Here is a 136,338-nt window from a genome sequence, read left to right as displayed (position 1 = left end):
AAGCAAAGTTCTTATTTTCATAGCTTAATCGATTGTTCTAAAGTAGTTTAATAGATTTATAAACTTTAATCGATTGATTGTTCTTAAGCAAAGTTCTTGTTAATACGTTTAATCGATTGATTGTTCTAAATCAATTTTATTTTTTCTCACAGATGGATTCTTCAGCATCGGTTAATCCAAAGAACAATGGGAAAGACAAAGTCACTGATGATCATGAAGAAACACAGGACGAGCTTGTCACTCCCGACTCAAGAGGAAAGAGGAAGACTTTTGGAAGTTCAAGTGGAGCTGCTTTTGAGCCGGCAAAGGAACATAAGATCTTGAGCCCAAGGTCTCGTGTCTGGGAGCATTACACTCGTACTCAAGAAAACCGAGACAGATGCTACTGTCACCACTGCAAGAAGAGTTTTGCTTGTGCTTCAAAGTCTGGTACTTCGAACCTTGGAAAGCATCTGACAACCTGCAAAAGGTACCTGGCGTGGGAAGCTGCACGGAAGAAGAATCAGACAGAACTTGCCGACGATGGAACAGTGAGGGATACAAAGGTTTCTGAAGCTCAAGTCAGAGAGGCAACAAATGAGATGCTCGTGATTGGAGAGATGCCGCTTTCATTTGTTGAAAGTATTGCTTGGAAGCACTTCTGCAACAAAGTAATTGGTCTGAAGCCACACTCTAGGAGGACCGCAACAAGGGATATTGTTGAGTTGTATGTCAAAAGGAAAGCAGCTTTGAAGGCTTGGTTCAAGGCTAATAAGCAACGAGTCTCTCTTACAACTGACATATGGGTTGCTCCAACAACAGGTAATGTCACTGTTTTTTTTTTCAATATGTGAGCTTCTTATATTTTACTAACTTGTTTTTGGAAATGTAGGAGCTTCTTATATGGTGATCACCTTTCACTTTGTGGATGCTTCCTGGCAGCTAAAGAAGTTGATCATCGGTTTCAAGTATATCACAGACCACAAAGGCCAAACCATTGCAACGGTGCTTCTCGAATGTTTGGCTGACTGGGGCATAGAGAAGATATTCTGCATCACAGTTGATAATGCCACAGCAAATACCTCTGTGCTTAGGAAGTTTCAGGCTAGTTTCTCTCTACTTTCACCTGAAGCGTTTGTTCTGAATGGAGAGTTTGTGCATATGAGATGCGCAGCTCATATAATAAACCTGATCGTTAAAGATGGCTTGGCTGAGGTGGATAACAATGTCTCTGCAATTCGTAATGCAGTTGGGTATGTTAGGTCTAGTACGGCTAGATTAAGGTCATTTGAGCTTAGGGTTGACTCGGGAAAGATGACTAGGGGTAGTTTGCCACTGGATGTTAAAAATAGATGGAATTCTACTTACTTGATGCTGTCGAGAGCACTTGAGTTCAGGTTAGCCTTCGACAAGATGGAAGCAGAGGATAGGCTTTACAACGACTATTTCATGGAGTTTGACGGTGGAGCACCACGGGTTGGACCTCCTGCTATGGTTGACTGGCATGCAATTGAGAGGTTGGTAAGGTTTCTGATTATCTTCTACAACTCCACACTGGTAGTGTCTGCCAGCTCTTCTCTGAACTCCTACAAGTGCTATGGCGAGATTGTTACAATCCAGAAGAATCTGATGGGGTTGAGTAATTCTATGGACTCAGAATTGAAGTCGAAGGCTGATGATATGCTTCTGAAGTTTGATAAGTATTGGGCTGGCATGAAGAACATCAATAAGATGTTGATTGTAGCAACCGTTTTCGATCCTAGGAAGAAGATGCAGTTTGCAAAAATGTGTTTTGAGAAGCTCTACGGGAAAGACAGTTCAGATGCTAAGGAGATGTATCAGTCACTGGTTGATGTTTTGCGCTTCATGTTCAAGGAGTACAGTGCTCGGTTTGACAGAGCTGAAACAGTTCAAGCGTCTCAAACCACTCCAGCTGCATCTTTTGGTAGCCAAGAAGCCTCTTTCGAAAGAATCACTTTGATCAACGACCAGATGGGGTATGAAAGGATGGATTTGGAGTATGAGGAGTTGGTTGGGGAAATAGAAGATCGAGAATCCAAGGATGAGTTGGATACTTATCTAAGGGAGAGTGTTGTCAATCCGAGAACCATGCTTGGAGTTGAGTATGATGTTTTGTCTTGGTGGAAGTTCAATGCCATAAAGTTCCCGGTTCTTGCAGAAATTGCAAAAGATGTTCTTGCAATGCAAGTCTCCTCAGTTGCTTCCGAGAGTGCTTTTAGCACTTCTGGCCGTATCATTGATTCATACAGGAGCTGTTTCACTCATTACATGGTTGAAGTTTTGATGTGCTCAGAGCAATGGCTAAGGGCAGACATTCGATGTGGTGATGCAAGAGTGGTGACAATGGAAGAAATTCTCAGTGACTTTGAATATGAAGACAAGCTTAGCAGAGGTATCATTTCTTCTCTAATCTTCTATGTTAATTTTTTTCCCTGTTTACTAACTATATTAATCTATCCTTTCTTCTCTGACTCAGAGTATGGTAATCTGAACTTGCATGAAGATTAAGCAAGTGCGTGGTCCTTGTGTTTGCTTCTTTGGTTTCAAGGTAAATTCAAATTCTCAGTTTCTGTTATTAACTTTGAAGTTGACCACTGCTTACACAAGTTTGTTTACTTTGTTCTAGGATACTCGGAGTGTGGTGAAGGTTTTTCTGCAGAAGTTGGTTGGATGGTGAAGTTTTTTCTGATGAAGTTTGGATGGTGAAGGCTTTTGTTTTTCTTTTATGTTCGGCTGAGACATTAGTTCTCTTTGTTTCTGACTTTCTGTGTTTGTTTTGTGTCATTGTTGAACACATGATCTCGGCTTTGTTTCTGTGTTTGTTTCTCAAGTTGTTGTTTTCAATTTATGTTATGGGAAAACATAATCTCGGCTTTATGAATGGAATATGGTTTGTTTTTCAGTTTATAATCACATCTTTGTATTAACTTGCTTATTCTGTTCTTTATTTTATATTCATCTTCTTCATTTTTTACTCATGTTTTTCATTTTCAAGTTATTTAGCTAGTTGTGTAATCATATAACTTTGGATATTTGGATCCAAAACATGCAGGTTTGGTTACTTTTGATCGTTTTATCCGGATCCGATCCGTTTATAACGGATAACCGATAATTTTTGGGTTTTTTTATTAGGATCCAAACCGACCCGGAACCGGGAGGATCCGACTCGAACCCGACCCGAATTTTTATAATATCCGAATGGGTCATTTTTTTAGAATCCAAAAAACCCAATACCCGAATTACCCGACCTGAACCCGAAAGAGTATCCGAATGCCCAGGCCTAGCTTATACGGCGGGTAGAAATATATATTATTGATATTAGAGCAACCAACCTTGTAGCTTTCGTTCATAAACCACAACTTTATTATATTCATCTATTTATGTAATTTAAACTTACTGTTTGTTTTTCTTTTTCCAATTTTTATTTATTTTTGGTGTAAATCAATTTCTTATCTATATAAATCATAAAATTAAAACTGTAGGTTAAAGAAGTTCAAACAAATGTTTCTTTACAAGACAACTATAGTAAAAGCCTTCATCTAAAGTCTGGTATAAAAATCAATTATACAAAAGTTATCTCTTCTCCATTCCCAATCCCAAAGTATCGGAAATAAGGAAGCAAAAGGAAAAGATATATCAACCTTGTTTTCAAAGGAAAGAATCATCACTTTATTCTCTTTCAAACACAAGAGGAAAGAATCATCACTTAATTCTCTATTTAACTCAATGAAATTCAAGTGATCAATATCATAGTTATGGCAAAACAGACCAACCTAGACATTTTCTTAGGTGGGTTTGCACATATCTTGGAAGAACAATGGCAAGTTGATGTGTTGCTCAAGGCAGGAGATCACAGCGATCCTGATGCAGCAATCTCCGCCCACAAACTTGTTCTGGTCACCACTTCTTCCTGTTTATTCTTCTGTTATCTAATTGGGAAAACAAATACTTTTGACAGGCTATAATATTTTGTAGTACTGATCCCTCATATTATATAAATTGTTTTACTATTAATTTTTATTTAAAATAATAATCTATATGTTTCAAAATATAAGTTTCTTTAGATTTTTCTTCTTGTTTCACATTAGAAATTGTTTTCAAGATCCAATATGCAAAACAATTCATTAGTTAAAAATATTTAATAAAAATGTGAAAAGAAAAATTTAACATATGATTTATCATTAATCATTCTTTTTTAAAATAAAATGCTAAAGACAAAAAAGTGTATACTTTAATATTTGTGATATAGCCAAAACAACTTACAATTTGAAACATGAGTAGTTGATTACACGTTTTAGTGCAACTTTTAATTAAAATTGTGTGACTAATAAAATTATGTAAACTTTTTATAATTGGTTGAACTGGTATACTAAATCGTATTTAATTTTTTTTAAATATTTGTGTTTTAGCTAAAACATTTTACATTTTGAAATAAAGGGAGTATTAATGGTGAATTTTTGGAGAGTGACCCTCTTACTTGATATTTGAATAGGCTGCAAGATCAAAGGTCTTTAAGAAGATGCTTGAGAAGGATGAGTGCAAGACCTCGTCTGAGAAAGAGATAATCACTCTTTCGGAGATGAAACACGAAGAGGTAAAGGCTTTAGTAGAGTTCATATACAGTAATGGCTCAAGGCCTTGTGCAGGGCATGCTCGAACACTTTATCTAGCAGCGGACAAATATGAGATCCCACATATGCGAGACCTATGCAGAAACGAACTTATATCTTCTCTGAATGCATCTAATGCTCTTGACGTTTATGAGCTTGCCCAAATCCCTTTCGATGATGCACTAAACAAAGCTGCCTTAGACTGTATCCGAATGAATATAACTACAATTGCTTACTCTGATGAGCTCAAGCTGTTTGCAGAGAGTAACCCAAATCTTACAGTGGAGATAATGAAGGCTTGTGTTGAACGGAGTAGAAGTAGAAACTACAGTACTCTTACTGTATATCCAATAATGTAGCTTTCGTTCTTTTACTATGACATACCACAAATCCGTTCACTTTTATGAGATTATACTTATTTATTGTTTTCACAAACTTGACAAATTTTAAACTTATTCGTGCAATTCGTATATCAGTGATTATGAAATATTATATTTTCTTATGTGAATAAGAAAAAAAACGAATATATATATTGCTTACTATCAAGCAAGCAAACATTGTTTTTATAATACAATCATATTAGTAGAAAATTTTGCAGAAAAGCTTTTGAGACTAAGAGCAAACTGTATATTGTACTGTTTGGTGATCCGACCAGTCTAGGAAAGCGAGCTACACCGTGTCCTATGCCGCACTGACCAGGAACCCCGCATATAAAGTTTTGGACTCTCGGTTTCGTTAGAGTGACCGTTTCAGACCTGGTTTGGTAGCTTTATTGTGGGTTAGATGGTTCACACTGCTCAAAGATGTTGGGAGTGATGACTTCAGTGACGTCGTGATTAGTCTTTGTTGTATTCAGAGACCAAAGAGTCTCCAACGGCAACTCCAAAGACATGATAAATGTTGTTCAAAGACATGATATCATCAAAGAAGCGAAGAAGTTGTTGGTCTTGATCAAAGACATGATAGATGTTCTGTTCTTCTTTTTCTTCAGGAACGAGAGAGCTAAGCAGGCAAGGAAACACAAGTTTGGAAGAGATCTATGAAGTTTTGAGTTTGTTTGGTGAGAGGTTGAGAGGACGCCAAAGATGTTTATATTGAGCCCCCTAGCTATCTCGTTTGAGCTTAATAAACCTTTTCGCTTAATCTGAAGATTTTTATATTTCTTTAACTAATAAATTTATTTTACATGGTTAATTCCAAATGTTGATTTGCTTAGGTCAGTTCCTATCGTTTTCAATACATAAGAGAGAGACAATCATTGATTGTCAACTTTTGATTTCCTTTTTTTAATTTTAATTTTTGTATATTCAATTTTATCAATTGATTTTTTAAAATAATGGTTGTAACAGATTTTCCTCCTGTTGTTTTTTTTATTTTTAATCTACTTTGCGGCCATAATTATATTCCCAGTTAATAATCTTAAATAGATAAAATTATTAAACATATATATATATATATATATATATATATTATAAAACCAATCCCCTCTTTGATTAATCTATTCTTCAAACATATAATTCTATAATTTCCTTGCCTTTTGATCACTTCTATTTCATTGTTTCCGAAAATTATAATTAATTTTTATATTGCTTTAATTCCTCATAGTTTCTTAACCAAAAATAATAATATTTAAATTTAATTTAGTTAATATATAAATTAAGACAAGTGTTTTATATGATTTTCACGAAATTCTCAAAAGTTCTGATTTTAAAATTTCTGCCCAAATTTTTAATTTTTAACGAAAAGATATTTTTTTAAAACATGAGATATTTTTTTGTTTTTGTTTTTATTCCAACTCATACTATATATTTTAGTTAAAACGCAGAACTTTGAGAACTCGTAATCACTCGCTACACATTCTTCGTCACTACTAACCCGAGACGTCTCATAACCTCCACAAAAACCTCATCCATGGCGATCCGTACCTACATCTCAGCAACATCCACAACTCCGCCGATTCCTCAGGATCCTTCACGCAGTCCTCTCCCAACCAAAATCATTCTACCAAACAAGAAACCGGAGAAATGGTCCACCGGCGTCGCTCCCGGAGAGTACGGTGGTCCTCCGACCACCACGAAGCTCCGGAAGTACTGGGGAGGAGAGAAAGAAGACCCCATTACCTCCAAGGACTTGATATGGAACAGAGACTTCATGGATCAGATGAAGAAGCTGTTCGATTCCCCTGATGATGCTCCTCTCGACCCATCTCCCTCTAAGGTCAAAGTTCTTCTCGAATTAGTGGCAAAAGGTTACGTTTTTAACAAAATCTCAGAGATTGATTTGATTGTTGTGTGTTGATAAACAGGAAGAGTCATCTGGGTTTCTGAGCTTTAATAGAGTTATGAGTCTTGACAGGTTTGCCTTCTTACATTGTTTCTTGTCTCCTTAAAACTGATAAAAAAAATGTTTCTTTTGTCTTTAAAACTGATTAAAATTAGCTTCTTTTCTCCTTAAAATTCATAAAATTGCTTCTTTTGTCTTTAAAACTGATAAAAATTGCTTCTTTTCTCCTTAAAATTCTTTTAAAAAATGTTTCTTTTCTACTTAAAACTGATAAAAAATTGTTTCTTTCCTACTTAAAACTGATAATGTTTGTTAATTGGCGTTTTGTGATTCAAAATGGTTGCTTTGTTGTTTATTTGTGGAACCATAGTATGGATGTTGACTTAAGCAAAGAGCTTGCTTCGCCTTCTAAATCCGTCTTAAGAGATCTTGAAGCCTCCAAATCCGTAGCCAATAGGCAGATGGTGGGGTTTCACTATTGTTGCTTACCGATGTGACAAGCAACATTTGCTGATTGTTATTGACTCTGAAGTATGTGTGCTCTTTTGTGGATGTCACCAGAGTAAAGCTAGAGTGTCTCCTAAATGGAAGCTGGCACCTACGCGTCGTGAGCAAGATAAATGGGATAGAGCAACCAAGGCTGCAACTGGTGGCAGTGTAAGTTTTACTTGTTCATGGTTTGATTAGTTCCACACCAGTTGAAGTTTCATTTCTTACTGGAAACATTGATCAGAATTGAAAAAACATAGACCTTCTTGGTTCTTGTGTGATGCAGGATGTGATGTTAAGGGACCTGAGGCGGCCACGTGGTGATCCCCAAGTGTTGGCTGCTGAATCCAGGGAACAATATTACAAGGTATCTCCTTTTCATTAGCTAATCATTTCACCATATTGCTAATACATTTACGGTTTGGGCTCTCATGATAGGCTTTCATCTCTTTTCATTCTTCATGAGCTCTCTTTGACCTTTGGATTGTTTTTTCTGCAGCTGAAGGATAAGCTACAGCTTCTCACAGTTGGCATTGGTGGTGTAGGTTTAGTCTCTGCTTATATTTCATACACCCCAGAGATTACACTTAGGTTTGTCTTCTTTCTCCTACAAAGAACATCAAAAAAACATTCAGAGAGCTTTAAACTATTATCTGTGTTGGAACAGTTTTGGTGCTGGCTTGATGGGTTCGTTAGCATATATGAGAATGCTTGGTAACACTGTAGATGCCATGGCAGATGGAGCCAGAGGAGTTATGAAGTACGTGTTACATGACTCTTATCAAAATTCATATACTTTATTTATAAAAATGACTCACTCATGTATCTCTTTTCTTTCTTTGACTGCACTGGTTTTGTCTGATAGAGGTGCATCTGGACAGCCACGTTTGCTTGTCCCCGTTGTGTTGGTTATGATATTCAATAGATGGAACGCGTAAGCGCCTCTCCCTCTCTCTTGTGAATCACGTTATCTTTCACTGAAAATTTTACTTGGGGACTGACTTCATCATATGTTTTTGCAGAATACTTGTTCCTGAGTATGGATTCATGCACTTGGAGTTGATACCAATGTTGGTTGGCTTCTTTACTTACAAAATTGCTACATTCTTTCAAGCCATAGAAGAAGCCATCACCATTTCTACTCAAAAGACCGATGTCTAAAGCCACCCAGCTTCAGTGTCTATATAAACAAGTTTAGATTGTTATGTGTTCATCATTTCCAGATAAAGGCCGGTGATTAGGTCAAAGTCTGTTGTAAGAAAATGTATTCATACTAAATAAACTCATATTATAGCAGCAAATTACCAAGAGATATCATAAGTTCATAAGATAATCATTTCTATGATAACTTAATTTTTGATATACCTTTGTCTCAATGATTTCTTCTCCAACTTTTCTCTCTTTATTTTATCTTTACATAGAGTGCTTGACAAAAAAAAATAAAAATGTAAACAAAAAAAGTGTGAAAGACACAAGAGATAGTGGATGAAGAAATGACAGATCAAAGAGCTCTGTTTATTCTTACTAAATAAGACCAAAATGCTCTTTAATAATCATACCAAAAACACTCCCCTATGAGACCAAATCAAACAAACACCATAGACATGCTTGTTTTTTTTGTATACATTTGGTGCCTCTTGCCTGCTCCACATCTATCAAAACTGAACTAAGAATCTCACTCTTAGAACCTTCAAACTCCCCTGATCTCAAAAACTATGCCATTCAGGTTTAGTTTAAGAGCAGAGATCGAAAAAACTTTTTGAGCTGAAACATCTTCGGCTCATATCCCCACAGAGAAGTGGTGCTAACATAATGTGTACTCACAGTCAAGCAAGCCTCTAAGTATCTCTTCACAATTTGGGCGCTCTTGAGGCTCTGCCCAACAATCTACAAGCAAAAAATGTAGTAACATCTACTCAGACTGTACTGTATAGCATTTCAGTAATATGAGAGAATAAATGGAAAAAACAACAACAAAATGTTGAAGAAACTACGGTGTTTTAACAACATTGAACCTGCAATTAGCTTGCTGAGTGGACCATCAGGAATCTCAAGACGTGACTTTTCATGAGCAACAGCAAAGATAACCTAAGAATCAAAACTTCATCACTCAATCAAAAATTATTTAACCCTGAAAGAAGTAAGAGAATGAACGATCGCTAGAAGAATCATGGCACAGGATATTGTTGTACCTTCTCAGGAGGAACACCTTCCCACGGTTTACGTAAAGTAGAAAGCTCCCACATTATGACCCCAAGACTAAAGATATCACATTTCTCTGTAAAAGGTTCCTGGCGAATGAGTTCTGGAGCCATCCACTCTGGCGTTCCAGCAGAAGAAGTGTCCTTCATGTTTTCGTCAGTCATTATTCTCGACAGCCCAAAATCACAGATCTTCACTGTCCAATGTTTGTCCACCAGACAGTTGGCACTTTTTAGGTCACGGTGAACTATCTTCATCCGGTGTATGCACATCAAACCCCTTAAAACATCCCAACAAAAGAACACAACAGCATGAAATACGCATATGTAGATTGAAAAAAAAAAGATCATCTAAGGGAAGATGTAAGAAATGCCTCAAGAATAAATAACAAATTGTGAAACTAATCAAGTTTGTTAACTCCACTAAGATATAATACTTAATAGAAAACTGATAGGTAAAGAGAAAGATGAAATAATATGCCACAAGTAGACAAATGCTGCACATTAATGTTCAAGCCTTCTTTATGCAATTCTGCTAATCCTCAGAGAGTTCCCAACCATCATTCACAATTTAAGCATCAAAGGCAGACAAGAACAAAAAAATTGTAACGGTATAAGTAAGCAATGTACCTGCAGATGTCTCTTAGCATCCTGAGCCTCCTGTGCCAGCTAAGTTTCTTCTTCTGGCCACTCATATGGATCAAATAATACAAAGATCCCAGCTCCATGTATTCCGTGATCATGGATAAGCGTGGAGGTTTTGTACATGCACCCAGAAATAGCACAACTGTGAAAAGGTAAGCGAAGAAAATGATCTCAGACATGTGTCCACAATTTACTTAATAAACATGACACGAGAGAGAGAGCGAGAGGTTGTAAGGGAAACAAAACTCACCATTTGGGTGGCGAACACGGCTGAAGACAAAAAAGCAGATGCCCGAGAAAACATGCAAAACCATTAGTAGATGTACGCAGGGACTGTTCCAAAAATGACCAAATAATTGATAAGAAGGTACCTGAGAATCGATATCTCATTGCAGAAATCTTCCATGTTTTCGGCAGTGAGATCTTGCTCAAGAAACAATTTGATTGCAACATCTGTCCCATTCCACACTCCACGAAAAACTTCACCAAAAAATCCTAGATGCAGGCAATGATTCTTTAGACTACAATGCCTTAGCTGATTGATAATGAACTCAAAACTGTATTGTATATTAAGAGGAGCTTACCAATCCCCACCCGAGTTCCAACAGTCAGCTCAGAGAAGTCAATGTCCCATTCTTGATACGGTAACAAAGGCTGATTCTGCAATGTGGAAGACTCAACTACTTTATTCCACGTATCCTTCACGGCAAAATCTGAAGGTCCTCTTCGTCCAAATCCTTGACTCCTGTAAGCATGAGGAGATGAGGGTAATGACATTGTCTTCTTGGAATTGAACTCATCATCAAGACGGAGACCAGACACCTGCGGAAACACACAAGAATTACAGTCTAGATTGGTTAAACAACGAGAAAAAAAAACTAATAAAACAAAATAGTCGCTGTGATTAGCAAAGATCCCCAACTTACATTGCTATTGATACCTGAGCTGTTTCCATCATCTCGGCCGTGCAAGAGACGGGTTTGCTTTGATTTCTCATACATTTCTCGTACAGCGCTTCAGAAGTTATAACATCAGAGTCAATAAATACACTAGAGAATCATAAAACTACATCCAACTCCATTAAACGGCTTAAAGCTTTTGTAGCTATGAGAGTGAAGAAATAGTTCCATGTAAATCATATACAGTATACCACCATCTCATCGACACCTAAGCATCTACTAGTTTGGAGTTGCATTCTAGGTGACTCATGCCGTAGTTTTCATGTGATGTGCCAGATGTTAAAGATAATTGTAGCTTTTCAAGAACTACCTTACCACTTAGATTGAAAGAATAAATCTGAATATAGAGCCCTCAATATGCACGATGATAGTTACACAACTGCTGCTATATGATTAAAAGAAGAAACACTGCACATGAGTGAGAATACTAACTTTGCAATGTCATCCCCAATCTCTGGTGTGATCCTGAAACTTCGCCGTCTAGTTTTACGTATTTCTGAGGTGGATGAACTGTTTGAAAGCTAAACATATTAAAAAAATTGTTTGCACCATCAAATATACATATTGCTCTGGGCATCTAGTAATAGTAAGATCATAAATTGTAGCTTTATGACGTTAAATTATCACTGCGTTGGAGTGAAATAACACTAGAATGTCCAGAAAGAACATGCTGACTAGATGTATAGAAAGGGCTGAAGATTTGGGAATGTGTTAATAATGTAAAGATGAGCTACCTTGAAGGAGATGCGTCACCAGTGTAGTCCTTAAATGAATTCCTACCAGTACTCAGCATTGATCGTCCACGTGATCGCATAGATGGGTGTTCCGGGCTGCAAATTGGCCAGAGACATTCTATTAAGACATTTAAATATATAGGAGAGAAACAGAAGTTAATATTCTATCAATGTAATCATTTATTATTTTATTTTTTTATGAACTAGTATCCAAGCCAGAAAGAGCAAACCTGGAGCTAGCTGTTCTCTGTTCAGCAATCACTTTTCTGCGGCTACGTCTCCAGAACACAGTGGCAATATTTGGTTCACTATGCGAGGAGTTACTAAATGAAGGAAAAAAAAAACACAATCCCATCATTGTACTGATTCCATTATACAACTTTGTTAGAAAATACATGTAAACAGTTACCTAGCTGTAGCAGGTCTGAGCATCAAATTATGCAATGATGGACCGGAAGCATTTGGATATCCTTCTAACCTCCGATGAAACTGAAGGTTTTCATCTTTTTCTGTACTGTAAACATTAGGAAACGATACATCACTCCAGGGAATCCATATCACAAGAGATGTAAGCAAGAATGATCTGACTGTAATATGCTTTAGAAAGGAAGCCCGAACCTCTCGGGATCTCTTCTCTCGTATAAAGGACTATTTGGCTCCAGAGGTGAGTCACAAGAGTCGTTTTCTGCAGAATCACTCTCTCCAGCAGGTGAGATGTGTGCCATGAAAATTGCCTTGGCTGATCGAGGAACCAACTGACCAGGAAACCGAATCAGATCAACTAGTAGCTCCACGGAATTTATCACAACTGTAACAGACATGTGTTTGCTGGAGTCCAAGCAATCCACAGTCCCATCATTAGGCAGACCCTGTGCTCATATCAATCAAGTTAAGAGACAAATATCACAAAAAAAAAAAACAAACAGAAACTGAGGCTCACCACCACCAGACGACTCTCGAGTCCTACAGTATCAGCCAGAACCTTGAACAAAATAGCCCTAGCACGACAACACCCACGCTTGATTTGGCCAAGCAACTGAGCACCATGGTTTTCAAACAAGAAGGCGTTTTCCTCCAGAGCAAGCTTTGAAGGGCTTTCAAGTGTAGGACGTTTGTAAAAATCAGATACCTGTTTAATAGAGATAACGGATTGTATAATAAATAAATAAAATGCGGAAACTGTAACATAAAGAGAGAAGAGTGGTTGGTTACACAATTTAATTTCCCTACCGTTCCAGCTATTTTCTTGATCACCGAAGCAGGATTAGAGCCGCTGACAAGTGTGGTGATCAACTGTTTAAGCATAGCGAGCTTCTTATCTTTTTGAAAATCAACAAGAATGACTTCGATTCTGACACCTTCCTCTCCCAAAGCATGAAGCTCACTCGGTGTTGGTAGTCTATTATATACTTCCTTCACTCTCTTGTCCTGTAGAAGCTGCATCATCAGTCTAACAAGAGTGAACAATAACTAAAAAAATAGAAGAAAAAAAAATGCTGACCGGAACAACAGAGTAGAAACCATTAGGAATGGGTTCACAAAGCATCCCTGTATCCCAAAGAAGCTGCGATGCTCTCTGACCTGGAGAGACGACATCATGCTCGACGCTTCTAGGGGACTCTCTAATCATCATCAAACCATCGCCTTGAGATTCAACAGAGAGTGACTTAACCCTTTCCGCAAGCTCTGAAGATTCGTCATCATCTCGTTTCTCTTTCATCCTCTAACAAAATGTTTTTTTTTTGGTACGTTACGTGATCGATCACTAGTCTCTTTTTACCCCATAAGAGGCTTTCTATATCGACAACAATGCTCTGATTGGTGTAGAATTCGACCCATCACCTCTTGTTTTTCTGCACTAAGTGAGAAAAAGACGTGTGACCTTTTCAGACAGAGAAAGTTTTTTTTTTCTGAAAAGACATCAATTCGTTATTACACACCACCCATTGTCCCACAACGATTTAATTTCGAGAAATATCCTCAAAAAATCCGCACAGAAAAGTACAATTCATCGACCAAAAAATAAAAAAACACAAACTTGGCAATAAAACTGAATAATCAAATCATCATTAAGACAACCTCCAGAATGCAATTGCAGGAGACAAATCTTCAGACAAGAGCAGTAACAGAAAACATCTAATGTCCTAACAACCCACATTACATATACAAAACTCAGCAACGTCTAGAAACGCGTTTATCTAACAAATCCGTGTGAGCTAACAGATCAAACACCGACCCTAGAGAAGGCGATCAAATGCAAATCTTATCGAAGAGAGAATCGTGTAGAAACCAAACCAACGATTTGAACGAAAGGATCGAAAGAGAAGCGATTGATTATACCGAAGAAGACTACAATGAGGAGGGGACACAGAGCGAGAGATATCGGAGAGATGAAGACCAAGACGAGAAGAGAAGAGAAGAGAGAGCGGAGGTCACGTGGGGGAAGGAGCGAGAGATCACGTGAGTATTGGGAGTACGGAGTCGAAAGAGTGGGACCCGCTATATTGCTAATCCAGCTGGCTATGGGCTGTTGGGCCTCTTAAGTCAATGGCTGTTTCCGTTGGACCCTACTTGATTTATTCGTACGTTACTATCTGTGTTAGTATATACTATTGTATATTCTTTTGATGTGTTTTTGTTTTTGGTAAGTGGATTTAATTAATATGCTATTTTTTCTGGTTAACTGTAGATGAAAACTTATTGCAACTATGGAAAAAAACACTCGTGTTCATGAATATCGTGGAAAAAATGTTGGCAAAAATGAGTAAATATTCTAAAATGTTGACATGAGAGTTTGAGTTGAGGTTCCTAAGATAATGTAAAGAAATGAAAGGTACTACCAGTCTGTACGAGTGTACGAGTAAGACAGATAATACTGAGAGGCTGTCGGCAGAGGACTTAAAACAAAATGACGCACGTGCGAGATTAGACCACACGAATCTTTCACTGTCTTCCTCTTCCATAAGTATGCGTCTTTAATTTTCTTTGACCAAAAAGAATGTGTTTAATTTTCTTAATGGATACTTTTGAATACCGATTTTGCTATAATGAGTTGGTCACAAATATAGTTAAATTAAACCACCGATACTTTTAAATTTACTTTATAGTAATTCTTAATGTGTTGGCGTATCATTTTGTAAACTCATAACAATGATTCAACTTAACAATATACTAGAATTCTAAAAAGCGGGTATATTTCTTATTTTATTTTTTTTGAAAAAATTAGTTTCTATATTTGAGTTTTTTATAATTATATTTAATATTAATTTAATTTAATAAAATAGTCTTTAAAATAAATAAAATATATAATTGAACATAATATTTATTAATAGGTCATGTTCATGTTTAATAGAATATATATAGTCTTTATAAAACAAATTGATGCTAGACTTAAATCTTAAACTTTAGGCACTATGGTCATGCTTTAGTCATGCTTTAGTAACAAAGTATTTGTAGTCTCTGAAACCTTTAAACTTTTGTTAAGATCATTTCTAGTGGTATTCCATAATTTTTTTTCTATTTTTTTTCTATAATAAATTTGTACTATTGTAAAGTAGAAATTATAGAGTACTGTTAAGAGTTATCCGGCATATCCGTAAGTTTAAAAAGTTTTTGAATATTTGTCTTTTTTGAACAATGAATATTTGTATATATTGATAGTTTTTTGTAATATATACATGTTACCAGAAACTTGCAGGTCGGCGACAAATTTTCCCAGAGCATAATGATCAGGTAAAGACAAATATTATGTTGATGAAATTGTAAAAGTTACATCAACAAATTAATCAATCAAAAGCGCTCGTTATATGAGAATATCTTGTTAACATATTTCTTTTCAAGAGCTAACGATATATGATAATGTTTTAGTCGAAGGAGTTAACATTTGTTGACAAAAACGTAGCTTAAAGATCCTAATTGTGAATCTGCAATAGTGCAATCTATCAACTTCTCTCTTTTCAAATGATTTATATTGGTTTTGGATTATTTAAATTAGCCAGAAAAAAATCGAGTATCGTATTCGTATGCAACTGGCAAAATGTAGTTTAGAAGGCCTAAGTTTCAAAAAAAAATAAAGTTTTGAAAAAAAAAACTTAGGCCTAAGTGAATCAGTTTCTGTGGCCCATTTGCAAAGTTATTCTCAAACCCAAATACAACAAACCTTTGGTTATTTTTATGTGTATTGATCCTATTTTGTAAAATAAGTGATAAGACTACATGCATATAAAAACAAATTGGTATGCGTATGTGAGATACGCAAACGGGAAACTAGACAGACTTCTCTCTCTAGAATTCTCTCCCGTTTCTCTCTAGACACACCGTCGCGTTTTCTTCCGACTCCGGCCGGCGGGTTTGGCTCTCCTAGCCACCGCCGGTCCGGCAACAGCTCTCTCTCCGTTTTTTATTTCTCTGTTTGCGGCTTTGAATCGGTCCGGCTTTGCACCGCTCTCTTTGGTGGTGGTCCGGTCATGGTTTTTCCGGGAGACGGGGGTTATCCTTCAGTCATCGCCGGCGTACGTCTCTGGGGCCGTGCCATTTCTTCTCGGATGGTGGTCGCCAGCTTCCGTTCCTCAAGGATGTGTTCGAGCTGTGTCAAAGGTGGTTCTGTGTGGTGTTAAGTGGCCGAATTCGGATGAGGTTTCGGTGGAACCGATGGACGATTCTCTGAAGTTCGGGCCGTTGCATGTCGGACTCCGGTTCCTATATCTTCAATACAGTCGTTGGAGATGGAATCCGGTAGTCGTGGTGGTTGTCCCGGTGGATCCGGTGGTTGTGTTTCGATTCGTACAGCGTCGACTTCTCTAGAGGAGGAAGTGAGTGACTCGCGATTCCGGTGAGGTCCCGGTTTTCGATCTCGGCGGCGACCGACAGCCTGTGCAGAGGACGAAATCTACGCTCCTGACACGCGTTCCATGGTTGGTGCGGTGTGTGCACACGTGGAGAGATGGGTAGGGGTGTGGACTTGGGTTCTCATTTTCATTTTGGGCTTGCGGTTTTATGTTTGTAAATTGACTGTTGGGCCGGTTTTGGGCCTTTTTGTATGTTGTTCATATATATATAATATCTCAGATGGCAAAAAAAAAAAAAGATACGCAAACGGATGTGACGTATATTATTACTTTTTCTTTTTTTTGAAAATATGACGTTTATTATTATTTTCTTTTCAACAAACGGCCATTCAAATATGACGTTTATTATTATTATTGTCTTCATCTCATTCATTTGTCATTTTTATGTGTATTGATTGCTTATCCGTAGATGATGATTCGATTCAACCATTTGATATCTTTATAGGATCTTAATCCCGGCGCATTGGTGGATTTTTTAAGTACATTATACTATAACTTTTTAATTGTCTATTTGGAAAATGAGAAAAAAAAAACAAGCAATCGGGCTAGTATCTCGCATTTGAATTACATATGATAAGACTTGACCGTTCATTACATTTTTCTATAACCATTGTTTAAACTATTATTTTATGATTGGTGCATTGGTTACTCTGTTATTGCTTACAATAACTTAGACTACACAGTGTTTCAAAAAACTTAGACTACATTAGGAATTTTTGGATTAACGGCAGGTATCTAGAACGAAACCCAACTAATCTCTCAACAAAGTAATACCGACAACAAACTAGATTTTGGATTTTCGGATGAGACCAGAAACATTTGTTTATCTTTGTCTAGCCAAGTATCACCAATTTTGTTTTTAACACGAATTGAATCCAAAACCAAAGTTTTACGTCTTATCCTAAATAGTTTTTTGACACTACTCTACCACCAGTTGGTTCATATAAGTAGGAATTGAATTGTAAAGGTTACAAACCATATAAGATCATATGAGACTATGCATCATCTATGGTTATTGCCTACTGATAATAAATATTCTACTGAATTGTAGTTACAAACCATATAAGATCAGTTATGTTGTGCATCTGCCTAATAAATATTAGGGCCTAGCACTTGCCTAATAAATATTAGGGCCTAGCACTTGCCTGATAAGTATTAGGGACTAGCACTTTGCCCGGGACTGTGGTACTCACTTGACATTTTGAACTTTGTATAATTATTATATAAACTTAATTAAGATTCAGATAACCCAGTTTTATCTATGAAAAGAACAGTTATATACGTTCGAAAGAAAAGTGTTCCAAAAAAATACGTCTGAAAGAAAACAAAACATTCCAGACAAACGGATTTAGACCACCCACAATGGAGGATCATAGCGAATCCATAGCGCAAAACCTTAGGCTTATTTTAATTAAATAAGAATAATTTTGGTCATGTAGCTAAGGATTGGTCCGTCGGGAAGGGTTTTAAGGATTGAGTCCGTGAGTACGTGTCAATGCAGGAGTGGATGGGGTCGGTTTAGAGTTGAGTGGGTCGGGCTGAAGGAAAAAAAAAGAAAATCATTTTCGACCGAAGGAGAAAAAAAAAAAACCTCTGCGGCGAAAGGCGATTTCGAAGCGATCTCTCTCTCTCGGCTCGACGAAGGTAAATCCAATCCTCAGAGCCGTTTATTTCTCGATTAAAACAGTTTCCATCTTCTTTGTTGTCCGTAAAGATGGATCTTTTGTTGTTTCGATCGATTTGGGACAAGTTGTCAAATTAGGGTTTTTTAAAATTTGGGGAAAAATCGATTTCTATATTATTTGGCTTTGTAGATCTAGATTACAAACAATTTTTGTTTCAATCGGAAGTTAATGTTGTCTTTATTTCTTCTTACAAATTTCAGATTTTGTTTCAATCGATTAACGGTTTGATAAACTTATCCTTATAGAGTTTAGTGTTATCTTTAGTTTAGTTGTGTTCGATTTCAATCTGTTGTATAGAGTTTAGTGTTATCCTTATGTCGTTTGTTTCGCTGGTTAATGAATGTATATTAATGAATCGACTTGTTGTTTTCAGGTTAACCATAATGGGGCAAGATTACAGTTACAGCCAGCCATCTTCATCATCAAACTCTGTAGACATAACCTCCCTGATTGAAGCAGAAGCTCAGCTGTACGCGGATGAAGCTGAGAGTAGCCACTTCAATGCCGAGCCGCTTCAGTACCAACCGCAACCAGAGTGTGATGATGGAATCCCTAGAAGCTGCTACTGTGGTGCGGAGCCAGTTGTCGGCTACTCTACAACTCGTAAAGACCCATACAGACGTTACTTCACGTGCAACAATGCTGAAGATGGTGACTGCCACGTTTGGAAATGGTGGGACGTGGCAGTGATAGAGGAGATGAGGGACATTCATCGGGAGCTTAGGGAGCTTAAGGGTGCACTTAACGAGAGTGAGCAGAAGGTTGTTGTCCTCGAGAAGACAGTAACCGAGTTTTCAAAGAAGAAACCAGGAGTGAAGCTAATGGTCTCTACCTTAGTTTTAACCGGGTTGGTGTTACTTATTCTAGTTGGTGAGTATGTGGTTGTAAATGAATTGTTTAATCTCTTTTTGGTAGATTATTGATAGTTTCTTCTCTTTTTACAGGAATATTACTCAAGGCTTCAAAGGACAGTGGCGGACCTCGCTTGTTTCTGAAATAAGGTAACAAATTAGCTTTCTTTTCTCATAATGAATAGGTTTAAATGATAAAATCGTCCTCTCTCATCTGATTTGATTGGCTTTTACTATATGTTCTGTTCCCATATGTGTGTTCTGTAGCTAGTCCTATAAGTCGTATTTAATTGCTTGTGTGTAGGTAGTATTAGTTATGTTTCTGTAAGTACTTCATTGCCTTAATTAGTTGTTAATGAAACTTAGTACTTTGTTATTTACTTTCCAGCTTCCCAACTGCATAGATTTGATTGCCATTTATTAGTTGTAAGTCATAGAAGGCTTACTTAAGCCTCTGTGTCGCTAGTAGAGTGGCACAGATCAACCATGGCTAATAACTCGTCAAGCTATGTTAACCTACTACAGAGTCAACTTCCAGTTGATCTTGATGCAGCCGAACCTTTATGGTTCGGTAGCGAAGGTCCTGATGAGGCTTATGTGATGTCTGGTAGCGAAGTGCCTGAAGCGTCTGGTGTGAAGTCAACTCCCCAACAATCTGAGAGAAGGAAATGGTCTCCCAAAGAGGATATAATCCTCATTGGGGCATGGCTTAACACCAGTAAAGACCCGATCGTCAACAATGAGCAGAAAGGTGGAGCATTTTGGAAGCGGATTGTGGAGTACTACAACGCAAGCCCTCTGTTGGTTGGGACGCAACCGAGAGTCCTCCATTCTTGCAAGCAGCGGTGGTCTCGGATTAACGACCACGTTGCAAAGTTTTCTGGTTGCTATGATCGTGCTCTTCGCCAGCAAAGAAGTGGTCAGAATGATGACGATGTGATGAAGGCTGCTTTAGATTCTTTCTTCAATATTATGAACATAAAGTTCACCATGGATCACTGCTGGAGGGAGCTGAGGTATGACCAGAAATGGTGCTCACTGGTTCAGGGTAAGGACACTGTTAAGGAGAAGCGCAAAGTGGTGGACCTCGATGGAGAAGAAGCGGCTGTGGGAGAAGAAGAGGCTAGACCTCCCGGGGTGAAGGCTGCGAAAGCTGCTCTTAAGAAGAAGAAGAATGGCAGAGAGGAGGAGTTGTCAAACTTACATGGCGTTTTAAAAATCAAAGAAAAACTCTCAAGGCAGAAGCTCCTTGATCGTTTATTCGCGAAAAAGGAGCCTCTAACTGAGATGGAAACCACTGTAAAACTCAAACTAATGTCTGAATTGCTTTGATGTCTTCTCTGTTTGGTTTCAGGTTATTTCTTTCTTTGTGCTTTGATGTGTTATGATGTGTTATCTATTGTTTTGTCACGGGTGCTTTGATGTGTTATGATGTTATCTATTGTTTTGTCACTGTAAAACTCAAACTCTTGTCTTTATTCTCCTTGTTTCAGGTTAAGTTGGTCACGGGTGCACTGAAGGTTGGGCAACTCACGGGTGCATTAGGAGTAGTGGAAGTCACGGGTGCTTTGAAGTAGTTCACGGGTGCTTTGAAGTAGTTTATGTACTATAAGTAGTTCTCGTTTGGCCGTTTAGATTTGTATCAGCTTATCTTTCTTTCCTCTGCATCAAACGTTCTTCTGTTTGCTCGGATTTGTTGTAATATTTTCTTGGAGTTCTTCTCAACCCGATTTTTCACTTGTAATATCTGGGTGTAAGAAGTCCTTCTCTTGTATCAATATTAACACTTGATTTCGGCTAATGTAAAATGTTATTCTCGTTTTCGAGTTGTCTTGATTTACCAACATTCTGTTTTTAACTCTTGTCTTGTTTTTAACTCTTGTCTTCATAATTATTCATATTTTCGGGTTCTCTTGATTCACCAACAGAGGCTGTGGAGAAACCAGCAGGAGCATTCACCAACATTCTTGTGTTTTTAACTCAAAAAAAAGGTTTGATAGTAAAGAGTATAAAAATATCAAATTATACATATTTGAGACTATTAGATAAAAAAAAATAAAGTTATACATTTTTAAGACTTATAGATAAAAAAAAAATATGAAGTTATACATATTTGAAACTATAAGATAAAAAAAAATATAAAGTTTTACATATTTGAGAGTTATAGATAAAAAAATAATAAAGTTATACATATTTGAGACTATTAGATAAAAAAAAATAAAGTTATACATTTTTAAGACTTATAGATAAAAAAAAAATATGAAGTTATACATATTTGAAACTATAAGATAAAAAAAAATATAAAGTTTTACATATTTGAGAGTTATAGATAAAAAAAATAATAAAGTTATACATATTTGAGACTTATAGATAAAAAAAAAATCTAGTTATACATATTTGAAACTATAAGAAAAAAAAATATATAAAGTTATACATATTTGAGAGTTATAGATTAAAAAAAAAATAAAGTTATACATTTTTGAGACTTATAGATGAAAAAAAATTATCTTAACTTAGTTTGGAACTAATAAAAAAAATTCAAAAGATAAATGAATAACTTATAAGTTTAATTTGTCAATCAGGATGTCATCATCTTCATCCAATGAAATGGAAGAATTGGAAGAAAGATTGGACGAAGTTTTCGAAGATATCTGTGAAGATACAATCAACAACATTATCGAGGCCCAAACCAAAAAGCAAAAGAAACGAGCATTTATTGAACGAAACCGTGAAGCAGGACACATCCGGTTATGGAATGACTACTTCTCCGAAAATCCCACATATGAGGAACATATCTTCAGACGCCGTTTCCGTATGAACAAGGAATTATTCATGAGTATTGTCTATGCCCTCTCACAGAACGTTCCATTCTTTCAACATAGACCAGATGCTACCGGGAGGCTTGGTCTTTCGCCACTACAAAAATGTACCGCAGCAATTCGTATGCTTTCTTATGGTTCTGCAGCCGACGCGGTTGACGAATATCTCCGACTTGGTGAGAGCACGGCACTTTCGTGTTTACATTATTTCACTGATGGAATAGTACAGTTATTTGGAGAGCAGTATCTACGAAGACCCACGCCAGAGGATCTTCAACGACTCCTCGATATTGGAGAGAAACGCGGGTTTCCTGGGATGATTGGGAGCATTGACTGTATGCATTGGGAGTGGAAAAATTGCCCAACGAGTTGGAAAGGACAGTACGCCCGTGGATCAAACAAACCGACAATTGTCTTAGAGGCTGTAGCTTCACAAGATCTTTGGATATGGCACGCTTTTTTTGGTCCTCCGGGTACGTTAAACGATATTAATGTCCTCGATCGATCTCCTGTTTTTGATGACATTATAGAAGGTCGAGCTCCAAGGTTAGAGTACGTGGTCAACGGACACAAGTATAAGTTGGCTTACTATCTCACTGACGGTATATATCCAAAATGGTCAACATTTATCCAATCAATCTCACGTCCTCAAGGTCCTAAAGCACGGTTATTTGCTAAAAAACAAGAAGCAGCCCGAAAAGATGTGGAACGGGCCTTTGGAGTTTTGCAAGCTCGATTTGCGATTGTCAAAAACCCGGCTCTTACATGGGACAAAAAAAAGATAGGGAAGATTATGCGAGCATGTATCATAATACACAATATGATAGTCGAAAATGAACGCAATGGATACGCTCGCATCGACGTTTCGGAATTTGAAGAAGGAAGTGTCACCAGAAGTTCACACGTGGAAACCCAAACCGAGATGCCTACAAATCTGAATAACATATTTGTCAATCAGAACGAGAGAGAACTTCGGGATATCCGTATACATGAACCACTGAAAAAAGATTTAGTTGAGCATATTTGGAATAAATTTGGTGATGAATAATTATTGTATCTTTATGTATAATTATTGTATTTTTATGTTTAATTATTGTATTTTTTATGTTTAATTATTGTATTTTCTTTTATTTCTTGAAAATTTTTTTTTTTTTTCTAAGGATTCCTACTTAGGGATTACCATTGGACACACTTTTTAGACTAAGATCCTTAACTATTCAAAAAAAAAAAAAATAGTAAACTAATCATTAAGGATTCCACAATGGGTGTCACCATTGTGGATGCTCTTATAGGTTCGAACTACGAAAGAAGTTTCGCTGTACGTATAAATGGACCACTAGAACAACGAGTTACGTCGGTCACACACTACTATACGTGTGTGTGCTTCATTGTTATTTTTGAATTTAATAGAGCAGCTTCCCGTCACGGAATCTGCACGCCAATAAATACCAAATACAAAAGGTAAGTAACCGATGACCATTATACCCAAAAAAATGTAGCCGATGACCCACTCCGCTCCCATATGACATAACTAAAACCCCTCACATGATTTAATGACGAAAGAATGATCTGATTACTCTATTAACCTTTGTTCGGAAATTCGCTAGGCACTACGCGTGCGATACACCAGCGCCTAGCGATTTATTAAAAAATCGGAAAAAATCGGAGAGTATACGGGAGGAATTTTTTATACTTTTATACGTATAATCCTGTGTTTTATACATATATATTAATATTTAAAATTATAATCACTAAATATCAATGATTTCATACTTGTACATAACATTTAAGTAGCTAAAGTTGTTATTTGCCACATTATAAATCAAGTAAAGGAAATGTTTTGTTCACTTTAAGTGGGAACAATAAAAAAATTCGACTGTATATTTTTTATATTTAAGTTTCAGAAACGTATGATAAGTCATCACAGTTAATGTGGTAAATGCAACATTAAAAACTGGACATGGGCCGAGATCAACTCCTATGTACTGCAATATGTTGCCTTTAAACTTTTTTATTTATTTAATTTAACGGTGGCAAAATTGTAATTATGCGATCGTCTTTTTTCCAGATCTTTTTCTTTTCTTCTGTTCGCAGCCATTGTTTCACCAAGCTTCTGACGATTCATATAATCAACTAGGTTTAGCCTTCACATAGTAAAACACATACTATTAACGTGTTTCTGATCCAAAATTAACGAAATCTGAGTTTGGATAAAACGAAGTTTCTGTAATTCAACGGCCGCGTTTTCTTACTCTACGTTCTAAACGGGAATTACGCGTGTTACTGTTCAGTACAACCGAATCAAGCAAAAGCGCTACGTTTTCCATCGGTGTAGCGTTTAAGCGGTGGCAAAATCGGTAACGCGGCCGAACAAGGCTATTAACACGTACTTACATATCCCATGTCCTTGCAATTGTTATATATATAAAATAAAACATAAACATTTTCTAAACAAAGTTGTTGTTTTTATCCATCTAATGAAACTTATTTTAAAAGAATATCACTAATCAATAACTTTAGTAGCTCCCAAAAAACTGTAAAGGTAAATTAAATTAGTTTGTTTTACAAACCTAAATAAATCAAATGAAGACAGTTTTCTGAGAGAGAGAAGAGAGAGAAAAGAGAGAAAAGAGAGAAGTTCTAGATCGGAACCGGCGGTCGGCCGGCGCGTGAGCGTCCGTGCCGTCGCCGATTCCTTTTTCCTTTCGCCAAGATGTTCCGTTTTGCTGCTTCTCCGCCTTCTCTAACGGATCGCTTTGTTTGAACTCTGGATTGGTGCCATCTTCTTCGGTGGCTCCTCGCTTGGAGGGAAGACGCTTCCGGTGGAGTCCCACGGCGTGAGAAGACTAGCTCGCATGTTCGAGGTTTGCGTCCGGGAGATGGAGGCTTCCATAGATCCGTCGCCGCCGGTTCTTCTCCGGGAGGTGGAGGCTCTCGCAACTCCGCCGCCGCCGGTCTTTTATCACCGTGACGGGGAAGCTTATTCAGGTCCGCCGTGCTCGGTTCTAGTCTCCGGGAGGTAAAGGCGTTCACAGCCTTGCGTCGCCGGCTTATGGCCCCTAGTCCTTTAGGGTTTATTTTTTTCTTCTCTAGTTTGTTTGTCCGTTTCTTTGGTTTGTGTGCTCGTCGGTGGAGGAGGAAGCTCCCCGACGGTAAAGGTGATTTAGTCTGCGAAGCTCTTTTGGGTTGTGCGAGAAATGGTGGTGAGTGAGATCGCGCCACGGAGGCGTTTGACTCTCTCCGATTCTAAAGACCCATGATGGTAAAGATGCTCGCGGTGAAGATCGACGGAGACTTGGAGAGCCGGTGTGGTCCGGCGATCCGCTGTCTCGGTCTCCGGCGATGAAGAAACAACAAGCGGTGCCGTCAAGTTGCCCTCGCGACATGTGTCCCCTCGACGTCGAGGATGACGCCACGTGTCCCCGCGTCGAACAGATCGATCTGCGAGGCGGCGGTGCGCGGTTTGGGTTGGGATGAGAATAGGGTTTCCTCGATGTGGGCCGTAGGTTTCAGGCCCAATTGAGTAACTATTTTGGCCCGGTTATTTTTGGGCTTCGGTTTGTATTATGATTTGTATTGGATTTGGCCTTTTTTATCATTAATGAAAAACACTTTGACGGAAAAAAAAAAGAGACAGTTTTCTGAAATAAATACGAAGCACATGACATGGTCATACAAACTGGTGGTAGACTAGTGTCAAAAAGGCAGTACGACATGTGCCCATGCCCCAATGTTAGCAAAAAGGTTCCTTTTATTTCTTGTTTCATGGTCACTAATCTAGTGATTACTATCTATTGGAGTATATATAATTTTTGACAACCTAGCTAGCAGCTGACATATTTTTTCCCCTCACTATATATTAGTATCTCCAATATTAATAAACCAATGCATTTTTGTTGTTTGTTTCTATATTTTTCTTGTAATTGGATTGGATCTGTTCTCTTAACTCATTCACAAGATTGATATGCATAAAGTTAGATTTTGAGTCGTCTTGGCCACCTTCCCGCCTATAACTGTGCGTGCCCGGATGAAAGGCTTCGTAGGAATTAGTCTGGGCTTATCGCCTGGGAACCCCCACGGTTATCAAAAAAAAAGAAAAGAAAATACTTTTTAAAGAAATGTGTATAATTCTCGCTGCCAATAACTTATCACTAAGAGATTAGTATTATACCGTTAAAAGTATAAAAATACATCATATAGAAGACTTATCGTCCCATCTTGTATTGCAGAAAGTTAAAAAATACCATGTGGTAGTTATCCCCTTATTAATTTGTTTATCCCAACCATCCATAATTAATTCTAGAAAATCACTAAACGTCCAAGTAATCATTTTTAGCAATCAAATTAATCATTATAGTAATTAATCAACTCATCCCCTATAATTAAATCGTGAGCATAACGAGCAATACTTTTTTTAGATGCATGCCTACTACATTCCCCCTATTATACGAAGCACATGACAGGGTCGTACAAAAAAATATCTTGATAGAGACATAATTGTAAGGTAACTAGTGTGAACATTGAACAAACAAAAAAAGAAAAAAAAAGTCCACTTTTAAAGTAGGGATTACTACTAAATTAATCAACACGGATTATATAAATTCAATTAGAATTAAAAAAAGAAAGACGAATTAACGAATATGACAACCTCATTCATATTCCTTTACACCACCTCTCTTCATTATTATTTGGTCTTCTCTCCCATATCAATACTCTCTATCTCTCTCTTCAATCCCGCGTTTGCTCACTGGTATCTCACTTCCTCTCTCTATATTTATATTTCTGTATCTATATGTATATTTTGACAAAGAAAGAAAAATCTTGATAAGTTTTCAAGATGATGTATGTGTATCATCACCATCATCATCTAGTTTCTTGATATAGTCCCTGTCTCTCTCTGACTACTGAGTTTTTGATTCTGATGTTTCTGTGACATTCTTGATAATCTTGTTTTAGATTCTTGATAAGAAAGACCAAAGATTAAGAAGTTTATGCATGGTGTTTGAAGTTATCGCAAGTCTTCTAATGATGATTTTGATTATTTGCAGTAACCAACTGGTTTCATGTTAACGGAGAGCTTAATGATGGAAGAGAAGAAGCAACTAGATTTCAACCGTCCTCTTATATCCATCAGACGGTCTATACAAACTCCAGAACCCAATAGCAAAACAAGATCTTCTGGTTCAGTAACCAACAGGATCCCTCCTTCTCCACCGGTTTACAAGTCTGACATCAACTCAGGTCCTATCAGGAATCCAGGAACCGTCCCTTTTCAATGGGAACACAAGCCTGGAAAGCCAAAAGACGAAATGAAACCTGAGTTACAAAGTGTTGTTGTTGAGCAACGTTTTGTGCCAAAGCTTCCTCCTGGGAGGATTGTGAAAGCTAGAGAACGAGAAGAGTTAGTGAGGAAGCCTGAAGCTAGAGTTGATCATGTGGAGGATGTAAAGAGTTGTAGTTCTTGGTATGATGATGATGAGAGCGATGATACTTATCTCGATGCAACTGATACACTTACGAGATCTGAGTCGTTCTTCTTCAACTGTAGTAATGTTAGTGGTGGTCAGGGGATGTTGGTAGAGCCGTTTGGAACTTTATCGAGTGACCGACAAACTCAGGATCTAATGATGGGGAGATTCTTGCCTGCTGCTAAGGCCTTGATCACTTCAGAGACACCTCCACATCTCGCTAAGAAACCGCCTAAACCGGTAGAACCGGCTAGGCAGATAGTGGTGGTTAAGGAGAAACAGAGCAAAGCAGAGCAAAAAAACCCATACCGGTTTCATCATTCACCTGATCAGCAAGAAGAGGAAGATGGAGACATGAGCAGCATGATGGCTTCTGGTGTTTGTGGATTACTCCCTCAGATTTGCTTGAGAAGCTCTTTTGGTGTGTTGAATCCGGTTCCGTCTGTGAGAAGGCAGGCGCAGAGAGGTGTTTCTGTTCGCCGTATGCGTTCTAAATACCAAGATCCTACTACTACAACACCTTGTTATGAGAATCATAAGGTGAAGCTAAATGGATCAGTTGCACAAGGGTCTTCTGTTACAGAAGGGAAAGAGAGACTTGAGAACTTGAGCTCAGCTTCACGCATTAAAGTCAGCAAGAACTTTGGTGAGCTCTTGGCTAGTGATGATAATACATGGGGACCTTCTTCTGAGGATCCTGTTATTGCTGAGAAGACTCTGTATGTAGACACGGTGCATTCAGTAAGCAAGAAGGTACAAGAAGAGTCCAATGAGCAATCTATATTAAAAAGTTATCCTACACTAGATGTTGTTCCTGTTAAAGAAGATGTTCAGAACTTGATTGGAGCCGGTGAAGAATGTGCTGCTCAAGCTATTGCTGAAGTAGTAGAGATTGCAAAGGAGAAGATTGATCTTGAAGTCAAACTGCAGCAGGGCAACACGAAGAATCTTGAAAGTACGAGGCTTCATCATCATCATCATCACATTGTTGCACCACCACCATTGCCAAACGCTCCTTCAGATTCCTGGTTGACGCGTACATTGCCAACAATCCCATCAAAGAACAACTCATTCACATGGTTGCATTCCCTTAGCATTGATGATGATAATCAAATCTTCAAGACTGGTCAAACAAATCCCAAGTGGGAAACTATGGTCAAAACCTCCAATACACAACAAGGGTTTGTGTGCTTCTCCAAGGTAAACTAATGTTTCAAAGTCAATGATTGTCCACACGTTTTTTTTTTTTGTTTTTTGACAAATTGATTAGCTTATTATACTTTGTTGAACGTACTTTTGTCTTTCAGGAGACACTCAACCCTATTCCAGAGGCATAGCAATACCAAATTACTTGTAAATTTCAACAATAATGAAGGGATGAGCCAATAAAGTCTAATTTGTTTTTGTTCACCTTCCTAGTTTTCTCTTTAAATATGTGTAAATCTAAAATAAAAGGTTTCCCAAAAAAGAGAAAAGCTTTGGAGATAATTGTCTCAAAATATGGTCTGTCACTTGTGGGGTGGGGGTCTCATTGAAGTGATGTACAGCTCATGTTAACAGAGATTTTGTTGCAATAATACTCCATAATTCCACGTGACACTCTTTCTTTTGCCCTTCTTTATATACTCCTATTATTCTCTACTAGTAATTGACTTTTTGTTTTGTTCTTTTGTAATTATGTTTCTGTAATGTAGAGCACTAGAAAAGAAACCTGAAAACTGCAGAACTGAATTGAATGCATTGGCTAAATGGTTACTAGAGGAATTATTGAAACAATTTATGGTGTCAGAAGTTCAAATAATGTTCTCTTTACAGTGTTTTTTTGTAACTTAAATTCTCTTTATAGTGTCATGGAAAGATCAAATGTGCCTGAAGAGAAAGTAAAGGAAAAAAAAACTTTATAAATGCATCTTCATCAGCTAAGGTAGACATGAAGGAAGCTGCTGCTTTAGGAGATGTTTTGTTGATCTTCATGATTCTTCTATATTTTGTCACTTGTATCCATGACGGTTTTTGCTTGTTCCAAAAACAATAAAAAGAAGAATAATTCATGTAGCTGTGGCGGTTGCATTGGTGGCTGCAATTGTGGTGGTGGAGGCTTCTTTTAGTATTACACAAGTGCGATATCTCTTGGTCCTTGGCGAGTTTCCTGGTAATGATTTTGGTTTAGGTCTTCACCGATTGTTACTGATTTACTTAAGCAACCATTCTATATATAGTTACATTACGTACATTTAGAACAAAACCATACACATAAAATATCAGGTAAATTCAGAATCTAATATATATGCGATATTTTTTTGTAAATTATTTGTTCAAATTTTCGAAATCTATACAAACCAAATGGCGGTAACGTCCATGTGCTATGTCCATGGCCCTTATCTTAAGACTTTTAAGCGTCTCTCATATTGAACCGAATGTTAAAACACGTTGAAAAGGTAGTCAACTTGCTCAAATAGACTAAAATTTTCTTAGACGACATCAAAGACAATTGTAGCTTTAGATCATACACGAAATCTAGTTTGAGTCTGTATGTATCAAAGTAAAATGTAACAAGTTAAAAATAAAGATTATGGTAATCTCAAAATGTTCACTTGGGAACAACTCCAATATATACGTATATTCCAATACACACCAAAGTCTTGAGCAAAAAAACGAATTTACTAAAAGAGGTTCCGCAGCAAAGGCTAAGCCAAAGCCTATTATCATTCGTTCATGTCTAAATTATTTCGAATAAGTGGCCAACAATTTTGATAAAAAAAAAGTGCCCAACAACTTTTTCTTTTCTTCATCTAATGTTTTTTTCGTATAAGGTTATCTTTTGCGATATACTAATTGGACAATCTATTCAACAAAACATGGTATTACTATAGAAAAGTGATTTTATTTTTGTATATGACAAATAATTTGATATTTCTAGGTCAAAAATGGGGAAATACAAACAATTTGACGATGCTGTTTTCAAATCCAGTAGAAAAGGAATTATTTTTCAAATCTATAAAAGTATGCAAGTGGTATCCATTGTTGCCCAAAATATGAAAACATGTTATGTCCCTCATTTAAAGAAAAACATATTATCAAATACTCCCTCTGTTTTTTAAAGATACATATTCTAGACTTTTCACACATATTAAGAAATCACATTAAAAATGTATTGATTTTTGTAAATAACAATTTTCCATAATCTTTAACCAATAAAAATCCAATAAACACAATTAATTTTCTTGAAGTTAACAGATTTTCATTAAACAATACATTGAAAAAATAAAAAATATATCTTTTTAAAACAAATTTTTTTCCTAGAACATGGATCTTTAAAAAACAGAGGGAGTATTTGGAGTTTCTTTTTGAAGTCACTAGATATTGCAAGTTTGCAACTAATTTCAAGGTTAATCAGACCTTTTCCAGCTCATAATGAAACTGATGAAGGTGCGTAAACTAATAGACTAGCCTTCTGGTTGGATCTTTCCTCCTACGCGCTTTATTCACGCGTGGGTCAACCTTCTTTAACATAGTGTAGTGTACTAGTTGTTGTTACCCAAAATATGGAAAAAATGTTATGTCCTTACTTACTAGGCACTATATAGTAATTAATTTGTATTAATGAATCTGGTAACGAAACTCACTTCTATAATTAATTGCAAGCTTATCTACCACTCTTCACTGCTTACGAAACTGATGTGGAACTTACTCGCGTTCTCATTGGTGCGTTTCTCTTACGCGCTTACGATATCCGAAGTTTTTTTTTTAATAATACAAAGAGGAGAGAGAGAGGAGAAGGATAGTCTTTACTCTTCAGTGGTGGGTAGAGAGCGAAAGTTAGAGAGAGAGAGAGAGAGAGAGAGAGGAACTCATAGCACATGACCTCACTATCATTGGGGCCTCAGCCTCCGGTTACTGCTCCGCCGCCGCCGCAGCAGCTTCGCGACGGAGATGCTTCTAGACGTCGTTCCGATATGGATACAGACAAGGTTGACTCTCTCTCTCTCTCTCTCTCTACTTTAACGTCTGTGTTTGGTGAACAAATTGCATTTCGATTCCGTTTGGTGGCTGTTCTAGATCTCGCCTAGATCCAGCTTCGATTTTCACTTGTTTTCGCGGTTTCTCCGCGAATCGATCTGTGGTTGTTCTCTTTGCTAATCGTTTCGCGTTTTCCTTGATTTTGAGCTCACTCATCGGACTTGGTAGTAGCCATAGCTAGCCATAGTTACTATTCAGCTGAAATGTTCTTAACCAGTGATAGTGAAGATCTTGAGCTATGTTTTGATTATTGAAGATTTTGCTAGAAGACGATGTAGATCTTAGTTACTAGATTGTTTAACTAATTACAATTGTTTCATGACTTTTAAGTGATTTGATTTTTCTGGATTTACATTTGGTTATTATTTACTTGATTGAGTTCTGAGCTAGGCCGGCCTTTGACTGTTCTTGGATTTGGAGATTTTCGTATGTTTAAAGAATGATTTATGTGTATTGATTGTTGTCATAGTCATTCGTAATCTCATGTTTGTTATTTACAGGAGAGAGAGAACTGTTTCCTTCCTTCTTTCTTGACGAGAGTAGTTTAATGATACGTTGAGGTTTTGGTTTGCAGGATATGTCTGCTGCTGTCATAGAGGGAAATGATGCTGTTACAGGCCACATCATTTCTACTACAATTGGAGGCAAAAACGGTGAACCTAAACAGGTTTTAGTTCTTTTCTTTGTTTGAATCTTCAAATGTCCTATTTAGTAGTCATTGCTAATGATTACATATTAATCATCTGTTTACTTGTTTTTCCACTTATAACTTCAAACAATAACTAAACAGAGACTCTTTGAGGTTCATTTATTACAACTTTAAAGTTGGGCTACTCACTTACTCCCTCTGTTTCTGAATAAGTGTCGTTTTAGAGTTGTGCACACGGATTAAGAAATCATTAAATTTTGCATTTTTTTCCATACAAAAACATCATTACCCATACATCTCAACCAATAGAAAAATAAAATATAGAATAAAGTTAATAAATTCTGCATTGAAATACTAAAACGACACATATTTTGTAACGAAAAATTTTCTCTACAACGACACTTATTGAGAAACGGAGGGAGTATGTTTTGCTCCTTCTGTTTTTTTTTTTCAGACCATTAGTTACATGGCAGAACGTGTTGTTGGACAGGGATCATTCGGAATTGTATTCCAGGTACCTTTGTTCTTGTCACTCGCTGTTACCCTTTGTAGGCAATAGATTTTTTTCTTTCTTTTCTGATCGAATTGTTAACTTATCTTTATAGGCCAAGTGCTTGGAAACTGGGGAATCTGTAGCCATTAAGAAGGTTTTGCAAGACCGGCGCTACAAGAATCGTGAGCTGCAACTCATGCGATTAATGGACCACCCAAATGTGGTTTCCTTGAAGCATTGTTTCTTCTCTACAACGAGTAGAGATGAGCTCTTCCTCAATCTCGTAATGGAGTATGTACCCGAGACTTTGTACCGGGTTTTGAAGCACTATACTAGTTCAAGCCAAAGAATGCCAATTTTCTATGTCAAACTGTACACATACCAAGTATGCACTATTCTTAATCTGCTTCCTTTTCAAGTAGTCTTACTCTTTGTTGATCCTGAAACGTGTAAGAATAACTTTTTTCTGCAGATCTTCAGAGGCTTGGCTTATATCCATACTGTTCCTGGTGTCTGTCACAGAGATGTGAAACCACAAAATCTTCTGGTACGTTGATTCTATATTTTGGTTTGTCTTCGGTAACCTTTGACTAGATTATAATCAAATTCTCTGGTACGCTCTGTAGGTTGATCCCCTCACTCATCAGTGTAAGCTGTGTGATTTTGGAAGTGCAAAAGTATTGGTAAGGATTTTTACTTTATATACTCTTTTACTTATTATCCACTGTGTATGCTAACTGTCTCATGAAATCAATTGGATACCTCTTTGTTGTCGTGACCTTTACAACACTTGATTATTCACATTAGGTGAAAGGTGAAGCAAACATATCATACATCTGCTCTCGGTATTACCGAGCTCCAGAGCTGATCTTTGGGGCCACAGAGTATACATCCTCTATAGACATATGGTCTGCTGGTTGTGTTTTGGCAGAGCTCCTTCTTGGCCAGGTTAGTGTTAAACTATTATTTTTTCTGTTTTAAGTATCTCTCCAGACAGAATGTTTCGCAATCATTTTGATATATTTTCTTTAATCTTTCAGCCCTTGTTCCCCGGAGAAAATTCAGTGGACCAGCTGGTGGAGATAATCAAGGTGAAATTTCATTTTGATCAGATGTTACCTTGGTGTCATATTCTGTTTGGTATATAAAGTTCATATAATCTTATAGGTTTATTAATGATATATGTGCTGCGTTGGTTTAGGTTCTTGGTACTCCAACTCGAGAAGAAATCCGATGCATGAATCCAAACTACACAGACTTCAGATTCCCCCAAATCAAAGCTCACCCGTGGCATAAGGTGTTTTATTATGCGCATGTCACTTTCTAACATTTCTGAACATACAATGGCTTAATAGCTGGAACCCGGTACTTATTATATTTATACAAAAAGAAAAGCTAAACTAATCCACAAAACTGCTCCATGACCTCCAGGTTTTCCATAAGAGGATGCCTCCAGAAGCCATTGACCTCGCATCTCGGCTTCTTCAATACTCACCGAGCCTGCGTTACACTGCGGTCAGTATTCTCTCTGGATTCTTTGGACCTGCACTGTTCTATGATGCTGAGGTTCTCTTTTAACTGATTTTTTTTTCTGTGTAAAAGCTTGAAGCATGTGCACATCCTTTTTTCAATGAACTCCGTGAGCCGAATGCTCGTCTCCCAAACGGCCGACCTCTACCACCGTTGTTCAACTTCAAACAAGAGGTAACATTAATCACAGCTCCAAAATTCACTTCCTTAAAAGCAAAACCATAACTGGAACGTTCAGTTTAAAGAAGTTACCTAATCTGTAATCTCTCTCTATTCGAATGTTCACAACAGTTAGCTGGGGCTTCACCAGAGCTTATAAACAGGCTCATACCTGAGCACATAAGGCGACAGATGAGTGGAGGCTTTCCAGTACAAGCTGGCCATTAGAAAAGGTAACTGAGATGCTTTTGCAGAGCCTGATGGAAACGAGGAGAGAGGGTTTTACTTATCTCTGATTTTCAGAGGGTTTTAACTAAAATATCAGCTTATGAGTAGAGAGATGATTGGCCAATTAAGCTTTTTGAGAAATCAGGAGGTGATGATGATTGTGTCTAATATACATTCTCTCTCTCTCTTTTTATGTTATAATTCGCTTTTGACTTGTAGAGAGATACCTTTTCTCGTTGTATTATTTGTATATGTTTTTGTCAGTAAGACAGCAAACGCGATGATGGAAGAATGGCATGAATGAATGAATGATGTTTAAAACTTAAGCCTAATAACAAGGTCGGAGCTTATACATATATAAAGTTAAGAGTGTGAGATCTCCATGTTAAAACCTTAACATTGGCATGAGAATACATACATGATTGAGTTTCTGGTACGTTGACGAAGTAAAAGTTCACAGAAAGTTGTTGGTGAACAAACAGAAAAGGAACAAATGGAGAGACATTTGGTTCCATAATGAAGTAGAGGTAAAATGAACTCAAAGCCTTTCATGAAAGTAAAAGGAAAGTTATAGGCCATTTACTGGAAAATATATTATTTTGGAATGTGTAAAAACTGTTGATAAGGAGTCCTCGATTCTGTGAACCCTATTAACTGAGCCTAAAGCAAATATAGGAGGTCTTCTTCTTCTTTTTTCCCTCGTCCAAGTGTTTTTCATTTATTCTACTTTTTATTCTACACATTTATTCTTTTATACTTCTTTTATCTTTGACCAATTCTCTTGTCGATTAAATTAGTGTGTGTGATTGTGTACTTAGGTAGATTACCATACTGTATGAATTATGATCAACTATCTATTTTTTCACAAAAATTGTGAAGTTTTAATGGCACAAGATTTGATGCATATTTTATGATTTGGGTAGTTTTAAAACAAACTGTGATTAATGTTTGCATGTTTAAGTTTCTCTTTTGGGAATAAATTAGAATGGTTCGCATATTATCTCTTCTTTTATTCCATTTTTATTTCATATCATCACTTCATTTTCATACACATCCATCTTGTTCACATGTATACATTTATTTCACTCTCTAATTTCTTAGTCACATCACAAATATTTTATTTTACAAAAAAACCATTAGAAACTTACAAATATATGCATAATTGGGCGTGTTATCTACAAAGTGTTGGAAGTTCTTTAGAAGGACGGGACAACTGCCTTCAGGGTGAAACCAAAAATTGCAGACTATATCTTCAAAAGAAATATATGTATAAATTATTGATGTTGAGACTATGATATTTTATTAATTTATAGTTATTAATTTACAAAAAGTCTTTTTATATTTTTATTTTAAATATATATTTTTATAAAATAAGAAAAATATTTGATTTTATGTATGTAAATTAATTAAAATTTTGAAATTAATTCATGCTGTGTGACTATATTATTGCATATAAAATAACTTTGATAGAGTTTAAATGTCGTTTTATATATAATTTTATTAAATTTCACCAAAATATATTAAATTTTAAGAAAATATAAAGATCATTCTATTGTGAATATAAAACGTATATTATAATGGTTTCTTTGTACATGTATAAAATGTATATACATATAAATTATTAATTTATAACTTAATGGGACAATACATTTACATATGATTTTTTAAGTTATTATCTTATTATCTTATCGATTGATGTCATATTTTGAACCGGTCCAACTTGGGACCAAAGAAATTTATGATTTTATAGTTTTTATTATTTTTATCGAATATTAATTTACAAAGTTTCTACAATGGTATTGATGGTTAATAAATTGTCAGAAAACATATGTTAACCTGATTAGAACCGAACCGAACCCAGATGATACAAGAGTGATGAATTGTAAATTATACCATATTTGCTTATCTAATTTTTTCTAAGAAATTATATCTTTATTTAATGAATATGGTTATAATAAAAGTAAAAAATACAGTTGACTTTTAATGTGGGTGCATGAGTACTTTAATTTGCATTAGATAAATTTTATTTTAGACAAACATTTAAATTTCAATGATTCCTATATAGCATTTGTAATATAAAAAGATACTATTTATGATATTATATTGTAGTAATAGTTTAACTAATACAAAAATAAAGCATTTATGTGATAGAAATTGAACATATTATATGTGGATAAGACTATGTTAGTTTATGTGCAAATTGGTTGTTTGATTTACAGTTCTATTGCATAAATGTTGTGAATTTCATTTTTCACCCAACAACTTATCTACCTGATGATTGACTTTAAAGATTGTATATATATGACATGTATTTGTGGTACTTTTAGATATTATTTTTCCTTTTCTATATAAGTTGAAATTATTATATTTTTGATATTTTTAATATAAACCATACATAATTTCTATACATGTCTATTGAAAATTTTTAAGATTATAAATTTTATATTTCAGCTTTATTAAATCTATTTGGTATAATTTTCAAATTTACAACTGACTCAAAGGATTTATTAAATTATATTTAATTTACACATAGTTATATGCATTATTGTATATTTTTATTATTAACAATATAACACGGCTTTAAGAAGGTATGTAAGAATAAAATTGATTCTTTGAAATTTTAAATAATAGTTTCAGTAGTAAAATAAACCATATATGTAAAGTTTAGTCGATCATTTTACCAATATATAAATGAGCATATCATAAATTGTTTATATAATATATTTTATACCATTTTTATAGTACATTTTTAAATTTGGCGTCACACATTGTATTATTTTTCTAAGAAAGGTAAGATGTTTAAAATTACTAATACATATATGTAAAAAATCAAATGAAAGCATCCCATATCTCATTTACTAATACATATATGTAAAAAATCAAATGAAAGTATCCCATACTAAAAATATCATGATCATACACATTTATAAATATCAAGAAAAATTCATAGTAGTAACCACAAAATAAATTACAGTTTTTATAAACACTAAACAATGTTCGAGAACAAGCAAAAATGTATGTATTAACCATGTTATTGATGATAGTGCTACTATCGATTTCTCAAAATACGAAAGGTAATGCTGATGTTTCGCTTGCTCCAGTGTCAGAGGAAGGGTTCCTGCCAAATCCATTTATGTGTTTAAGATATGCTAGGAAAGTTCCAAATTGCATAGTTGCAGTGAAGAACTTCCAGTTCAATACTATCACAAAAGAATGTTGCGTAGTTTTACTGAATGCCCCGGAAGATTGTCTTGGGATGTTATTTCCTATGCGTTTTGCTATTAAAATTATGCTTAAACTTACATGTAAGTTAATAGGTATACGTAACTAATCATTTTTTTTGTTAATCCTATATTTTTAAACATTTTATGTAACAACAAAATTAACTCGTATTAGTTAAAATTTTCAATAATTTATCTTCCTATATTATTAACTAGCTAATAATTTTTCCAGCATCAAAATCATGCGTTAAATTATTTGAATATTCGTTTGTTTGTTTGTTTATATATTACTTTTTACATTTTTGGCCTATTGCTTGTTGCTCATTGTTTATTTTAAAAACTACTGAATAATTTTTGTTAAGTATAAAAATCACTGTAAATTGATTTTAATGTATTTTCTATTTTTATACAGGAAATCACTTAATTATTCATTATTTATTGCAAAACTGAAACTGTTAGACTATTGTGAATGATATTGAATTATTTAAAATATACATCTCAACATTGGTAATAAGCAAATATGGGAGGACAAAACCCTAAATCTTCTTCTTCTTCTTTTTCCTCATTCGAGTGTTTTTCCATTTATTCTCCTCTTTGTTCAACACATTCATTTCTTTTTACTTTTCTTATGGATGTGTAGCTACCAGTTTAATTTATTGAGTCGATATGAGTCTGTTTATGTTAATGACAGAAAAAACTTTTCTTATATATATTTGATCAGTCTATTGTTGATTAAATTAGTGCGTCTATCTTATGTGTGATTATGTACTTAGGAAGATTACATACTATGTAGATTATGATCAATTATCTATTTTATTCACAAAAATTGTGAAGTTATTGGTACAAGATTCGACGCATATTTATGCTTTGGGCAGTTTTATAACAAATTATGATTAGTGTTCACATGTATAAGTTTCTCCTTTGGGAATGAATTAGAATGGCTCACATATCATCTCTTCTTCTATCTCTTTTATTTTTTGCATATCATATCTTCATTTTCGTACACATCCTTACTGTTCGCATATATACATCTATTTCGCCCTCTAGCTTCTTAGTCACATCACAAATCTTTTATTTTACAAAACAAAACCATTGGAAATTTACAAGTATATGAAGAACTGGTTGTGTTATCTACAAAGTGTTGGAAGTTCTTTGAAAGGACATGCAACTAACTGCCTCCTGGGTGAAGACGATCAATGTAGACTATATCTTTTGGAGAAATATATGTACAATAAAAACTCTATAAACTATTAATGTTGGGACTACGATATTTTATTAATTTATAGAGTTAATTAATTTACGAAATTTTTTTTTAAGATGTTTCTATTTTAATTAAACATTTTTATAAAATAAGAAAAATATTTGATTTTTGTGTATGTAAATTAATTAAATTTTAGAAATTAATTCATAATGTTTTTAATATATTATTTAATGCATATAAAATAACTTTTATAGAGTTTAAATATCGTTATTTATAGAGTTTTACTAAATTTCACCAAAATATATTAAATTTTAAGAAAATATAAAGATAATTCTATTGTGAATATAAAACGATAAATATAGTGGTTTCTTTGTACATGTAAAAAATGTATATACATATAAATTATTAATTTATAATTTTAATGAGACCATATATTTACATATTATTTTTAAAAAAAATATTATCTTATTATCTTATCGATTTATGTCATATTTTGAACTAGACCAACTTGGGACCAGATAAATTTATTATAGTCTTTACTAATTTATCGAATATTAATTTACAAAATTTGTACTATAATATTGATGGTTAATAGATTGTCAGAAAACGTATGTTAACCCGATTAGAACCAAACCGATCCCGGATGATACACGAGTGATGAATTGTAAATTATACCATATTTGCTTATCTAATATTTTCTAAAGAAATATATCTTTATTTAATGAAAAGGATGCAGTTGATGTGTAAGTAAATAGTTATAATGTGGGTGTATGAGTAGTTCTTTTTGTAAGTAGTGAACAATTACTTTAACTTGCATAAGATAAATTTATTGCAGACAAACATCTATATTTCAATGATTCCTATATAGCATTTGTAAAATAAAATATACTATTTTATGATATTATATAGTAGTATGAAGATTATAAATTTTATCTTTCAGCTTTATTAAATCTATTTGGTATAATTTTCAAATTTACAACTGACTCAAAGGATTTATTAAATTATATTTAATTTACACATATTTATATGCATTATTGTATATTTTATATTTTAACAATATAGCACGGCTTTAAGAAGGTATGTAAGAATAAAATTGATTCTTTGAAAGTTTAAAAAATAGTTCCAATAATAAAATAAACCATATATGTAAGGTTACTAAAGTTTAATCGATCATTTTACCAATATATAAATGATCATATCATAAATGGTTAATATAATATATTTTATACCATTTTTATAGTACATTTTTAGATTTGGCGTTACAAGTTGTATTATTTTTCTAAGAAAGGTAAGATGTTTAAAATTACTAATACAGATATGTTAAAAATCAAATGAAAGCATCTCAAATCTCATTTACTAAAAATGTCATGATCATACACATTTATAAATATCAAGAAAAATTTCATAGCAGTAACCACAAAGTAAATTACAGTTTTTATAAACACTAAACAATGTTCGAGAACAAGCAAAAAATGTATGTATTAACCATGTTATTGATGATAGTGCTACTATCGATTTCTCAAAATACAAAAGGTAATGCTGATGTTTCGCTTTCTCCAGTGTCTGAGGAAGGATTCCTGCCAAATCCATTTATGTGTTTAAGAGATGCTAGGAAAGTTCCAAATTGCATAGCTGCAGTGAAGAAATTCCAGTTCAATACTATCACAAAAGAATGTTGCGTAGTTCTACTGAATGCCCCGGAAGATTGTCTTGGGATGTTATTTCCTATGCGTTTTGCTATTAAAATTATGCTTAAACTTACATGTAAGTTAATAGGTATACGTAACTAATCATTTTTTTTGTTAATCCTATATTTTTAAACATTTTATGTAACAACAAAATTAACTCGTATTAGTTATAATTTTCAATAATAATTTTTCTTCCCATATTATTAACTAGCTAATAATTTTCCAGCATGAAAATCATGCGTTAAAATTTTTGAATATTCGTTTGTTTGTTTGTTTATATATTAATTTTTACATTTTTGGCCTATTACTTGTTGCTAGTTGTTTATTTTAAAAATTACAGGATAATTTTGATTAAGTATAAAAATCACTGTAAATTGATTTCAATGTATTTTCCTATTTTTATACAGGAAATCACTTAATTATTCATTATTTATTGCAAAACCAAAACGGTTAGACTATTGTGAATGATATTGAATTATTTAAAATATACATCTCAACATTGGTAACAAGCAAATATGAGAGGAAGTTCGTTTCTTTTTACTTTTCTTATGAATGCGTAGCTACCAGTTTGGTTTGCAGAGTCGATATGAGCTTGTTTATGTTGCTGACAGAAAACAACTTTTCTTATACATATTTGATCAATTCTATTGTCGATTAAATTAGTGTATATCTTATGTGTGATTATGTACTTAGGAAGATTACCATACTATGTGGATTATGATCAACTATCTACTTTTTTCACAACAATTGTGAAGTTATTGGTACAAGAATTGTTCGCATGTATACATCTCTTCTTCTATTTCTTTTATCTTTTGCATATCATCTCTTCATTTTCATACACTTCCATATTGTTCGCATGTATACATCTATTTCGCCCTCTAGCTTCTTAGTCACATCACAAATCTTTTATTTTACAAAAAAAAACCAGTAGAAACTTACAAGTATATGCAGAACTGGTCATGTTATCTACAAAGTGTTGGAAGTTCTTTGGAAGGACAAGCAATTAACTGCCTACTGTGTGAAAACGATCAATGTATACTATATCTTTTGGAGAAATATATGTACAATAAAAACTCTATAAACATTAATGTTGGGACTACGATATTTTATTAATTTATAGAGTTAATTAATATACAGAAAATCATTTTTAGATTTTTCTATTTTAAATAAACATTTTTTAAAAATAAGAACTGTTTTTTATTTTTGTGTATGTAAATTAATTAAATTTTTGTAATTAATTCATACTGTTTTTAATATATTATTTAATACATACAAAAAAAATTAATAGAGTTTAAATATCGTTATATATATAGTTTTACTAAATATTACCAAAATATATAAAATTATAAGAAAATATAAAGATAATTGTATTTAGAATATAAATCGAACAATATAATGGTTTCTTTGTACATGTATAAAATGTATATACATATAAATTATTAACTTTTAATTTTAGTGGGAACATATATTTACATATGATTTTTTAAAAAGTTATTATCATATTACCTTTTGGATTTATGTCATATTTTAAACCAGTCCAACTTGGGACCAGAGAAATTTATTATTTTTTATAGTTTTTATTAATTTATCGAATATTAATTTACAAGATTTCTACTATAATATTTATGGTTAATAGATCGTCAGAAAACATATGTTAACCCGATTAGAACCGAACCGAACCCGGATGATACACGAGTGATGAATTGTAAATTATACCATATTTGCTTATCTATTTTTTTCTAAAGAAATAGATCTTTATTTAATGAATATGGTTTATATAATAAAAGTAAAATGATACAGTTGATGTGTAAGTAAATAGTTATAATGTGAGTGCATGAGTACTTCTTTTTGTAAGTAGTGAACGAGTACTTTAACTTGCATTAGATAAATTTTATTGCAGATAAACATCTATATTTCAGTGATTCCTATATAGCATTTTTAATATAAAATATACTATTCTATGATATTATATAGTAGTAGTTAATAGTTTAACAGATACAAAAAAAGAATAAAGCATTTATATGATAGAAATTAAACATATTATATATGGATAAAACTATGTTGGTTTATGTGCAAATTGGTTATTTGATTTACAAACTCTTGCATAAATGTTGTGAATTTCATTTTTCATCCAACAACTTATCTACCTGATTATTGAATTGAAAGATTGTATATATATGACATGTATTTGTGGTACTTTTAGATGTTATTTTTTCTTTTCTATATAACTTGAAATTATTATATTTTAGATATTTTAATATACGGTTATACGTAATTTCTATACATGTCTATTGAAAATTTTGCAGATTACAAATTTTATCTTTCAGATTTATTAAATCTATTTGGTATAATTTTAAAATTTACAACTGACTCAATGCTTTATTAAATTATATTAAATTTACACATATTTATATTCAGTCTAGTATATTTTATATTATTAACAATATAACACGGCTTTAAGAAGGTATGTAAGAATAAAATTGATTCTTTGAAAGTTTAAAAACTAGTTTCAATAATAAAATAAAACATATATGTAAGGTTACTAAAGTTTAATCGATCACTTTACCAATATATAAATGAACATATCATAAATGGTTAATATGATATATTTTATACCATTTTTATAGTGCATTTTTAAATTTGGCGTTACATGTTGTATTATTTTTCTAAGAAAGGTAAGATGTTTAAAATTACTAATACATATATGTTAAGAATCAAATGAAAGCATCCCATATTTCATTTACTAAAAATGTCATGATCATACACATTTATAAATATCAAGAAAAATTCATAGCAGTAACCACAAAATAAATCACAGTTTTTATAAACACTAAACAATGTTCGAGAACAAGCAAAAAATGTATGTATTAACCATGTTATTGATGATAGTGCTACTATCGATTTCTCAAAATACAAAAGGTAATGCTGATGTTTCGCTTGCTCCAGTGTCAGAGGAAGGATTCCTGCCAAATCCATTTATGTGTTTAAGAGATGCTAGGAAAGTTCCAAATTGCATAGCTGCAGTGAAGAAATTCCAGTTCAATACTATCACAAAAGAATGTTGCGTAGTTTTACTGAATGCCCCGGAAGATTGTCTTGGGATGTTATTTCCTATGCGTTTTGCTATTAAAATTATGCTTAAACTTACATGTAAGTTAATAGGTATACGTAACTAATCATTTTTTTTTGTTAATTCTATATTTTTAAACATTTTATGTAACAACAAAATTAGCTCGTATTAGTTATAAATTTCAATAATAATTTTTCTTCCCATATTATTAACTAGCTAATTATTTTTAACGCATGAAAATCATGCATTAAAATTTTTGAACATTCGTTTGTTTGTTTGTTTATTTGTTTGTATAATAATTTTTTACATATTTGGCCTATTACTTGTTGCTAATTGTTTATTTTAAAAATTACAGAGTAATTTTGGTTAAGTATAAAAATTACTGTAAATTGATTTTAATGTATTTTCCTATTTTTATACAGGAAATCACTTAATTATTCATTATTTATTGCAAAACTGAAACTGTTAGACTATTGTGAATGATATTGAATTATTTTAAATATACATCTCAACATTGGTAACAATCAAATATGGGAGGACAAAACCCTAAATCTTCTTCTTTTTTTTTTTCCCTCGTTCAAGTGTTTTTTCATGGATTTTTAATGTAAAAAACCCTCAACTAAGTTTGTTTTGGATAAAAACCTCCAATCTAAGTATTTAATGAAACAACCCCTAAACTAACTTTATTTAATGAATTAAACATTTTCAGGTCATAATTACTAGTGCTACTGGTAAATTTTTAGTTTAGAGTTTTTTACAATAAGTAAACATAGTTGGGGAGTTTTTACCATTAAAAAAATCCAAAATATAGTGACATTACTAAAAATTAGTAACTTTAATTTTCAAAATTAACATTTTTAAAAAATTATATAGATATATAAGTCTGCTTTTTTAAAAAATCAACATTATATATGTATAAATTAAAAATGTAAAAACCCAAAAATATAAAAAATATCTAAAGCTTTACCTGTATTAAAAATTATATTAAAATTAAAAAAATGTAAAAGACAAGTAAATATAATAAAAAATTATATATTATCTAGTAACTTTAATTTTCAAAATTAGCATTTTTAAAAATTTCTATAAATATATGAGTCTGATTTTTTTTAAATTCAACATTATATATGTATAACTTTAATTATACATTTTTTATTGATACATATATAATGTTGATTTGAAAAAAAAATCTGACTCATATATTTATAGAAATTTTAAAATGCTAATTTTGAAAATTAAAGTTACTAGATAAGATATAATTTTTGGTATATTTTCTTGTCTTTTACATTTTAAAATTTTTAGATAAATTTTATTACAGGTAAAGCTTTAGATAATTTTTTTCCTATTTTTGGGTTTTTACATTTTTAATTTATACATATATAGTGTTGATTTAAGAAAATCAGACTCACATATCTATATAAATTAAAAAATTCTAATTTTGAAAACCAAAGTTACTAATTTTTAGATAATGTTATTATATTTTGGATTTTTTTTTATTTTAATGATAAAACCCTCAAACTATGTTTACTTAATGTAAAAATCCCTAAACTAAAAATTTACCAGTAGTACTGGTAATTATGACCTGAGAGGGTTTAATTCATTAAATAAAATTAGTTTGAGGGTTATTTCGTTAAATACTTAGTTTGGGGGTTTTTAACCCAAAACAAACTTAGTTGAGGGATTTTAGTGTTAAAAATCTTTTTTTCATTTATTCTTCTCTTTGTTCTATAAGTTCGTTTTTTAAAACTTTTTGTTGGATGCGTAGCTAACAGTTTGGTTTGTAAAATCGATATGAGCATGTTTATGTTTCTCACAGCAAAAAAAAACTTTTCATATATATATTTGATCAATTCTATTGTCAATTAAATTAATGCGTCAAGCTTATGTATTTTGTACTTAGGAAGATTACCATACTACGTAGATCATGATCAACTATCTACTTTTTCACAATTTTTTGAAATTTTTGGTACAAGATTCGACGCATATTTATGCTTTGAGCATTTTTACAACAAACTATGATTAGTGTTCACTTGTATAAATTTCTCCTTTAGGAATGAATTAGAATGGTTCGTGTATCATCTCTTCTTATATTTCTTTTATTTTTTGCATACATCCATATTGTTCGCATGTATACATCTATGTCGCTCTCTAGCTTCTTAGTCACATCATAAATCTTTTATTTTAGAAAACAAAACCATTTGAAACTTACAAGTATATGCAGAATTGGTCGTGTTATCTACAAAGTGTTGCAAGTTTTTTGGAAGTATAGGCAACTAACTGTCTCCAGGGTGAAAACGATCAATGTAGACTATATCTTTTGGAGAAATATATGTATAATAAAAACTCTATAAACTATAAATATTGGGATTATGATATTTTATTAATACATAAAGTTATTAGTTTTTTTAAAAAAATTAGTTTTCTATTTTAAATAAACATTTATAGAAAATAATGGCTAGTTCGCCAATTAGGCTTTTTCACGGTCATAGTGCCCAATTTCCCATATATATTAGGATACTTCCGGTCAAAATATTTTTTTTTATAAATATTCTGACATTAAAATATAGTGAATGTCTATAATTTAATTTATTATTTATTTCATTTATAAATTTTAATAATTATTAACCAATGACATTTATAAATTCAATTTAAAAAAAAAATATTATGAAAAATATAGTTTATAACATCAATTACTAAAAATACCAAAATTATCCTTGTATCAGATTGTCAGAAACATATGTTCACTTTGTTTCTCTTTGTTTGAATTTTTGCTGAAGGTTTTGGAGTCCACACCGAAGTCGAACAACTATCCCTAATCTATAACCCATTCAATTCCTTTTCCCCTTTGGTTCTTATAGTGATGACTACCCTAGAGGAGAATTTTTTTGAGGTTATTACAAAGATATATTCCTTTGTTGTGATATGGGTATAACTTTACAAAAACATTAAGAAAGAGTAGGAAAAAAACACAGAAATAAAATTACAGGAATTAAGAGGAAAATTGTGAGAAACCAATTTGTTCTATATTCCTTTAGAATAAAAGGAATGAGAAGAATAAAAAGAAAATTTTATTCCTTATGAATAGTAAAAAGAATTAGGAATAACAAAGAATGCATTGTTTCCTTTCATTGCTTAGTATTTGTTTGCAATGTTTACCTTCTCATGTACAATTCCTGGTTTGGTTTTCATTCACTCTCTAAATCCGATTACCAAAAACAGAATATGGAACCAAATGTTTAACTTACTGGTTATTCCAAACAATCCTAGCTCGGTAACAGAAGGCTAAGCATCTGCACACCAAGATGAGCTTTGGTAACAACGAAAAGAAAGCTCAGCAAGACAAACAAAATATTGTTATTAAGAAAAAAAAAGCAAAAGTTTAAAACGAAGCAGAAAGATAGTTATGGTGTCATCAAACAACAATTTCTAGAGAATCGGTAAACTGAAACCCAGTCACAAGACAATTGCACCACTCAACTTTGCCCCAAATCTCCCCTCCTTGACGTCTTTCCAGCGAAATCTCCGCACACCAAATCTCACTTCTTCTTCCTTCTCCTTTAGGGAAAAACAAAGCTAGATTCCCACCATAACTCTCAACATGTGACCACAATGAACCTCTCGTCTCCCTCAACAATGACTCCAAACCTTTCACCACTCGCCAACACCTCTCCTTCCTATCAAAGGCTCTTAACTGATCTCTCTCTACATCGTCTTCCTCACATTCGTAATAGTACAATACATCATCAACAACGCACCCATACCTCCACTCCTTAGAGTTCATTACCTCGTCCGTCTCCCATCTCCTCTCCTTTGGCTCGTAAACGTAGCTGCTATCAAAATCTTTCGTGTACATCTTACCAGCCATCACCACACTTCCATGATACGTGTCACCTGCTTCCACATCAGACCTTGTCTTCTCAGGCTCCCACGTCTGTGTTTCTGTGTTGAACACCACCACCATCTTCTTGTCTATGTCCCTGTGGTGATGCCCAATGACGTAGATCCTCCCGTCGATGACGTCAGCGACGGTATGAGCCAAGGGCTCAGGCATGCTAGGGAGACGTCGCACGGTGTGAGACTCGCAGTCGATGCTTAGCGTCGTATTGCTTTCCTTACTCCTAGCAAAGACGTATATCTTCGAGCCCACGGCAACAAAGCTCGAACTGTACGGACGGTTCGGCATAGCGGGAAGCGAAGGGACAAGGACCAAGCGGGCGTGAGGTTGACTGCCGTTGGTTGTTGCCCGGAGGAGAAGGTAGCAACGGTCCTCCTTGGTTTTTAGGTCGTAGAGGACGACGTAGAGAAAGCGCTCCGTGCATCCCAAGGAGGATCGGGTCGCGTATATCTCACGCGACCTAACGATTGATCGGAAGTGCTTGGAGACGAGGGAGAGCTTTGGATAGTGGGATCTCGATACACGGGCTAAGATGTTAACGATGATGTCATGTGGAAGTGACGTCGTTATCATCAGAGACGGTGGTTCCGAGGGTGGCTTCTCTTTTGGCGCCGGAGTCTTGGAAGACGACACATTAGATCTAAGCAAAAAACCTCTTTTCATCTTACCCCTCCAAAATAAATTGAAAGCAGAAACCACTAATATAGGGAGAGAAGACCCAGAACCCTAGTTTGGGTAGTCGCGTTTTTATAAAAGAGACTGTCCTAAATTGTTATATTTTTTCGTTTTGCCAAAAAATATTATTAACATTTTTTTATTTTGACATGTATATACTATGTAGTTTATCTAAAATTAAAACCACTCTAAAGAATAGTATATTTTAATTTGTTTTTAATGCTTCCTACTGTATAAAAATATGTAGAAATCAAAATTTGGATCGTATGGATAATTTTATTTTGGCGTAGATGATGATATAATATAGTTTGTATTAATTTTGTATTTACAGTATAATTATATAATTTGATCATCAGATTCAATATACAGAAATGCAATTTCATATTATGAAAGGATACCCGTTAATTTAACTTATTTTATACCAAATAAAAATATATTACTTTTCGCAATATTTCTAAATTTTATTTAAAAATAAATTCAGTTATGTATTATTTAATATTATGTTCAATTAGTATAAGCTCAAACCTATTTTATAGTTGTCTATATATATTAGTATATTACACAGTCTCGAGGCATCAAATTTATGATTAGTATTTAGCGATAAATTCTTGGGTTCACCACTAGAGTGAATTTTTAGTTTCACCCAACCAATAGGATTTCGTTATTTAATATTCAGTATTTTTTAAAAAAGGAAATAAAATATTGTCAAATTATATTAATATTTTTAAACTAAAAAATAAAAATTAATATTAATCGCAAACAAAAATACGTTTTAGAAAAATATATTCTCAATACCGTCAGCCAAACACTAAACCCTAAACCCTAAATATTAAACCCTAAACTCCTGGGTAAACCCTAAGCCCTTGGTAAATCCAAAATGTTTGGATAAATTCTAAATTCTATGGTTTAGGATTTATCCAATGGTTTATGATTTACCCAAGGGTTTATGATTTATCCAAGGGTTTATGATTTACCCAAGGGTTTAGGGTTTAGTATTTAGGGTTTATGATTTAGTATTTTGCTGATTGTGTTAAAAATATTTAAAAAAAAATCCAAAGATTTAGGATTTATCCAAGGATTTACCATGAATTTAAAGTTTATGATTTAGGGTTTAGAGTTTACGGTTTAGTGTTTTGCTGACGGTATTTTAAATATAAAATATTTTTTTGCGATTACTATTATTTTCTATTTATTTTTTATTTTAAAAACATAATAAAACTTGATAATATTTTGTTTCCTTTTTTAAAAGATATTGAATATGAAATAACAAAATTCTATTGGTTGGGTGAACCTAAAAGTTCACTCTAGGGGTGAACCTAAAGTTCACTTTAGAGGTGAACCCAAGTATTTTTCGTATTTAGTAACGTATTTGGTGTCATTTATTAATCGAACGTTAATTTTTTATTAGTACGTACTTGGTGTCATTTATTAATTGAACGTTAATTTTTTTATTAGTAACGTACTTGGTGTCATTTATTAATCGAACGTTAGTTTTTTTTATTAGGAAAGTTTGAAATTTTGAGAAGATTTGAAAATATTATTTTTGCCTAATATAAAACAAATTAAATACCAATAATACTTATTTATTTATTAAATTGCAAGATTTGATAAAGACGACAATCGTGAAGTTTAAACTTTTAATTAGCAATTCAATTTGAAAGTTGTCACGTACTGATTTTAAGTAATTGATGATTGATTTATAATATTAGGAAACAAATAAAATTAGTCAAGAATTTTTGGATTTTGTTAAATATTATTAAGGTGATAATATATATGTCATTAATTTATGCATTTCATGTATTTATTGACAAAATATCGTAATGAATTTTTTAAAAAGTAAATAAAATTAGTGGCATAATCCGTAATATATAACGTAAAATAATTTACAGAATAGTTTTTTTAACACAATAGATTGGTTTGTCAAATCTATTTTTATCTTCAGCTAATTAGACCATATTGGCAGAGGGTATAACAAAACAACCAAGTAGCATTAGCAACTTTTGACAAAAAAAAAAGCATTAGCAATTTTCTTCAAAAGCTATATGTTTTATACATAATTACACACACATATATATATGATAATACTCTATCCGTTCCATATTATAAGTAGATTTAAGAAAAAAATTGTTTCAAAATATAAGTTGTTTTCACATTTCAATGCACCTTTTATATGTTTATTATATATTTTGTGACCAATAAAATAATATATATTTTTTATAATTGGTTGAATTTATACATTAAATGATACTTTTTGAAAAGTAACACATTTTGTAATATTGATGTTTTTAACTAAAACTATCTACTTTATTAAAACAGAAGTACACATATGAAAATACCCTTAAACTTACAAAATATTTACAATTCATTGCCATTGAAAAAATTCACTAAATTAAACAAACCTATTATTTAGTTATGTTTGTCTTTTTCGTGTATTTATTAGTTTCCTAAATAAATTACAATTACAAAAAATTACGTTACCAAACTGATTCACGTACAATATGGAATAAATTGCTTATAATCTGAATCCCATCCTTAGCTTATTTGACCTGTACGAACATCGAGTTAAATAAACTCTATAAGTAATTAAACTCATAGAAAAATAAAAAGCAACAGCATTCTTCATAGTACTCGAACAATTTACTTTCAAACTTTATTTTCTTCAATTCTTATAATATTTGTAACCACCTTATTATATTTCACTCGACTATTATATACAATTCTTAACTTCTTTGGCCGACTTCCAAATGTCCAAATAATTAACAATATCATCTATTATATTAAAACAGAAGTCATGATTTCTAATTCATGTGTGATTTTCTTAAAAATGAACTATCTACTGGACTTGGTCACACTATATTTTTAATCATTAATCTTTGAACTACTTTAATCATAATATCTTTGATATCTTTTCATTTAAATTTTTAAATATATATATTTTAAATTTCGAAAAATCTTTTAAAAAGATCTTAATTTTCAAAATTATATGTAAATATTTTAACAAATTCCGTAATTAGTTTTGAAATATTATTATACATTAATATATTCAGCTATTTTTATAAAATGAAAAATAAAATATTATATCTTATTTTTATCTATTATATAATCACAATCAATCATGTTAATTTTTTTATCATATTGAACTTAATATGATAAAATTATATTAAATTGATAAAATTTTAAATTTTATTTTCATAAATAGAAAATATTTATGTTAAAAATATAATATGACAGAGCGGCTTAACATTAGCAGACTATATACTACATGTATAAAAATTAACATATCTTTCATTTTTGTAGATATAATAATATATATTGTGTAAAATGAATAAACATAGAAAATACTGCTAAAAAATCCAGCTTTAAAAGATGGGTAAAAATTTAACATCAATTAAATAAAAAATAATTATCAAATATGTTTTTCATGCACATATTAATATGTTTAATAACTAAATGCAAATACAATAAGATAAATATATAATAAGAAGCAACAAATACGTACGACGGTTTAAACAGTTGATTATTTATAACATGCAAACTATATATTATTGTATTTGAAATAGCTTTATTAATATTTAAATATATGATTAAAATTTAAAATGTATATTACTAATGATCTAAATAAACATATATACATATAAAAATGAAAATAAAACCTGCACGGTTGTGCGGGTCGAGATCTAGTTTACAATTAAAAACAGAGGAGATTATATAACAACGGTTCTCCTTGGTTTTGAATATACCTCTAACTTTGTATTGTTTGTTCAAATTTGAGTTTTAACCCTTATAGTTTTAACCGTTATAGTTGTATACATCTATTTCTTTATGTACTTTTAGTCACATCTAATCTATTAATTTAAAATTATATTTTTATCTATTATTTACAAGTCATAGTAGGATCACTTAAATAGTTACATGATGTGACGTATTAGATTATTTGCATTAAATCTTAATAATCACTAAATATACTAATAATAAATAAATTTTAACTATAAATTTAAATTTTATTTGTAGCTATAACTAAATCCGTTGAGAAAAAATTTAACAAAATCTTACCGATATTTTAAATATTTTATAAAATAATGTATTAATTATTTTGTAATTAGTAGTTTAATATTACTATAACTAATATTCATAAAAAATTATAATAAAACAAAAGAAAATAAAAGTTATATGCTATTTAAAAAAAATAAAGTTGATCTATGAATTAAATATGACAAATAAGATTATAGAGTTATATTAATAATGACAAATAAGAATCATAAACAATAAGATTATAGAATTATAATTTATACAATATATAACACTAAATGTAAATCATATATTTAAAACATGTCTGATAATATTGATTTACCTTTAAAACATTTATGACAACATTGAAGTTATACGTTTATAAAATAAAAGGAACTAGATCTTGACCCGTGCGACCGCACGGGTATTTATTTTCTATTTTTAGTTTTTTTGTATTAAATGATGTATTTGTAATATTTGATAATAAATTTATATCGAAAACTAATTTTTGCAGTTATAACAAAAATTAAAATTAAAATTTTAATAAAATATTATTATATAAATTCAGTTATCCTAATTAAAATAGTATAGGTGTGGGTCATAATACTTTCGAATTCCAAATATTTAGAATTTCTATTAATATAAATTTGTTAAAAAATAATCAAACTCGGTATTTAATTTTAAATCTTAATTTGGGTGTACTAAATGTTATATTTGTAAATGTAATCATATTAAATTAAGTAATTTTATATTTTTTGCGTTTAACGTAAAATGTATCACCGACACTGGAGATCACCTAAACAAATCTAACATTTATATGATTAGATGTATGTGTAAGATATATAACAAACAAAGTTTTTAAATGATAAGTATGAAAATACACAATATGGTTAGTATGCTATTAAACATGATATGTTACTTATAAAATTTGTAAGAATAAATAATTGTTAGACTTTTAATAAATTTGTGACATATAAAAATTAAGATTATAATTTGTAAGAAAATGAAATGTAATATAATATATATTTGATCTAACTGCTAATTCATTATAAATGGGCTTACGTGTTCAATAATTTTCAGATTGGATTTTGACAATTAGTTTTCATAATTACTGTAGACTAATGAGAAAATCAATGGAAAATATTTTTTTGAAAATAAATAAAGTGATTCAGTTTCTATATCTTGTAGTAGAGATGGGTGTTCAGATATTCATTCGGATTTGATTCAGGTCTCTTTGGGTTTTAGATTTTTGGGATGAAAGGTTTTAGCCTCATTCAGTATTTATAATTTCGGTTCATGTTCTGGTTCGGATAACTCATTTGAATTGTTTAAAAAAAATTAAAATTCTTAAAATATAAAAGTAAAAATTTATATAACAAATAAATTTGAATAATATATGGCAAAAACTTAAATTTAACATAAAAATTGTTTTGGTTCGAATATTAAAAGATAGTGATCTCCTACCATATCATATGCGATTTTTATTATCATTAAATGTGGTAAATTTAGAATTAGGAAATGTATTTATTAAACTGAAAAGACAACATTAATAAAATTATAAATAATTCGAAATTGATTTAATAGAGAAAGAAAATTAAGTTTTATATTAGGACAACACATTAACTCAACTGAAAAAGACAACATTAAAATAGGTAACTTAATTTATATTAAAACAACACATTAATTCAACTGGAAAAGACAAGCATTAAATTAAGTAGTTTAATTTAATTCTCAGTGGCATTTAGGCGTAAATACTGTGCAACTTGTAAAGTTAATCCATATGTGTACTTCTGTTTTAATAAAGTAGATATCCACCGTATAGTCAAACTCTAGTCAATCTCTTATAATTTGCAAAAGCATTGTATGCCCAACTTCTCTCGTTTTGTTGTTTGGCTGCTGTGAATAAGGGTCAAAACTCTAGTTAATTTATTGTTGTATGATTCCTATCCGTCTATGTTTTCTTTTTCTTTCCCTTTCCGCTCCTAATTCGTTCTTGTTTTGGAATTAAAGCATCTACGGTTAACCTGCTTGTCTCGTTTGTACATGGACTTCCAGTACCTTAGAAACTTCCCCTTCTTTGTCCTTCTGCTGCGACATTCTGTTAAAACACTTGGCAAGTCTATCTATCTAACAACTCACAATGTCCAACCTGATCTTAAGCTTAAACCTCCAGCAATTTATAAGCAGTCAAAACATGTGAAATCAACTAAAGGGCGGTTTTAAAGATAATTCAAGAATTTATAGCGCTGATAAAGTTGCTGTTTCTGGGTAAGACTTTCAGTCCCCATCAAAACAATTGCGGAGCAACAAATGTTGTAACTTCCTCTGTCTTTATTATTTAACTCATTCAAAAAGAAACAAATTTATCTCTCACTGGAGACATCTAAAACAATTTAAGATGACTTGGTGACTTCATGTATGGCATTCGCAAGGTATTCCACGTTTCCTGTTGTAACACCGGCCATACTGCAACCCAAACCCACCAATCAAGACCCTCAATTATTTGATAACACTTAGAAGTGCATTAAAATAAAGAAATGGACAAGTACCTGATACGGCCATTACGGGTCATATAGATGTGATACTCGCTAGTTAAGCGGTCAACCTGTTCTGGTGTTAGCCCACTGTAGCAGAACATTCCAATCTGTCCTCCCCCCCCCCCCCCCACCCAAAAAAATAGATATAGTTATGTAATGGTGTGAATCAAAACGCCAAGTTCATAAATTTTAAGAAAAGTATTGTGTTTCTTTACCTGCTTGGTTACGTGCTCCCATGATAGAGGCGATCCTAACTTCTCTAGGCTTTCTCTCAAAGTAGTTCTCATGCCAATTATCCGATCAGCCATGATCTGTTCCATCATAAAAAATTTATACAATAATTCTAAAGGGGTGAATATGGAATACAACGTGTGCAGATGAAACATGGAATAGAATGCAAGCCTAAAGAAGCTATAGGAAAGATGAAACATGGAATAGAATGTTACCTTAACTTCCTGTAGCCACTGGTTCTTTAACTGTGGGTCTCCAAGAATGATTGAGACTATTTGAGCTCCATGTAAAGGTGGGTTGCTGTACATTGGTCTAGCTAGTTGCTGCAACTGACTTTTCACAGTCACAGCTTGCTTCTCATCTTCACAAAGCACGCTGCAGCAGAGAAGACAAAAGTAATAATCTTTATATTATGTTCTAACCTTTTTTCACTAAGTGAATTTCTTAAGAAAAATGAATACCTGAGACATCCGACCCTCTGGCCGTAGAGTCCCATGTTCTTCGCATAAGACTGAGAAATTCCAATATGATGACCATCCTCGAGAAAGATCCTGATGGACTTGGCATCTTTCCTTGGATCACCACTTGCGAAACCTTGATAGGCCATATCGAAGAATGCAAAATGCTTTTTCGCCTGAAATGAGAAACTCGCCGTCAGTCTACATGCCGTACAGACAGGGGAGACAAATAACACTAATAAAATATCACCTTGAATAGCTGTGAAATCTCTCTCCATTGTTCTTCTGTAGGGTCAACTCCAGTAGGATTGTGAGCACAAGCATGGAGAAGGAAGAAGGAGCCTTCGGGAGCATTCTATGAGGAAAAAAAAGGCTTAAAATCATCAACATGAGGAGTAAGATGTAAATATGCTTGACGAAGAAGGTTGCTGTTGCTAACTAACCTTCACATCATCCATCAATCCTGAGAAATCCAAGCCCTTGGTTTCTGGATGATAGTAATGGTATGTCTTCTGAGGGACTTGTGCATCTCTCCAGATGTTGTGGTGGCTGTACACAAACAAACAAAAAAAAGACAGCACTAAGCTACTTTGGCTGTACACTTACAAAGCATAAGGCTTTAGGTTAAAACTCACTTGGACCAGGTAGGTACAGGAATGTAGATCTGGGAATCGGGACGGAAACGTTTCTGGAAGTCAGCAAAGAGTCGGCAAGCACCAGTTCCAGAGAGAGACTGAACAGCAGCAATCCTTTTATCTTTGATAAACTCAGAGTTCTTCCCATAGGCAAGCTTCAATGTCTCCTCCACCATTTCGACACTCCCTCCCATAGGAAGATACTCCCTTTTAGTCCAATTAAACAAAAAAAGATAGCGTTACCAACAACAGAAACAAAACAGCTAAAGCAAAAAAAAAAAAAAAACTTTTTTTCTCTAAATGCATGCAAGTATCAAAGATCATGTTTTAGTCTCTCACACACATATTCGTTTCTTAAGTTACACAATTCAGGAATAAACACACAACTTAGCAGTCAAAAATTTTGAGGACAATCAAGAGAAGCATTAAAGTTAGTTAATTTTGAGGAAGGAGGGGATTGAAGGTTACATGAAGGAGGCGCCAGCGATTCTACGCTCAGCTTCTCGGACACATTCCAAGACAACAGGCTTCCCATTATCATCACGATATGCTCCCTATACAACAACCATGACCATTTGATATAGTAATTAGTAATTACAGATATATTAGCTTCATCAACCCTAAGTAAAGCCAGCATGCAATCAACATTTTCAATTCAGAGATTCTCAAAACATTCTCAAGGATAAAATCCATAAGATCTGGGAGAGAGATGGCTCACCACACCAACGTTAACTTTATCGGGACTAGGATCCGCGAGAAAAGCCTCCGTGACACCGAGGATCGGATCTTTGGGAGCTGGCTCCACGTTCTTCCACCACGACGACATGGATCTCAAACCCGAGGAGATCTGACGGCTCGCCATCGTCGTTGTCGTTCGCCGCGAAGCAGAGTTACGGATTTTCATCGCCATCATCGCCATAACTCTCAAAACACGGACAGAAAGGGATTTATTTTATATGGAGGTGGCGACTCGTGTGAAGTAAAGGGGCAGATGAGGACGAATGGGAGAAAGAGACGCAGGATTTAGATAAATGGCTTTGGACTCTCTGTGTGTGTGATAATAAAATAGATTACATTATGCTTTTCAATAACAACAAATATAAATAAATATTCTTCAATGCTTTTGTTTTGGAGTTTTGTGTTTGTTGCGTCAGAGTTATTGCTCTTTTTCAATCTTCTAAGGAAAAATTCATTAAAAATACACAGACTGAATTTCTTTTGCTGAAAAAATACACGAACTTTTTTGGCTTCCCAAAAAATACACAAACTAATTTTGATTGTCCATAAAATACACGAACTTTTGAATTTTGAAGGTTTCACACCTCGATTTTAACGGTGTAAACAGTGACTAACAGAATAGTAAAACGCCGTTAGACGCCGTTAACTCTGATTAAAAAGTTCATGTATTTTTTGGACAACCAAAATTAGTGCGTGTATTTTTCGGGAAGCCTAAAAAGTTTGTGTATTTTTTCAGCAAAGGAAATTTAGTATGTGTATTTTTAAGGAATTTTCAAATGGAGTTTGGATATTTCATATACTATTCAGAGGCTAAATATCTGGACCCAAAACATATCCAAAATTTTATATTTGTAAACTTTCGGTTTGGTTTTGGACCAAATATTTTCTATCTAAAAGATCCAGATCCGGAAAAAAACGACCCAAATCCGACCCAAAGACCTGGAAAAAAACACATTCTCTATCACATGATACAGATCCGAAATTTTATATTTGTAAACTTTCGGTTTGGTTTTGGACCGAATATTTCCGGGTCAGTTCTGATTCAAGTTTTTGAATCCGGCTAGACATTTTAACCGGATTCAAAAACTTGAATCAGAACTAACACAAAAATATTCTCTCCAAAACCAAACCAAAAGTTTACAAATATTTGTTGAGTCCAATTTAGTCGAAATCTATCATATATATCTAAAAATTCACAAACAACTCTAAATTTTACATTGAAAGTTTCATATTAATTAAAAATGTTTCTGTTACAAAAACAAAACTAAAAATGTTGCAAAAATAATAACAAAATTGTTAGCAGAAAGATCTTGTCGGATTGAATCTATTTGTATCGATTTTATTAGGCCCATGTCTATTCGGATCAGTTCTTTTTGGTTTCAATTCTTTCAAGTAGATGAGTTTTGGACCCAACAAATATTTGTAAACTTTCGGTTTGGTTTTGGACCGAATATTTTCGGGTCAGTTCCAATCCAAGTTTTTGAATCCGGCTAAAATGTCAAGATTAGGTCTAGATATTTTAGCCGGATTCAAAAACTTGGATCGAAACTGATCCGAAAATATTCGGTCCAAAACCAAACCGAAAGTTTACAAATATAAATTTTGGATCTGTATTGGGTCAAGATATTTAGCATCTGAATAGGATATGAAATATCCAAACTCTATATGAAAATTCCTTAAAAATACACATACTAAATTTTCTTTGCTGAAAAAATACACGAACTTTTTAGACTTCCCGAAAAATACACGAACTAATTTTGGTTATCCAAAAAATACATGAACTTTTTAGTTAGAGTTAACGGCGTCTAACGGCGTCTTACTATTCTGTTAGTCACTGTTTACACCGTTAAAATCGAGGTGTGAAACCTTCAAAATTCAAAAGTTCATGTATTTTTTGGACAATCAAAATTAGTTTGTGTATTTTTTGGGAAGCCAAAAAAGTTCGTGTATTTTTTCAGCAAAATAAATTCAGTCTGTGTATTTTTAAGAAATTTTCCCATCTTCTAAATACCTGAAAATTCCGAATATCATTCTACGGTTCTAAATTCATTCATATGGGAAGTACCCCATTGTAACACAACATAATATTCTGAAAAAATATTCGATATGTTTTTACCCAATTCCAAATATTAGTTACACATTATAACATGTTTTTCAATGTTAACTAGAGTTTAACCCGCACATCCACGCGGATATATTTTCAGTTTATAAATATATTATTTTGATATCGTAGTAAACAACTAAATTATATGATTTACACTTTGATGTATATATTGTCATAATTCTACAGTCTATTTTTAATTTTTTTTGTTCTACATTATCAATATATATTGTTTATACATAATTTATTAATTGTTATTACATATTAATAAAAAAAAAATATTTCGGTACAGTAAATTTACAATCTAAAATAATCAAATAAAAATTCTCTTTTAGAATATGAGTAAAATTGTTTTTACCATTTACGTACGATAATGATTTTAAAAAAATTATTTATACTATATAAAGGGTATTCATTTAGAATGATTTATTTTTACATGTTGTGTTTAAAAGATATATATTTTAGCATCTATCATTTAAATATATTATGGACTTTTATAAGTAAGTAAAAACATTATTCTACTTGAAAATTTTAAATATACACAAACTTTTGTACTGGTAGTTGTGCAAAGAAATATTATCTTTCAATATATTTGAGTTTGGAATATCTTGTTTTTGAAAATTTCTTTTATGCTAGAAATAATTTTTCTACAAAATAAATTTCTTTTATGCTAGAAATAATTTTTCTACAAATAAATTAATTTAAAAATATAATGAACATGTAGGTCATTAGGCATTGACTAAATAATTAAAAATGAATTAGTCTGTCTTTACCATTAATATCAAGTTGAATTACCATTCTGTAGATTTTGGAAATATAATTAATGCGTTAACATCAAGTTGAATTACAAAATTATATAGGTTTAATAACTTTATTATAATTATTTAAATAACTTTTAGAAAACCGTAACACATGGAAAAAAATTATGATTGCTATTTTAATATTATAAATTCATAAGCTTTGTTATATTATATCAAATTCTCATGGGCGAAGTAAACAGCTTTGGTTAATCAGAGATCAAAGGATCGACAATTAATTAAGAAAGAAATCTAGAGCCGGAAAAGGGGAGGTACTGTATATCTTTTTCAGTTGTGTTCCTAGTAGACTCTAATTGGTGACATGAATTACTATTGATTAAGTTTGAGTTTGAGGTATAACTCAAAAATGTTACCATTCGTGTATTACTTTTAACTTTTTGAGTTATTATTCGATTTAGAAAGTATTATGTATGAGTTACAATTTTGACTTCTCTTTTAAAAAATTGATAACTCAAATGTTAACTCAACATCAACAAAATTTCAATGCATTAAAAGTTGACTTAATATTATTTTGGTTTTAGGTTAGTTATCCTACGATTAGTTTTTAATTTTTATCAATTTTAGTTTGCTTTAATATATATGCATGTTGTCTCACGTTTGTTTTTTCAGCTAATAAAACATTCTAATTTTTTTTAAAGATGTTTGCTAGTTAGTCAATTTATATCTATGATTTCCATTTAAATTATCTAAAATTATTTCTATAATTTTAATTGCTAATTATATTTGGTAAATTAAGTTTACGTAAATAAAATTATAAGTAAATATACATAGGTATCTTCTGTTAGAATAAATATATAAGTATATTACTATATTTCCTTAATTTTAATTTTAATTTATTAAAATAATATATTACAAATTTAATCAATTTCATTCAACTGATAATAAATGTTACTATTATTGATAAATTTTATTATTATTAATATTTATAGTTGTTTCTACATAATATATACTACAACTCATACATCAAAAATGTTACCGGTCAATAATTTTTAAAAAATAGTAACTCATATTTTTTTTGCAAACTCACTTCATAAATCTACAGTTTCTTACTGCGAGTTACATCGAATTATAACGTTTATTGTAATTCAACTCTAATTCAACGTGTCACCAATCAGGACCTAAGTATAAATTTTGAGAAATATCTCGTATATAAATTGAGGAGAATTACAACTTTTGAGTGCAGTCACGTGTTATTCAACATGATGATTTTTAGAATTTTTAGAAAAATTAGGTTGGTCCATCTAAATATACATTATACTTTTAATTAAATTAACTACCAAATTAATTAGTAATGCATAAAAAATATTCTCTATTCTTTTCTTAAATAAAAATTACGGAATTACTTAATATGATTAACATATATATAACAATTAATGATTTTGAATAATAAAAAAAATATATGACAATTAATGATTTTGAATAATAAAGATTTGATAATAATTTTTGCATCACCAATCCTTTTTGTTTAATTTTATTATTAAACTTTAAAACAATCACATTAATCATATAACAAAAAATAGATTTTTTCTTATATGTTATATTTTGAATTTTTAAAAACTATTATAAAGTCTAACAATGAAAATTTTGTGTTTGTTGTTTTATTTTTCAGTTATAAAAAGATACGAATGATCATAAAATCATATGAGAATGAAGTATCAGTTAATAGATATTCGGATTATATATATGTGTGTGTGTGTATATATATATATTATTTTTAGTATCATTCAAATTAAACTATATGGCATATAAAATATATAAATACGTTAATTTCAAAATTTAGAATAAAAATGTATTGAGATGTGAATATTTTAATTTTGAACATTTTTCTTATAAGATATTCTAAATATATCATTATACAATAAGGCGATATAATATTTGATTTTTACTGGTGTTAATTATTGATTTATTATTTCTTGGTAAAAAGGACTTGAAATATGTGCTTAATTTCAATTAATATTATTGTACAAAGAATCATTCCTAATATGAAGAATATGTATTACTTGGGAAAGAAGTCGATTAAACTTAATATGACAAAATTTATAGTTAACATAGAAATAGAATATATTGAATGCAATCTACATACAAAGATTCCTCCGGCTGGAGTTCCATTATCATTAGGCCAAGAGTTCTTGGTTCATTTCCAAATTTTTCGATCCACCATTTTTGCAAGCGCTACCGCAGGGTTGGGTGTAGCTCCATGTCTCCTCTCATTTCGTTCTGTCCACAGTGAATGGACTGCTGCTTGAAAAGTGTAACGAGTAAGAAAGATTGTGAACAGGTCGCGATTGGTCTCCATGAGCAAGTCCATCAGCTCCGACCAGTTTTTAATTAACCTCGACTGAAGAAAACCACTCGTTAATAGAGAGACCAGACCTCTGATGAATAAGATCAAAGCAAAAAAATAACAAGTGTTCCCGAGTTTCTGAAGGGTTTTGACAGAAGATGCCGGATCAGTATTTGTGTTCCATACAAGCAATTGATTGCCTGGTGGATAGCCTGTTGTGAACTGTAACCCAATGTAAGAAAGTAAACATTGGGGGTACCATGTTGAAACCAAATTGCTTTCCACCATCTCGTGCTTGCGTCCCAGGTTAGTTTCGTCTGGAATATAGGTTTGCAACTTATAACTGCTCTGTTTCCAGAGAGGCTGGTCCTGCATCAAATGTCAACTTCCTCCTTCTCACATCAATGATAGTTTCAACCTCATTAAAGATATCTTGTCGAAGTCTGAGTATCAAACCAGATCATGTAATCTTATCCATAGTACTTGACTATGTATCAAACCAGAATGAAGTACTAGCACCATCCCCAACTTTCGTCCTTTGAAGATCCTTTGCCTTATCACCACACTTCAGTACAATTTTTTTACACATCCAAGAACCTGTTGCAGTTGGATCCTTGATAGACTCCTTGCTTTATCAAACAGATCATGTAACAACAGAGTATTTTAAGCCTAGCAATAGCATAGAGTAAAAGCCCAAAGGTGAAGGTAGATTTTTCGTTGAACCCCAATTCATATCTAAATCAGATCCCTGCAATCAGAAAACGTGGATACAAAACAAGCAAACATTACAAAACCTCTGATTCGACGGTCGAGAACACCCAGGTTTCAAGTTTTCGAAAATGTTACTTTGTAAGAATCATAGTGAACCGTGGAATTTCAAACTGGATACGTACTAGTACCGATACAGTGGTTGTTACCTCCCAAGATGTTTGTATCAGCCTATCAGGGAGAGACAGAGACACGGATGGTGAAGTGTCGTACTAGTTAGTAGTACCACTCCATTTTAGGCCAATTTGTTCATTTTATATTACCAGTTTAATGGTATGGTTTCTATTATACCGGTAATTGGAACTAAACCGATTTTCTTTATGCTTTTTTCACCATAATCTCCTTGATGCAGATAAAGCTGAGCAACATTGATCTTGGTAAAGCTTGCTTAAGCAAAGCCGGTCCTAAAAAATCAGAAGCCTTATTCAAAAGAATAAAATATTTTATTTTAAAATTAATAATAGCATTATTAATTTTATTTTAACAAAATATAGTTTGAAATAATTTATTATTTCCAAAGAAAATTTCAAATTATTAATTTCCATGGTATTATAAAAAATATATTTTCATTTGTTTTGATTTTTATTAATTTATCCATCATAATAACACAATCTATTAAATTTTGTATATAAATAACCTTTAAAAAAATTATCTTTTGTTTTACATTTACTTTTATATATTGTTATATGAATATGTATGCATGTTGATAATGAATATTTAAAAAAAAAAAACTGGTTAGGCCCGATTCAAATGTTTCAGCTCTCAAGTCCAACTCTGAGCTTAAGGTATTGTAAATAGCGATGGGTTTGGACTAGAATATGTGTTATGTTTACTCTCAAATGTGGTGAACTTTGGTCTACATAGACAGGAATAAAAGTTGAGATGATCAATGGGATGTCATTGTGACTTGGGATTGATCAGGAAGAATCTTGTTCGGCTTTTTGTATTGATGAGTGGTCCTTGGTTTGCAATCATTCATTCGGGCATAATAGCAATCCATATAAGTTACAAAAAAAGTATGAATAGCACAGAGAAGATCATCAGGCAAAGGCCGGTTTCTCCCTCAATATCCATGAAAAAAGCAAGAAAAGAGGGAGGCGGAAGCTGTTATGAGGATCCAGAGCTTAATGCCAAATATCGAAGGTGTTGAGAGGGTTTGTGTTCGACCGAGCCTGATTCTTGTGAACAAGATCAGTTCTAGAATTTCAGAACTGACTCTACATAAACAATATGAATCACAAGCTGTTAAAAAAATATTAAAGTTATTACTAAAGTGTTTATATGCTTACAATTTCAGAATTGACTCTACTTGTGAAGATATGATAATGCTAATCAATATGAGTCTTTTGTAGTGATAAAGATAAAGAATCAATTATGAGAATTTGAAACAGTAAAGCTCCACATTCTGCATTTTCATTTGAGTATTATCCAAAGTTGAATTAGTATGTTTAGAAAAAAAAAGATAATACCGAAATGGGTTCTAAAAGAATGTGAGAAGGTTTAGTAGTAGTAGTACTAGTAGCATCCAAGTAGCAGAGGTTATGAACTTTGTTTGATTGTGTATGTAAGACTGTAACATACATTGAAGAGTTTTTAGGGGTTACAATTTTATTCGTTTCTTAAGAAACCCGATTTCTTATCGAATAGAAAACAGATAATGTCAAAGAATTAATTTCTTATAACCATAAAGATTAGGTGAATCCGAATTTTGGATATAGTCGGTCCAAAATACTCTTTTCATCATTTCTTATGTTGTTGCTATTAAACCAATTTCTGTCCCACTTCACTTGCTTTTCCTATTCATTTGCTCATCTTCCCTACCCTCTCACACGGGATTATTTCTGATTTTATGTTTTTTTTTCTTATTACTTTATTATTGTTTAGTAGTCTTTTAACACCGAAAGTTGTATCTTTGGTTGTTTTTGTCCACTAAAATCCCACCGCACAAATATACGGTTGATGTTATTAACGTTAAGTTTCTTTTTCTACCTCTTTTTCTTCTTTTTCTAAAGTTATGATTTCATATTTGTGTAGATAATGCAAAGAGATTACCGCAATCGAAGATACAAACTTTAATAATAAGGGTCTAAACATTTTTAAATTATAGCTACAATTACCTTCGGGCTATATAGCCTATACATGCTACGACGAGAGCTGGGTGAAAATATGAATAATAAATACACAAAGTTGGTGTGAGATTAGTCAAAAGTACGTCTTGTTGCTATATTTTGTAAGGTCCTACTTCGACATAAAGTCAAAATAATGAATCAAATTGCTATATTTTCCCGGAGCAAAAAGTATAATACTATACCTTAGCTTTATTTCAAATGATATACTGAAATAATTGTTGCTGCAGATCTCTATGTTTTATAAATAATGAAAATCGCTTCTCACAGCAAAAAAAATAAATCATTAATCTTAAAAATTCAATTGCACAGAGGAAAGATTGTACATGATATTTATGACTACATTTTTTTTCTTAATTGAATGTTAAATTTATTCAATATCCACAAAAACAATTTTACATTGTAGTGCACTTTATTTTAGTGTTCTAAAAGAATAAAGAGTTAATGAATCTTACGCGTCTATCACTATGAAGCTCTTGTGCTGAACCAGAATCGTAAGCCTTCCTCCTAACAATAGTCTCCCATTAGCTTGATTGAACTCATCCTATTGTGGACTGTCTCTTTGATGGTGCGGATGAGTGTTTTCTGTGTGGAGTGTCAGAGTGTGGCTCTCCATGTCTTCTGCAGTTTTGTTCTCTCCATTAACTATGGGCAAAAGTTGGTTTGTCAAAGTTTGTCCATATTGTTGCTGCAAAAGAACAAGCAAAAAAAAAAGATGACTTCTTGTCTCTGTTTCGTGCTGGCAGAGACTACATGATGTGTTGACGTCTCTATTCCACTTCGCCATTCTTTCTCCTGTGGCCAAACGATCTTTCACTGCTGTCCAAAGCATGAAGGCACACTTCGGTGTAGCATAATGGAACCAAATGCCCTTGCTCCAATCACAGACCGTTTTTCTTCTCTAATAAGTAGCTAGTTGTTTTTGAGTCAAAACGATTCTTGTACTTATCCGCCTTTCCCCTCCATAAGGCCAAGGCGTTATGTTTTCTTTCTTTTAGTTCTTCCTCCACCATATTGAGAATTTTCACTCGATGTCGCCTCCTACTATGCGGGACCATTGCTTCCTGAACAGTTGCAGTATCAAGGATTCCTAAATCAATAGTTCTCCTAGAGCCAAGAGCATCAGCTTCTCCAAGCAAAGTGTTTATCTTCAAGCTCAAAGTGTTAATAGCAAGGTTTGTATAAATGATTGTCTCTTTTTAATTTGGTCAAGATGATTAGCCTCTATTATTTTTTTTGTTTACTTTAAAAATCTTTAGTTAAGAGCTATGCCGTTGTAGTTATGTGATGTGAGACCCACAACTCAAATTGTTTATGCTAATTGTAGAAGTTCAAGAAAGAAAGAAAACTAATGAAAAAGTCCTCATTGTGACTGAATAAAGTTAAAAAGAAAGAACCACGGAATATAAGAATCAAAAGTTTGAGGGAAAACCATCATTACAAGCATCACTCACTTGAAGCAGCCCACATTACATTTTGCATTGCCCACAAAACATAAATCCCAAATAAATCATTACCCTCTCTCTCTCTCTCTCCCCAACTCCCCAACAATCAACTTCACAAACCAGTTCCAAACACACAGCTTCTATCTCTATATATATAGTTGACAAGAAGTATTTGGAGACATAAGACAGGAAGATTTAGAGCTTTAAGAGAGAAGAAGAGTTAGGGTTGTGTTTTTTTGGAATGGGAAAAGGCTTCAGATTAGTAACAAGTCTTCTTCTTCTTCTTCTCTTCTTCGTCTTCCCAGGTTACTTTTCTCAATCCATCACTGAAACAAGAAGAAGCTTTTCTCAGTTTTATTTATAAAAAAGTATCTATCTTATTAAAACAGAAACATTATAACTTATTCTAGGTGGATTTTTAAGTTGGACATCACATTATTATTTTTATTCTAACCTTTCATTAAAATATTTCCTTAAATAGTTAAATATCAACCATCTATCATTTAACTCCACTATAAGATCTATTTTTTATATTATATACATCTATTAAACAAAATATCTATTCTTTTCGTTAAAGTATGTTCACATTATCATATTTATATTATATCATAGTACAAATATAACTATCTTTCTCTTTTATTATAGTCAAATGAATACAATAAATGTCTCCAATATAAATATTACACGAGTCTGAGTTCTTAAAAATAAAAATATAAATAGATAGAAATAAAAATAAATATTACACATGTTATTAAAAATATAAATATTATTACACGAGTAGGTTGACAAAAAATTACAAATATTACACGAATCTTTAGCCAGTCATTATACAACTAAACCAGTTGATTCAATTAACCAAATAACTATCAACCTACAATATCGGATTTAAAAAACAATTATTTGGCATCAAATACTAATGAATCTTTAAATTTTAAGTAGCTTGATACAGAACTTTTGAAACTCAATACTAAAGATATCAGAATTTATGCTCAAATAATCGAGGTTTGCTTTGAATATACACTAAATAGAATATACATAATAATTGATGTTCTTATTTCAAAAACATCAATATATATTTTTTTAAAAAAATCGATTATTGGAAAACCTCTTCACCAAGTTGAGTCTACTATACTTAAAATCTCGGTTACAATCAAATATTGACAATCATATTGCCAGATTTCAAAAATCATGAATATGAAAAACCCTCTTCTCCAAGTTTATTCTACTATACCTAAAATCTCGGTGTCAATATAGATTTTGTATTTATTATATCTAATTTAATAGGTTAGAAAATATTCATTTCCTCACACTAAAATGTGTGTACAAGTACTTGCCTTCCTATTCATCATTGGACATTCACAAAACATTCAGAAAAAACTCCCAAAAAGCACAATGTCAAAACCAAATCGTATTGTTTAATATTATGTTAGTATTTTCACCATAAAGTTATATCTCTAATACACCAATGAAAAACTATTAATAGAAAAAACAGTTTTAACATTTTTCTTAAACAATGAGAAAACTCGAAATTATATAAAACCACATTATGTGAAAAGGACAAACTCCAAATTGTATTAACTATTATAGATTATATGTTATGTGTTAAAAAATAAAAAATAAAATCCGCGCGGTCGCGCGGGTCATGATCTAGTTGTTTGTTAAAGAAACATTTTTTGGCACAAAAAGAAGCATATATATTTATTGTAAAATTTTGTTACAAATTTCATTTTATTCTTTGCCTAAAGAAAATAACATGCACATGATTTATTCTAATTATACTGTTTTAGTATATGAACATATGTAAGTGATAACTGATATAACACCATAGTTTCGATTTAATGGTGAATCCAAACTTAAAAAAAAAAAAATCTTGCTAAAGATAGCGTTTATAGTTTGGAATTTATTATCCTAAGATGCGGAAAGTTAATTTATGTGTTATGATTATTTAACAAAACTGTTATACTCTTTAGAACTTAATTATCGGTATTCTGATTTTAAATTTTTCTTGTTAGGAAAATGTTCCTTTTCTTGTTCATCTAGTTCTACCAGATTCGAGTTTTTTTCTTTCAATTTTCACTATTGTTAATACGATGATGGATTGGTATATTCGAATTATTTTATATTAAAACTTAAGGGAAATTTGTATCGAATTTTCTTTTTTCAAAAAGAAGTTAATTTTGTTTGCTCATGTGTAGGGGTGGGCGTTCGGATACCCGTTCGGGTTCGGATCGGGTATTTCGGATTTTCGGGTATTTCGGTATAGGGATATAGAACCCGTTCGGGTATTTCTGTACTTCGGGTCGGGTTCGGGTATTTTTAGTTCGGGTTCGGTTATTTTAGATCGGGTTTGGATATTTAGATTTTTAAAGAAATAAAAATAAATTTTTCATTTTTTAAGTTTTTTATATTTAAAAATATAGATTTCACTTAACTGATTCTTTTTTTCTTTTTATAGATTGAATGATTAATAGATTTGGAGATAATATTTCAAAAATAAAAATATTAGTTTGGCTATTGTTTTTAACTTTGGATGTAATTTTTGTTAATACACGAAACAAAAAGTTTGACATGCATTTTAAATGAATATCAAATTATTTTCTCCATAATTATATATATACTATATGATTTTAAAGTATGTGTAACATCAATATAAATATTTTAAATAAAATGAGAGATGTAAACTAGAAATATAAGGGTAAGTATACATATGTTCGGTTATCTTCGGATATCCATTCGGGTTCGGGTATTACCCGTTCGGGTTCGGATATCCAATCTCTTCTAACTTAATACCCGTTCGGGTATTTTGCTACTTCGGTTCGGATTTCGGTTCGGGTTTTTCGGGTCGGGTTCGGGTGCCACTTCGGATATCGGGTAAAGTGCCCACCCCTAAGTCTCATGTGAACTGGAGTGGAGTCGAAGCTTGCAATTATTCTAGTCGTTACTTTTTCTTGTTCAGTTCAAAGATTCTCTATTGTCTTTTTGTTTAGTGTTTGTAAGGTTTGTCTTCGTGTTTTACCTTTTTTTAAATCGAACTTACAAATTAAAGGCACTTATCTTAGACATGATAACAATAAATTATGTTCTAACGTACCAACCAAAACTGAGACAACATTATTAATGTTTTTCACATCTTAATCCATTAACAAAAAAATTAACCATGTAATTTTCACAGGCACAAAAGCTAGTACTGAACCAATCGAAGAAGAAAAGGACATAACAACACCTTTAGCCACAAATCCAACAACCAGCGTACCAACCGTTGTCCCTAATTCTGATTCTGACGCTTCTGCCGTCGTCACAACGCCACTAACGGTTCCATCCCCACCACGCGTAGCAGCCCACCCAGGTGAAAGCTGGTGTGTTGCGAGAGAAAACGCTCCCAAATTAGCGTTGCAAGCGGCTTTGGACTACGCGTGCGGGATCGGTGGAGCAGACTGTTCAGAAATCCAAGAAGGAGGAAAGTGTTATAATCCAAACTCGTTGATAGCACATGCGTCTTTTGCATTTAACAGTTACTACCAGAAGAATCCAATCCCTAGTAGTTGCAACTTTGGTGGAAGTGCTGTCACTATCAGTGGTGACCCAAGTAAGTCTTTCTGTCTTCAAATTTAATTCAAAAGAATATGTGGTTTTTCTTACCAATAACATTTGTCGAACCCGGAACAAATCATGTTAATAAGTCATCTCCTTACGGTTGGTATTAGAATTAGTAAAACTGATACTCCCTCCGTTTCTAATTATATGTCGTTTTGGAGCAAAATTTTCGTTTCAAAATAAGTGTCGTTTTATGATTTCAATGCAAAATTTATTGACTTTTTAATCCAATCTATTTTTCTATTGGTTGAAATCTAATTAGATGTATTGGTAATGATGTTTTTATCTAGTAATATACAAAATTAAATGTTTTATTAATCTGTGTGCCGAAGTCTAGAACGACAAATAAATTGAAACGGAGGGAGTACTTCATAAAATTTAATCCCGTTTACTAGTTGGGATATTTTAGAAAACAACATTGTAGTTATTATATTTAGTCTAACAACTAGTTATAAACTAGAATGATCGTGACAAAAGAAAAGTAATAATAATAAACTAGTACGTAGTGGTAATTTAACTGACAATATCAACCATGTATGATGTATCAGTCATTGTTTGGACATTTATTGGTTACTATAAGATCCAATAGTAATAGATAAACAAATCAATAAATTTATTTATTTACAATCTCTTTTTTGTACATACTATTTTGTGTGCTATCAAGTAATATTGCAAATTACTTTCGAACATTAACTGTTTCTTCATGATTGTAGTACAGATTAGACATAAAACAAGGTTAAGATAGTGTTCTATACAAATCTTTTTTACGTCGTAATTTAAGATGTTGAGAGATCCTATCTAAATAAATGTTCTTCTCTGCTGACAGGTGTAGGATCATGCCACTTTCCGTCTACAAGGTAGATCTCTAGAAAACAGACTACTAATTTGATGAATAATAATATAAAGAGTATGTGAGATGATGACTATATGTCTGAATGTGATCATTGCAGCACGAATGAATCGACATTAAACGTTAGTGAAGATGGATTAGGGCTTTTTGGGAGAATACCATCGCACCCAACTCCCAAGCCCGAAGCTTCAAGCTCCTCTTCCAGAACTTTCTCATATCTCTACTTCCATTCTCATCTTCTTTGTTTTTGGTTTTGTTTTTATATCATGTTCCTGTGGTGGTATTAGTTTAGTCATGTAATATATATATATAAACTGAAATTTGTAAGGTAGTTTTTAATTCAGTTACAAACCTAATCGTTGATATATTAGTATTCTACATTATATCCATTCAGAAATATCACTAAACATAAATTAAAAAAAAAAACAAATAGGAACAATCAAGATATCAAAAGGAGTGACCATTTTCGGGGGGCTTTATTGGTTCTTACACACAAGTTTTGGTGACAATCAAGATATCAAAAGAAAAGCAAAAGAAAAAACAAAGATAGACATACACAATCTCAAAAATAATAATAATAATAATAATAGATAAATAATCAAACGTTATAACATGATAAGTTCGTTCTTCGAATGCTTTTTCATCTTCTAGGTGCTCCATTTCTCGTGTTAGCTGCCGCCATAAGTTCAAGAACTCCACAACATTCCTTCCAACACGTCGTCGTCTCAACCCCGTGATCACCCGTGGCTAACAAAGGCTGCAAACATACATCCAATTTACAAAACCATAATGAGGATTACAATATTCTGTTTCTTTTATCTAAATGGGTTTTAGTATGGAGAGTTTGGCTTAAATACTGTGACCTGATTGTCTGTGGATACAAGGAGTTCTCGGCTTGCCACGGTGGTGTTGCTCGATGCTCCATCAGAAGCATTGGTAACAGCTCCAACGAGCTTGGACGAAACTTCAGCCCTTTTCTCATCAAAAACATGAAGCAAAGATTTGGCTCCTTCAGTATCTCTTGTCGTAGCATTGTCCTCTACTGCATCTCTTGTCTAACCACACAACACGATCATGTTAGTTTTTTATTTTTTTGAAAATCATGTTATTTATTTCAGTACAAACCAACATGTAAAAAGGGTGTAAGAGTGACCAAGAACCGACCTGCGTAGACCCATCAAACACTTTCTCTGGTGCTGTTGCAGAGTCGGTCTTAACCGTCTCAGTGGAGGCTGCAACGGTTTTCTGAACATCAGTTAGAGAGGCACTGACGGATTCTGCACTGGATGTAGCCGATTCTTTCGCTTCGTTAAAAGCAGAAGTGGCCTTCTCCAAGAAAGATGCCATTTTTTTTCTTCGGATGTTGGAATATATGTCAGAGAGAAACAGAGACTTATATAATTTTGGAATGTGTTATGACGAGAGCAGAGGGCTGTTTCAGTGCCTCCAGCGAAACAACTATTGAGAATCTCTTAGACGTGACTTCCTTTATCAACTATTGATTTTTTTTTACTACAAATTTATTAGCATCATTCATTTCGTTTCGCTATATATACTAGATTATTTAACCGCGCTACGCGCGGTTTGTGTCCTATAAAATCTTAATTTAATCTCATGATTTTCAATGTTTTAAACAACTTTAAATCTTTATTGTTTGTAATTTTTCTTTATAACATTCACACACATGATCCAAGCCATGTTTCTTATTTTCAAATCTATGAATTTTTCTTTCCAAAATTAAAAAAAAAAAACAAAAACGAATATAAATGAAAGGCTTTACTTTTTTCCAGTCACGCTGTGCTCTACACAAACACTAAATATATATAAAAAAGACAATTATGAACACAACATCACTTGTGTGTTACTGCATTTGAAAGACATTTTAAATATGTTGACAAAATTGTGTATATGAATGATAATAAATCAAGCCAGAGCAACGAATATTTTATAAGATTAAAATAGATGTAAACGCCGAAATTGTAAAACGTGATTATGCATCATTTTGTGTGGTTTCATGCTTATCATTTTTGACTGAATTTTTTCTCAACCTCTAGACCGAAATACTGTATGTGTATCTATTGTCACTCAATCTGTGCATTTAATTTGATTAGAAAAGTATTTGCGTTAGTGTCCATCCATCTTGCCATCTGAAAAAGAAAATTCTTTTGGTATTTGTCATAGATTAAACAAATTCTAATACTCTGAGTTGAGACACTTATTGTTTGTTAACTTCGTCACTAAAAACAAAACTATTTTTAGGTCTCTATCATCACAAATCATATCAATATTAGATTTTCATGAACTGAAGTATACAGACAGGCAAGTCAAGAACTGTAGGAAATCAACATATCAATGTTTAATGAAACCAAATACTTGAAGCTAGCAGGCAATTAAACTCTATAATAACTTTCGTGAAAAGACCAGGGAAAATAAAATGTAAAACCGATCCCTGCATTGCGCAAAGGGCAGAAGAGCTCTTACTTCGCCCCTGATGTGTCCTTTTGAAGCAACAACTCAAGATGTCTTCAGGGTTCTCCGTTCAATTTATTGGTATCCTCTGCATTTTGCTGACTTTTTTGAAACTTGCGGCAAATATTCTAGGAATTTTTTTGGATTTGTAGTAGACAAAACCTTAAGAGTGTTCTATGTAGAGTTCTTCGCAACCTGATTCCAATGGCTACTAACGTTTTTCTCCATAGAAACACTATTAGTAGAACGATTCTAATGTTTTCTGTCACCAAGTTAATGACATGATATTTGTTCCATAATTACAAAGCCCTTTCGCTACCTACGCACAGAAAAGCAGTAAGTTTATGAAACCATTCAAGACTCTAACAAAGACCGTAAGTGATACAAACCACCTCTAACTAATTTTCACCAGAAAGTGAAAACAGCTGATGCACTGAGCAATTGGCAAAGAGATTGGAGTCATACACCATTGAAACTTTGTTATTAAGTTGCAATTTATTTTATTTACAACTATGTCTTCTATAACTCAACTTTATTTATATAAGCGTTCAAGTTTCTATGATTCACAGATTCGAGCACCGATGTGCTTGACCAGTTATTTCAACTTGAAGTAATTTTCATTGTACAAAAATATTTTTGTTTGAATAAATTTAACAGTCTTTTAAAAAGAAAAGAAAATATTTTATTTATTTATTGTCATTTGAGATTTTTTATATTTTAAAACTATATGTATATTATTCGATCTTTTATTCATATGCAATATCAATTTAAATATTTTAAATAAAATGAGTGATCCTAAATTAGAAATATAGGGTTAAGACCTATGTTATTTTACCTTCAGATATCCATTCAGATTCAAATATTATTAATTCTGGTTCGAATACCCAATATCTCATAACTTAATATCTTTTCAGGTATTTTGCCATTTTGATCGGGTTTCGGGTTAGGTTTTTCAAATCAGATTTGGGTATATAATTCAGATATCTAATAACATGTCCATGTATAATCCGCGCGGTTTTATGGTATTAACTAAATCATCAAACTACAAAATATAAATGATATTTTTTTTATAAAACCGATAGTTTAAAAATTTACATTGAACATAAATTAAATTTAAACATCCGCACGGGAATACGGATCAAATTCTAGTTTATACTTAAAGTTTTTTTTTCTCAGATGGCTGTTAATTTATACTTATAGTTAATAAATACATTGGACAAAATAAAATAAAAATCTTTAATAGTAAATAAATAAATGTATTTAACTCATTAGATTGGTAGATACACGTATCACATTTATTTACAATTTGCATTAGCGGTAACTAAATGTACATATAATAGCATTTATAAAATAATACATTGTTGAATAATTTTTTTTGTTGACTAATACTGTTTAATAACTTACCTATTTAGTTAAAATATAATTTATAGGATTGTGTTAATCATGAAAAAGCTTTAAATTAGAATTTATAATAATGTTCAACAAAACCCAATACACATTGTCAATCTAATTGGGCAAAAAACAAAATCCACTTATTAAAATTAACTATATCATGCTATATAATGAACACGTATAAGAAGCTGGAGATCACACCAATCTTTGCGTAAAATCACCGCTAGAGCACCGCCATTGATTTTTCACCAAAATATCATTGGCAGCTCCTTTCAGAGTGATAAACCAGAGTAATCGAAGTGATTCCAAACCTCCACCGCCTATGCTTGGAAAAGCTCGAAACAGCCGTATACGCAAGCACCTGAACAATCTTTGCGAAGTAGTGCAAGTAAACAATAAGTTCCATAAAGATCTTAACCAAAGAACATATACTATACTACGAATTATGAATGATTCCAACTCTACCCCACTAATCTGAGTTATTGAATTTGACAGCAAAAATGTTTCCAAATGAATAAGTTCATAGTACTTACGCTTTTGAGCTGGCCAAAACGGTCTGGATCGAAGAGGAACTCCCTAAGCTTACCGGTTCTAGGATGATGAGCCCACATGGTACCATCCATAAGCTGAACACCATTGGCTTAGCAAGCCGCAGCAATCTTATCGAACTCAGCTACGTTCATCGCCACGGGCTTCTCAAGAAGGATGTGCTTACCTTTCTCAGCAGCACGTATAGCCCATTCGACGTGGAAGCTAGTTGGGAGAGGAATGTAGAGCATCAACCTCTGAATCTTAAAAAATCGACTCGTAAGAGCCGTGGATCTTTGCCGAAGGAGAGTAGCCATTAGCAGCAGCGAACATCTTGGCTTTATCCAAAGAGCGGCTTGCAACGGCTGAGATAGTAGCGATTGGCCTTATCTACAATCAGTTGTTTCTTTTTCCCACCTGATCATCACAAAAAAAGGATTCACACTTAAACTTCAGAATAACGAATCTACAAATCAATAACCCAAAAATTAGAAGGCGAGTGTCGTCAATGCACATACCAGTCTTCTTTCTACCAGCAGCAATATTCTTTCTCCGCCTTAATTTTTTCATTTGCTATTGCTGTAATGGACGAAGCAACATCTTTAACATCTGCTCCTTCATGTTGGCCACAGATAGTCTCATGACTGCTTTGAGTAGCGCAATATAATGATAACTTTTCTGCAAACAGAAGAAACCAAAATATAAGTTCAACATGCCAACTTGCCAAGAGCGTTTTACTATAAAGAGAAGAAAGGCTTATGCAACAAACCTCATATGGTTTAAGCCTATGAGAAATCATTTCAGCATATTCCAAAAAATCGCTTTCAGACTTGGGGATGAACACATCAAGTTTTGTCTTTTCACCCTTCGTTCCAAAGAGTTCAGCAGTTGCCTTGTAGTCAGCTTCTTCAACAACCCTGTGAGAGAAAGAACACACAGTTTTTGGTCTTGTTTATAAAAGCTCGTCTCAACAAATATGTCAGGTAGAAAGATTTAAATTACCTCTGCATGCGAAGTTTCTTAGAGATAGGATCCAAAGGTCCTTCCTTTGGTGCTTCTTTTGGAACATCGGCTGCTTTACCCTTCTTTTCAACAGCTTTGGCTGCTGCTTTCTTAGGAGGAGCCTTGTCCGAAGCAGGCTTTACCGGAGCAGGTTCGTCATCATCATCATCATCCTCCCAAGAGTCCTTAATATCATTCTCATCTACATCCTCGTCATCCCAGTTGCTTTTAAGCTCAACTTTAGCTGGAAGTGGTGCAAGCGGCTCATCCTCTTAAATCATCAAAAAAATAAAAACTATAAGCAATGAAAACTCCAATAAGATTCACACTTGCGCAAGTGAATCAATTTTGTAATGTGATTATAGATAGAAACACATAAAGAGACATTAAAGCAATAAACTTTTACCCCAATCATCCATAATTGCTAGTAGTTATCGAGTAGAAAATACAAGGCTGATATGTGAATCCCAAATGTAAAACCTGTCAGACATATACATAAAGCATCAGAATCAGACAAAACATACTTGTTCTGCATATAAGGAGAAACGCAACACAATTTAGGCATACTAATCTACAAATCTAATGGGTTTCTGGAGCATAAGTTGATGATGAAAGAAAACACACTGAGGATCTAATGTTTCTTAAATGGCGGGAAAAAAAATTTCACAGTATAATTCCAGAGATGTGCCATAGATGAAATTAATAAGCCTACTCGCAAGGCATTCACAGATTCATTACTGATAATCAATAGAAGTATTGCTTACCAAGGTACCTAGACATGGGAAGAACACCAATTGCCTAACCCCCTACCACAGTCTCAGAGGCAACAGCCTGACAAACCCTATTAGTAGGAGCTATGCCGATTTATCCTCCAATATCACTATCGACAGTTAGAAACAGCTAGTTAAGGCTTTACCCATTGGACCTGGGGACCCTCTCCATTGTTCCTCTTGCATAACTCAGTATTTTATATATTCGATCTTCAGCCAAAGAAAAATGGACTCTATCTTGGCAGTAGTCAGAGCAACCTGTAAGACGATACATATTTAAAAAATAGTAGAGTTCAACGGTTCTGTCTTCTTGTTTTAGAGAGGTGGAACAACCTCCATTACTAAATATTCAAAGAAATATACCCAATGTACCCAATATGCTAACCTGTGAGAAAGAAACCACAAAATTATGATCACACACAACTCCTCAAAGGTTAGATATAAGGTAGTTTGAGTTAGATTGAGTTTTAAGTCTTTTCTTATGTAATATAAGCCTAGAGAAGTGGAACGGTGAACACAAACTACATCAGAATGATGAGGAATTGTGCTTGCTTCCAAAAACATGTTGAAGTTGCAAACATAATCAAGGGTTTTATCAAAAGATGGTTAGTAAAATGTTAAACTCTCAGAGAAAAAAAAACTGAAAGACATGAAATTTTTAAAGCATACTTAGAGTTGACTAAAATTCTCTTTACATCTGATGTGTTGCATCTTTAGAGCCGCTGAAATCCAAAATGCACAGAGATGAACAAAGATAATAGAAGAATAATCTAAATCTGAAGGGATAAATTAGGATCGAGAGATGAACCGATGATAGCATAGAAAACTTCTTACCCGTCGAAGAATCAAAGCCCAACACAGCTGTCCTGTCGCCGGCGGCCATCTCCCTTGCTTCATTGAACTCTCGTCGCCTAAGATTTGTTTAATTGTCTCAATTTTTTGAGTACTCAATTAAATAGATATGTAAGCATAACTGATGAGGAAGACAAACAATCAACAGTCATAATCAAGCAACAACCATTACATTGAGAGAGGGAGAGTGAACAGACGATTTGTGTCAAAAGAGAACGGAGGCTGTGGATCGACAATTCATCAGGCAGAAGTAATTAGGTTATCTGACATGGCAAATATCTTAAAGCTGATTGGTCTTAATTTTTAATCCTACGTGGAGGCATTCTCCTTTGATCTTATTAGCCTTTTAGTATAGTATAGATATATATATATATATATCTATCTATATATCTATCTATACTATTAAAACTGAAGTACAAATAGTATTTAACCCTTAGTTTTTCACAATAATTACAAAGGATTGCCATTAGTATTTAATATAAAGATTTTAGAATATTAATTAATCAACTATATTTAATTATAGACTAAATGAATATCTCTTGCATATATACTGTTACCTAAAAGTTGGGTTCCTCTTAACAATAAAAGGAATGCATATCAAAATAATTAGAAAATGTATATTTAGTTTTCTTCAAGTTTAAATCACAACGAAAACATATGTTGAGCTATTGTTAATATTTTTTATTAAATCTATCCCACTCAGCTCAAACAATATATATATCGCATGTTTTTTTCTTGGAACCACATCATTATTCATAAAACAATCTAAACATGTCTAATTTTGAGTCTATTAGATAGGCCCACTAATTTACTTATATATATTTTAACCATTTAATCTGGAAACTTATGTTAATTGGCTATTTCTAATTTATACTTTATTTCATTAATGGTTCATCTATTCACTTACAAAATTGATCTTTTAATATTTTAATGCATAAAACATTATAATCTAAATTGAAACAGAGGGAATAAATATGTACATATTTATTTGTTGTTTTGATTTATATTCATGTTTATATATATATATATATATATATATATATATATATATATATATATATATATAAAATAAAAATAATACTTGCCTATTTTAAGTGATTTTTACAGAATTTTCATTATTTAAATCAATTATAATCATTTCATTTATTATCTTTACTAAAAAATTGACATCATTTATTACAGAAGTACAAAACAAAATTTGTTTGTTTTCAATTTTTTTTTTAATTTTTACATTCATTTCTCACATTTTTAACTATTTCATTATATTTACTATAATATATTGGCAGTATTTATTTTACATATTAACTATAATAATCAACATATTTGAAAGAAATTACTTTATTTGTGACAAGAATTCAAAATGACTAACAAACTATTTTTTATTTGCGTTATGCTTACATAACCAGTTAGACATAACATTCAGTATCTATTCAGCTATAAGTTATTTCTTTTGGGTACCAGTTTTATGTGGGTTTTGAATCGGGTCTTCCTGAATTCAGATGAATTCGGTTATGATATATAGAAATCTACAAATATCCAAAAACTAATGTATTTGAAACCGGTTCGGAAATTTGTACCAAACGTAACAATATTAACCGATTCAGTTCGGATATTTTAAATTCAAACTAAACTTAATCTAAAAATAACAAAATAACTAAAAGTAACCATATTATCTATTTGATTCAAGTTTGATTATGATGTATAGAAAACTAAAAATATTTAAATACTTATACAATTAACTATATTATAATACCTATAAATATATAATACTAATTATGAAAAACAATTATCAATTTATAAAAAAGTGAAAATTAACACCCGCACGGATGTGCGGGTCAAAAATCTAGTATATATTTAAACTTGATGCATTTGTCTCTAGTCTCTACTGAGTACTGACTCTCTACGATATATCTCTTGGGAAATCCAACTCCATCCTCACCGATTGTTGAGAGCATAGAGCACATCTACTTTGCAAGTGCATTCAGCCAAGTCATCTAGTCAAGATTATCTATGGAAACTTTGGTTCAAGTACTAGTGTCTTATGCACCGCCTGACCTGAAATTTATGAAAGCCTAAACATCTCAAGGTAATTTTTAATAAAAATGTTTTTTACTATTACTCTCTCAGAACTTTGGTCTCATTATGTACTACATGAGAGTAATTCAGATTATCTGTAATTTAAACTGAGTTATAATGATTTCTTTAGTTATATCTACAACTTAACAATTTGCCTTAAATTCATTTGAGACAAATAGAATGAGAATATCCAAGTAGTTTGGCGTTGTGCATATTGGCTAGATATGTCAAATGGGGCATGCCTAAAAACAATCACTGATAAGGAGAAACTGTATAGTTTAGAAATAAAATAGTGAAAAAAAAACTGTTGAGTTAGTAAAGAAACAGGGAAACCTTTGGTAAAGTTTAAGAAAACTATAGAGTTAGAACAAAATAGCGAAGTCTACATGTCTTAATTCACAGGCTCACAGCTACTTCATCGCTGGACAAGTCCAAAATGTAATCATCATGGCTTTGGAGGAGAAACTCCAAAAGTTAGTAATTTTTTTTTTTTTTTTGCATAAAGACTATATTTCATTTTCTTTTTCTCAATTATTGTTACAAGAATTATATAACTGCAACAAAAGCCAAACCACAACCCCTAGTGAGAGACAGTGCTAGAGAATAACAGCAGTGTGCTAATGAGTGACTTTCTCTTTATAGATAAGATCAGACACACTCAAGAAAGCATACTCAAGAAGTTTTTGTTCAATCTACCATCAGATAACATATCAATAACCATCTTCATGGTGGAAGCATCTGCAGCAAACCCACACCTCTTCATTTCTTCTATGAGTTCAACTGAAGTGGCTACACCACTACCTCCTAGATGAGCTCTGATCATCGTGTTGTATGTACGCTCATTCGGCGCAATCCCATCCTCCTCTCCCATCTTTTTAAACAGCATATCCGCTTCAGACAGTGAGCCTTTCTTACATAATCCTCCAATCATTATAGTATATGTTCTCACATCAGGCTTCACTCCTTTATGAGGAAGGCTACAGAATAGATCCCAAGCATCGTCTACCTTACTAGCATTGCACATCCCGTGAATGATGATGTTATAGATACCGATATCAGGATCCATCTTACACTTGTGCATTTTATCAAGTATGTCCAATGCTTCTTCTAGTTCTCCATTGTCACACAACCCATCTAGCAAAATACCATAAGTCACGACACTGGGTTCCACGCCACGAGAAACCATTTCTTGGAAGAGTTCTTTGGCGACATCAAGTTTACCCGCTTGACAAAACCCCTGGATGAGAGTGTTATATGTGACTGTATCAGCAACAAACCCTCTCAAAGAAATCTCACGGAAAAGTCTCATTCCATCATCAACCCGTTTAGCCTTACAATACCCGTTTATAAAAGTATTATAAGTCACGACACTCGGTTCGCATCCCTTGCTGACCATCAGATCCAGCATGTTGTTGGCCTCGTCTAGGCGGTTCTCCATGCACAACCCATGTATCAAAGAAGTATATGTAATGGTGTCAGGTTCTATACCTCTTGCGACCATCTCATTGTACAGCTCTTTAGCTTCCTTAACCTTTCCCTCTTTCACAAAACAATCAATCAAAGCACTGAACATGACGACATCGGGGGTGATTCCCCTTGTGATCATATCCCTCAACAACTCTCCACCCTCATCCCATCTACCAGCGTTACAAAAGCCTCTTACAAGAGTGTTGTAGGTGATGACGTCTGCTTTGATCCCTTTCCTTTCCATTTCATTGGAAAGATTGAGCGCATCTTCGAGACTCCCATTTTCGCATAGACAATCGATAATCATATTATATGTAACTGCTTCAGGCTTGACCTTTCTATCTTCCATCTTCCTGAGCAGATCCAAGGCTGAGACAGCGTTCCCTGACTTGCATATCCTGTTCAAGATCGGACCGTAGGTAAACTGATCGGGTTGACATCCATGTTCCACCATCCTATCCACTAGTGCTTCAGCTTCAGACACTAGACCTTTGAGACAAAGTCCGTTGACAAGAGTGTTGAGCGTCACGAGGTTCGGTCTAACTTTCATTTCCACCATTCTATCTACTAACGCCACGGCTTCTGAAAATCTACCTTGGAGACATAACCCATTCACCAGAGTTGTAAACGTGACAGTGTTAGGCTCGTACCCAAGCTTCAACATCTTAGCCATAGCAGAAAAAGCGAAGCCGAGTCTCCGGAGACGGCAGAAGCAGTTGATCGTTATACTCAGAGTGTAGTTGTTATGTAAATTATTACCCTGCAACTCCAACTGCTTGCAGAGGGACAAGACGAGATGGTACTGTTTTGTCTTGGCCACGGCACTAAACAATCTACCGAAATCTATGATGGTAGGAAGGGGACGAGACTGAAGCATGGATCCGAAGAGCTCAACAGCATCGTCTTTCTTGATATCAGCAATCCCGTTTCTCACCTCTCTCTGTAAGAGGCTTTCCCCACTTTACTTAGACTAGAAAAGGCTCGTTCAGACAAGAACAGAGCAGTTCTTCTGAGATCCAGAGTACCTGTCTCGAGAAGACGTGTCTGAACCCAATTGGAAGAATTTGAGAAAGCTACTGGAGTCGCGTCTTCAATTCGATTGTTTCGCCTTTTCACACAGTTCACCAATGTCTGCACACATTACACCAATTTCACACACAGCAAACCAAAGAAGAAAAAAATAGGATTTGATCAACGACATTTTTTGTGAATGCCTCAAAGAAGAACTCTCTGAAAAAAACCTAGTCTTTTTTTTTTTTTTTTGTCTCTGCAGCGAAAAAAAATAAAAGTAGAGACCTTTCAAACCCCAATCAGTGAGAATCTATCTTTTTCTGATGAAATCCAAAAGTTAGTAATTATTTGTTCATCCCAATTGCAAGTAACCAATGCGACAACCGAGTTAGACCATCTCCAATGTATTTTGTTATTTTCACCTCTAAAATAAGGGAACTCTATAATAGATGTGAGATATGCTCCAATGTATTCTCTTAAATTAGCAATCTCTAAAATATAGAGTAAAAAATAGAGGAATGCTATTTCTTCTTTTATAAATAGAGGAAAAAATAGAGATCTCTATTATAGAGGAAGAAATAGAGGTGGGTTGAAGCAATTTCACCTCTAAATACTATTATAGAGGTGAAAATAGCAATGGGTTGGAGATGTTTTTATTGTCTGAAATGCTGAGAGAAGTCATATTTCTAGCAAGATCAACGTAATGTAGTTTATATGGAAAATTTCATGTAGTTTTATATTACAAAAAGAAAATAAAAAGCTCATGTAGTTTATAATCTTATTGGCTAATAGAAGATTGTTATTCACATGATTGTTTAGGGTTCTACATTCCTCTCTTATTGCCAAGTATGACGAAGTTAGGCTTTTATAAATCTTGATCTTGAGTTTCTTTTTGTCTATAGGAGAGTCTTGTTTCTTGTTTTAGGTCAAGAAGCTAATTGTGAATGTTTGATTGGCTTTTAGAAGTTCCTTAGAATCCATCACTCATCACAAAAAAAATTACTTGTTTTGGATTTATTGGTTCTTACTTCTTACACAAGTTCATGGGAACAATCAACATATCAAAATACAAATAAAAACAAAGACATAGACACAATCTCAAACTTTGTTTCAAAAAAAAAAGACACAATCTCAAATCAAAATAAGAAAAAGGAAGGAAATAAATAATCAAAAGGCTTTTACATATTGTTCTAGTGCTCTCTCTGTTCTTCATCAGCTTGACCTTTTATTTTGTAGTAGATGTCTTGAGAAGATCAAGAACTCCACAACAGTTTTTCCACCATGGCGTCGCATCAACCCCGCGCTCACCAGTTAACAAAGGCTGCAAACACAATCCGATTTGTCAAAACGAATTGAAATTATACAATCTTCTAGTAAGAGAGTTTTGCTTAAAATCTGACCTGATTGTCTGTGGATATTGGAAGGTCTCGGCTTGCCACGGTGGTGCTGCTCGATGCTCCACCGACGACATTAGTAACAGCTCCAACAAGCTTGGAGGAAATTTCGGTCTTCTTCTCCTCCAAACCATGAAATAAGGACTTGGCTCCTTCTATACCTCTTGACATAACATTCTCCACAGCTTCTCTTGCCTAACCACAACCATATCAAAATATATATGTTAGTTTTTAGGACAAACAAACATGTAAAAAGTTGGTGTGAGGAGGGTGACCAAGAACCGACCTGTGTGGACACACCAGACACTTTCCCTGGCGCGGCTTCGGCCTCGGTCTTGACCGTTTCAGTTGTGGCTGCAACGGTTGCCTGAGCATCGGCTAGAGAGGTTCTGGCAGTTTCAGTGGAGGCTGCAACGGTTTTCTGAGCATCAGTTAGAGAAGCACCAACGGATCCAGCAGTGGCTGTGACGGATTCTTTGGCTTCATTAAGAGTCGAAGTTGCCTTTTCCAAGAGAGATGCCATTATCTATCTGCTGATGCTGTCGTATTATTGTCAGAGATAAACAGAGATTTATATAATATGTAAGAAGAAGACCGAGAGGAGTTCAATAACTTTGGAATGTGAAACGAAGTGAGCTGTTAAAGAAGGCTATTTCAACGCCTCCAGCGAAACAACTATTCAGAATCTCCAAACGTGACCACCTTTATGAAATCTTGATTTTTTTGACAAGAAATCTATTACCCTGATTATTACTATAATTTTATAATTATATGTATGAACAATAGTCACGAATCACGACTATAATAATAAGGTATATTTGAGAAAAAATAATTGGGTTGCATTACCTATTCAAATAGGTTGATGATTGTTAGTGTGAAATTGTCCTACATTCAATTGTATTGCCAGCTTCTTTATCCACATTACCAACTAGACGACACCTCCTTTTAATGCCCCATTCTTTCTTTTGTTTTGCTTATTGTATATTTACAAAATCAGAAAATCTGAACATTCGCTGCAGAGTTTGAAATGGTATGGTCACTACTGCATATACAACAGTCCGATTACGGTTGATGCACCACTAATTATGATTATCGCGGTGTGCAACTACATCAAATAGTAAATCAAAATGGTGGGTAAAAATATTAATTTTTGGGAAACGATAATTACTTAGGGTTGTTGAAAACTAACCAATCAAAACAAAAGTGGAGTGCGAATAACTATTCTTAAATCTTCTAAAAGTGAATGAATTCTCCCACCCAAAAATACTAGTGGAAAACAAATATTATACTCTTCTATTTTAAAGTTAGGAGTGTAACCCCATGGATATGCCGACATAAACATGATTTATAGTATTCTTTTTAGTTATTTTATAATCAGCTGGAAATACAAAAATTGATTTGTATGCTTAATAAATTTAATAATGTATTGAGTCTATAACTGTAGTAAATTAATACCAATAAAGGTTATATATAATTTAGGTCTAAATTGAAAAAAAGAAGGATAAAGTACAACATTTCGGATAACAAGATAAAAACTAAAATTAGAAGTTAGACTATGTTGATTAAAATCAAACCACTTTAGTTCTATAAATTTTACTTAGAAGTTATACCATATGGATTTAAGTTTTAATTAAGTCACATCATGTTCCCTAAAACCACAAATTTGACGAGCCAATTCTTTACATTCAAAATTCCAGCCAATCACCCCCGAAAAAACCCCAAGCTAAAGGTCATTTTGAATGTCAGATTTTACATGGTTATTGTTTTTACAAGTACCAAAACAAATTAAAACTGGTTACACGGTTTTGTTTATAACTTTTCTTGCTTAACGATTATGTTTATTACTTTATTTCGCATCGTTTAAACTATAAATAGTAATAATATAAGTTGAATGATATTGTGGACACGCCATATCAAATACTAATCAAATAAGGTTATATATTGTAATTATCTTCGTTTTAATAATTTGTGTACTTGGAAAAGTCGATGTGAAATATCTTAAGCCTTAAGTAAAAAAAAAAGTCGATGTGAATATGTGGTAATGTATAGTAGACACACACATATATTATGAGTTATAATGATATGAATTTATTATGGGAATGATATTTCTTATTCGATCGTGGGACCTTTTGTTTGAAAACTACTATAGATGAAAGCAACTGATTCCAACATATCCAAAGCCAACTAATCTTTTGAATTTTGTGCGATATTAACATTTATTTCGTCACACCAACTTCTAAATTCATAAAGTCCAAATGTCTCTTTTTGAATTGCTTTAAAAGAGAAACAAATTTATAGAAGAGTTTTTTTAAAAAATATCAAAAAAGTGGATGCTTTTTTCAAAAAAAAAAAAAGTGGACGTTTGAGTATCCGTTTCAATTCGGGTTGAGCCTTCAAGTTTTCAAAATTTTCATAAGTTTCATTCCGATGCAATTCTATTTTTTCAGACATCAAAAATTATCCAAAAATCCAAAAAGAAATAATTCAAAATATCTAAATTATCCAAAAATCTGATTACTATTTATACAAATCATCTACATCAACCGAAAATTATAATATGAAATTATCTAAACTTCCTAAAGTACCTGAAAATAGTCAAATTATCGAAATTTAAATAAAAGAGGTTAATAATGAGTTTAGAATCACTTCAGATTGATTTACTTTTTGTATATGTTGGGGTTTCGGTTCATACTGTGTACCATCTGATACCCAAAACATCTAATCTTAAATCCTATTTAGATATTTCGTCCAGAAACAAATTCTATCGGTTTCATCTGTTTGCCAAGACCAGTCTAATCTCATATAATCCGTTTTTATAATAATCCTATTTGTTTTTAGTTTTTTTTTTCTCTTTTCTTATACTATCATAAACATCTCAAAACAGTAGTCTTTTCACTAAAATAGGCCCATATATACATCCATTCACTTAAATGAAAAAGACACACTAAAAATGGGCAAGCTCAGAGTAGCCCATATACATCAGTCCCCACTTTCATTTTCCAAATTCCAATTTTACCCCTTCCCTTTTTCACCTTCGCTCGTTTTTCTCCGTCGCCGGCGAATCCCGACTTCAATCGCCGCCGTCCCGCAATCGCTAAACTTTTCGAAACCGTAGCGTTCGAGGATGATGAATCAAATGCAAAGGATCCTCGCTGCTCGTCGGTTATCTCCCTCAATCATACCTCCGTCGTGCTTCCTTCACCGGCGGTGGTTCTCGACCTCAGAAACTGATGCTTCTTCTAGGCATCAAAAGATCGAAACTTTGGAAGACAAAGCTTCTTCTAACAAAAGCCGAATCACACCGTCGACAACGTCTTCTCTCAATGAACAAGAACTTGCCAAATTCTCTGCCATTGCTGATACCTGGTTCGTTTCTAAAGCTCGACTAAGTGAAGTAGTGTTGATGGGTTCTCTTTAAAATGACTAAAGCTTTGAGCTTTCTTTCGAGGGCTTTGCATTGATTTGATTTTGATCTATGCTTTTAAGAATTGAACCTTAGTGTGCAAAATTGGTTTGTTACACTATTTAAACTTGAAAGATGTGATCAGTGCTAATGGGTTCTCTTTGAAAAAATGTCAAAGCTTGAGTCTTTGAGGGCTTTGCATGATTTTGCTTTACTCTTTGGTCTTGTATGAAGGTGGCATTCTGAAGGGCCCTTTAAACCGTTGCATCTGATGAACCCAACTCGGTTGGCTTTCATCCGCTCCACCTTATGCAGGCATTTCAGGTTGCTAAAACTTCTTATATATATGTTTATATTATGTTGTATCCTTCTCTGTTTAGATTAACTCTGTTTCTTCTTCTTCTCTTCTCAGTAAGGATCCGAGTTCCGCTAGGCCTTTTGAAGGACTGAGACTTATTGATGTTGGTTGTGGCGGTGGACTTCTTTCCGAGGTTTAATAATGAGACCAAGCATTTCTGGTTACTACTTGGAATATAAAAGACGATTTGGGGTGATTAATGGCTTTTTTTGTTTGTTTTGTTTTAAAGCCTCTAGCACGGATGGGAGCAACTGTCACAGGAATTGATGCTGTTGATAAGAATATCAAGATTGCTCGTCTTCACGCTGTAAGGTCTCTCTTACTTTATTCTGCTAGATAACTTACTTCAATGTTCTTCATTTGTTGATGTATGTTTCCTGAATACCTACCATCAAGGTGCAAGTTCTTCTCTATCTTGACTTTTACTCTTTGTTGTATGCAGGATATGGATCCAATGACTTCAACTATTGAATACCAATGTACTACAGCAGGTACTACTTTTACCCTATTACCTTAGATGATGAACAATTAAAAATTAGTGTTGTTTACTGTACTCTCCTTTGTCTACCTGCAGAAAAGCTAGTGGAGGAGGGGAGGACGTTTGATGCTGTTCTTGCCTTAGAGGTTTTTGTCAAACTTCCTCTCTCATGTTTTATACTAGTTCCATTAATTCTCATTTTCATGGGCATTTTTTCTGATTTATACAATGAAGGTCATAGAGCATGTAGCCAACCCTGCAGAGTTCTGCAAGTCCTTGTCAGCATTGACCATCCCCAACGGAGCCACGATACTTTCCACAATTAACCGCTCCATGCGATCGTATGCATCAGCCATCGTTGCAGCAGAGTACATCCTACAATGGGTAATCTCTTCAGTCTTCACATCTTTTCTATCCCTTCTCTTTACACCATTTTCCGACATATGTTTTTGTTTGTTTTCACAATCACGTGCGCAGCTTCCTAAAGGCACACACGAGTGGTCAAGTTTTCTAACTCCTGAAGAACTTACTATGATACTACAACGCACTTCAGTCGATGTAAGCCAACTCCCTCCCAAGGATTGTTCATCTGTTTTATCATTAGAGGGTGGTTTGGTATATATACATTGTGGTAGAAAAGAAATGATAAAGATGAAATTATGGTTTTGCAGGTGAAGGAGATGGCTGGATTTGTGTACAACCCTATAACAGGAAGATGGTTACTGTCAGATGACACAAGTGTGAACTTCATCGCTTATGGAACGAGAAAGAATGATATTGGAGGAGATATCTAATAGATTGTTTCTGCATATCTGCCTCTGAAAGTTGCTTAGGACAGAACAGTAGTTAAATTTGCAATAAGTGAGAGTGATCTGAGGTTACTTTACTTGTCTGTTATCCATTCAGTTCTTAAATTCGCAGTAAGAGTGATCTGTGGATACAGTTCCAAACTTTATTATTGTAGTTTCTAAATTGAAACAATTACGAGATTGTCAATGCTTACAAAAGATTGAAAACACAAAATCTGATATACAAATTTCGCAAATGAGCAAATAAACCGGCTGATTCCATGAAGGATGCATGAACTTAGACCAATGACCGACCTGAAGTGCAGAATCGCAATACTCTAGGACTCCCAGCTTTGCTAAGAGGTACAATGGAACTGCAAGTGTCAGAAAAATTTACAGGTTAGGCTCTAACAGACACTGGTATACAAAAGACAAAGAGAGACTGCTTTTGCAGGTGGTTTTGTAAAAGCAAAAGTTTGCTCTAAGACATGTTGATTACTTTATGCAGCTATCATGAACGCCTCCACGTGATTTAGAGGACTCAGAAGCTTCATTGGCTGCTGTAGCCTTTGATATGTATCTCTAATCTTGATTATTGGGTTTTAAATTAAATAGATTACTTGATAATCAAGTAGTCAAACCAAACCAAGTATCCGATTTTATGAGTCAAGTACTGATTAATTAACAAGTAACAAGTAATTGTGCTCACTCTTAAATATAACTAGTTTTTGATCCGTACTCCCGTGCGGGTGTTTTTTTTTATAATTATATATTTTATTTTTCACAACTTATATTTATATTCTTGTTATAGATTCATAAATTTTGGGATATAAAATTGGTTATAATATTCAAAATTTATATTGAGATTTTATAAAACAAATATATTATTTAGACAGAGACATAAAAGAATACTGAAACAAAGTTACCAAAAAAACATTCAAAATTAAGTATAGATATTTGCAAATCTAATTTAGCAAGCCTAATTTAACTTATTAAATTGGATCATTTAGTTATTATTAAAAATTTGGTACATCATATTTTACGGTCACATAAGAACCGTCTATTGTGGACCTTATACCAAAATCTAAGCCCATATATTATTTTTTCCCTGGAAAAAGGATAGAAATATATTTACCTTTTACTGACTTTTCTTGTTCCCTTATAAATTTATGCATCTCTTTTTTTTTCTTGAACAAAGAAATTTATGTATCTCTATCCTTATCTCTGTGGTGCCGACCCTTTGCCTTGCGAATTCTTTCTAAACAATCGAGAAAAATATACTGAAGTTTTCACTGAGATGATAAATCTACTAATTTCTACTGCAGATTTTGGCATAAAGTTTCTAGTTTCTAAATTGAGGTGTACTTGATTTTTGACGATTAGGTGTATTGTTAGATTGAACCAGAAACTACAAATCAGAAAGAAAGAGGTACAAAATTAAAATTACCCGAAGACCAGCTTATGAAGACAAAGGAAAGAGTTGAAAGGGAAGATAATAGTAAAGGAAATTGTAAGATATTTCCTCATAGAGAAGAGAGTTTAACTTGATTTCAAAGGCCTTTGGACTGCTGACTGCTCGAACGTTACTTTCAATGTATTTTAGAATTTCATCTCTGTGACTGTGTCAATCACGATTCTAGAGCTTAGCTCCAAAGAACATGAGATTCTTCATTTCTCCACAATTTATCAATAAGACACATGTTAATCATATATAAACTAATTGTGCAATATTAATTTGTTTTGTTACTGCCAATTTTATTCGATAAAAATATAAAACCCACTGGGGAAAACACAGATGGTGACAAAGTAACTCAAACTCAATACCACTTAAGTACTTAACCCATCAACTTACTAAGCTAAAGAGAGAAAGGTTAAATAAATGAGATGCATATTGTTATCTATTAGGAACATTCCCTTAAAGATGAAGAAGAGCGAGCTTTAGTTGACTTGAGATGAGAAGCTTAAAGCTGACATGATGACTGAGACAGAGCTTCAAACTTCCAAGCAAAATTGTGGAACTGGAATGGGAAAATAAATAAATATACAGAGTAGCTGATGGCTGCACGAATATATCGAGGAAAACACAAATACACGTTAAGTTGTTGTGTCTAGCTCATGTTGAAATAGAACAAATGAAGGGGGTTGAGAGTTAACTTGGAAAAGCATAAGCTTAAGAATCAAAAGTTTTAACGTCTGACAGAGTAATCAAAGATTAGATCATTCCATGTATTCTAAATAAAACCAGTAAATTCAAACGTACCACTACCAGTCATGGGGTTCGCAAAGGATCCTCAGGAAAACTCATTGGCCTTGTTGACCGCATATGATCAGTCGCCCCATAGAGAAAGGTAAATCCTTTCAAAAGTGAAGACACAACTTCACGAGAGAGAAGGAGACTAACCTGTAACCATGTGAAATGATTGACTTTCGCAAGCTCAAAAATTCAAGTGGCTGCGCTGCTGTCTTATGTTAAAATTTTGATTGAGCCGTCGGACATAATTTTTATTTTCAATCACCACCGTGCTCCTTCCACAGTCTATCGCCGGAGTTGGTCAATCAAAAAAAATTGAACGCAATCACTTCGCATGAAATTAGGGATTCTTAAAACAACTCATAATAAAATTTCCAAAACTCAAACCAATCTCAAGAAAAACTTCACCAAAACCCCTAAAGATAGTCCAGTCACTGGGATGAGAAGTGCAAATTGCATAAAGATGGAAAGACCAAACCACCGGGATGTATGGCTTCGATTTGGGGTTAAAGGTTTAGACTTTGATATGGTAGAGACGTCAGTTTCTTTTAGGGTGGTTTAGGAAATTTTAAAACGACAGCTTTTAAGCCAGTGGCCATCTATTGTAAATATTAAGGAAAAATTAGGGTTAATTACTAATTGTACTTCAGTTTTAATAGTTTACTAGACTAGATTTTTGACCCGCCCTTAGAAGGGCGGGTATATTTTTTGTTTTACATTTTTCTATAAATTTAATTTTTATATTTATGTTTTTATTACGTTTTTTTCATTATATAATATCAATATACTAAAACAGGAATATGACCTATTGATATATGTGTGGTGAAATTATTTTACGATAATTATTAAAACTTCTTATTAATTATTTAAAAGGAATATTATACAAAGAAAAATATAAATATGATTAAAAACATAAATATAAAAATTAAATTTCTAAAATATGTAAAACAAAAAAAATATACCAACTCTTTTAAAGACGAATCTGAATCTAGTCAATACTATTAAAATAGAAACATAACCTATTGATATATGTATGGTCAAACTATTTTAATACAATGATTAAAACCTCCTATTAATTATTTAAGAGAAATGTTATACAATGAAAAACACAAATATGACTAAAACATATAAATATAAAAATTAAATTTCTAAAAGAATATAAAACTAAAAAATATAAAAGGGTGGGTCCAAATGTAGAAATCTATTTAAAACCCGTTAAACTAAAATATGTAGAATATCGGATCATGATCATAATTTTTAATTTTAATTTTAGTTGTTTAGTTTTAGTTTTAATTTTATTTTTTAAAGAAACGTAATTTTTATGTTTGTGTGTTTGTATAATCATATTCTGTATGATATGAATTTAATAGAATATATAAGTTTTGTAAGTATGTACATGTATCATATGGTAAGGCTTGGTCCTTTTGTCAATATTCAGTCCAAATTATTTGTTTTTTTATTTGAACATAAAAACAGGAACATAGGGAAGTTACGAACGGTTAACAATATTCGAAGCCCAAATTATCGTTTCATATGCCGAGGGAAGTTACGAACGGTTAACAATGCTCTAGATATAATTATATTATATTTTATGCAGTTATTTTTTTAAGTTAGACCTAACCTTTTATTAATTGGTCATACAGAAGAATTAATATAATAGATATATATATATATATATATATATATATATATATATTTAATTAGATTTGATTATCTAAAATAAAATGTACTTTTAACTTTTAAAATATTAAATATTTACATGTGGAGTTCATACATTTCAGTTATGAGTCGTATAGGTATATGTATATGTAGTAATGTAACAAATAATTAATAATTAATGATAAAAGATATTAAGCATTGGAGTTTGAGTTAAATCGAGAAGTAGTAATAATTATTTTCAAAAGTAACTGTCGCCATATATAAAGATTGACAAAGAAGTGGGTTCCTATAATTATGGAGATAAAGTGGAGTAAAAAACTGAACAATAACAATGTTTGCTAAATTAATAATATTGATATATGTTTGATTTTTTTTTAAATTGGACCTAACCCATATCAATTGGACATGTTGAAGAATTAATAGTATTGACTAGATTCTGACCCGCCCTTTAAAGGGCGGGTATATTTTTCTATTTTAATTTAGTTCTCATATTTTTGTTTAATTTGTGATTATATTTGTATTTTTGTTTGTAATATTATAAATCTTAATCAAAATATATTTTATTAAATAATAGCTATTTAAAAATTGATCCGGTATACGTTCGGTTAGGGCTGGGTTGCTGGTCGAACCCGTCAACCCGCGGATTTCAATTTTGTTTTGGTCAAAAATATGATCCGCACAATCCGCAAACAAATAATTTGTACCGGCACCCGCCCCATTTAATTTTGATGTTATCCACGGGTTATAAATTGTTTTAAAATAATTATTTTATTTAATTATTATAAAACACATAAAATATATATTTATAATAAAAATATGTTTTTAAAATTTAAATTTTTTTTAATTACCATGTTTTTTAAAAAGTGTTTACTTTTATTTTTATTTTTATTTTTTAAATACTTTTCGGGTAGGCGGTACCCGCAATCCAAAATCTACTATCCCGCACCCACCCCGAATAAAATATTCATAACCCGCATCCGCAAATCGATTTTTTTCAAACAATGAAACCAAATTTATGATCCACCCTTAAAAGGACTGATATAATTTTTGTTTTATATTTTTTCTCTAGGATATATTTAATTTTTCTTTGACATCTTTGAACCTATAAATATAGTTGCAAAAAATATACAAAATTCGAAACTGAGATTAGTATGATAAGAATTCGATATAGATAGGCCTTAAAAGAGCGGGTATATTTTCTATTTTATAGTTTTTTTAAAATTTCATATTTATATTTGTGTTTTTAATCATATTTGTATTTTTCTTTGTATAATCAATAATATTAATAACTGATTTTGTAAACAAACTTAATTTGATAGTTCAAATAGAACCTTACAACGAACCATGTTCTAGTTGAGAATATCTTGATACGTATCTGATTGTTTATAGCTGCTACAAATCTAGTTTAAGTTCTTGAGTCGATATAGGGATATTTTGTTAAAGATATATAGTGAAAATAGATATTAGATGCTGGAATGTGAATTTATATTAAAGAAATAAATTATTTTATGATTGGTTAATGGGAATTGCTAAAGGTTGACTACGTTATTTAGGGTTTATGTTATAGTGTTGATCCCAAATATGATTTATATTCAAAATGGAAAATGTAGGTCACTAATAGAACCATCAGTGATACTTGGCGTAGAACAATGATGTAAATAGAAAAACTTATATATGGATTGTAATTTTCTCATGAATATAAATGTTATCAGTCGTATTTGTAATGTCAAAATATGATTTATATTTAAAATGGAAAATGCAGAACACGATTAGAACCATCAGTGATACATGGTGTAGAACAATGATGTAAGTAGAAAAACTTATATATGAATTGTAATTTTCTCCTGAATATAAATGTTATCAGTCGTATTTGTAATGTCAAAAACTTATTGTCTTGCAGTATATTAAAATTACAGTATATTAGTAGTCTAGAATAACCTGTTAAATGGTTATTATATAATTGAGAGATATAAACACAAGTGAATGGCGAGAGTTTAGGTAGTTTAGGTGATCAACATTTCATTCCTATACTGCCCTTAATGATTTCTAATTTTCAAGGCAAATCTGATGGCACAAAAAGTAATATGCCAAGGGAGAGTAGGGGTAATTTCATAAAAGGGTTCCTGAATTAATAGTATTGATTTATACCGTTATAGTGTAAATTTTCATGAAAAGTTTAGCTCCTCTTTCATCATTGATTATATAAAATAGAGAAAATATAAGTAGCAAACCGCGGATATCTATGTCACATCTAGCAATAATGTAATCAAATGATGGATTTTTATATATTTCAATCTGAGTAAATGTGCTGCGTTTTGGGTAGATAAAGCATCTATAGAGAGCCTGATTATTAAGTGGACGAGGTTTGTTGATTGTACGAACATGATCATGGCAATGGTGGATGCTCACCGGTTCGCAGAGTCAATCACTTGCCATGCTTGGAATCCTGATCACTCAAGTAAGTTTTCTACCTCTTTGTTTCTTTTGCCGATTTGGTCTTTGGGAATATGATAGAAGACTAATGGGTAATGACTTTTGCTATTTGAATATATCTTAGAAGTTTCTTGATGAGGTTTCTTGAACACATGATCACAATGTCTTGTATATGGTTTAACATCCTGTGACCGTTTGTTTCCTTTTGTTTTTGCTTGTAGTGGTTGCATTCTGCCCTAACAATAATGAAGTTCATATCTTTAAATCACCACAAGACCATTGGGAGAGGTTGATGATCCTTCTTCTCTCGAAATCTATGAGATTGCTGGGAACTCCGATGAGATCCGGAGCTCGAAATAGAGATATGTTAGTTTGTCTTTAAAATGAGACCAAATCAATTTCCTTTTCCTTTTTACAAACTCATGTTTTTAAGTTTTAACCTTGTACAATACCATAAACTCTTTTTGTTTATATTACAATAAATACTAGTTTTCAAAGAATCCAGTTAAACTATAAATCATTTGTTCTTGATCGAAAACATTGATTTTTAGACATGGAACAACGAGTTTAATTTTTTTAAAAAATCATATAGCTTCTAATTAATATGGATTTTCGTTTTAGATTGTTATTTTAAACGGTTGGTTGGTTAAGATTTTTGACTGTTAATTTTTTTTTTGGTAAAAGGTTATACTCACAATATACTTAGTATTATGTTAGATTATTTTATAATGAATTTTAACAAAAAGACGAAAATTTGTAATCTAACATCTACTCCCTCCGTTTCATATTAAGTGTCGTTTTAGAGAATTTTTTTCGTTGCAAAATAAGTGTCGTTTAGAGTTTCAATGCAAAATTTATTAACTTTATTCTCCATTCTATTTTTCTATTGGTTGAATTGTATCGGTAATGATGTTTTTATATTGAAAATATGCAAAATTAAATGCTTTCTTAATCCGTGTGCACAAGTCTAAAATGACACTTATAATGAAACAGAGGGAGTATATTAGTAATAAGTAAATTGACGTATCTTTTTATATTTTACTTAGAAATTCATTTCAGTTTTGATGTACCACTATTTAATAGGTCAATTCGTTGACTGTTAAAATTGTAAGTATTACTTTACATATTTACAAATATATAATTGATAATAAAAATTTATAAAACTGTAATATTATTTTCAATATTTCACTATAAATGTTTTACTTATAGTTATCAATAAATAAAATCAAAATTTTGTTTTAAAACTATCTAAACTAGGCTATTAAAAACAGTAGAAAACAGAAAAAAATCGTTTTGACAACTTCAAAATCATTAAAAAAAAGTTTTTTAAACTGATTGATAAAAATTGACCGCATAAGATTATACAAAACCTTCACAATACTGGCCCCAATCGGAGCCATAATATTTTTTTAGGTTTTCTATATTGTCAAGAAAACCTCAATTAAACTTAATTTGGAATGTTGTATATGTACTCTTTAAAAAAAAGTTCTCTTTTTGAGAAAGGTTATACTCACAATATACTTAGTATAGAGGAATAGTATTATGTTAGATTATTTTATAATCTTTATTTTAACAAAAAGACGAATTTGTAATCTAACATTTATTGGTTATAAGTAAATTGACGTATCTTTTTATATTTTACTTGAAATTCATTTCAATTTTTGATGTACCATTATTTAATAGGTCATTCGAGATAATGTCTCTTTGAATTTCAATTTCAGAATAACACTAAGATCGTTTCTTTATTTTCTGGTTCACAAATTAATTTAACATCAGGGATATAATTAAATAAGAACCATGTTTGAGATAGCTAAACGTTTTTTTTTTCAAAAAATCAGCCTTTGTGGACTAAGGACCATTTAGTGCAGTTGGACCCGAGACAATGAGAAAAAGCGACTTCCAAAGCAATATTTAGAAAATTTTACACTTGGACGTACTTTTTCTATACTCCAACTATTGTATTATGTTTTCTGTCTACCAAAGCAAATCGGCTAATAAAACTAAGATAAATAAGTTTAGCTTATCATCCACAACACACACACAAAACAAACGGCTGATAAAGAAGGTAGCATTGTATTATCACAGGATTGATAAACACCAAAGAGCTTCTAATTAATAACCTTGAGAGAGAAATCTATTAGATGAACATCCTCTCCATCTCAAAAGGACTGCCTTCTCCCTCTCCATCCTGATCATGGCCGTGGTGATCTCCTTATTACGAGCCCTGACCCTCGCCCTGAACTTCCTGCTTCCTAATAAGGGCCCTGACCTTCTCCCTCCTAGCCTTGGCCCTCCACTCAGTCATGTAATCTTTGAGCTTCTTAGTGATCTCCTTGGCAAACTCAATATAATGAGCTGCATAAACAGTAAAGACGAATTCATGAGAAGATTTAGTTAACCTTGAAAATAAAGTAGCAAGAAAAACATTTGATGTACCTGGGACACTATAGCCAACCATCTTTAATTCACCGGGGGCAAGGATAGGGTTAGTTCTGGCCGTGGCTGTGGCTACGCGCACGGTAGTTATTTTGAATCCGTCCAATTGACTTCCATCAAGATCCAGGGCACTAGCTTCACCTTGTAATTCGGAAAAATAGATATTGGTAGACTTGTCGGGAGGACAAACGTAAACATGTGTTATCACTCCACAAGAAGAGAAATGTGCTCTCAACTTGCTCTCGATGACATCTACAGGAAGGGAAGTGTCATAACCCCAAACGGCAACGCCAAAAAAACTGCAATAATTTTGTGGCATATTATCAACAACACAAACAAACAAACATTTTTTACAGAATGAAAACAAATTAAAAAGAGAGAATCAACTTACAATCTTTTGTCATTGGCTAGGTCAGTATACAGAGACCTTTCATAACGTACTGCCACCTGGTATTCCTCTTCTTCTTCCTCGGGTGCATACTTAACACGAGCTTTCCAATCACCGATAGAACTTCCATCAAGTTGCAACGCTTTCTCTTTTGCTTTATGTCCAAGAAAATTAACAAAAGCACGACTGCAACGAAGAAGAACATTTATTTTATTTTCTTTTAGCTCACAAAACAAAATAATATATTATTAAGACACAAACCTCTCGAACACAGGGTCTGTGGGAACTTCAACTCTAGTGAGATTGCCACATGATTTGAAGTGATTGATCAGTTCACTCTCGATTTCATCCTCAGGTCGGTTGTGGTTGAATCCTTCAACAGACATCCTAACCCTAATTCGCAGGAGATACAAAAGAAAAAAAAAATTATCAACACATACAAATATATTCTTACAAAATAAATAAAGCATCAATCAATTACCTGGATCTTTGGAAATTCACCGACTCCAAGAAGCGTTGCAAATCACCCACACGTTCTAACGGACGTTTCTAAAATACAACATATGTAATCAGATATATTTTTCTTAGTTTCCGAATTATAACAAACCTTTAATAGTGAAAAGAGATCCGAGTTAGAAGAATTCACGATGAGAAGAAGATTACCTCGACGGTGGATCCCTGGCTAGCGTACGTGTCCATCGAGAGATGTTGTTATAACTCCTTAGGCTGCCGCTTTGCGATATCTTTTCAGATTAGGGGATTTTAGAGAATGAAGAGGAAGGTACTTATAGTCGTCTTATTCTTCTGGTTTGGTTTGGGCCATAGGTCGGTCTTTCCCTCTCTTTTTTTCAAATATATCTGTCTTTCCTTTTTTTTTACAATAACCTTTTTTCTTTCCCCAAATATTTTGTGACTTCCAAATAAAATTTGACAAAATAGTTTTTTTATTGTGCAGATTGACAAAATAGTTTGTTTAACCTAAACCATCATCAAAAAGAAAGACACCCTTTAGTTTTATATAAGTATTTTAAAAAACATAGATTTGAAATATATAAATATCAGATATTTTTGCTATTTTAGAACGTAGATCTATGCTATGCTAGTCAAGACAGATCCACGACAATTTTTGTAGTTAATGAAGCTCGGTTTTTAAAACCTTGATCTATATGACTTATCGTCTAGCCCACTTGATCACCGGATGGATCACATGCTCGTTGGTTCAATTAGTTCTTATCTATGTAATCAAACGTGACTACCAAAAACATCTTTCAAGATCCTACGTGAACGTGTGTACTTGTTGATCGAATGGTGGTAGAAATATTTACTAGATCGATATGGGTATATGAATGTAAGAGTATCCGCAATGGAGTTACTTAAAAGAAAAAATATTTAGGAAAATAATAATTAAATAATCAGTGGATCTTACCAAAAATTAAGGTTCAATCTTTAAAATTCTTAAATAAGAATTCGTTCTTAATGAATCTTTGCACTATTTACGGTTTCCACGAAACATGGCGGTCTGCGATTGGTTGATATTTTTTTTTCTTTTTTAAAAAAATTTGAAAAAGAAAAAAAATAATAATTAAAAAATCAAAAAAAAACTTTTTTCTAAAAACTTCAATGGGTAACACTATTGCGGGTGCTCTAATAGTTTTGTTCAACGTTCTAACATGTGCGTTCGACCCCTTTTTATGTTCTCTTTCAACGATACCTTCCTTTTCCCCCCAATATATATACACTGTTATTTTACAAAATTATCTATATATTTAAAATAGTATATGAAAATTTTAAGAATGGAATATATTTCTTTTTTTGTTTCTATCTTTATTCGTTATTTTATTGAACTAAATGTGATTTTTTTTAAAAAAAAAAATACTAAAATATAAACCTCAACCACAATTTTAATACTGATATAAATTAAATGTATATAGACCTTGCATAGTCCAAAAATACTAAAATATAAACCTCAACCACAATTTTAATACTGATATAAATTAAATGTATATAGACCTTGCATAGTCCAACAAAAGACATAATGTAAAACAACCTGAAAACAAACAAAGAGTAGCAGAAATGAAATATATAAGATAACTTAGAATAAAACAAACATATTAAAATATATATACTGACATAATAAAAATAGAACATAACTTCATTAATAATCACAACAACAGTGGTAAAGGTAACTATCTTTATGCCATAATTTTGCTATGCACATGAGAACATGAGGAATTAATTTTGCTATGCACATGAGAACAGGAGGAATGCATAAAATTTATAGATCATCATGAATAGTAAACTGACATGTATGGAGCTGACAAATCCTGAGATAGATCAAACATTCTTTATGCGACGTCTCTACATTGAAAAATAAGTGTTATGGAACTAATATAATCTTTAAAATACTTCCAATAAAATGTTATCTCAACAATCTCAAAAATCGATATAGTGATTGTTGTTACTATAAACAAATAGAGAAATTCTTGATGTTGGTTTTATGGTGACTAACAAGTGTTCACACTCATCGGTCACTATTCAGTTTTCATACTTTCTAATTTCAGTGTTTTATTATTTTGATTAGTTTTGCATTACTACTTTCTTCTCATTTCAATATAATATTCTACTTTTAATAAGAAATGCTACTTTAAATAATCACCAATTCCACTCCAAAAAATACCAAAAGATTATCATTTTAACATAAAAGGTATAAACTCTTATAACATACATAAATAAATTATCCACAATCCAATCCTTCTGAACCTAAATATTACAAACCATAAATAACGCACCAAATATGGAATCAAATTTTTATAAAAGAAAAAAATATGAAGATCATTTGAAGCCTCACAACATACCAATACCACAACTCTTTTATAAATAAATAATTATTGCAAACAAGCAAAATATATCTTATCACATATAATTCTTCTTCACCTAAAACTTTTTAAAAGACAAAAATAATTATCACCACATCTCTTACAAATGCAAACCAAAAATACAAACCATAAAATCATACAGAATATAATAATCTAGATCATAAGTAAAATATATCCTGTCTACGCTGATCCTAGTAATATATAATCTATCTATTGATATATATCTTTAATTCTGATTATTGAGTTTTAAATTAGTAGATTACTTGATAATCAATTCAGTCAAACCAAATCAAGTATCCGATTTTATGAGTCGAGTACTGATCAATTAAGGAGTAACAAGTAATTGTGGTTACTCTTAAATATAGTATCATTTTCAGTAAATTTTCATGAAAAGTTTAACTACTCTTTTATCATTGATTAAATAAAATAGAAAAAATATTAGAGCAACCTCATCGGTTGGACTCTGAAAGAGAGGTTTTTATAAAAAAAATATTGTTATTTTAATTAATTTTGCTTAATTAGTTAACTATAAATGTAAATTAAATACGAGAGCTATTTATATGTTGACAAGTGGTATTAAGAGTTTAAATACGGTTGTCATATACTTTTAAATAAGAACTCTTCTTGTTTTCTTTCCTATTTTCTTTTGTTTTTGATTTTTTTTTTATTATTAGAATTCCCCTAACGTGAACAAAAAAAAAAAAAAAAAGAATTCCCCTAACAACTCTGCGATGGAGGTACTCTTAAGTAGCAAAACCGCACGGATATCTATGTCACATCTAGCAATAATGTAATCAAATGATGGAATTTTATATATTTCATCTGAGTGAATGTGCTTTGTCTAAGACGTTGACATAAAATATCTAAAAGACTAGTATGGGTTGCCATTTATGGAGTTCAAAATCAAGTTGATTTACAATGAAATCCAACAGCCAACCATAAATTTCCTTATTGTGATAAATTTCACCAGCTTCTATTGTGATAAAATATTCCCTTGTTGTTAGTGAACTACGGATGCTCATTGCTCATTCTCTCACCCTCGTCTGCTATAAATAGAGGCCATTCAGTGTAACATTTTATTCATCACTTGTTTTCATTAAAAAGAGTGTTATAACATAAGCAATTGAATACAATGGCTTCCAAGGCTTTGTTTCTGTTGGGTCTCTTTGCACTCCTTCTCGTCGTCTCAGAAGTGGTCGCAGCATCTGAAAGCCAGTCGGGTATGTAAATAATATATATCACCAGTCTAGTTCTTGTAGTGTAAATAATGACCAAAATGTTTGTAAGGCTAGTTGCACCCTTAGTCAAAACACACTTAGCCACTTAGGTATATGATGTTTAATTCTTCTTATACGAATGGGGACCAATTCAAACGATTTAGATGCTTTTTTATGAAAAATATATATCGAACATAATATGTAATGTTGTAATTTTGTAACGAGACATCCTTAAGTTATAAAGCGAAAAATAATTATGGAATCCGGGAGACAAATGCACATTTGCACATGCTAAACATATTTCGAAACAATTGTCTTGTTGTCAGGCACTGTGAAGTCGGAGAGTGAGCAAACTGTGCAACCTGATCAGTATAATGGGGGACAAGGCGGCCATGGAGGCTACAACGGAGGAGGAAACGGGGGATACAATGGGGGATACAACGGAGGAGGACATGGGGGATACAACGGAGGTCGTGGAGGAAGAGGTGGTTATTGCCGCTACGGTTGCTGCTACAGAAATTACCGTGGGTGCGTAAGGTGCTGTTCTTATGCCGGGGAAGCTGTTCAGACACAGCCCGGTCACTAAGACTATATAATGTATTCACCACTATGCATGGTTGCGTCTATATATACACACTTATATGTGTGTGTGTGCGAGTTGTAAACCGTGGTAGTTTGAAATGAAGTAAGAAGAAAAACTATGGGAATAAAGTTTAATGATGTAATGTCTCTGTGTTTGAGTTGTAATCTTCGTTGCCTGAATAATAAAATCGTTACTAGTTTATGTTTTCTTCTTTCGGTTATGGATACGATGCATGATAGAATATACACATATAGGGATATAAATATTCACTTTGTTATTTTTCTTTCGGTTTGGTATTTTTTGAAAATTCCCTTCAGAGATTAGAGACTATTTTGAAGTTTTGCATACACATACAAAGTTTAGTATTAATTTTTTTTTTCAAAGAAGGAAGAATATTTATACACGAATGTATATAACCCAAAACAAGCAGAAACTAAAACAATCAAATACGTACGAATATATATTCTATATGTTTGCAAATGGGTCAAAATATTTAAATTCATGGACTAATTGAGGGCCCACTCTGAGTTATATTGAGTAAACTCTGGTATTGCATCATGCATGGTACGAAAGTGACTGCAAAGCTAATGGCGTAGCAGTAGCACCAATACAATTCCAACCAAGTGCAATTGCTCACTTTGAATCAGCCTTTGTTCAAAGCACTTTTTTACTAATATAATAGATGAATAAAGAGTGCTTTCATTTCAAGACACCTTATCAACATAAACTAACATGAGATCTTCTCATTTTCTAACGTTTCAAACACCTTTACATGTTAGATCTAACAATGGTCATACAGTTTCTTCATCTTTTCTCTTCTACATAAATTTCATAGGGTTGGTACTCCTAAATACATGAAAGGTAATCACATCATTAATGGTTGTTGGTACTCCTACTCCAGTCTCCATTTGATGTGATCTTCTCAACCAAAAATTAGTTAAGTCATGATGGGTCTAGTGGTAATTTAAAAACATAAAATTGCGGTTAAAACTTGTTCTTTCTCCGGATTTGAAATTTTTATAAAGAAGTTTCATTTACTATTATTTGATCAGTCAAAATAATCCCATACTTAACTAGAAAAAATCTGGTGACATGATTAATCTCTTAGCCGGAGTTTTTATTTTATATTTTGATATTTTTTTAATTATTTTTTTATATTTTTTGCTAAGAAATTTTTTTTATATCTCTCGTTTAAAAGACAGTTCTTAGCTTTTCTTAATTAAAATCTAAGAAAATCTAAAAATCGTTCTTATCCGAATTTAGGAATCCCAGTTAAAAAACCGGGGTTGATGATGGTCTAATAGTTGTTAAAAATGGTATGTGAACACCTTACCTTATAGATTTTTTTTTAACTGCAAATTACAAAAAAAATATTACAGAATTATTGAAAACAAATTAATACATACACATAACGTCAGATTAATAACCCAAAATAAAAAAAAGAAGAACCGGTTGTCTGACGTGAAAGCTGGTCCACTTACGTACCGGCCGGTTAATCTAAATTTGATCGCGTTGGGGGATGAGAGTGAAGAAGACAGATTCAACTGCAATTCCGCGAAACCAAACCTAACAGCAATTTTCTAGAAATTCCATCCGTCTTTCTCTTTATCTCAAAAACCCTCTCGATTCACCGATCCAACCATCATTCTCACTTCTCATCCTTCAAAGAGCCTCTCCTCCGATCCCAAATCAACATGGCTTCAAACGGCTCATCTCCGGTCCCCTTTTCTTCACTTTCTCGATCTCGGCTAATTCTTTTGGTTGTTTCTCTAATTCCATCGTTAATTTTGAGCAGAGACCCGTTGATGCTACGGACAACAGCTTGGAAAGGATCAAGCGACAGCTAGCAACTGGCTCCGGTCGGAACTTGCTACAGGGACCGCTTTACAAGCGGTCCGAAACTGTAAGCTCTTTAATGTTAATTTCTCAATTCTTTGTTGATGGGTTCTCTTCAATTTGAGTGGACTGTTCGAAAGTCACTTCCTTTTGTGTGGACTCTCGCTTGTTGTATCAAATTGTTCTTTCTTCTGACAAGGCCTTGCTTTTTTGTGTGTTTCTGTTTTGATGTATGAATTTTAGCTGAGGAAATGGAACGAACGATGGGTGATACTCGATCCAACCACAGGGAAAATGGAGTACAAGTGAGTGATATCGATTTGCCTTATGTAAGCTAGCTGAGATCACTCAAGTTCTGATGTGTTTACATGACTTTAGGACAAGACGCAACGAGCCAGCTATCAAGGGAACGATTCTGTTTGATGAAAATAGCACAATCACTGTCTCTCCTGTCAACTTCCAGTATGCATTCTAACATTCTCTTTTTTTTTTGTTCTGAATAATCAGCATTATTTATGTTCTATTTTCTTTTGTGTTTCAGGGGGCTTCCGAAATATAATGGTTGCTGTATCTGTATCCTTGTTACTAGTATAATGTTGGGAAAGTTATTTACAGTTCTGTCTTTTGTCTGAAAGGAGATGAGTGATTGATTGTAAAGTTGAGTTTTTTCTTCAACGTGATTTAGATATTAGTACCCCACAGAAGAAAGATTACTTTTTGTGTGCAGAGACTCCTGGTGCAGCTAAAGCTTGGGTTACTACCTTACAGTATGTTCTTGATCTTTCTCTCTTTTTTTATTTTATAGCTTACCAATCTCTTAGAGATGCCACCACGCTTTATCCTTTGTTTGGCCCTTGGGAATATTTTCAGTGCGACACAGCTAGTTCTCAAGGCGCACAAGGAGGCTGTTGATTCTCTAAGCGGAAGTGGTTCTTCAACACTCGGTACGGTTGCAACCGTTGTTGCCGCTGCCAATTCAACGGCACTGGAATGTTCCAAAGAGATCCAAGCTGCAATGCAGGTCTCTCTGAGGAATGCTTTGAAAATTACGGCCAATAAACCGATGGACGGACCGCTAGATGATTTGACTATAATGAAGGTTGGCTGTTTTTGCATCTCTCTTTCACTGCATATAGCATAGAGACATCTTACAAGAAACTCTATGTGACATTAAAGAGTTAGATTTCGTTCTCTGTCTAGGTTAGCTTTATTGAGCTACTTACATGTTGCAGGAAACCCTGCGTGTGAAAGATGAAGAACTACAGAACTTGGCGCGAGAACTTCGTTCTCGTGACGCAACGATAAAAGAGTTAGCAGATAAGCTATCAGAGACGGCTGAAGCAGCTGTAGCGGCGGCATCTGCAGCTCATACAATGGATGAACAAAGGAGAATTGTCTGTGTGGAACTTGAGCGCTTATCTAAAAACTCAGAGAGACAGCAAGAAGCAGCTATATCCAAGGTAACGAGGCCTTGTCATGTACAGATGTATATATATATTCATCTTCGTTGTTATTTATTGATTGTTGTATATCCCAATGTAGCTCAAGGAACTGGAAGAGAAGACTTCTAATCTGAGTAGGGAAAAAGATCAATTGGTTAAGGAAAGAGACTCTGCTCTCAAAGAGGCACATCTGTGGCGGTCTGAGCTTGGAAAAGCAAGAGAGCGTGTTGTCATACTCGAAGGAGCTGTTGTGAGAGCTGAAGAGAAAGCAAGAGTCGCAGAAGCAAGTGGTGAAGCAAAAGCGAAGGAAGCTTCTCAGAGAGAGGCGGCTGCTTGGACGGAGAAGCAAGAGCTTTTAGCATATGTGAATATGTTACAAACCCAGCTTCAAAGGTTAAGCATATCTGAATCTCTCTCTCTCTCAAGGAAACTCACTGTTATGATAAAGTGTCATAATCATTTGAATGAACAGGCAGCAACTAGAGACGGAGCAAGTGTTTGAGGAGAAGACTGAATCTACAAACGGCGAAACGTCTCTTCCGATGACAAAAGAAACAGAGAAGGATGTGGACAAAGCATGTTTGAGCGTTTCGAGAACATCCTCTTTGCCGGGAGAGAATGTAGTCCATATGAGTGAAGATCAGGTAGTAAACGCTCACGCTCCTCAGGCTCCGGTTGGAGAAAACGAATGGAATGATATTCAGGCAACAACGGAGGCGAGAGTTTCTGATGTAAGAGAAATATCTGCAGAGACTGAACGAGACAGAGGTAACAGCTTGGATATCACAGTAGTAACTCCTGAATCTAACGTTGTTCCACGCAATGATCTGCCTCCCGAGTCTTTTCACCATCAGCCTTGATGAATAAATGGTAGTAGAGACCTTGGTACATTTTTCATATACTCTTTGATGTGTTGGTAATGTCTGGAGACTTAAATCATTCTAACAAACCAAAAAGAGTTGCTATTTGGCTTTGCTTGTGCCTCTAAACACTTTGTCTTATCTATCAGCAACCTCTTGAGTTTCTTTCTGACTTGGTAATGACTTGGGAAGAACAAAGAGATGTGTGTTTAAACTTTTAATTGTTGAATGATGTTATGTTTGTGTGCACATTGCATTTTCTTTCTTGCATGAATGGTGACAATAAATCAAAATGTGGTTGGAATGTGCTAAGCAAATAACATCTCTCAATACATAAATACAAGTCCAGAACAAGAGCCAGAGAGTAACATCTTGTTGTACACATCTCTCATCTGAGGTCAAACGTCTAATAAGCCTAAACTGAATCAAGAATCTCAGATCATGTGTTTAAGCAACCAAGATTGGGGTATGATGTAAGAGGTTGTTTATCTATCAGCAACCTCTTTGGTAATGACTTGGGAAGAACAAAGAGATGTGTGTTTAAACTTTTAATTGTTTGAATGATGTGATGTTTGTGTGCACATTGCATTTTCTTTCCTGCATGAATGGTGAGAATAATCAAAATGTAGTTGGAATGTGCTAAGCAAAAGATGGATTATTAAGTTCCTCTAGATTCAAACCTCAACTCAATCACACAAGTTACAATATGAAACAGAAGAGACAGAGGTGACATACATAAGATAAGAGGAGGCATACAGTTCCACTCTTTATTAAAAAACACAAACATTGCTTAGAAACTCAAAAACAAGAACAAGAACAATGATGATCATCATAATCATCTTTAAGCAGGGAATGAGTACTTCTCAATAGTCTCCTTCCAGGCAGGACGGCTGCTAATATCATCCCACCACGCGCTCACGTGCTTCCTGTCTTTGATCATGTAAGCCTTACCGATGGGTCCAACCAAGTAATCAGTGAAAGGGAGGTGAGCCAAATCAGCCAAGCTGACGAAGTCACCAGCCAAGTACTTGCTCTTGGAGAGCTGTGCCTCGTAGACATCGAGCACAGCAGCGAGCTTCTCCTCGCTCTCCTTGATCAGCTTCTCGTCAGATGGGAATCCCATGACTGATGCGAACATGATGTGGAGTGTGAGGTTAAGGAGGGGTGGGTGGAAAGTGGTGGCCTCAACGTCGAGCCATTGCTCAACTTGACCTCTGTCTTCAACGGTTTTGCCCAAAAGGTCAGGTCCTTGTGACCTGTACTTCTCAGCTACGTACCTCATCACGGCACGTGACTCTGTAATAAAACAAAACATCTCTCAGTACATATACATACAAGTCCAGAACAAGAGCCAAAGAGTAACATCTTGTTTTGTACACATCTCTTATCTAAGATCAAACTTCTAATAAGCCTAAACTGTATCCAGAATCTCAGATCATGTGTTTAAGCAACCAAGAATGTAAGAACGTACCGAAGATCTTGTAGTCACCATCGACAACAGCTGGAACGGTACCGAAAGGCTGCATAGGAAGACACAAAGAAGAATCATGAGAATCTTGAAAAAAAAAAGAGTATCGAGAGGAGATCGGGGACAAGAAGGGTAACTAACCTGTAAGGCGAGATAAGCAGGCTGCTTGTGCTCTCCTTTCATGAGATCGACGGGGATGGTCTCGAAGGGAACGCCCTTCTCGATAAGCGTTACCAGAGCACGCTTGGGCGAAGCAAAGTGAGGTCCGTACACCTTTAGCACCATCTTTCCTTTCTTTTCTATTACAAAACACACACAAACACAGTTGAGCTTGTTAGTAAGTGATATTGAGACTGTGATGATGAGACGCCTTCTTTATAGCGAGGAGCCGAGGCTTGGCAGATAGAGAGCGATCATTTATTTGTGACATGTGGCGTTTCGTTCCCTCAGATATTTTATCTTACCTTTTTTTCTCTTTAAACGAAAATAATAGAATATAATGATAATAATTTAACTATTGAGGTATCAACCAATAGAATCACGACACACGTAGAAAACCCATAAGAAATCTACCTACACCACCTATTGATTTTGATTTTGATTTTATCTAATGCATTTCTTTTCACTTATCAAAATATCAATCATCCACTAGTTTGTAACCTAAAACACTCGACTAATAAAAAAAAAGGTAAAGTAGTTGTATACTTAATTAATTTTTTTAATTAAAAGAAAACAAATAAAGGAGCAAGACAGGGAGAAGAAAGAGAAAAGAAAAGAAAAAAACAAGGAGAAGAAAACAATGATAATTGATAGGTGGTGGTTCAACAAGGTAAGTAGGTGGAGAACCAAAATAAAACGTGAGTGAATGAGCCCAACCGCTTATTGAACCACATGCCTCAATTCTCTCTATGGTAGGTGTGTAATGAGTAATGACTGACTTGACCAGTTACGTAGGTGTTAAATTTTATTTTAGTCTTGATTTATTCTTAACATTTCAGCAACACCCAAAAAACTAAATTAGTTTTCATGAAAAAAAATATTCAACCACACCAGAAAATATCACAGATAAAAAATTGAGTGCCTTACCATTTTTTATGAACTAGTAATTTTTTTCTAAAAAAAATTGAAGATGCTTTGCAAATCGTTTGAACTTTGAATCGGTCTCGTCACCATTTTTCATTCAAGACCCAAAAGCATCCGAGAGATTCGGTTGATCTTTTTTAATTTCTTATACTTGTCCCTTTGTCATCATTAAAGGAAAAGCAAAAAAAAAAAAACTTTAGTCATCATCCCACTCATTTTAGTCACACTTTCAAAATGTTTAATTACTCTTAACGAACGACATTCGTATTTTACACTGATGAGCTGTAATTCTATATTACACTCTAGCTAACGTTATGGGGATGTAGCTCAGATGGTAGAGCGCTCGCTTAGCATGCGAGAGGTACGGGGATCGATACCCCGCATCTCCACTTTATCTTTTTTTTTTAAATGTTTGAAAAGTCGAAAAGCTCCAACTCTTATCATTTTCCGACAGCGACAACAATTCTCATATAAACCATAAGCACCGCTTTTCGATCTTCTTGTCTTTTCTCTCTTCAAAAGTTTTGTCTCTTCGTTCTGTTTCTGAACAAACACAAAGAAGAAAAAAAGAAAGGGAAAAAGATGGAAGCAAAGTACGATCGAGCTAGTGAGGTAAAAGCCTTCGACGAAACAAAACTCGGAGTGAAGGGTCTCGTCGACGCCGGAATCTCAGAGATCCCCCTTATCTTCCACCACCCTCATCTCACTTCAACGGCTCCAACCCCACCGCTTCCCTCCTCAACGATGACCATCCCAACGATCGATCTCGGAGGTGGCGTGTTCGACTCCACGGTGACGCGAGAGAGCGTGATCTCGAAGGTCAAGGAAGCGGTGGAGAGATACGGGTTCTTCCAGGCGATAAACCATGGGGTTCCAGTTGATGTTACGGAGGAGATGAGAGATAGGGTTTGTGGGTTTCATGAACAAGACTCAGACGTGAGGAAGAAGTTTTATAGCAGGGGTAACACCAATAAGGTTACTTATAACAGTAACTTCGATCTCTATACCTCTCCATCTGCCAACTGGAGAGATACTTTAAGCTGTTTCATGTATCCTGATGTTCCAAGAACAGAGGACTTGCCAGAGATTTGTGGGTAAGAATTAGGTAGACACTGTTTTAATATATATGGTTGCTATTTTTAGGAAGCAAAATACTTAAAACCCAAAAAGCTAAAATGGTAGTTAACTTTTATAAACCGAAATACCAAAAAAACTGAAGGACTGTAGATATGTTTCTAATAAGTTAGTTACTTTTATAAACTAACTTTTATAAACTAACATATGGAAAAATGAAAAAGAAACCAAACCAAAATCGGGTCGAGTCATAAGAATCATAAAATCGGGTTTTGTAAGTTTTAGTGGTCTGGATGTTTTAGGGAAATCATGTTGGAGTATTCAAAGCGAGTGATGGGATTAGGGGAGCTAATCTTTGAGCTTTTATCAGAAGCTTTAGGGCTGAACCCTAACCATTTGAAAGAAATGGATTGCACAAAGGGTTTGTTGATGCTCTCTCATTACTACCCGCCTTGTCCTGAGCCTGACCTAACGTTTGGCACAAGTCAGCATTCAGACAGATCTTTTCTCACTATTCTTCTTCAAGACCACATCGGTGGGCTTCAAGTTCTTCAAGATGGACGTTGGGTCGATGTTCCTCCTGTTCCTGGAGCTCTTCTCATCAACCTCGGAGATTTGTTACAGGTAAGTTTATTATAGTGACATGAATATATCAAACCATTAATTCATACTCATTTTTGTGATTTTTTTTTGTTTACAGCTTATAACGAATGACAAGTTTGTGAGTGTGGAGCATAGAGTTTTGGCTAACAGAGGTTACGAGCCACGCATTTCGGTAGCGTCTTTCTTTGTGCACCCTTTACCAAGCTTTCGAGTATATGGACCGATGAGAGAGCTTTTATCTGAACAAAATCCTCCCAAGTATAGAGACACTACCGTCACTGAGTACACGAGGCATTACATGGCCAGAGGACTTGATGGGAACTCTGTGTTGCATCAATTCAAGATCTGATCAAAGCTTTTGGACTTGCGTATCTAAAGTCTTCTAGGCTATTTCAGATCAGTATGTAGCATGCTGAAACAAATACACCTGCATCGGCCAGGACTTCCAATTGATACGACCGAGAAGCTTGGACAGGTAGCTATGATGATTCCATCTCTCATATGGTCATATAGTCATGCAAGAAATTGTTGCGTGTATAACATACATATCTGTTTTGTCGGTAGTATTTTGATTGTTTCTAGATCATTTGTCGAACGTGAGATTGTATAATATTTTAAAGACGAGATTATGAGTGAATCTCTAATGTTTTACCATGAAATCACAGATGATAATGTCTGCACAGATTTACAAGATGAGGAGATTAAAGTGGACTGTAGCTCAATTATGTTACAAGTTAAATGAGAAAATATTGTCTAGTCAAAGAAGAAAAAGAAAACAGAAAAAAAACATGTTCTACGAGGTGCTGCAAGTTTAATTACAACTTGTGAATTTCGTGTGCTCATATAAGTATTTACAAATGTTTTTATTATAAAATCGTTTGAAAAATATACAGAGAAAAGAAAATTAAATAAATAATTTAATAATAACAATTGAAATATGTTTGCTTTATTAACAATATTGATAGTAATTAACCATCATTAAAATCACAAGAAACGCGTAAAGAAACTAAATTATCAAATATTATTATAGAGATTACATCTATATTCACATTTATTAGATTTTATATGATTATATAATTTTTTCTAAATTCTGTAATTCTTGTCTAGACCTTCCAAACCATATAAACCTTATAAATTAACTAATTAAATAAGCTGTTTGATTTAAAATTTCGTTATAAGACCTTTCAAAGCTTACTTTACAAACTCATTGTTCTTTGTTTTATAGTCATATAAAACCTTATAAATCATATTTGTTCTGAAACTATAAACCATATGTTTTAATCAAAAGAACATCATAATCTTTATTTTATATAATCGTATAAACAATATAAAACTATAATAATTTTGGCAAAAAGCCTATAAAATAAAGATCATGATGTTCTTAGACATCCTTCTAGAATTATAGTTTTGGCAAAAAGCCTATAAAAACGAACAATACTATAGGTTATTTTCCAGGCCTTAGAGTAACATCTAACATGCTAAGAGCCTAAGAGCGTCCGCAACAGGGGAACAAGCCAAATCCTTAGCGCTGCATCATATGTAAAAAGGATAAAATAATATTTTTTTGCTTAATAAACCTAAGGATTGATCCGTAAATAAGAGGTTTAAGGACCTGATCCTTAAGCTACGTGGCAAAATTTGAATGGATGGGAACAGTTTTGTGTTTCGTTTGTGTCGTCTTCCGTCTTCTTCGTCTTCCAACTCTCTCTGCTTCGAAACCAAAAACCTCTCCTCTCTCTCTGCTTCGAATCGAATCATGCGAAGATTCAATTCGGTTTGCTTCCTTCTTCTTCATCACTCTCTCGATTCTGCCCTCGAATTGCGACCAGGTAATCGATTAATCTAGAGTCATAGTTTCTCGTCGGAGATCATGATTTTGTGCTTGGTTTCAATTGAGTCAAAACTGATAATTATGATCGTAAAACTTGCCCCTCTTCGAGATATTATGATCGTGAATCTACTTCTCTTATCAGTTCTCTTACCAAAAAAGCAACCTTTTTCATGCTCTGAGTTGTCTCAAGTTCCTTTATGTTTCTGTATAAGATTCAAACTGTTTTGGAGATTAGTGTTGTGAGGTTTGTTCCAAAGGCTTGGCCTTTCGAATTGGTCAAGCTTTGACAATCTTCTTTCATATCAAGCTTAAACCTTTAACAGAGTCTTTCTGCCTCTCTCTCTGTGTTAACAGGTTGAGTTCTTAGCTAGAGGAAATATATAAACAGATGGCGACACTTCAGGACATTGGTGTATCAGCTGGGATAAACAGATGGCGACACTTCAGGACATTGGATTTATTGGTTTTGGACACATATAGTGATTATTACATGCTTCCTCGGTTCTTACTTTGTCTGCAAAACACTATGTAGCTCGTCTGCAATGCAAACAAGCTCTCGCTGATTTCGTAGAAAAGAAGAAGAAGAAGCTGCAAAACTGGCTTGGCAAGGCATGAGAAGAGATGTTAATGTGTTGATCTTTCTCGACATCAAGAAAGCTCTTGAAGGTTTAGTACTACAACTCATGTTTTCTTTTGTATCATCAACACTACTACTGTCTATTACTCCTATATATTCATAAGAACTCTTAACTGAATGCCACCATTGCACACACTTTTTTCTATTAGAATCCTTAGCTATTCAAAAAACAAAAAAAATTACTTTATTAATCCTAAGGACTCTAACCACGAGTCCACCGTTGCGGTTGGTCTAAGAGTATATAGAGGAGGAATAAAATGTAGCGAGAGGCTCCCATTTGCACAACATAGTCATTAACTTCACGGTCAAAATGGTATCGAAGTTGGACGGTGGAGGACGGCTACCAGATAATACAAGGACATAAATTTAGAGTTGAAGTATATATACGAACTTCTTAACACAAAAAACGTGAGACCACGACCCTTGATAGTTCATACCATAACGAACTAATGAATATGTGATATCATGAGAGACATACAAAGCTTTGAAAGCTACAACATTAAAACACGCACTGGAACTTCAAGACTGGTCCCGAACAACGTGTGATGAGCATTTTACACAAGGCCATTTATTAATATTTAAAAAATTACAAAGATACAATAATATGCGGTATTGAAAATTTGATGATGATCTTTATATACCTATCAATTATTCTAGAAATAATAATAATGTAGTAAAAAGAAAAAAGAGAGAATTAACATTAACATAGTGCAATAATTGTATAGACGACGAGGAACCCTCTACTTTTGTTTTCTTTAGTAGAAGGTACCAGATTTTTTAGGACCAACACTAGCTGAATTCAAGGACGATGTATCACATAAGTGATTCACATGGGCAACGACTACGATGTAAACATCAACCAAAAAGTTGAGCAAGCAAAGTGTAATTATTTCAACTTTTGTTCACACACCAAATACTTCTTTGTTTCTGTTCACACACCAAATATATTTATGTTGTTATATATACGGAGAGTGTCATAGAGGTCTGATACAACAAGAAATACATAACTCTCTATCTCTTTCTACAGTTTCTTGCTTTGTTTTTCAAAAAATAATAACAATAAGATAGACAAAATGGCGGGAACATACGACCGTTCCAGTGAGGTGAAAGCATTCGACGAGATGAAAATCGGCGTCAAGGGTCTAGTAGACGCCGGAATCACACAGATCCCTCGCATTTTCCATCACCCGCCACATGTCACCGTACCAAACCCTCCCAAACCCTCCTCGACGGTGGTGGTGATTCCAACGATTGATCTTGGAGGCGGCATGTTGGAGTCCGCGGTTACACGAGAGAGTGTGGTTGCGAAAGTGAGAGACGCTGCTGAGAAGTTCGGGTTCTTCCAGGTGATAAACCATGGGATTCCGCTTGATGTTATGGAGAAGATGAAAGATGGGACTCGTGGGTTTCATGAGCAAGACACTGAAGTGAAGAGAGGGTTTTATAGTAGAGACATCACCAAGAAGGTTAAGTATAACACTAATTTTGATCTCTATAGCTCTCAAGCTGCAAACTGGAGAGATACTTTGACCACGGTTATGGCTCCCGATGTTCCTAAAGCTGAGGAATTACCAAATATTTGTCGGTACGTACTAACAACTCCTATTGGTCCAATACTCCAATGCATACATCTAGTATAGCTTATAATTGAGAAAGTACTATTTCAATTTAACCCAAGTTGCTACAATTATGCCACAGTGCGAAACTGTCCAGTTAAAAAACAAAAAAAAAATTTTAAAAAATTCGTTAGGAATTTTCTTTTTTTAAAAAGATGACAACGAATGTCTTAGGAAAATATATTACATGAATTTGGTACTAGTTTATACAAAAGAGGCAACAAGATGTTATCCCAAAATATTTTGAGTAATTTGGATCAGATATATTTTTATCCTTTGAAATTTTCATTTCTAATTCTATCAGAATTAATTATATAACTTATATAAGTAATGATGAAGTGTATGAGGTGATTAATATTTCAGGAAGATCTTTTTGGAGTACTCAAAGCAAATGATGAAGTTAGGAGAACTAATCTTTGAGCTTTTATCAGAAGCACTTGGTTTAGAAACTAGCCACCTCAAAGAACTGGACTGCGCAAAGAGCTTGTCATTGCTCTCTCATTACTACCCGCCCTGTCCTGAGCCTGACCGAACCTTTGGCATAAGTTCACACACTGATATATCTTTCATCACCATTCTTCTTCAAGACCACATTGGAGGACTTCAAGTTCTCCATGATGGATACTGGATCGATGTTCTTCCTAATCCCAAAGCTCTCATCGTTAACCTAGGAGATCTCTTACAGGCAAAGATATATTAACTTCATTCTTGATTAGTTTTTCTAAACATTAATCCATATTCTGACAAATCCCATTTTTATGCATGTGTGATGCTTTTCTTGCAGCTTATAAGCAACGATAAGTTTGTTAGTGTGGAGCATAGGGTTTTGGCGAACAGAGGCGAAGAACCGCGTATTTCGATCGCATCTTTCTTTATGCACACCATACCAAATGAGCAAGTATATGGCCCCATTAAAGAGCTTGTTTCTACACAAAACCCTCCAAAGTATAGAGACACCACCACGACAGAAATGGCGAGGCATTACTTGGCTAAAGGACTGGATGGAGCCTCTCCTTTGCTCCATTTCAGGATCTGAATAGTAAAAGATGGACCCTAATGAGATTCACTAAGATTTGTCGTGTAGAATAAAATCACAAGAGTACATGCAATATATTATGCCTATTTTCACATTTTTATCATGTATGCAGTATTTTTGAAGTTTATAATTTTTTTCATTATTAGTTTACAAAAGAATGTATTAAAAATACAAAAATGTACCTTTTTGAAATATTTTTTTTAATGTAAAATATGCATCTTTTTGAAATTGAAAAGAATATATCTTAAATCCAAAAAAATCAATCACTGAATCAAATACCTAAATGTCCATGGTTAAATAATGTGTTGATAAGAAATAAAAAAAAATAATGTGTTGATATCTCCGTCCCAAAACTTCCCTCCGAACAGAATCAGAATAAAGTATAGTAGACAGAATCACTAGATAATGAATATTATAAAAAAAAATCTAAAATAGATTCAGGACTTGCAATATAAAGTTTTTATGAAACCATGAACCGTCGTGTATAGTTTGCTATATAGATTCTTCTACGTATCATATTGCTCATGAGTCATGAACTCATGATAACCATTCTGTACGAAAGCCAATATTGTCTCAACAATACTCAATGATCAGAAGGAAACGATTGATGTGGATTGCGCTGGATGATGCAGCTGTGACATAGCTGTGTCCCTTTCCGCATCTTCCATTACTTCAAGTTTTCTGCACAGCAACAGGTTTATGCATATCATTGGTTAATACTTACTACTATCATTAAAGTCCAGAATAGTTTTTGTTTCTAATTGAGTATATTAATCATGCTACTAATAGAAGGAGAAGAATATACCGTGATGGGATGAAACAGTGACCACCTTCTTCTGAAAGTGCTTTCTCCAATCTCTCCTCGAATGATGTTGCGTGCCATCTCACTTTCTGATCCTGCATTAAGACAAGTAACTCTCCATGTGTTATCATTAGTGAGAGGAAGATGTGAAGAAGCTTAGGGATTAAACAAGAGATCAGTAGTGTACCTCTTTGTACTTGTTTGTAGAGTTTGGTATCCCATTACCATCCCACCATTTGGGTGAGATTTGAGACTGCTCTTTCTCGTTCCAGTGAGCAGCAGCAGTTCCAATGATAGGCCTGTCCCCATAAGTTATGGTTGATACATCCGTCATGTTTTGTTCACTCTTCTCTGAACTCTCTTCCAACTTTCCCTCGCAAGTTACTGATAAGAGAGATTCAGTTTCTTTCTTCTCTTTGCAAGCCTGCACTTTAGTGTGTTCTTGGATTTCATCTGAATCTTCAGGGAGATTGCATATGGAGGCGTTTGCAATGAGATTGGAAGGTGAATGCACACGCTGCGACCTGGTTCTTGCTCTCCCTCTTGCTGCTGATTCCATATTTGCAGGAATCATGGTTCCAGGAGTTTGAATCTCATCAGATAGCTTCAATGAGGTCTTTCCAGCCTTCTCTGGTATCTTTGAAATGCTGTTCTTGGAAGAACTAAAAGAGTAAGATCGATCAAAGTCACATTCAAACCTCACTGGTTCCTTCTTTCCTGTAATGTTTCCATCTGTGACTGGCGCCTTGCTGGATCTATCCACCAGGCCATCTCTAAACTCAGTACCAATGCTTTCTTCACCAGCATCACTATACCCAGTGGAGATCCTTGCACTGTTTCGGGCATCGGTCATGCAACTGATAATTACAAAAGAACAAAAAAAGAGTAAATCCAGATCAATGAAAGCTCTAGAACTTCTTTCTCGGTGTACACAAACCATGTTAGGATATATACATATGCAGTCATGCCAGTTTTACTATTTAAACTAAACTCTCTGCTTAAAGAGAAGAAAAGTAGCACTCCCACCTGCTAGGAGTTTGCTCAGAAAACTCTCCACAGGGTTCATCTGTTTTTGCTTCATCCAAGTGAAAGACTGCATCAGAGATCCAGGAATGAAATTGGGAAGATGTAAACTGTTTTCCACGTTGAGGAGTTTCCAGTTCTTCGGATGTCTTCCTAATTTCAATCGGTGTGGCTGTTGCTGCGCTGCAAGTTTTGAGAAGCTGAGCCTGTAATTCCCGAGGTACACAAGCAAACAAATTGGACTGATAAGAAAACAGTTTTTTCATTCCAAAAGCCAGAGCTTGAGCTCAAGTATCACAAAAGGAAGCAAACGAAGTGAGTCAAGCAAACGTAATAATGTAATGAATACCAAAAGCTTTAACTCCAAGAATCCTAGTAGAATCGGAAAGTGGTAATTGACAACACATAGATGGAAGCTAAGAGTGATTGGAATCACACGATTCTCAGGGTTTTGAGTTTGATATGAAAGATACCTCATACTGGAGATCTTTGTGAATATGCAAACCAGATCCTTGACTGTGATGATGACAAGGCGATGAATCTGCTTTCTCTAAGAGAAGAAAGAAACAAGTAAGTAAGACCTTCTTTCAAACCATTAAGGTATTAGAGAGAGAGAGACAAATGAGTTTTTTTTTAACACCTTGAGAGAGAAATAAAGCTGATAAACGATTCGTCGAGTCATGGCCGCTTCTCTGAACCACCATTTAAAAAAAAAAGAAGTTATCAAAATCCAGGTCAAGTAGACCTAACAATGAACATTTTTACAATCGATTCAGAATTGTAACGGCTAATTCGACACTGAGAAAGCGAAAGGAAGCGAGAGGTGGATTACGTTGGAGTTGAGGCCGGGAGGTTGAGAGACGGAGTCGTCGATGGTAGATCGCTCGGCTCTGGCGCGGAAGCAACGAAAGAGACAACTCATGGCTCGCTTTCGATCGAATCGTTCGTTGCGGGACCTTGGGAGAAGAATATGTGCAGCGTGAGAATGGTGGTGCGCTTCAGCTACTAATTTGAATTTTTATTGGTGGCGAGAGATTTCTTTCCCCCCGAGAAAGTTGAGAGTGGTGGTGGTGTGGGGTCTGAATAGTCGTTTGTTTTTTTCAAATTTGAAAAATCTTACGAGGGGAAGGAATCTACGTTTAGTTATAACTTCGTACGTTTTTTTCACTCGACAGGCGCGTGTGATATGACGTGCTCCATCTTGTTCGTCCGTATAAATCGTTTGTTTTCTGCATATGATGAATTCTGTAATATAAATTTTGAACCAAAAAGAAAAACACTATATATTTGGTTTAAAAAAAAAATTCTGATCGATTTTTCAGTCAATTAATTGAAAATAAATTAGGCTCAAAATAGAAAGTAAACCCAGTGTATTAAAACTAGGGTAAATCTTCAAACAAAATCCAGTTATTATTTCTTTTTAACTACAAAAATGACCAAAAGATATTCATTCAAGAAGAATGTATTTTGATCGGTTTGATATTTGAAATTTATTTTGTGATACATTTTTTTTTGGTGCTTGGGCATTTCTATTAAAACTAAAACCGAATAAACAATCTTAATTTTTATGAAACTAACATATGTTTTAGAAAAAGGCTTTTGCATAGCATGAACTTTTTTTTATCACAAAATAGTCACAAAGAACAAAATGATTAAAATAATTTTTTATTAAAGAGGTAAAAGCCTTATACACATACTATTAAATAATATATACTTAGCGTTTAGATTTAGGGGATTAAATTTGGGGGGTTGAGTTTAGGATTAAAATTTAAGATAAAATTTAAAATAAATAAATTTTAAAATATTAAAAAGGAATTTTGGATTTGAAATAAAAATTGAAAAGATAAAAAATTGAAAGAAAATCAAAAAAGCTTTTTCCAAAAAAAAAAATTTATTTAAAAATTTATTTATGTTTATATATCTATAGAATAAATGTATAACTTCTATTTATTTTGAATGAAATTTATTTTAATCATTTTCTTTTTGTATGGTTTTTTGTCAGAAAAAATGTTATTTTTGAAAATTCCTTATATTTTAATATGTATTATATCAACATTTAGGGTTAAAAATGTAATAACAATATATATACACACTGTCTCTTATTAAAAAAACTACTAACAGTTTGTTGGATTATAGTAGTTTAGTGATTGGAGTAGGTTCACCTCTAATTCGATTTCTGGTGGAAAAGATGTTTTATGCTATGTTATCTGTCTGTATTAGCACCGGATTATATGTATAAAATTTAAAATTTACTAAGATATAAAATTTAAAATAATAATTTTGTATAACTACTAAATAGAATTTTTTTTTTTTTGATAAAAAAAAATGCTTCGGCTAGACTTCTTTTTAAATCCAGCGACTCATTCACTTGCACCAAAAACAAACTACTACATAGAATAGGAGTTTGTTTTTGTTGCAAGTGAATGAGTCACTGGGCTTAAGACGTCCAGCCGAAGCATATTCTTAAGTTTCAGAGCATCCATCGCCAATCAATTATTTCTTCTTTTCCTACGCCAAAAAAATAAAATAAAATAATTGACAAAGAGAGGAGAAGGAAAGGCGGTTTCCTTTATAATTCAATCAAACTTCGAAAGGGCAAAAAAAGAAAAAAAAAACTCATCGAACCATTACAACACTCAACCCTTCAATCTCATCACAATCGAGAAACCCTAAAAAAAAGCGATGGGGAACAAGAGGTTCAGGTCTGAAAATGCAGCAGGCAAGCCAAGTTCCGTCGAAGCTACTAGGATCTGGGCTTCTAAAGTCATCGAAGACTTCCGAGCCTCCGACAACGAAGGTAACAGATTCTCCCAACTCTGTCTCTTTCGATTCTAATTCAGTTTGATTTCATGGAAACTGATTTGCAAAATGTCTTAACCCTGTTCGATTGAAATGTGCTTCCTTTCTTTTCGTTTTTGTTGTAGTTTACACGTTTGAGCATAATCTTTCGAACAACGAACGTGGCGTGATCCATCAGATGTGTCGGAAAATGGGTATTCAATCCAAAAGCTCCGGGTGAGTTCTCATTCTACTTCACACTGTTCTGGGTTTGATAAAGTTTTCATTTTTTTTTAATTAATGGTGAGAGCCTTGTGGATATATAGGCGTGGGGATCAGAGGCGTCTTTCTATATTCAAAGGCACGTACAGAAATGGAAAGAGCAAAGGAGCTAAGGAGAAGTCGAACAGAGAGAAGCTCAGATGCGTCTCGTTTCCTCCCGAGGCCGATGCTATTCTCCAGGAGCTGTTTACTTATTATCCGCCTTGCGACGGAGACACCGCTGCGACGTCGTTTAACAAGTACTTAGGCGGCCACTCCCGTAAGCAAGGGGAGTGGAAAGATGATTTTTTCCGGAGGCCACAAATGAGCGGTGATGAGATCTTGGCAAAGGTGGCGTCTTTGAGTTCTAGGCTCAGGAATGATAGAGCTCTTCAGGAGGTTAGGGATACTCTGTTCTTTTGACCAGTTAAGTAGAGGAAAGTGAAATGAGTTTTGTTTATTTTTATTGGTTTATGTTAACAGATCTCTAAGTTGCGGTCGAGGCTTCCCATCACATCGTTTAGAGACGCTATCACATCTGCTGTTGAATCTAATCAGGTCTGTGAAGTGCTCTATATGTTGATTGCTCTTCTATTTCAGAAATTGCTTCAGCTTACGATCATGAAAAGAATTTACTATAAATGCAGGTTATTCTCATTTCTGGTGAAACTGGTTGCGGGAAAACTACTCAGGTGTTTGTTACTCCTTGTTTCTTTTTTTTTTGTTGTAGTTTAGTATAATCGTCTCCTTAATGAATTAGTTATTCATCCCTTGGATTCGATCATTCTGAGGGCCAGGCTATTAGCTTCTAGTCCATGCAACTTAATTTTTTATAGAAAGTATGTTGGGTGTTTAAGGTTGTTCTCAGTGTGAGCCTGGGATGTGATTCCATGTAAAGATCTTTCGATCTGAGGTTGCCTCAATTTTTTTTTTATTTTTTTTAATAATTCTGGAGGATTCTCACTCCTTTGTTAATGTTTTAGGTGCCTCAATATCTTCTAGACCATATGTGGGCAAGCAAAAGAGAAACTTGCAAAATTGTGTGCACCCAACCTCGTCGTATCTCCGCAATGTCAGGTTGTTATTTTTTCTTATTCAGCTACGTATGATCTTTTGAATTTTTGGTTTAATTTACATGTATCTGTGTTCTGCATTCCTGTTGCTCCTTGTTTTGAAGTTTCTGAAAGAATATCTTGTGAAAGAGGTGAAAGCATTGGAGATAACATTGGTTACAAGGTTAGTGATCTTTGTAAGGAGACACTTACGTTTGTACATGAAAGGTGGGTGTGCTGTAGAGAAGTGCCCCATTGACTTTATGTTGCCCAATTTCAGGTTCGACTGCAGAGCAAAGGTGGAAGACACTCATCAGTTGTTTTCTGCACCAATGGCATTCTCCTGAGAGTGCTTGTAGGAAAAGGCTCTGGTAGCTATGTTTCCGACATAACTCACATCATTGTGGTACTTGACGACATCTTCTTATTTCATCCACCATCATCATGTGTTCATATCTGTATGCTGCTGTTCGTCAGGACAAATTAAAATTGCTTGCAGATATAATGAAATTGTGAATTGTCACTGTGGCATGCCTTCCTTGTTATTGTTTTGTCATCTCAGATTCTCCAATTTTTTTCACTTGCTATAAAATTGTTTATGTAGCTGTCTAGATTAATCAGTGACCTGCATGTTACTTTGTAGGATGAAATCCATGAAAGGGATTGCTACTCCGATTTTATGTTGGCAATTATAAGGTAGAATTCGTAGCCTTCTCAAACTCCGATATGTTAATGCTATTGTTCTATCGTTTCCCTTCAATGTTGCCGTACTGGTGCGCATGTGTTTCTGAAGCTGCAAGCCATGATAGAAGATACATTTTCTTTTCTTCTTTTTTTTTGTTTCTCTAATTTGCAATCTTCTTTTTTTTTTTTTTTTTCTCTAATTGCAGGGACTTGCTTCCATCAAATCCTCATCTCCGTCTGGTATGTTAAGCTCTATGTTCTTCTTTTCTTTTCACTAATATAATATAACAAGAGAAAGAAGAAAAAAAATGAAGGATTCACTAGGGACAAGTGAACACTGACAAATTGTATAGATGGCCTTAGGAACCTGAGATAGCTGGACTTGTTGAAAATGTCTTTTGAGTATTACCTGACTACAATATTTTGTTTGGCCAACAGATCTTAATGAGTGCTACGCTTGATGCTGAGAGATTTTCAGGATATTTTGGAGGTTGCCCAGTTGTCCGTGTCCCTGGATTCACTTATCCAGTTAATTTCTCCTTTTTTATCTCTTTCTCAAACCTGGTAATTTTATTGTGCCCGAGTATATAATAAACTCCATACTATGTGTCTACAGGTGAGAACTTTGTATTTGGAGGATGTGCTCTCTATTCTGAAATCAGGTGGAGATAATCACCTAAGCTCTGCCAACTTGAGTATGCCAGACCAGAATTTTGCTTTAACAGATGAAGATAAACTTGCTTTAGATGAAGCAATCATATTGGCTTGGACGAATGATGAGTTCGATGCCCTCTTAGATCTAGTTTCTTCTCGGGGAAGTCCCGAGATCTACAATTATCAGCACCAATCAACCTTACTGACACCACTTATGGTATTTGCTGGAAAGGGAAGAATCAGCGATGTATGCATGCTCCTCTCATTTGGCGCAGACCCGAACTTAAAGTCTAAAGATGGCATGACAGCGTTAGAATTGGCCGAATCAGAGGATCAGCTAGAAGCTGCTCAGATCATCAGGGAGCATGCAGAAAGTTCTCAGTCTAATTCTCATCAAGCACAACAGATACTCGATAAGTACATGGCGACAATCAACCCGGAGCAGGTCGATGTGAGTCTTATACAGCAGCTAATGAGGAAAATATGTGGCGACTCAGAAGATGGTGGTGCCATTCTTGTTTTTCTACCTGGATGGGATGATATAAATAAAACAAGACAGAGATTACTTGATAGCCCTTACTTCTCGGATGGTAGTAGATTCGACATTATATGTCTTCACTCAATGGTTCCAGCAGGGGAGCAGAAGAAAGTTTTTAGTCGCCCTCCTCGAGGTTGTCGCAAGATTGTGCTTGCCACGAATATTGCTGAATCAGCAGTAACCATTGATGATGTGGTTTACGTGATAGATAGCGGCCGGATGAAGGAGAAGAGCTATGATCCTTACAGTAACGTTTCAACACTTCAGTCTTCATGGGTATCGAAAGCAAATGCGAAGCAGCGCGAGGGTCGTGCAGGACGATGCCAGCCTGGCATTTGTTATCATCTATACTCTAGACTTCGTGCAGCCTCTATGCCAGAGTTTAAAGTTCCTGAGATTAAGAGGATGCCTGTAGAAGAACTATGCTTACAGGTAACTGCTAATTTTCATTTTACTTTCTGTTAGTAGCAACTGGATCTATGAGGAGTAGTGATTATCTCCCTTCAATGTACATTTTCAGGTTAAGATTCTAGATCCAAATTGTAAAACAAATGATTTCCTTCAGAAACTGTTGGACCCGCCTGTTGATCAAAGTATAGCAAACGCCTTGAGCATCCTACAAGACATCGGGGCCCTGACACCTGAGGAAGAGCTGACAGAACTTGGAGAGAAATTTGGTCATCTCCCAGTACATCCTCTGATAAGCAAAATGCTTTTCTTCGCTGTATTAGTAAACTGTCTGGATCCAGCACTCACTCTGGCATGTGCAGCGGACTACAAGGAGCCGTTTACCATGCCTATGTCGCCAGTGGAAAGACAGAAAGCTGCTGCTGCGAAACTTGAACTTGCGTCACTCTGTGGAGGCGACAGCGATCACCTAGCGGTTGTTGCTGCCTTCGACTGCTGGAAAAACGCGAAAGAAAGAGGTCTTGCGGCTGAGTTCTGCTCTCAGTACTTTGTCTCCCCAAGTGCTATGAAGATGCTGGATCAAATGCGTAGTCAACTCGAGTCAGAACTTAAAAGACACGGGATTATTCCTAATGACATATCAAGCTGTAGCCAGAACTCGCGTGATCCGGGCATACTCCGTGCTGTCCTAGCTGTGGGATTGTATCCTATGGTGGGAAGATTATGTCCCTCTTTTGGTAATAATCGAAGATCGTTAGTAGAGACTGCTAGTGGTGCTAAAGTTCGTGTGCATTCGCTCTCAAACAACTTCAACTTATCTTCAAGGAAGTATGATGAGTCTTTAGTTGTGTTCGATGAGATCACACGTGGAGATGGAGGCATGCACATAAGAAACTGCACCGTTGCTCGCGATCTCCCTTTGTTACTGGTATCGACAGAGATAGCTGTGGCTCCTACAGAGAGCAGTGAAGCTGATGATAGTGATGACGAAGAAGAAGATGATGAAGAAACAGGAGAAGAAGAAGAAGAAGAGGGAGATAATCGTAATGAAGACGGAATGCATATACATAAAGCAGAGAGTAGGCGTGAACAGAAGAACATGATGTCTTCACCTGAAAATTCAGTCAAGTTAGTAGTTGATCGCTGGCTGCCTTTCAGAACCACAGCCCTTGAAGTTGCTCAAATGTACATTTTGCGTGAGCGACTAACGGCATCCATATTGTTCAAAGTGAGTTTATAAAACTAATTGATGAAGTGCTTTCTATTTTATTTGATTTGAATTTTCAACTCTTCATTGGCGTTTTATAATAGGTAAGACATCCCCGGGAAAATTTACCGCCTCATCTAGGAGCTTCTATGTATGCAATAGCTTGTATCCTCTCATATGATGGTCATGCGGGACTTGCATCTCCATCTGAGTCTATGAGGCCAAAACATTCGAGGACTGAGATGTATGAAACTGGAGGATGGGAAGAGCAACCGAACTCCTTCCTCAACTCCCTGTTTTGGTCTCTGAGTCTGAAAGAGAACAACAAGCCTTCTTCTTCTGGTCACATGAATAGGAGTCGACAGCATGGCTTCAACGCGGTTCCAACAGAATCTGCATCAATGCATAGGCAGCAGAACATCAAGCAGAGAAACCCCAAATCAGCCTATAATGGGGATTCAGGTAAGAAAAATGAGAAAAGGTTTGATAATCACACTCATGGGATTCACCAACCTGAAGCTGCAACTACTGCTAAACAATCAAAGCACAAATCAGCCAACAGTTTGGGTTCAGGTAACAAGAAAGAGAACATGCCTTCTGATCAGGTCTATGGGAACCACCAACCAAGCACAGCTCCAAGAGAGGCTGCCGCACCATTGCCCAAGCATCAAATCAGTAAGAAAGCAAAGACTAGTCCAGCCAACAACTCGGATTCGGGCAAGAAGAAAACCCAGTATGTTCCAAAGATAGATCTCCGTAAAAAGGAACGCGAAAACAAAGTAGAACAGAAAGGAAATGCATGAAGAAGCCAATGGGTTTTGGTTTTGGGTCCCATGGAGTGGAGGCAGAGAAGCTGATGTATATTAAACAATGTGGTATGTTACATAGGTTGATGGTTCCTCCATTCTATTACGGTGGTTTTTGTTAATATATTAAGAGGCCAATTTTTAACCGGCTTCATGTTGTGACAGTTTCTACTTTCTAGAGTATTATTGCTGTGTTACTCATAAAGACTATTATAGCAGCTTTCTTACCTCAAGTGAGATCAATTGCAACATCAAAACTGATATGCCCCCAATCGACAACCTTCATTTCAACTCTACAATTTTAAAAGAACTCAGGTGAATAAATGGTTTGACACAGTTCATAAAGACAAAAGGCTCCATGGCTTATTAATTAAAAGAATTTCTGAATATGTTATAAATTAGCAAATGAGGTCCCCACTAATCTATACCGAAACATTGGTGTAACTGAGCTATCTGTTCCTCAACTACAAACATAGCTCAATGAAACAACAGAGCAGATAACCTAACAACAGAAGTTACAGAGAGCTGGCAGGAAGAGAAACACATTGCAAATGTCAGTCGGGTTTCTCAAGGTAACTAACAACTTCACTTGGCAGAGCCTGTTCTTCATTTTCTTAAGAAAGAAGAATCTATCAGCTGTTACACAAGTAAAAAAATGCAGACCTTGTCCTCATGAGATTTCGTTTTACTGAGGTTCTCATCCACCAATATGTTCAAAAATCTGCCATGGAAGCTTCAAACTCTTGCCGTTAACATGTACAACTATGGCTGCATAATGATGACTGATTCACTCATGACGGGAGATAAAAGGTGTTCTACCTCATCACAAAACTCTTGTTGAAGTCTATTCATCATCTTTTTATCAAGGCTCATGTGGCAACACTTCTACAGAGCCTAATATGCCAAATAAAAGAACCAAACGCTAAGCTCAACACCGTCGTATGCAACCATCAATGAAAAGGCAGAAACAACACTAACCTTCTGATCCTCTGAATGGCCAGTGCTCACACTTGATAAAGATACTGAACAAATCAAAACAACAGGATTCTTTACGCAACTTGACTTGCATCTAAAGCCGATTGAGTTAGATGTGCTTTTGGAATATGTAGACACCCATGTTTCAGCATCTTTCCCATAACTCTCTCAGCATTCGACTCCATTCCGTGACTTCTATAAGCCTTAACCATAATCGCAAACGTTTTAGTCACAAGCCCATAATTAGTCTCACCCATCTCATTTACAACACCTTCCATTTCTTCAAAGCGTTTTTGGGACCCATACATCATTATCTTACAGTGGTAGAGAGACCTGCATAGTTTCCAGCCAGCAGACTCCGCACGCTTGACGAAACTGACAAGACTGTCAACTTCGTTACTTCTGAAGTAAGCTGCAGTGATCGCCCGCATGATACTCGATTTATTAACACACGTGTTGTGCTCAAACGCCTCGTCGATTCTCCTCTCCATTGATTCAAGAATGTCTTCTTGAGCATACAGACGAATCAAAAGCACATTCAACCAAGGGTAATATCCCTCACCAGAGAGAAGACTCAATAAATTCTCAATCTTTTCGACTCTACCCTCAACAGCTTTCTTACAATACGCACAGATCATGGCTCTGACCAAAGCTCCTCTGTTTACACCAACCTGATCTTTAACCGATTCATACATCTCTTCCATCTTATTCAAATCCCCTGAGTTCGCATACCCACGAAGCATCAGCAGGCACGTGTCCGTGTCAGGCTCAACTCGACCTTTCTTCATTTTTCGAAACGTAGCTTCCATCTTCTCCCAGTTCCAGGCAGTCACATAACCAGCGATCAGACAGTTGTAAGTGCTGGCATTCGGATATATCTTCAGTTTCCGCATCTCTTCAAAAGCTGCTTCCATATTCTTCACCATCAGAAGCCGACCGTACACAGATATAAGAATATTATACGTCACAACGGTGGGAGAACAATGCGTTTGCCTCCTGAAATCTCTGAAAACTGACTGGCATTCCTCGGCGAGCCCGTTGTACATGTAAGCACTCATCAAAGCATTGTAAACCGGAGTCGTCTGAGTTCGTTTCTTAGCAGCCTCGTTGAATAGAGAGACCGCAAAGGTTATGTCCCTAGCTCGACCCGCGATCTTGATACCTTTCGCATACTCCTCGCTTGTCAAAGGGATGCAAGAATCAAATTGTCTTCTTCTCCACTCTAAAACCTGAAAACACACTCAAGACTTAGATGCCTGGACCAATCCAATCTATAACATTCTGGTTTGACACATTAATGTTTTCTTCTTACACACCAAATCAATCCAATAATGGTATACTAAGAAACAGGGCAGATGCAAGATCCGAACTTTAGACAATGACATAAAAAAAATCAAAACCTAGATGCCTGAACCAATCTAATCTATAACATTATGGTTTTAACTCATTGATGTTTTGTCCTAACACACCAAATTAAAGACAGGGCAGATTGCAAGATTCGAACTTTAGAAAATGACCTATATGTCTGAACCAATCTAATATATAACACTATGGTTTTAACTCATTGATGTTCTGTTCTTACACAACAAATTAAAGACAGGGCAGATTGCAAGATTCGAACTTTAAATCAAAAACACACATACAAAAGATGAAATGTTAAACCTGAAGAGCTAAGTAAGGAAGAGGAAAGAGTTGATCCATCAGCTCGACGATGCCTGCTCCATCACGGTAGCTTCTGAACAGCCACTGCCCTTTCTGATCCAGAACGCTCTCGAACTTCTCCTTACTATTACCCGTCGCTAAAAGCTCGTTTTTCAAGATCGAAACCCTTTGGACCATGTCAGTGTGATGGGCAGGTAAGGCGGTGACACGGGTGAATTTGCCGATGAACTGACCGCTGAGTTTCATAAACTTCGATGTCATGGGTAAAGAGTTCGCCTTTGGATCGGATCTGAGGATCTGCAAAGTGGGCAGAAACCCCCAAAATTAGGGTTTAAGGGTAGGCGAAGAAGAAGAAGAAGATGGCTTCGCACGTGAGAACTAAAGGGATAAGTAGTGTTTGGGCCTTAGAATAAATAGTGTTTGGGCCTTAAAATCATTGCAAACCGAAAGAAAACTGAAACTAGAATTCACAAATATTTTAGCAATTTTCTATATTTGAAATATCACAACCGAAACAACAACAACATAATTAACAATGAAAATGGTATCCGAATATATATGAAATGTGATTTTTATACCTAAAATAATTAAATCTAAATACATATTAATCAAATATCTTTAAATATAATTTATTCTATTAAATTATTTGAAAGTAAAAATGAATCATCTCAGTTGCTCATTCCAAAAGTATTTATTTGGTCAATTATCTTAAATATTCATTTAAAAAATTTTGTCATAAAAATAGTTTAAAAAAATAAAAATGATTAAAAGAGGTTTTATTAAAGAGACAAAAAACTCTTCAATCCCTTAATTTATAGATATATAAATAATCATAAAAATTTATAATTTTGAATTATATGTTTTCAGATTTGAAAATTTATTTGTTTTCAATTTTTTGATTTTTGACACAAAAATGCTTTTGAAACTATTTTAAATTTTTTATTTTAGGTTATTAATATTTATATTCTATTTTTTGAAAAACAAAATCACCTCTAAAACCCATCCCTTAATTCTAAACACAAACTCTATGGTTAGTTAACCTTATTGTGTACAAGAATATATTTACCTTTCAATAAAATTTATTTTCGTCTTTTTCCTGTGAAAACTATTTTTATAAAAATAAATTAAAAATTTGTTAATTATCTTAGGAAATTTCTCTATTTATTCGAACTTTTAAATTGTCTGATAATTTTTTAACTCAAACTATCTAGATACCAAAAAATAAAATAGAAAATAAAATTTTGCAGGACATCAGTCTCAATGAATTAAATGCACAAAATTGTACTTTTAACCTTAGCACACAATGGTTATTTACCATGATTTTATAAATCAGATCAATTGTAACTCCTATGAGTTTCCATACTTTGTGCTTGATGGATTCAATTAATGAAAGGACCACACTCTAAGGAAACCTATTTTTTCAATTCCAAGTGTTATCAATCCAACTACGTCAGTTACTCAATCGTTTGTAGTTGTATACATATAAATTGTCACTCATACATAGACGTTTAGTCCATTACGACTTGAGAAGTTGGTTCATAGTATGCTCTAGTGTATATATGTGTCAATACGTACATACATAGTAACATTTACACATACATAAATGTACCTACACATTGGGAAAGGCATTGTGGTGCTGAATGCTTCTCATCATTATCTGATGCTCGACTAGCAGGTTTCAAGTAATGCGCTAATAGATCAACTGATTGATGATGAGACGAGTCTGCGCAACAAACTATAAATCCTCTCTGATCAATGAACATCATATGTCATTGTTCGCTAATAGTTTTTTTTTGATCAAATCATTGTTCGCTAATAGCAATTCAAGAAAATAACAATGTTCTACACTTTTAGATTTATATCATCAATTGTTTTCTTAATTTCTCAAATCCTAAGTCCAGTATTTATTTTTGCACATATAAGTCATAACTTTTGCTGCAAGTGGTCCTATTAAGAGGTAAAGAGACGACAAAAAGCTGAGCAAAGGAAGATTTTGTTTTTTGGGCAAAACTGAGCAAAGGAAGATAAGAACTGTATTACATATAAATAATATATATCATTGTATGTAATTGACACAAATATGGTGTATATAATGTAATATTATTTCATCATTCATAAGTAAGTGACACACGATACACTATATTATTACTTAAAGCTAGCTAAACCTCTCAACACTGCAGAGTCAGAAATGTTGTTTATGTAATACATACTATAAAGGCCTGCTTGCGACATGGATATACAGGCACATCTAGTGCTTCAGCTAAATAGATATGTGTGTGTGTGGTTCTATGACAAGAAGCACAATTACTACTGAATTAACTGGTTGCTATTTAGTTTATAAATAGCATATATACGGTAAAATGCACATGATCAAGCCGCCGGAGCCACGTCTTTGTCGTCGTCATCATCGTCTCCTCCGCTCTCTTGGCCAACAGTTCGTATGTAAGGAACTAGCCGAGTCTGAGTTGACTCGTATAGCCTGCCTTCTGCTTTGTTGTGACTCATCACTGCCATTTTTAAATAAGGGTTTTGTGTGTTTCTGGTTTACTAGTGGATTTTTTAGTATTGGTTGCAGTATATTGAGCTCTTGAACTGCCCCTCAATTTATAGCATTTCTAGGTTAACCTTTGGGTTTTCATCCTTCATATATTCTCAAGAATAATCAATACAGCGACACTGGGGCATTTTGTGGGGTTATATTTGAACGAATTATATTCACACGTGATTACGAGATTCTAGTAATTCCAATTTCATATCAAGAAGATAAGATTTAATCAACGCGCGTCACAATTAGCTAGACTATAGTATATATCTGGTCATTGTCAAATTAGCATTGAGATGAAAACGTTTCACGGTTTTAAGGAAATGTGTTCTGACGGATCTAGAGAAAACTTTGAAAATGTAAAGTGGTCAAAAGAATTGGTCTCATAGATTAATTAAGGCTACGGACCCAATTCGTTTACACATTTTTTCTTACTCACACTGGCTTAATTCTTGATATGACGTCAACGTGCGTCTTTAATCATAGACAAACATGTTTTGCTTACAAAAGATAACATGCTTAGACACATAAGACAACAAGCGAAGTACCCAAAAAAATATTCTAGTGGTAACTTTATTTTTCTCCATCTAGGACATCTTTTTGGTTTATTTGCCCTTTGTGAAAAGCCAAAGGAGTGCAAGTGTGACATGGCCACGGTTATGACCACAAATTAGTACAACTTGGCACGTCATGGCCCACAGGTGAGCCAACCTCATGCAAGTTAGTCGCAGCTCACGTTCTACACGTGGAGGAACAGTTCATGCACACTTTCACGTTGCCTCGCCATACGCCTCCTCAAATCTTTGTATATGTATATATATATATATATATATATATATATATATATGTGGCCCGGGTAGATATACTGTGACCTCATATATACTATATATATATGTGGCCCGGGTAGATATTACTGTGACCTCATATATACTCTCTACATATAGCTTTCGGTACTACGTTTAAAGCATAAAACCCTAAAGCTGGTCATAGTCTTTCTTCTATGTTGGATGCTTTGATTGGAATAGATACTTATGGAGAACTGAGTCAATGATTTTCTTTTTTGACACTTACTGAGTCAATGTTTATTCAATTGTATACAGAGCCTTCTGTTTTATGTTTTGCATAACCAATAAATTTGGGATCTTTGATCCGTAACCAATTTGTCTGGTCCAAACACGAGGATCTACAAGAATAAATTATATCCTTTTTTATCACCAAGTTTTCAAAATCTTGTAGCAGAACCCCTCCAACCAGTTAAGCAGACCAATTAAGAATAGAAAAAAATTATCTAGCTACACAAAATTTATGTTAATATGACGAAATCTAATATATGAAAATGTGCTAATAACTACGTGAAGTTTATGTTAATACATACATACCACATGTACAAAATAAATGATTAGATAGTGACAACATCACAATTGGATTCAATTAATTTTAAGTTAATAGAATCAATTCGTAATTTATTAAATTTAATAAAGCTTAATGATTATTAAGTTTAATAAATTTAATAAACTTAATTGATTTATTACCTACATTCAAGTTTGTCGGAAGGTTGTCCGAAGATCACATCTGAGAGAATTTCCAAAAAATGTCAGTTCGGGTCTAAGAGATAATAGGATCTCGACATCGGAAAATACCGAAGAAACACATTCTCGTAAAATTCATCGTTTGTTAGTTACCTACAATTATTAAAAATTTAATTAAAAAATAAATGCAAAATATAATAAAATTGAAATAATGTAAAACCTGAAATATAATTATATAAAAATTTAAGATAAACATAAAAATTACGATAAAGCTAAATTTACAATATTGTTAAAATAAGAAACTAAATTTACAGTGGCGGTGAAAGAATCTACTGATTCATGGTGGATGTTGATAGAATAAACGATGGAGACGGCCATCAAAGAAACAACTACGGTTGTGTTGATAGAAGAAATGGCGACTGTAGAGGCCGTGGAAGAAGCGGCAGAGAAAGATAGTGTGCCATGTAAGAAACGGCGACGGTAGTGGCCGTGGAAGAAAGCGTAATATTCTGTCATTTTAAATTGTATTTTAGTTTTAAAATGATAGATGAGCGTAGCAGGCAGTGAAAAGGTTGGGTTTATGTGTTCTGATTGGGCGTTGAGTTGATGCATGTGCAAGGTGTATATATATATATATATTATTTTTTGAACTTTATGTGCAAGGTGTATATTGAAATATTTGCTTGTCTATAATTCTGAAGAAGCGTTTTGTATAAAATTGTATGTAATTAAAATTTTCCTAGTCCGAATTTATGCATTGATATAAGAAAAAATTACTTTTAGAGACACTTTTTGACTTTGCAAATACACTCTAAGGCACTTTCTACTTGCAACACACTTTTTTGTGTGTCTTTGTCTCTTATACCCTCAACTTAAGTTAACCAGCATAAAATGAAATGTCTTTTTTCTAACCAGAGCGACATTATTTATTGTCTTATTATTTTCCTAAAATTTAATTTTCTATGGTAATTCAAAATTACTTTCCCAATTCATGGAATCTCTTCCATGGAAACTCAAAATTACTTTTCCAATTCATGGAACTTCTTCCATGGACAAACCATCAGAATCTGACTCTGTAATTAAGCATGGATGCTTGAATCTTGACTCGTATCTCTCGTTCAATGGCCGAGTCGAGATCGACATTTCGACACCGTTCGAGTCAGTCAGAGAGAGGCGGCTAATCGGTTCGGAGGTTTTGGTTTCCGGAAACCTTCTCATAATTATAAACTCCAAGCAACCTTTGAGGTTTCTCTTTTCTTTAAGCTTTGTCCGAAAGGTTATGACTTTTTTTACACTGTTAAATTTTTACGAGAAGATGGGTTATTTTGATTCGGCAAGAGTTACGGTGGAGAGCGGCGCCGGACCATCACCACCACCGCAATCTCTGGTCGTCAGAATCACGAGCAACAGCAACTGCGCCGAACCATCACCGCCGCAAACTCTGGTCGCAGGAAGCTGAGAGCAACAATGGTGAAGTTTTACCTTTTTGCAGTTCTGGTCCTTTACCTTTTCATTATTCATGCTTTTATCCCCAAAATTCTTAAAACGTGAAGAAAACTCTCGATTTAGTTCAAACATAAAAACTAGAAACAAGCAAGAAATATATGAATTGTGTGTCACCATTACCCATCCACGACATTTTTTATTATATTAGTCCACAAAATTTTGTGTCCACAACATTTTTTATGATTGAGAATTTTGTGTCCACCATTACTCATCCACAACATTTAAAACTCATTAATTAGTAAGATATTAGTTCACAAAATTTTGTGTCCACCATTAGTCATCCACAACGTTTTTTAAGATTGAGAATTCTGTCTACAAAACAGTTTTTGGTTCAAACTAGAAACAAGCGAGAAATATATGAATTGTAAAATGTAAATTTTTTTATTGTTCATTTAACATGAAACAAAGATTCTATATGAAATTAGCATATTTTAACAATATATTATCTATTATAATTTGTTCACATGATATACTACCATTTTAGTGTATATAAAAAGTTTTTTTCAAGCTGTTTCATTCATCTATGTCTGCATCTTGAATTTCACTTAATTGTACATGTCCATGAAATCTCATTTCTAACTCTAATTTGAGTTTCCACTCAAAGCATCCACAACTCTCCCATCCACATTTCTTTAATACAACAAATTAAAATTCAAAATTTTAATATATATATGGATATCGAAATAAAGATAAAAAGATGTACATTTTTATTTCATATGTTATATATGTTTTCTACTTATTAGATAACCAAAAAATAACGTTAAAAAGATGATAGGGTAAAATTTTTTAAAAAGTAATTGCTATATTGTCTATTTTAATTTGAACCGTGAGATTAATCCGTGACTTTATGATCTTGTGGCCTTTATAGAAACCTAAAAGCTAACTAAACTCCAACCCCATACGACCTTAGATTTTTTTAACTAAACCGTTTCACTTCGATAAGGGCAAAAGAGTCTACAATCTCTCTTATTTCCTCAGAAAGTGTTTTCCAAGTAGAAAGTGTCTTATGATGAAAGAAAAAAATAAAATGTGCCTCATAGAGTAATGCACTCTTGATATAAAGGCCAATAATTTAAACACGTTGGCGACACAGTCCATTAGCTGTAGCAGCATAATAGATTGACGAAGCTTGGTTAGTATGGGCTTAATTGGGCGGTTGATACTGTAAAGAGAGCCTAAAATGAATAACCAGTTTTGACGATGACGAGGCAAATATATGAATAAATATATTTGTTGCCTTAAAACACTTTTAAAAAAAGCCAAGAGATCCGATTCTAAAAGTACTTAAAAGCCAAGTTCTGGACAAACAGACTGCTGCTGAACAATAGAGAGATATGCTTATAAACAAACTGCTGCTGCACAATGGAGAGAGAGATGCTTCTTCTATTACCTAACAGAGACTGGTCCTGGAGCTGTCACGCCACCATGGCTTGAGGACGTCTCAGACTGATCTTCAAACTTCATGAACGTTCCTAGCTGAGCAGCTGCCAAGTGAAGTGAGCATAGCAGATCGGTGCAACTGCAATAAGAACCAAAACAAAGGTCAGGTTAATAAACAGAAGAAAAAGAAAACAGAGACTTTCA

At 33.8% G+C, this 136,338-nt stretch overlaps 25 protein-coding genes, 1 long non-coding RNA gene, 1 other non-coding gene and 1 pseudogene across 35 annotated transcripts; 15 read left to right on the top strand and 13 right to left on the bottom strand.

The window, feature by feature from the left end:
- Positions 1–3,731: 3,731 nt before the first annotated feature.
- Positions 3,732–5,129, top strand: LOC108851589 (putative BTB/POZ domain-containing protein At2g40440). Its single transcript, XM_018625043.2, has 2 exons — positions 3,732–3,896; positions 4,493–5,129. The coding sequence occupies exons 1-2, from the start codon at positions 3,756–3,758 to the stop codon at positions 4,967–4,969; spliced, it is 618 nt and encodes a 205-aa protein (XP_018480545.1). The 5' UTR covers positions 3,732–3,755; the 3' UTR covers positions 4,970–5,129.
- Positions 5,130–6,443: 1,314 nt separating this feature from the next.
- LOC108855638 (protein CONSERVED ONLY IN THE GREEN LINEAGE 160, chloroplastic) lies at positions 6,444–8,744 on the top strand. The gene is made up of 9 exons (XM_018629505.2): positions 6,444–6,827; positions 6,916–6,965; positions 7,264–7,357; positions 7,455–7,550; positions 7,669–7,749; positions 7,882–7,973; positions 8,050–8,142; positions 8,248–8,316; positions 8,405–8,744. The coding sequence occupies exons 1-9, from the start codon at positions 6,522–6,524 to the stop codon at positions 8,541–8,543; spliced, it is 1,020 nt and encodes a 339-aa protein (XP_018485007.1). The 5' UTR covers positions 6,444–6,521; the 3' UTR covers positions 8,544–8,744.
- Positions 8,700–14,398, bottom strand: LOC108855637 (serine/threonine-protein kinase EDR1). Of its 3 annotated transcripts, none has more exons than XM_018629503.2 (17): positions 14,262–14,398; positions 13,423–13,774; positions 13,152–13,349; positions 12,862–13,050; positions 12,540–12,790; positions 12,331–12,435; positions 12,152–12,244; positions 11,922–12,017; positions 11,620–11,697; positions 11,155–11,242; positions 10,813–11,050; positions 10,600–10,723; positions 10,479–10,498; positions 10,214–10,370; positions 9,575–9,863; positions 9,398–9,470; positions 8,700–9,269 (listed from the first exon to the last, which is right to left on the bottom strand). In XM_018629503.2, the coding sequence occupies exons 2-17, from the start codon at positions 13,639–13,641 to the stop codon at positions 9,187–9,189; spliced, it is 2,301 nt and encodes a 766-aa protein (XP_018485005.2). In that variant the 5' UTR covers positions 13,642–13,774; positions 14,262–14,398; the 3' UTR covers positions 8,700–9,186. The 3 variants fall into 3 exon arrangements, with proteins under 3 accessions (XP_018485005.2, XP_056864857.1, XP_018485006.2); XM_057008877.1 differs by having other exon boundaries at positions 14,217–14,359; XM_018629504.2 differs by having other exon boundaries at positions 13,423–13,779; positions 14,262–14,354.
- A 3,942-nt stretch (positions 14,399–18,340) lies between these two features.
- On the top strand, positions 18,341–20,832 carry LOC108841668 (uncharacterized). Its single transcript, XM_057007800.1, has 4 exons — positions 18,341–18,412; positions 18,827–19,323; positions 19,398–19,454; positions 20,798–20,832. Exons 2-3 carry the CDS (start codon positions 18,837–18,839, stop codon positions 19,451–19,453), a joined length of 543 nt encoding a protein of 180 aa, XP_056863780.1. The 5' UTR covers positions 18,341–18,412; positions 18,827–18,836; the 3' UTR covers position 19,454; positions 20,798–20,832.
- Positions 19,791–20,881, top strand: LOC108839234 (glutathione S-transferase T2-like). The gene is made up of 2 exons (XM_057008268.1): positions 19,791–20,603; positions 20,798–20,881. Exons 1-2 carry the CDS (start codon positions 19,791–19,793, stop codon positions 20,879–20,881), a joined length of 897 nt encoding a protein of 298 aa, XP_056864248.1.
- A 1,030-nt stretch (positions 20,882–21,911) lies between these two features.
- Positions 21,912–23,171, top strand: LOC108845299 (uncharacterized). The gene has a single exon (XM_018618530.2). It carries the CDS (start codon positions 21,912–21,914, stop codon positions 23,169–23,171), a length of 1,260 nt encoding a protein of 419 aa, XP_018474032.2.
- A 3,549-nt stretch (positions 23,172–26,720) lies between these two features.
- On the top strand, positions 26,721–29,195 carry LOC108855782 (uncharacterized). Its single transcript, XM_018629681.2, has 3 exons — positions 26,721–26,873; positions 27,172–28,791; positions 28,899–29,195. The coding sequence occupies exons 2-3, from the start codon at positions 27,187–27,189 to the stop codon at positions 28,926–28,928; spliced, it is 1,635 nt and encodes a 544-aa protein (XP_018485183.1). The 5' UTR covers positions 26,721–26,873; positions 27,172–27,186; the 3' UTR covers positions 28,929–29,195.
- Positions 29,196–31,367: 2,172 nt separating this feature from the next.
- LOC108855606 (shaggy-related protein kinase zeta) lies at positions 31,368–34,996 on the top strand. Its single transcript, XM_018629463.2, has 12 exons — positions 31,368–31,562; positions 32,186–32,278; positions 32,715–32,774; positions 32,866–33,138; positions 33,226–33,300; positions 33,380–33,436; positions 33,561–33,701; positions 33,794–33,844; positions 33,955–34,050; positions 34,185–34,268; positions 34,356–34,457; positions 34,575–34,996. Exons 1-12 carry the CDS (start codon positions 31,452–31,454, stop codon positions 34,668–34,670), a joined length of 1,239 nt encoding a protein of 412 aa, XP_018484965.1. The 5' UTR covers positions 31,368–31,451; the 3' UTR covers positions 34,671–34,996.
- Positions 34,997–47,183: 12,187 nt separating this feature from the next.
- LOC108836148 (F-box/kelch-repeat protein At4g38940) lies at positions 47,184–48,484 on the bottom strand. Its single transcript, XM_018609349.2, has one exon. The coding sequence runs from the start codon at positions 48,403–48,405 to the stop codon at positions 47,260–47,262; it is 1,146 nt and encodes a 381-aa protein (XP_018464851.1). The 5' UTR covers positions 48,406–48,484; the 3' UTR covers positions 47,184–47,259.
- Positions 48,485–54,629: 6,145 nt separating this feature from the next.
- LOC108848561 (aspartate aminotransferase, mitochondrial) lies at positions 54,630–57,317 on the bottom strand. The gene is made up of 10 exons (XM_018621955.2): positions 57,005–57,317; positions 56,755–56,840; positions 56,287–56,493; positions 56,095–56,200; positions 55,902–56,006; positions 55,655–55,827; positions 55,409–55,568; positions 55,178–55,273; positions 54,975–55,069; positions 54,630–54,891 (listed from the first exon to the last, which is right to left on the bottom strand). Exons 1-10 carry the CDS (start codon positions 57,203–57,205, stop codon positions 54,819–54,821), a joined length of 1,302 nt encoding a protein of 433 aa, XP_018477457.1. The 5' UTR covers positions 57,206–57,317; the 3' UTR covers positions 54,630–54,818.
- Positions 57,318–66,620: 9,303 nt separating this feature from the next.
- Positions 66,621–71,399, top strand: LOC108849235 (glucan endo-1,3-beta-glucosidase 3). The gene is made up of 4 exons (XM_018622775.2): positions 66,621–66,871; positions 69,739–70,152; positions 70,987–71,017; positions 71,111–71,399. Exons 1-4 carry the CDS (start codon positions 66,808–66,810, stop codon positions 71,295–71,297), a joined length of 696 nt encoding a protein of 231 aa, XP_018478277.1. The 5' UTR covers positions 66,621–66,807; the 3' UTR covers positions 71,298–71,399.
- Positions 71,400–71,539: 140 nt separating this feature from the next.
- On the bottom strand, positions 71,540–72,357 carry LOC108850885 (uncharacterized). The gene is made up of 3 exons (XM_018624344.2): positions 72,175–72,357; positions 71,874–72,065; positions 71,540–71,767 (listed from the first exon to the last, which is right to left on the bottom strand). Exons 1-3 carry the CDS (start codon positions 72,355–72,357, stop codon positions 71,651–71,653), a joined length of 492 nt encoding a protein of 163 aa, XP_018479846.1. The 3' UTR covers positions 71,540–71,650.
- A 3,353-nt stretch (positions 72,358–75,710) lies between these two features.
- On the bottom strand, positions 75,711–76,882 carry LOC108850884 (uncharacterized; annotated as a pseudogene).
- Positions 76,883–80,598: 3,716 nt separating this feature from the next.
- Positions 80,599–82,888, bottom strand: LOC108849234 (pentatricopeptide repeat-containing protein At3g22470, mitochondrial-like). Its single transcript, XM_018622774.2, has one exon. The coding sequence runs from the start codon at positions 82,441–82,443 to the stop codon at positions 80,758–80,760; it is 1,686 nt and encodes a 561-aa protein (XP_018478276.1). The 5' UTR covers positions 82,444–82,888; the 3' UTR covers positions 80,599–80,757.
- Positions 82,889–83,564: 676 nt separating this feature from the next.
- On the bottom strand, positions 83,565–84,926 carry LOC108851497 (uncharacterized). 2 transcript variants are annotated; one of them, XM_018624933.2, is made up of 4 exons: positions 84,818–84,926; positions 84,258–84,510; positions 83,978–84,166; positions 83,565–83,898 (listed from the first exon to the last, which is right to left on the bottom strand). In XM_018624933.2, exons 2-4 carry the CDS (start codon positions 84,492–84,494, stop codon positions 83,803–83,805), a joined length of 522 nt encoding a protein of 173 aa, XP_018480435.1. In that variant the 5' UTR covers positions 84,495–84,510; positions 84,818–84,926; the 3' UTR covers positions 83,565–83,802. The 2 variants fall into 2 exon arrangements, with proteins under 2 accessions (XP_018480435.1, XP_056863536.1); XM_057007556.1 differs by lacking the exon at positions 84,818–84,926 and having other exon boundaries at positions 84,258–84,743.
- Positions 84,927–86,938: 2,012 nt separating this feature from the next.
- Positions 86,939–89,199, top strand: LOC108851513 (ubiquinone biosynthesis O-methyltransferase, mitochondrial). The gene is made up of 9 exons (XM_018624951.2): positions 86,939–87,337; positions 87,609–87,698; positions 87,787–87,865; positions 87,962–88,039; positions 88,175–88,223; positions 88,307–88,356; positions 88,445–88,594; positions 88,688–88,768; positions 88,882–89,199. The coding sequence occupies exons 1-9, from the start codon at positions 87,096–87,098 to the stop codon at positions 89,002–89,004; spliced, it is 942 nt and encodes a 313-aa protein (XP_018480453.1). The 5' UTR covers positions 86,939–87,095; the 3' UTR covers positions 89,005–89,199.
- Positions 89,200–90,732: 1,533 nt separating this feature from the next.
- Positions 90,733–91,840, bottom strand: LOC130511986 (uncharacterized). Of its 2 annotated transcripts, none has more exons than XR_008945498.1 (2): positions 91,637–91,840; positions 90,733–91,534 (listed from the first exon to the last, which is right to left on the bottom strand). It is a non-coding gene; the product is annotated as an uncharacterized LOC130511986 (long non-coding RNA). The 2 variants fall into 2 exon arrangements; XR_008945499.1 differs by having other exon boundaries at positions 91,658–91,840.
- Positions 91,841–97,342: 5,502 nt separating this feature from the next.
- LOC108853175 (nucleolin 1) lies at positions 97,343–98,973 on the bottom strand. The gene is made up of 6 exons (XM_018626625.2): positions 98,829–98,973; positions 98,647–98,714; positions 98,427–98,558; positions 98,169–98,351; positions 97,778–98,076; positions 97,343–97,696 (listed from the first exon to the last, which is right to left on the bottom strand). Exons 1-6 carry the CDS (start codon positions 98,862–98,864, stop codon positions 97,557–97,559), a joined length of 858 nt encoding a protein of 285 aa, XP_018482127.1. The 5' UTR covers positions 98,865–98,973; the 3' UTR covers positions 97,343–97,556.
- A 3,130-nt stretch (positions 98,974–102,103) lies between these two features.
- Positions 102,104–103,048, top strand: LOC108852706 (glycine-rich protein 3 short isoform-like). Its single transcript, XM_018626201.2, has 2 exons — positions 102,104–102,261; positions 102,585–103,048. Exons 1-2 carry the CDS (start codon positions 102,174–102,176, stop codon positions 102,842–102,844), a joined length of 348 nt encoding a protein of 115 aa, XP_018481703.1. The 5' UTR covers positions 102,104–102,173; the 3' UTR covers positions 102,845–103,048.
- Positions 103,049–104,364: 1,316 nt separating this feature from the next.
- Positions 104,365–107,228, top strand: LOC108854528 (uncharacterized). The gene is made up of 10 exons (XM_018628118.2): positions 104,365–104,559; positions 104,637–104,744; positions 104,921–104,982; positions 105,056–105,139; positions 105,219–105,250; positions 105,363–105,444; positions 105,548–105,776; positions 105,910–106,137; positions 106,220–106,512; positions 106,592–107,228. The coding sequence occupies exons 1-10, from the start codon at positions 104,536–104,538 to the stop codon at positions 106,977–106,979; spliced, it is 1,530 nt and encodes a 509-aa protein (XP_018483620.1). The 5' UTR covers positions 104,365–104,535; the 3' UTR covers positions 106,980–107,228.
- Positions 107,229–107,752: 524 nt separating this feature from the next.
- On the bottom strand, positions 107,753–108,850 carry LOC108854529 (glutathione S-transferase F9). Its single transcript, XM_018628119.2, has 3 exons — positions 108,589–108,850; positions 108,451–108,499; positions 107,753–108,275 (listed from the first exon to the last, which is right to left on the bottom strand). Exons 1-3 carry the CDS (start codon positions 108,730–108,732, stop codon positions 107,821–107,823), a joined length of 648 nt encoding a protein of 215 aa, XP_018483621.1. The 5' UTR covers positions 108,733–108,850; the 3' UTR covers positions 107,753–107,820.
- A 996-nt stretch (positions 108,851–109,846) lies between these two features.
- On the top strand, positions 109,847–109,919 carry TRNAA-AGC (transfer RNA alanine (anticodon AGC)). Its single transcript has one exon. It is a non-coding gene; the product is annotated as a tRNA-Ala (tRNA).
- A 100-nt stretch (positions 109,920–110,019) lies between these two features.
- Positions 110,020–111,900, top strand: LOC108849056 (probable 2-oxoacid dependent dioxygenase). The gene is made up of 3 exons (XM_018622555.2): positions 110,020–110,624; positions 110,907–111,228; positions 111,305–111,900. Exons 1-3 carry the CDS (start codon positions 110,113–110,115, stop codon positions 111,554–111,556), a joined length of 1,086 nt encoding a protein of 361 aa, XP_018478057.1. The 5' UTR covers positions 110,020–110,112; the 3' UTR covers positions 111,557–111,900.
- A 2,649-nt stretch (positions 111,901–114,549) lies between these two features.
- LOC108852128 (probable 2-oxoacid dependent dioxygenase) lies at positions 114,550–116,555 on the top strand. The gene is made up of 3 exons (XM_018625627.2): positions 114,550–115,260; positions 115,655–115,976; positions 116,076–116,555. Exons 1-3 carry the CDS (start codon positions 114,749–114,751, stop codon positions 116,325–116,327), a joined length of 1,086 nt encoding a protein of 361 aa, XP_018481129.1. The 5' UTR covers positions 114,550–114,748; the 3' UTR covers positions 116,328–116,555.
- A 165-nt stretch (positions 116,556–116,720) lies between these two features.
- Positions 116,721–119,264, bottom strand: LOC108851503 (protein JASON). 2 transcript variants are annotated; one of them, XM_018624942.2, is made up of 7 exons: positions 118,985–119,264; positions 118,793–118,844; positions 118,626–118,693; positions 118,156–118,358; positions 117,317–117,986; positions 117,133–117,224; positions 116,721–117,008 (listed from the first exon to the last, which is right to left on the bottom strand). In XM_018624942.2, exons 1-7 carry the CDS (start codon positions 119,072–119,074, stop codon positions 116,918–116,920), a joined length of 1,266 nt encoding a protein of 421 aa, XP_018480444.2. In that variant the 5' UTR covers positions 119,075–119,264; the 3' UTR covers positions 116,721–116,917. The 2 variants fall into 2 exon arrangements, with proteins under 2 accessions (XP_018480444.2, XP_018480443.2); XM_018624941.2 differs by having other exon boundaries at positions 118,626–118,702; positions 118,985–119,263.
- A 1,395-nt stretch (positions 119,265–120,659) lies between these two features.
- Positions 120,660–126,704, top strand: LOC108854255 (DExH-box ATP-dependent RNA helicase DExH6). The gene is made up of 14 exons (XM_018627784.2): positions 120,660–120,949; positions 121,077–121,167; positions 121,257–121,590; positions 121,675–121,749; positions 121,839–121,883; positions 122,175–122,268; positions 122,369–122,427; positions 122,524–122,649; positions 122,887–122,939; positions 123,134–123,167; positions 123,366–123,455; positions 123,544–124,551; positions 124,640–125,755; positions 125,839–126,704. Exons 1-14 carry the CDS (start codon positions 120,835–120,837, stop codon positions 126,535–126,537), a joined length of 3,939 nt encoding a protein of 1,312 aa, XP_018483286.1. The 5' UTR covers positions 120,660–120,834; the 3' UTR covers positions 126,538–126,704.
- Positions 126,705–131,407, bottom strand: LOC108854256 (pentatricopeptide repeat-containing protein At2g30780). 4 transcript variants are annotated; one of them, XR_008944959.1, is made up of 4 exons: positions 130,791–131,407; positions 129,178–129,474; positions 127,204–128,744; positions 126,705–126,833 (listed from the first exon to the last, which is right to left on the bottom strand). XR_008944959.1 is itself a non-coding variant. In XM_018627785.2 (3 exons), exons 1-3 carry the CDS (start codon positions 130,941–130,943, stop codon positions 127,590–127,592), a joined length of 1,605 nt encoding a protein of 534 aa, XP_018483287.1. In that variant the 5' UTR covers positions 130,944–131,407; the 3' UTR covers positions 126,884–127,589. The 4 variants fall into 4 exon arrangements, 2 of the variants coding, with proteins under 2 accessions (XP_018483287.1, XP_056864499.1); XR_001949873.2 differs by lacking the exon at positions 126,705–126,833 and having other exon boundaries at positions 126,884–127,434; positions 127,519–128,744; XM_018627785.2 differs by lacking the exon at positions 126,705–126,833 and having other exon boundaries at positions 126,884–128,744.
- LOC108852513 (uncharacterized) lies at positions 131,360–131,768 on the bottom strand. Its single transcript, XM_018626019.2, has one exon. The coding sequence runs from the start codon at positions 131,689–131,691 to the stop codon at positions 131,548–131,550; it is 144 nt and encodes a 47-aa protein (XP_018481521.1). The 5' UTR covers positions 131,692–131,768; the 3' UTR covers positions 131,360–131,547.
- Between the last annotated feature and the right edge of the window lie 4,570 nt (positions 131,769–136,338).

Source organism: Raphanus sativus, chromosome 4 (genome assembly GCF_000801105.2).
Source record: "Raphanus sativus cultivar WK10039 chromosome 4, ASM80110v3, whole genome shotgun sequence".
Lineage (NCBI taxonomy): Eukaryota > Viridiplantae > Streptophyta > Magnoliopsida > Brassicales > Brassicaceae > Raphanus > Raphanus sativus.
Note: the sequence above shows the minus strand (reverse complement) of the source record. Positions and strands in the feature narration are given on the sequence as shown.

Coding starts and splice junctions, on each gene's coding strand:
- LOC108848561 (XM_018621955.2), bottom strand. CDS start 57,205: ATGGCGATGATGGCGATGAAAATCCGTAACTCTGCTTCGCGGCGAACG. Junction 56,841..57,004: donor ATAAAGTTAACGTTGGTGTG/GTGAGCCATCTC, acceptor GTTGTTGTATAG/GGAGCATATCGTGATGATAA. Junction 56,007..56,094: donor GATTGATGGATGATGTGAAG/GTTAGTTAGCAA, acceptor TTTTCCTCATAG/AATGCTCCCGAAGGCTCCTT.
- LOC108855606 (XM_018629463.2), top strand. CDS start 31,452: ATGACCTCACTATCATTGGGGCCTCAGCCTCCGGTTACTGCTCCGCCG. Junction 32,775..32,865: donor CATTCGGAATTGTATTCCAG/GTACCTTTGTTC, acceptor TTATCTTTATAG/GCCAAGTGCTTGGAAACTGG. Junction 33,301..33,379: donor TGAAACCACAAAATCTTCTG/GTACGTTGATTC, acceptor TACGCTCTGTAG/GTTGATCCCCTCACTCATCA.
- LOC108841668 (XM_057007800.1), top strand. CDS start 18,837: ATGGGGCAAGATTACAGTTACAGCCAGCCATCTTCATCATCAAACTCT. Junction 19,324..19,397: donor GGTGTTACTTATTCTAGTTG/GTGAGTATGTGG, acceptor CTCTTTTTACAG/GAATATTACTCAAGGCTTCA.
- LOC108849056 (XM_018622555.2), top strand. CDS start 110,113: ATGGAAGCAAAGTACGATCGAGCTAGTGAGGTAAAAGCCTTCGACGAA. Junction 110,625..110,906: donor GACTTGCCAGAGATTTGTGG/GTAAGAATTAGG, acceptor TGGATGTTTTAG/GGAAATCATGTTGGAGTATT. Junction 111,229..111,304: donor ACCTCGGAGATTTGTTACAG/GTAAGTTTATTA, acceptor TTTTGTTTACAG/CTTATAACGAATGACAAGTT.
- LOC108854529 (XM_018628119.2), bottom strand. CDS start 108,732: ATGGTGCTAAAGGTGTACGGACCTCACTTTGCTTCGCCCAAGCGTGCT. Junction 108,500..108,588: donor CTGCTTATCTCGCCTTACAG/GTTAGTTACCCT, acceptor CTTCCTATGCAG/CCTTTCGGTACCGTTCCAGC. Junction 108,276..108,450: donor TGGTGACTACAAGATCTTCG/GTACGTTCTTAC, acceptor GTTTTATTACAG/AGTCACGTGCCGTGATGAGG.
- LOC108849234 (XM_018622774.2), bottom strand. CDS start 82,443: ATGCTTCAGTCTCGTCCCCTTCCTACCATCATAGATTTCGGTAGATTG.
- LOC108851589 (XM_018625043.2), top strand. CDS start 3,756: ATGGCAAAACAGACCAACCTAGACATTTTCTTAGGTGGGTTTGCACAT. Junction 3,897..4,492: donor CCGCCCACAAACTTGTTCTG/GTCACCACTTCT, acceptor ATATTTGAATAG/GCTGCAAGATCAAAGGTCTT.
- LOC108849235 (XM_018622775.2), top strand. CDS start 66,808: ATGGGAAAAGGCTTCAGATTAGTAACAAGTCTTCTTCTTCTTCTTCTC. Junction 70,153..70,986: donor CACTATCAGTGGTGACCCAA/GTAAGTCTTTCT, acceptor CTCTGCTGACAG/GTGTAGGATCATGCCACTTT. Junction 71,018..71,110: donor TGCCACTTTCCGTCTACAAG/GTAGATCTCTAG, acceptor TGATCATTGCAG/CACGAATGAATCGACATTAA.
- LOC108852128 (XM_018625627.2), top strand. CDS start 114,749: ATGGCGGGAACATACGACCGTTCCAGTGAGGTGAAAGCATTCGACGAG. Junction 115,261..115,654: donor GAATTACCAAATATTTGTCG/GTACGTACTAAC, acceptor TTAATATTTCAG/GAAGATCTTTTTGGAGTACT. Junction 115,977..116,075: donor ACCTAGGAGATCTCTTACAG/GCAAAGATATAT, acceptor CTTTTCTTGCAG/CTTATAAGCAACGATAAGTT.
- LOC108839234 (XM_057008268.1), top strand. CDS start 19,791: ATGGCTAATAACTCGTCAAGCTATGTTAACCTACTACAGAGTCAACTT. Junction 20,604..20,797: donor TAACTGAGATGGAAACCACT/GTAAAACTCAAA, acceptor TCCTTGTTTCAG/GTTAAGTTGGTCACGGGTGC.
- LOC108852706 (XM_018626201.2), top strand. CDS start 102,174: ATGGCTTCCAAGGCTTTGTTTCTGTTGGGTCTCTTTGCACTCCTTCTC. Junction 102,262..102,584: donor AGCATCTGAAAGCCAGTCGG/GTATGTAAATAA, acceptor TCTTGTTGTCAG/GCACTGTGAAGTCGGAGAGT.
- LOC108851513 (XM_018624951.2), top strand. CDS start 87,096: ATGATGAATCAAATGCAAAGGATCCTCGCTGCTCGTCGGTTATCTCCC. Junction 88,040..88,174: donor AGATTGCTCGTCTTCACGCT/GTAAGGTCTCTC, acceptor TGTTGTATGCAG/GATATGGATCCAATGACTTC. Junction 88,595..88,687: donor CAGAGTACATCCTACAATGG/GTAATCTCTTCA, acceptor TCACGTGCGCAG/CTTCCTAAAGGCACACACGA.
- LOC108855637 (XM_018629503.2), bottom strand. CDS start 13,641: ATGAAAGAGAAACGAGATGATGACGAATCTTCAGAGCTTGCGGAAAGG. Junction 11,051..11,154: donor GCTCAGGTATCAATAGCAAT/GTAAGTTGGGGA, acceptor GTGTTTCCGCAG/GTGTCTGGTCTCCGTCTTGA. Junction 9,471..9,574: donor AAGGTGTTCCTCCTGAGAAG/GTACAACAATAT, acceptor TTTGATTCTTAG/GTTATCTTTGCTGTTGCTCA.
- LOC108854256 (XM_018627785.2), bottom strand. CDS start 130,943: ATGATGTTCATTGATCAGAGAGGATTTATAGTTTGTTGCGCAGACTCG. Junction 129,475..130,790: donor CACAATGCCTTTCCCAATGT/GTAGGTACATTT, acceptor CCCACTTTGCAG/ATCCTCAGATCCGATCCAAA. Junction 128,745..129,177: donor TTCCTTACTTAGCTCTTCAG/GTTTAACATTTC, acceptor GTGTGTTTTCAG/GTTTTAGAGTGGAGAAGAAG.
- LOC108855782 (XM_018629681.2), top strand. CDS start 27,187: ATGTTAACGGAGAGCTTAATGATGGAAGAGAAGAAGCAACTAGATTTC. Junction 28,792..28,898: donor GGTTTGTGTGCTTCTCCAAG/GTAAACTAATGT, acceptor TTTGTCTTTCAG/GAGACACTCAACCCTATTCC.
- LOC108854255 (XM_018627784.2), top strand. CDS start 120,835: ATGGGGAACAAGAGGTTCAGGTCTGAAAATGCAGCAGGCAAGCCAAGT. Junction 121,168..121,256: donor ATTCAATCCAAAAGCTCCGG/GTGAGTTCTCAT, acceptor GTGGATATATAG/GCGTGGGGATCAGAGGCGTC. Junction 121,750..121,838: donor CTGCTGTTGAATCTAATCAG/GTCTGTGAAGTG, acceptor CTATAAATGCAG/GTTATTCTCATTTCTGGTGA.
- LOC108853175 (XM_018626625.2), bottom strand. CDS start 98,864: ATGGACACGTACGCTAGCCAGGGATCCACCGTCGAG. Junction 98,715..98,828: donor GCCAGGGATCCACCGTCGAG/GTAATCTTCTTC, acceptor GTTGTATTTTAG/AAACGTCCGTTAGAACGTGT. Junction 97,697..97,777: donor GGTTGGCTATAGTGTCCCAG/GTACATCAAATG, acceptor CTGTTTATGCAG/CTCATTATATTGAGTTTGCC.
- LOC108836148 (XM_018609349.2), bottom strand. CDS start 48,405: ATGAAAAGAGGTTTTTTGCTTAGATCTAATGTGTCGTCTTCCAAGACT.
- LOC108850885 (XM_018624344.2), bottom strand. CDS start 72,357: ATGGCATCTTTCTTGGAGAAGGCCACTTCTGCTTTTAACGAAGCGAAA. Junction 72,066..72,174: donor TGTTTGATGGGTCTACGCAG/GTCGGTTCTTGG, acceptor TTGTGTGGTTAG/ACAAGAGATGCAGTAGAGGA. Junction 71,768..71,873: donor TTGTATCCACAGACAATCAG/GTCACAGTATTT, acceptor GTATGTTTGCAG/CCTTTGTTAGCCACGGGTGA.
- LOC108854528 (XM_018628118.2), top strand. CDS start 104,536: ATGGCTTCAAACGGCTCATCTCCG. Junction 106,138..106,219: donor AAGAAGCAGCTATATCCAAG/GTAACGAGGCCT, acceptor ATCCCAATGTAG/CTCAAGGAACTGGAAGAGAA. Junction 106,513..106,591: donor TTACAAACCCAGCTTCAAAG/GTTAAGCATATC, acceptor TTGAATGAACAG/GCAGCAACTAGAGACGGAGC.
- LOC108855638 (XM_018629505.2), top strand. CDS start 6,522: ATGGCGATCCGTACCTACATCTCAGCAACATCCACAACTCCGCCGATT. Junction 6,828..6,915: donor TCGACCCATCTCCCTCTAAG/GTCAAAGTTCTT, acceptor GTTGATAAACAG/GAAGAGTCATCTGGGTTTCT. Junction 6,966..7,263: donor AGAGTTATGAGTCTTGACAG/GTTTGCCTTCTT, acceptor GTGGAACCATAG/TATGGATGTTGACTTAAGCA.
- LOC108851497 (XM_018624933.2), bottom strand. CDS start 84,494: ATGGCATCTCTCTTGGAAAAGGCAACTTCGACTCTTAATGAAGCCAAA. Junction 84,167..84,257: donor TGTCTGGTGTGTCCACACAG/GTCGGTTCTTGG, acceptor GGTTGTGGTTAG/GCAAGAGAAGCTGTGGAGAA. Junction 83,899..83,977: donor CAATATCCACAGACAATCAG/GTCAGATTTTAA, acceptor TTGTGTTTGCAG/CCTTTGTTAACTGGTGAGCG.
- LOC108852513 (XM_018626019.2), bottom strand. CDS start 131,691: ATGGCAGTGATGAGTCACAACAAAGCAGAAGGCAGGCTATACGAGTCA.
- LOC108851503 (XM_018624941.2), bottom strand. CDS start 119,074: ATGAGTTGTCTCTTTCGTTGCTTCCGCGCCAGAGCCGAGCGATCTACC. Junction 118,703..118,792: donor AGCTTTATTTCTCTCTCAAG/GTGTTAAAAAAA, acceptor TTCTTCTCTTAG/AGAAAGCAGATTCATCGCCT. Junction 117,987..118,155: donor TCTGAGCAAACTCCTAGCAG/GTGGGAGTGCTA, acceptor TGTAATTATCAG/TTGCATGACCGATGCCCGAA.
- LOC108845299 (XM_018618530.2), top strand. CDS start 21,912: ATGGAAGAATTGGAAGAAAGATTGGACGAAGTTTTCGAAGATATCTGT.